This window comes from Rhinoderma darwinii, chromosome 13, assembly GCF_050947455.1.
Source record: "Rhinoderma darwinii isolate aRhiDar2 chromosome 13, aRhiDar2.hap1, whole genome shotgun sequence".
Classification (NCBI taxonomy): Eukaryota; Metazoa; Chordata; class Amphibia; order Anura; family Rhinodermatidae; genus Rhinoderma; species Rhinoderma darwinii.
Window position 1 is genome coordinate 34,069,598 of NC_134699.1, and position 144,179 is coordinate 34,213,776.

Sequence of the window (144,179 nt, forward strand, 5' to 3'; positions counted from 1 at the left end):
CCACTCAAAATATACCCAGTGCTGCAGAGACAACACGCAGTAATATTTTCTTTCGTTACGTGTTTCCATTTGTTGTCACTTTTTTTTTTTTTTTAATAAATTATTTTTATGAACCAAAATCTCCTCTCTTCATCTCCTCTTTTTTTGTTTTTTATAACAAAATAGATTCAACATCACAAAATAGATCCAACATCGCAAAATAGGGAGGGAGGGTGGGACAAGTAACGGCCAGAAGAGGAAGATGTCTGCCCGCCCTCAGCTTATAAAACCCGGAAAGGGAGGGTGGGCCAGTCCGCCCACAAGACTGCCCCCCAAAACGCCCAGTGGGGCGGATGCCCTCCGTCCTTATATGGGCCTGCGCTCCTACTGCCTAACTTAGAAAGGCCCGCCCTGGCCATCAATGTCCCTCCTTTAACCCCTTCCGTGCCACACAGTCATGAGCCCAATGGCTAGTGCGCCTGAGGGCTTCCAGGGACCATAGTCTGTGGGTCCTGGAGATGATTGCAGGCGACAGACAGAGGCTTCCCTTTCTAATGTGAGCTGTGGTCGGTGGGTGACGGGCAGGAGCCTCCCCACGTGAGACAATATAGTAGTGCAGCCAGTTGCGGCCTAGTAGGCCTGAACTAACATTCCCTGCATCAGGGAGGAGTTCCCTTGACTTGTCCGATGAAAGTGTGAGGCAGCCAGTCATCAACCGCCAGTCTGAACCATCTTATGTAAGAGACTGTGCCTCTCATATAGAGAAGTGCGGAAACACCGATTTAGTAAAGTCTTTGTTGTCACAAGCTCCTGGTGTCTGTTCTATCTCTTCTACGACAAACCTGCAAGAACCATGTACCACCTTGGGCACATTCTTTAAACAAAAGAGTATTTTCTCAGGTTAAACTGCATTTTTTAAGGTATGAAGGCCCCTTGCTTAAAGGGCTCAGATGCTCCTATTGTATGTCTGCCCCTACTTGCCAGTCATGTCTAAAACCCCCAGCACCTTCTCTATCTTGCTCCATGTAACCAATGACAATGCCGATGTTTTCGACTCCATGTTTAACTACATTACTGCTAGATTCAGTTCCACTAAGTTTTTGCCTCTCCCTGAGGAGTTCACGCTTCATCTCCCTGTGACTTACTTTACCATTTTCATTGACGAGAAGTTTGAACTATTACTTTTAAGAAATATTATCTTCGTTCAACTTCTCAGGCTAGATTGTTGCCACATTTCCAATATATTTTTTGGCTTCGGACAAATACTAAATCTGCTCTTACCTGACTAATTGTCTTTCCACAAACTCAGGTCATCAGGTCAAAAGTTCTCATTTGATGAAGAAGTTGACTAGTTCCAGAAATAGTACAATTTATATTTCAAGAGAAATGTTCAATAATTTGTTCAGTTTTGTTAAAAGTGCATTGACACTAAGGACCGTACATAGAAAACATAAATATGAAATTTAAAACTAAAATTAAATGTATTTTTATTTTCATTTAAGAATATTTCTTTAGTTTTATATACTTTTGGAGATATAACTTTTCAATTTTCAACGTTATAAAGTACCAAGGGCTGTATACTATGAACATTTATACAGGTCATTTTACGACCAGTATATCCTATGTAAACATGGGTGTATGTGCAGCGTAGGTTCGCACCTCATAGAGGTCGCCTTGTCGTGGCAGGTGGGCTCACACAATTTGATCAAAATGTGCGCTAAGAATCTCTATGAGGTATAGTCCTCTTTGTTTGTATGTGTATATGTTACAATGTGAGTGTGTGTGTGTGTGTATGTGTGTGTGTGTGTGTGTGTGTGTGTGTGTGTGTGTGTGTCTCTCTCTCTCTGCATGTGTTTATGTCTCTGTTGTGTGTTCAATATTAAAGTAGAAGAGATAAAAACAAAGATATCTGTGCTGCCTCCTATATACCCTGCTGCACCCTATATATCCTACTGCCCCTATATATCCTGCTGCCCCCTATATATCCTGCTGACCCTATATACCCTGCTGCCCCCTATATACGCTGCTGCCTCCTATATATCCTGCTTCCCCCTATATACCCTGCTGCCCCCTATATACCCTGCTGCCCCTTATATTCTCTGCTGCCCCTTATATATATGCCTGTGTGTGTGTGTGTGTGTGTGTGTGTGTGTGTGTGTGTGTGTGTTTATATGTGTCTGTGGGTATAGTTATCATCTACGACATTATCTGTACTCAGAGAGTTATTACTGTGTTAGCTATGGTGTTACATAGGACTGCAGATAACATCCACTACATTATATGTACTCAAAAAGTTATCACTATATTATCTGTGGTGTTACATAGGACTGCAGGTAACATCTACTACATTATCTGTACTCAGTTATTACTTTGTGTTATCTGCGGCGTTATATAGGGCTGCACATGAAATCTATGACATTATCTGTACTGGGTATATATGTGCCTGTGTGGGTATATATGGGTCTGCTTGTGAATGTGTCTTTGTGTTTGTATAAATGTGCCTTTTATGTATTTGTATATGTCCCTGTCTGTGTATTTATCTGCGAGTGTGTGTGGTGTGTATGTGTGTGTGTGTGTGTGTGTGTGTGTGTGTGTGTATATGTGTCTGTACGTCTATATATTTATCTGTATGTATATATTCCAGATGTGTGTATGTATATTTGCCTGTATGTCTAAATATCTGTCTTTATGTATGTACATTATATATGTTCCAGTATGTGCGTGTCTATATATGTGGTTAATTTTTGGTTTGTGTAGGGTGCGGCAATAGAGAGTCCTGCACAGGGTGCCATCCAACCTAAGGCCGGCCCTGGGTACATTGTACAGACCATATCAGACATTACATAGTGACAAAACTAATTACCAATTCAAACAAGAGAAGTGAGGACCCTGCTCGCAAGAGCTTACAATCTATGAATATATAAAAGTGTGCATGTACAGTATGTGCTAAGTCTGTAAGCCTTGTTCACACGGCGTGTATTCAACATGTTTTTTGGCACATTGTACACACCAAAAAACGCATCAAAAACGCATGGTTTGAGCTTCCCACTACATCAATGGGAAAGCGCGTTGTTAGTGTGTACGACACGTTTTTTACGCGAACGTACTTAAAAAACACGTGTCGCGTAAAAATAGAAGCGTCAAGGCAAATCTTTTGTGCGTAAAACATGCCGAAAATTTGCCTTATTCCCGTAGTCAATATAGTCCTAATTACATGCAAAAAACACGCAGATAGCGTGCAAAATCGCGTAAATAAATAAATAAATAAATAATGAAAACGCATAAAAAACGTCTAGCACCATGTGAACAAGGCCTAAGTATCACATACCTCAGCATTGGAAAGTATATAAACCTTGCTGTAAAACACTATACATATTACACCATTACAGAAGTGTACCAGTTTGTGAACACTGGAATAATTAATTGTTAGAATGACAGGTTCAATTTCATACCATTCCCATGGGACATAACATTTTCTTTAGGGAATCACATAAGTTATTGATGCATCAAATAATATACAGTATATTATTTATAACAGTGTATAAATCAATATCAAAGGTATAGAAAGTTCACAAGAATATTCTCTTTAATCTGTATCATTTATATAATAATATTTGGCATATTTATAAAGCACCAATTTATTTGTACACAGATTGTAATCCCTCTCACCAGTTGTTCCCTGTGGTTCTACTGAACCAGACATCGATCACTGTAGAGCCCTTTGGTTATCTCAAATTAGTTAAAGAGGACCTGTCACCTCTCCGGACATGTCTGTTTTAGTACATACTTGTATTCCTCATGAAATAACAATTCCAGAGTATTTTTTCTTAGAATTCTATGTTGTGCCGTTCCTCTGTTATACCTCCTAGAAATATATGAATAAATTGTCAACTGGGTGTTACCAGTTGGGGGGGGGGGGTCCTATACGGAATGACAATGTCCAATCAGTGATGATAGAGTGAAACTGTAGGGACACACCTCTTGAATGGTAACACCCAGTTGTGAATTTATTCGCAAATTTCTAGGTGGAATATCAGAGGAACGGCACAATGTTCCTAGAAAATATTTTCCAGAATAGTTATTTTATAGGGAATACAATTATTTACTAAAAAAAAAAGACATGCCAGTCCCTTATAGGTAGAACTGTAGGGGTCTCATTGTTGCGGCCATAACATAAAAAGTGTAACTTAAAGTTCCTGGGCCTCAATGCAAAATCTATAACAGGGTCTCTTACCTATTATTTATAATACTGATACCTCCTTAGGTGGCAGAGGGGCCTTTGGGCCCTGTCAGGTACCAGGGCCTGGGTTCAACTGCTACCTCTACACCCCCATTAACTGTGCCCATGCATGTGTGAAACCAGCCTATTATTTAGGCCTCATACACATGACCGTAGGGGTTTTTACTGTCCACAATGTCTACAGATACATATCCGTAGCTGTCCATAATTGTGGAAGACCTCATAGACTTCTATGGGCGAGTCCGTGCCGCAATTGCGGACAAGAATAGGACATGTTCTATATTTTGGGGATCATTTCCTACAGCCCAGACACACATCCATAAATATACGGAAAGGTTTCCGTGGCCAATAGAAATGAGTGGGTCCGCAATTTCATTCTCCTGTTTCCTCTCACACCCCAAAAATATATTAATAGATAAATTGACTACTGTGTAAGTCCCCATGCGCACGACTGTAATTTTCATCCGTAAGATTTTCCTGTTTCCTCTCACACCCCAAAAACATAGTCATGGGTAAATTGACTACTGTGTAAGGCACACGACCGGATGAAAATTACAGTCGTGTGCATGGGGTCTAACACAGTAGTCAATTTACCTATGAGTAGGGGGCGTGAGAGGAAACAGGAGAATCTGCCAGGCATGGATGAAAGCTTTTGGAGAACATACAAACTCCTTGCAGATGTTGCCCTTATTGGATTTGAACTAACAACTTTAGTATTATATATATATATATACTATCCAGCTATCTGTATTGAATACACAGTAGTTATATGTAAGTGTGTGTAACTTTTATTTTAAGGGGGTCTGAATCTATAATATCAGCTAACTTCAAATAACAATTTTCACCCCCCTTACACCCTTTCTCCGTTTCCTTGGTGACTGCTTTATTTCATAGGTGTTGATAAATGCATCCTATATTATTTATCCCTTCATAATTACAATGAGCTACTGACCCAGCCGGCCATGTATAAGGGTGTGTTCACATTGGTGTTGGGCTTCCGCTCTTCGGCTCCGTCTGACCTTTCCATCGGAGGAACTGATGCAAGAAATGTCAAGCCAAAACTATAGCTTCCATTTGCATTACCATTGAATTCAATGGGAGTAATTCAGTAATGTTTCCGTTTTTTTTACGGAAACAATCACGTAGTTGACTACGCTATTGTTTCCAAGCAAAAAAATTGAAACCTTAAGAAACGGAAAAGAAACGGAGACCATTTGCAAGGGAAACATTACCATTGAAATCAATGGTAATGCAAACGAAACTATGGTTTCCGTTTGGCTTTCCATTCATCGGTTCCTCTGACGGAAAGGTCGAATGGAACCGATGAATAGAAGCGCAACGCTGATGTGAACAGGCCCTTAGGCTAAATTCACAGTACCGTTAAACTCCATTTAGCTCTTTTCCGTCGGAGGAAAAGATGAACGAGAATCCAAATGGAATGCATCGCTTCCGTTAGAATTACCATTGGACGGAAGCACAAGTGCAGTCTGCAGCACTTTTGCTTCATAAAAAAAAAAAATAGCGAATGGAGGCAAACGGAAAGCATCTGAAACAAAAGAATTACCATTGAAATCAATGGTAATTCTAACGGAAGCGATGCTTTACGTTTGGACTCTCGTTCACCTCTTTTTCTGACGGAAGAGCGCTAAATGTACTATAACGGTAGTGTGAAAGGAGCTTTAGCTTGGTCCATAGAATAAATATTATTAACCTAATCAATATTATTAGCTGCATTCTTTACCTTTTAGTTTAAATCAATTGTAAGGGTCTGTTCACATCAGTGTGCGGTTTCCGTTGATGGGTTCCATCAGACCTTGCCGTCGGAGGAACCCATCAACGGAAAGGCAAACAAAAACCATAGCTTCCGTTTGCATTACCGTTGATTTCAATGGTAATGCTTCCGTTGCTAATGGTTTCCGTTGGTCTCCATTCCATAAGGTTTCTGTTTTTTTGGGGGAATCAATAGCGTTGTCGACATTCCCATCTCAATGTAGGAGTTCTTTCACCTCGTATATTAATCAAAGCAGACACAGAGTGTGAAAGGGTGGGACTATGTGGGTGACCTACACAAGATTAAGGCTGGATTCACACATCACATATTTTTATGCAAATTTTGATACAGATTTTTGAGCCAAAGCAAGAAAATCTGCAAAAAATACGCAATGTGTGAATCCAGCCTAACAGGCATGGAGGGAGTAAGAACTAATCAGAGTATAATTGTACACGGGTGCGTGACTGTGACTATAGTCTCCACAGTCTACAAAATGACTGATAATGCTTGCAACTTCCTGTTAACAGTACATTTACAATACATAGGTTTAGAGCTCAACCATCTGAAAAAGCAAAAATATTGTGAGCACTAAAGGCCTTTTACACGGGCCAATTCATAGAACGCTCGTTGCCTGTGTAAACAGGGCAGCGATCAGTAGATGAACGCGCAAACGCTTGATCATCTGCGGATCGTATAGTTTCGTTTCCTATCGTTTTAAAAATGAGAATTATTATCGTTGTTGGCAGCACATCTCCCTGTGTAAGCAGGTAGACGTGTTGCCGACATGACAATAATGTATGGGGACGAGCGATAATAGTAACAAGCGCTGGTCCCCATACTAGCTCCTTGTGAAGGGAACAAATGAGCGCCGATCAGGACAGGCCATGTAAGAGGACCTTAAGGCTGGCTATACACGTTAGATGTATGTTGGCCGAACCTGCCAATTTCGGTAAGACTAGTCGACCATCATGTGTATTGTGGCATCCCAACTCTACCCCGATGGCAAATTTTCGTGTGAAAGAAGTGTCGAGCATCCTGATGTTCTTTAGTTCTTTAGTAGATAAGGTGCAGAGGAGTCTGGCAGCGGCTTTTTCTCCCTTCTCCCCATTGAAAACACATGCACGCTTAGCGAGCGTGAATGTGTATGAGGAAGTCGGGAGGACTGTCGGTTGTTTGGCCAGTATTAGACAACAGAAAAATTGATTAACATGTATTTCCGCTTCCCCTTGGATTTTTGTTGTGTACTACATATGTGCTTTACATGTGCAGCTGATCCATGTGAGTATTATCCCCATTGTCATTCAATGGGGTAATCCTCAGATTTTCTGTGCGGAATCTGCAGAAAAAATTAGCATGCTACTTATTTACGGAGTTGATCTTTTTTTCCACATTGCGGCTAAAAATATGTTTGAAAGTTTTCTGCAGCACGTGAACGGGTTGTGGATTGTTTTCAGATTTGATATGGATTTCGGCGTGGTATCCGAGCCGGAATTCATGTCAAATCTGACACATGTGAACGACCCTAAATGTTACATATGTCTATTACAACTTCCCATGTATTATTATACACAGATATCTGTATATTGTTTCTATGTTCCAATAATAAACATTTTCCTCTGAATGTTACATTTTATAAAACTATGGCAGAGATTTATTGGGATGGACTATGGAGACCCAGAAGTTAAAGATCTAGAAATTATATCATTGATTTGCTCGATGTGAAATGAGTGACTCTCTTTTTTGGAGCATCTGGATGTAATAGAGGGGGATCCCTGCTCAGGCCCCCCCCCCCCCCACTATTAGCCGGAGTGTAAAGCCACTACATAGAGCAGCCCTCCCTCTGCATTATACAGATGGCTCATTGATTTTAAAGGACGGTGTGTAATGCGTTGCTGCAAGGAACCCTGTGATCAGTACATTGTCTGCGGACCTATCAAAAAAGTAGGGAATGTCCAAATCAGACAACCCCTTTAATAGAGGAAGGGATTTTTTAAGTTTGTTAATCTCTGCTTAGGATGATCGTACGTCTGTACCTCTGTAGACGATTTGACCAATGACTGTACAACTTCCTTTTTTATATAGAAGATATCTGGGGAAATGACTTTCCAACATACTGGAAATTCTTTTAAATAGATGATTGATTATAAGTCAATAGGGTCTGTCGGGCACTGCTGGGATCCATTGTACGACAGATTGGGCACAGCGCCGCGACTTCAGTTCTGTACATTGCATATGTAAACAAAGCCCCAAAGACAAACAGTGGTTGTCCAAAAAAAGACACGAATTGCTACAAAACTGATAAATTAATGTCACAATCGTAATATTACCTATGATAATTGCAAATCCTGGAAATATTGAATTGTCACTGAATTGTCTCCAAAGCAATTGCACAATGTACGGGCATCTATGACCACAGATATAAACAAATAGATATAGAGCAATAGATAAAATAGAGAGAGAAAGAGAGAGAGAGAGAGAGAGAGAGAGAAAGAAAGAAAGAGAGAGAGATAGAGAAAGAGATAGAGATAGAGACAGAGATAGAAAAAGAGAAATAGAGAGGGAGGGAGAGAGGGAGAGAGAAAGACAGAGAAAAAGAGAGAGAGATAAAGAGAGAGAGAGACAGAGCGAACGATGGAGAGAAAGGGAGAGAAAGAGGGAGAGAAAGAGGGAGCGAAACAGAGAGAGAGATAGAGAGAGAGAAAGAGAGAGAGAAAGAGAGAGAGAAACAGAGAGAGAGAAACAGAGAGAAACAGAGAGAGAAATAGAGAGAGAAAAAGAAAGAGAAAGAGAGAGAGAGAAAGAGAGAGAGAAAGAGAGAGAGAAACAGAGAGAAACAGAGAGAGAAATAGAGAGAGAAAAAGAAAGAGAAAGAGAGAGAGAGAAAGAGAGAGAGAAAGAGAGAGAGAAAGAAATAGAGAGATAGAGAAAGAGATAGAGATAGAGACAGAGATAGAAAAAAGAGAGAGATAAAGAGAGAGAGACAGAGCGAACGATGGAGAGAAAGGGAGAGAAAGAGGGAAAGAAAGAGGGAGCGAAACAGAGAGAGAGAGAGAGAAAGACAGAGAGAGAAAGAGAGAGAGAAACAGAGAGAGAAATAGAGAAAAAGAAAGAGAAAGAGAGAGAGAGCGAAAGAGAGAGAGAAACAGAGAGAAACAGAGAGAGAAATAGAGAGAGAAAAAGAAAGAGAAAGAGAGAGAGAAACAGAGAGAGAAAGAGAGAGAAAAAGAAAGAGAGAGAGAGAGAAAGAGAGAGAGAAAAAGAGAGAGAAAAAGAGAGAGAAAGAGAGCGAGAGATAGAGAGAGAGAAAGAGAGAAAGGGAGAGAGAGAGAAAGAGAGAGAGAGAGAAAGAGAGAGGATAGATAGATAGATAGATAGATAGATAGATAGATAGATAGATAGATAGATAGATAGATAGATAGATAGATAGATAGATAGATAGATAGATAGATAGATAGATAGATAGAGGGTTGGACTGGCCCACCAGAGAACTAGAGGATCTTCTCGTCTGACACAATAATAGTTCTTAAAGGTCCAGTAAAAGGAGCCAATCACTTGCCACTAGGGTCTATTTCTTATTGAATAATTCACAAATTACCTATTACACCTTATTGATATACACTGTGTGTACAATGATAACAATAAGGACTATGATGAAATGAAAAGTGGACATATTCTATATAGATGGAGGGTGGACCCTCAGAATCATCTCCTCTGGTGGGCCCCAGGAACCCCAGTCCTACGATAGATGATAGATAGATAGATAGATAGATAGATAGATAGATAGATAGATAGATAGATAGATAGATAGATAGATTCTAAAAACGGATGAGGGGGAGGGGAAATGCTTTACATTGTCCTGTAATCTACAAAAAGTACTGCAGGTAAACTGGGAAAACTGGCATTAAAGGGATAGTGATACACATTCCAAATAATGAACTGCAAGCTCTGTGATTGAGTATCATTAACTATTAATATGCCAATGTGCAAAGTGGGGAATTTAATGGTGAAATAAAAGAATTGCAGAGGTACTGTACATGGGAGACGGGGCTAGGAAAGGGTTAAGTAAAAAGAAAAGGAGAAGGAGGGAGAGTGAAAAGAGGGAAAGAGAGAGAGTGGGGAGAGAGGCCTGGGAAAGAACAAGAGAGAAAAGAGAGAGGGGGTTGAAAATAGTGAGTAAGAGAAAGAGAGAGACCACAGAACGGATGTTTGAGAGAAGGAGAATAAATGATGCCCAACCCCCCCACCCCCTTCCCTCTCCCTCCTCTCTCTCCCTCTCTGTCTTGTTGTTTCAAACAATAGACACAGACTCCCTCCCTCTATCACACACACACACTCAGCAAGAGGCAGTGCAGCTCACACAGGAGCCTGAAGAAGAGAATTTAAAAAAAATTATACACAAAACATCAAGCTGCTTTAATGCCCCTCCGGCCGCCTTGTGATGGACGTTAGGTTCTACCCTCCTGCCCCCACCAGCGTGGGCACCTTATCTACAGACCCCACCTGCCTCAGCCCCCTGGACTTTTATCACTGCAACAAGGTACAGTGTTAACACTCTGCTGCCACTTCTGCTCATAGCAATTGCTCTGCTCTTATTCAACTGCTTGCTCTTATTGCTTGTTGAGTGGGAAAGGGTTAAGACCAGTGGTGGATGGTAACTTTGTGTTCTTAGTGCCCAGTGTGACACTGGTGCCTGGGATGGATGCTGCACCAGATCATTAGAAAGAGTTCGCCAGTGAGAAGTTGGTTTGCACTGTGTTACATGTCATGACCAAGCTGGTGATCGCTGGCACACCACTTGCTGGTCTGGTCCACTCTACTACAGCTGGGCATTTTACTGGAGGGTACAGGGCATGCTGTTTGGAGATCCATGTTCTAGCTTGCTGCATGCTCTGAACTTGTAGGGCAGTGTGTAATACTTTGGGATGACAGCAGCAAGGAAGTGCACATTGTTATCAGGCAGGGATGCTTATTTAACCCAGAAATGTCCACGGTGTGTAGATATTGTTACAAATACATAGAAAACAGCCACATCACTAACAAATATCAAATCAACATCAAGTCTTGAACAGGACATCTCCAGTCCTCAGATGCCATGTTATGCCATGTTGTGACTGCACATGCACATGGGGTGACATACTATGCAGTATGAAGATAGTCACTGGGGGATCACTTACATTTGTCATCAGATAGATAGTTTCAATGACCAGCATAATAGAGGTCCAGAAAGTGAGCAGATGTGATGCCAACCATAAATGAACAGAGGTACGTGTAGTTATGATGTTATGAATTAAGAGATGTACACATAGTTAATATGTACATCATGAATTTATTGAGGTAGAGGTAGTTGTAGTGGCCACACCAAATTTAGAGAGGTAGAAGAAGTTGTGGTGACCACCATGAATTCATAGAAGTAGAGTAGATCATGGTGGCCACCATCAATTGATAAAGGTAGAGGTAGTTGTGGTGGCCACCATCAATTCATAGAAGTAGAGTAGATCATGGTGGCCACCATCAATTGATAAAGGTAGTTGTTGTGGTGGTCACCATGAATTCGTAGAAGTAGAGTAGATCATGGTGGCCACCATCAATTGATAAAGGTAGAGGTAGTTGTGGTGGCCACCATGAATTCATAGAAGTAGAGTAGATCATGGTGGCCACCATCAGTTGATAAAGGTAGAGATAGTTGTGGTGGCCACAATGAATTCATAGAAGTAGAGTAAGTTGTGGTGACCACCATGAGTTCATAGAGATAAAGTTCCTTGTGGTGGGCACCATGAATTTATAGAGGTAGTTGTGATGCCCACCATGAATTCATAGAGATTTGTCACGCTAACCTTTCTGTGACTTCCAAAGTGTCATTCCCTTAGCTCCGAACAGGTGACAAGTTCTTGAGACACCAGGCATGGTTGGTTGAGATCTTTCCTAAGGAATACAAACACCTTACAGCTCCTCTCGTTGACTGCTATTGGCTACACTTTGTCCTTCCCACTTCCAAATCCCCCCAAAACCATTCCTAGCCTGTCCACCCTCCCCTCCCTACTCCGGCCATTAAAAATAAATGATTATAAGATCACGCCTTCATTTCCATGTATATGGAGATGTGCTTGCCTTAACCCTTACATCCCCTGATATAAAATAAAACAAACAACAAAAAAAAAAGAAATAAAACTCTCCTCCGGTATTGTATCTTCTTATACAGTTGAGGTGTGCTGACACACAATTGAGGAAAACAATTTGAGATGTCAGATATTATGGTGCGGCAGCTAACAGGAAAATACTCTCATTTATGTTGTAGTTGGGTTCATAGTAAACTTGCAGTGCATATAGGCAGACGTGCCAGAGGTGTTCTAAATAATAGAGCGAATTCATTGTGGTGGATCTACCATAAGCAGCCATGTTCAGGATTTTAGACAAATATCTTAGGGTGAGTATTGCTTTATTATATTCTACATTTATTTAACAAATAAGCTACATTGTAACATGGTCTTAGTTTATTAACAATATAGTGTAATGTATAGGAGGGATGATCAGACTATACTGTATACATGTTTACTATGTTTATCTATACATTATATTCATTATACACCATTGTAGCAGAGCTGAATTTATCATTCTTTTGTGCACAGTGAGGTCGACCTGCAGTCTTATGGAAAATCATCGAAACACATTGTATCAGGATCAGTTCTGCCAGTTGATACACTGAGCCCCTCGTACATCTGTAGATCTTCAGAATATATGTTCGTTTTATAGGGGTTAACCTCATTTATTGGCACAAAGTGGATGTAGGTAAACCGTGCTTGACTTCTTTAACAAAAATAAATCAATTAGCATTTGTTGATCAACAGCAAGTCCCGATAGCATCCTATAGATTGTGGTGGCCATTGAGGCTGTGGAAGGTGCAGGCAGCACTGTCCACGCTGCATTGAGTTATTCTCATGGTGAGGGATCATCACAAGGCCTTTGTGTCAGAACAAAAGTTACAAGGACTGGAAATACCTCTGTTTACCCTGCTCTAAGCCCTATTTACAGTGCCCGTTCTGGGTATAAACAAAGCTCACCCTTTTGCTGCAAGAGAGGAAAGCAAGTAATTGCTCCGTAAGGAAACGGTGCAATGCTACAGGGGAATAGAAGACGCGACTCTTTTTATGTCAATTTATCTGTATTTGGCTCATATATTTGTAGCGAGTAAAACATTTTTTAATATGTATTAGTTTATGTGCACCTATATATATATATATATATATATATAGATACTATATATTTATACACTTCTATTTATCTGTAAATATTTACATATATCTATATACGTGTATATGTGTGTCTAGATAGATAGATAGATAGATAGATAGATAGATAGATAGATAGATAGATAGATAGATAGATAGATAGATAGATAGATAGATAGATAGATAAGATAGATAGATGTGGAAATATTTATATGTATCTATGTATTTGTATGCAATTATATATATAAATATATACACACCTATATAGTTATATACACATGTCTATTTATACTTATCTATCTATGTATATATGTAAATATTTATACGTACATTTGTATATGTGTACGTGTGTATTTGTAGCTATATCTGTGTGCATATCCATTTTACACAAATGCACACAAAGGACCATTAAAATTGTATATGTATATATATGTATATATATATATATATATATATATATATATATATATCTCCATTTGATGTATATATTGGCTATCTTGACACAAGATAGAGACCTTTTTGGGACTTATTTCAGTTGAATTTCCTTTAGAAAATATAGCAGATGTAATTTGCCCAATATTTACTAAAGCAATTGCTCCATTTTTCAATGATTTACAAACAGCTCAGGCCGTTTCCCCCAAGTTGTGAGTCAGATATTTATTATTGTACAACTTTTCAAAAAGCATTTGCAGACGCTGCTGTTTTGGTGGCATTGCAGCAGAAACTAAAGTGTTGGGCAAAGGATACTTTTAATAAAGGATACCCACTGTCTTGTAAGGAAAGTTTAGATTGTACAAGGAACTGATTCCCATGGCTGTGTTCCAAAGTGCTTGGTAGCAATGATTATAAAATATTGATTCCTACATTCAGAGTGTGTGATTGATATATGTTGTCATGTAAATATGGGGTTAACAAGCGCCAGTGAAGGCACATATACATACCAAGGCATTGTTTATATGGTCTAATAAATATATGGGTATATATATATATATATATATATATATATATATACACACACACATATATATATGTATACTGTATGTGTGTGTACGTGTGTGGGTTGCATGGACACAATATTCTACGCTATATAACACAGCGCCATAGACACTGTGGTGCGAATATTTAGGATACCAGTGGCAAGACACTAGTTAATGCACGGTTATTTAACAACAAAGTGAACTAAGATAATGTGACTGGCATTAAAACTAGGCAAATATAGAAAACTAAAATGATCCAATGGTTTTAATATTCATATAGATCTGACCATTTATATTATTAAACCCACAAAGCAGGCCTTCACTAAGGATGGAGTCGGAAGCCTTCCTGTCATCATGTTAGGGGCACCTTTCCTGTGCAATGTGCCACATGCTGGTTTCTAAAATGTGGTCTTCACTGGTGAAAATGCAGACTAGTATAGGAGACTGAGGAGAAGAATCATTTCGATCCTTTGTGTTTTTACAGTAATAAATCTTGTAGCTTGACTATATATACATTATGCATTTATTTTATGATCATCTGTTTATCTTAAATACTGAACAGATGTAAATGGTTTCTGCAAGGGATTTTAATGATTAGAGGGTCATCAACCCACAAATGTAGGGAGCGCATGGCTGCATTTACAAAGATCTCTCTAGTGATAGAACCATATATATTTCTAAATATATCCTAAAGCATTGTGCACACAAATACATACTAACCCGTCATGCAGAGTATCCGTGGACATGAAGAGATAGATCAATATTATAATTGCAGTACTGAATATAACCACTTGGTGCCACTGTGGCCCCTGCTTCAGTTCCGCACTTTGGTAGGTCAGGGAGATAGCACATTGAGTGAAATTGGTTTGTCGTTCCTGGATTAAGAAGAAAAATTAAACCTTGTGTTCAATGTTCTGCTTTTTTGTGCTATTAGCAAGAAAATATCAAATATCTCGGCCTGGAAGCTTTTTGGGAATTAAAAGGGTTTAGGATTTAGTATCCTCGTGTACTCGGCAAGCTGTCTTTGCTATAATACGAGTTTAGTTAATTGGTTAATTTGGTGTTAATTGCAAAGTTTAATAAACATAAGACTACGGTTGGGCAACTTGGTGAACTATGGATATTCTGTGACCCAGAAAACACCTGCTTGTAGGGTTCAGGGGTGTGCAGCTCTTTCTAAAGCAAATCTGGCGCACTGCCAGTTTATAGCTCCATAGCTCTTCATATTGTGCACCTGTTGCCCAAAAACAGTGCTAGAAGCCATTTTATTAGCCTGAGCCTGAATCATAAGAATGCAGCATGTCCATTTATTAGGCGCCTTTTCCATGCTCAAGTGCGGATCATTGATTAGTTTGTACATTCATTTTTCCACTATAGAGATACAGGATACTTAACTTTATTTTTAATGTTACTGTTAGAAGAAGGACTAGTATTATTAAGTATCAAGTGAATGCGGCTAAGCTGCAATACCAGACTCAGCCAAGGCACTAGAGTGGTGCTATTTCTGGAAGAAAAAAAAAAGGCCAGACCCTTTTCCTAATCTCATACCAGCACTTTATTCCAAATGGGTAGCAGTTGATGCAACAAATTAAATTGACCCTGTGCTTATGAATAGAGATTAGTAAAACTTTAAATTCTCTTCACCATTAATTCTACAAGAAGGAGAACAATAAGATTTGCTGCAAATCTCAAACCTGGAGAATCAATTTTCCAATTGTAACCTACTAACTTAGTTTTTAAGAATGAAAAAAAAGACATATGTCCATCTAGTTCAGCCTATTATCTATCCTGCAATGTTGATCCAGAGGATCGACGACCCATCTACAGTAATCTACTACATCTAACTTGTAATATTATTAGTCTCAAGGCGTTTATGGAACTCTTTTAGTGAATTCACCATGACAACTTCCTCTGGCAGAGAGTTCCATATTCTCACTGCTCTTACAGTAAAGAATCCTCTTTTATGTTTGTGTAGAAACCTTCTTTCCTCTATATGTAGAGGATGCCCCCTTGTTATAGTTACAGTCCTGGGTATAAATAGATCATGAGAGATCTTTATATCGACCTTTGATATGTAAATAATAATTAGGTTACCCCTCAGCTGTCTGTTTTCTATACTAAATAACCCTAATTTTGACCATCTTTCTGGGTATTGTACTTCAGCTATTCCATTTATTATGCTTCAACCCGTTCAAGTTCTACTATGTCTTTCTTATGCACTGGTGCAAAAAACTGTACACAATATTCCATGTGCAGTCTGACTAGTAATTTATAAAGTTGTAGAACTATGTTCTCGACATGTGCATCTATGCCCCTTTTGATGCATCCCACAATCTTATTTGCCTTGCAAGCAGCCGCCTGACACTGGTTGCTACAGTTGAGTTTACTGTCAACTAAAATTCTAAAGTCCTTTTCTTTGTCAGTTTTGCCCAGTATTTTCTCATTTAGTATGTAATGGTGACATGGTGTGTAATTTTAGCATCTCTAGTCATAATACAGAGAGGGGAACATTGGATATATCAAGTAAATGTAAGCAATGAACACATCTGTTGCCTTGTGATGTTGCTTTAAGGGAAACCTTGTTATTTTTCTTGGGTACAGAATGTGTATGTAGTATGAGAATCGATCACTGGTAGCAGCTCGTTTTACCTTTGGATGACATGTTGTCTCCTTAGGAATTAATGAAATCACATTGTCATTTGTCACATGCGACTGCAATGTCATTTTCTATGGAATTTCTTTTCAGAAAAAAGGTTTTTAGTGTCACTGCTAAGAAATTCCATAAAGTTATTGCTCTGATTTTGTTGCAGTCACTCACTTTGAAAAACAAATCATTTCCAGTCTACACCATAGATGTGTTGTCCCTGTATACTATGGTGGAGATTTACTTAGACTGGCGTTTTATATGCCACTCTAAAACCAAATTACGTTGCAGTAAAATGCAGAAAATGTATTAAGGGGTGCACGCTTCTTAATAAATAGGGCACATTTTTGCCTGTTTTTGAGTCAGAAAAACCATATGTTTAAACATAGATTTGCACTATAATTTACACCAATTTCTGACATAAATTGAATTAAATCTATCAGTCTGTAAAGGCTAAGTCCACTCCCACTAAACCTTGACCACTTTCACAACACATTTTAGCACAGCAGCAAAAAAAACCATAAACTATTGCAGTAATATGGCGTGCGCCACAATTAGTGACTTTTTAATGCCACAAAAGTGGTATAAAGCCATTAATATTTTTTTTTAACAATGGAGGCTTGTAGCCAAGTTGAATCAAAATTCTTGAAAGTATCAGTTGAAATATATACTTTTGGAACTGCCATGGGTACTAGGCATGCACCCTTAATTGGTAGCTTTTTTTCCCCATCATGTTTGGGGTCCATAAACCTCCTCCACCATTTTTTGCTATTTCTGTTTAACTTGTATATACTATGTTGATCCAGAGGAAGGCTGAAACATCCCTCGTGTAATGGGCAAAAACTAAAGAAGGATAACTAGCAGTAGCGTCACACCTTTTAAGAAAAAAAAATCTCCACTTCCAATGGCAGTACGTTTCAGTCTGGTGGACCTGATCGCATCCACCATGATAAGTGAGTCTGGTGACCAAATAGTGTGTATCCCATTATTTTATTATTAACTCTAGCTGCTGGTGCCATTGGCGACCGCCTGCCCCTCCCTATACGACAGCTCCCGATAGCTATTCCCCTTAAACATCGACAAGGAAAGTAAGGAAAAATTGAAAAAGGTAGTGATCTTTAGTGGTCAACTAAATGGCTGAAGTTGTTATATAGATGTAGCTATTGAGGGTGCAGAGGTAGCAGTCGTAGCAGAGAAGTGGTGTCTGTGGAACCAAAATAACCTTCTGACACATAAGAGGACACCACTATTTTTACAGGCAATGGTAGGTTTGATGCCTTTTATAGATTATTCATTAGGGCCCAGGAGCTTTAAATTACGCCTCTGGTCTTAGGTATGTGGACAAATCCATTAAACTGTTAGGGTATGTGCACACACACTAATTACGTCCGGAATTGACGGACGTATTTCGGCCGGAAGTACCGGACCGAACACACTGCAGGGAGCCGGGCTCCTAGCATCATACTTATGTACGATGCTAGGAGTCCCTGCCTCTCCGTGGAACTACTGTCTCGTACTGAAAACATGATTACAGTACGGGACAGTTGTCCTGCAGAGAGGCAGGGACTCCTAGCATCGTATATAACTATGATGCTAGGAGCCCGGCTCCCTGCACTGTGTTCGGTCCGGGACTTGCAGCCGAAATACGTCCGTCAATTACGGACGTAATTAGTGTGTGTGCACATACCCTTAAAGAAATAACTTTGGTGACCTTTTCCTTTAAAGTGGATATCCACATAAAATATAAAATATAGTCATATATTAGTAATTCAGAAGATAAAGCAGCTGTCAAAGTTTGGTGATCATGTTTTATATACTTACAAAGTTTTTGCCATTTTCCTACTATGGCAGCCGTTTGGGCAAAAGTGACAATATATTAATTGTCACCATTGAATTGGCTTCTGGGACACTGATGACCAACTTTATCATCATGTTCTAAGTGACAATTTAACAAGAAGCAAATTTAAACGTAATGCACAAGGGCATTTGGAGGCATTGATATGTCTAAACAGTTTAGACTTTTTTGTAGAATGGCTCGATGAATAAAAAACAAAAAGAACAAAAATAATCATATATTATTATTGATAATAATCATAATAATAATAAAAATAATAATATTATAACATTCTGGTAATATAATGTATCATAAAAAATAATAGATCATTGACAGATGACATCAATATACACAATCATCTGGCCATTATGGGCAATGGACACAAAAAACATGGTTAAAACTTTCATAATAAGTCAAAGAAAACACCAAAAAATCTTATAAACATTCACTTTTGGTAATTCCAATAATTTGAGAATCTCAAACCTTCCTCTAAAAATCTCAGTGTTTGGTCTGTGTTATAATACTGATCTATAACGTATGATAGTTTTGGATTCACACAGTCCCCAAATATAGCTGGGCCTATCTTTTCAATTAATATCTCCTACAAATGAGGTCAGACATTACTAGAGGATTTCTTGTTGGGTCGGTTCCAGGTCACATTGTTTTGTTAGTCTTATAGTATTATAGAGACATTTTACATGTTTTATTATCTGCTTCCCCCAGTCCATTGTCTTATTGTCATTGTTTATGTACCGCTAGGGAAAATTACAATTCTGTATATTTTGAATAGTTAAAACAGTAACATTATTTCTTTCTGGAATTACTATTTACTATTTACATACAAATTCCACATTCAGTGGGACTTATGGGTTGTTAATCCTCTTTTTGGAGAAATATGAAAAATTTGAATGTATTACTTAAAATGGAACTTCACTTTAAACAATCATATTACTTGGCATTAGAAGAATAGTCTTTATGGATTTTGAGGTAAAAATAAATAAATAAATAACACACGAAAAAAATTATTCTAGAGGTTTAGCTCAAACATAGTAATGGATGGAGTATGGAGTGTATCTTGGCCTTGTCTGGCTTTATTTGCAGACTTAACAGGGGGAAGGTTTCTGCTACAGCAAGCTGCTTCCCAGAAAATGGCAAGTCAGTCTAAGTTCTCCACAATTTGGCGGGTCTACTATTCACATGCTGAAAGCTCTAGAGATGGGGCAGTTACCACGTATCTATGTTCATTATACTTTATAATATGAGTGTGACAATATAAAAAATTATTAATAGTACAATGTCAAACATCAGGGTACATTATAATAGATTCAAACATTAGGTGGACTGGAAATGAAAAATCACGATCTAAAAAAACAGGACAGGTCTCCTTAATTTGGTTGTAACAAAAGCTCAATAAAGTATGTGGGTGGGTAAAAAAAAAACACACACACCTTTAAATAGTAAAAAATGAAAAAACATCTCTAACGTAGCGTTGTCGTGTGATCTTTAACTTTAAGGCTGGATTTACACGAGCGTGTGCGTTTTACGCGCGCAAGAAAACGCTGCGTTTTGTGCGCGCAAAAGGTACTTAACAGCTCCGTGTGTCATCCCCGTATCATGCGTGACTGCGTGATTTTCACGCAGCCGCCATCATTATGACACTCTGTTTGTATGTTTTCAATCATATTTTTGACTGTTGTTGCACGAATCACGCGCGTCACACGGAAGTGCTTCCATGCGCTGCGTGTGATTTTCACGCACCCATTGACTTCAATGGGTGCGTGATGCGCGAACAACGCACAAATATAGGACATGTCGTGTGTTTCACGCAGCGGACATACGCTGCGTGAAAATCACGGACTGTCTGAACGGCCCCATAGACTAACATAGGTCTGTGTGAGGTGCGTGAAAATCACGTGCGTTGCACGGACGTATATCACGTTCGTCTGAATAAGCCCTAAGCTAAACAACAGTATATCAACAGCAACTGTTAACAAAGTAAGGATTCAATGACCAAAAATATGGATACATCCAATAATGTATGAAAAAGTAGTTGGCAGCATCCATGTATTTGAAAAAAACGTACATCTGTATTGATGCATCCAGCACTAAACCGCTACATTTCGACCCGTGCAGGGTTCTTTGCCAAAGCTGGATGCATCAATAAAGATGTACGTTTTTTTTACCTGCATGGATGCTGTCAAATACTTTTTTGTACATTTTCAGAGTAATCTGTCGTGTGTGTACATAAGGAAGGCTATTTCTAGCCATTATATGACTTTTTCACCAGTTTTCCCTCCATAGGCTCTATCTCTAATTGTCAAATTTCCCTGCCCTAGGGGGCAGAGTTTAACTGCTATGATATCTCCTATACACAACACATATGGCGAAGAGTATATCATGCTCTCATATCGCTGTGTAGCATGCACTCAGATGCAGCAACATGGAGAACATCACACAGCAGTACTAAGCACTGTAGATAGCCAGCACTAAGTGAGATAGAACACTTACTAGAAGCTGTAGCAGCATCTCGGTGTCCCTCTCTGCCTCTCCCTGGAGCAGCTTTCTCCCCCTCTTCATAGCCTTCAATGGTCAGCATGTAACCTAATGCCTCATTGAGCTGATAATCCATCTCTAGCACTAAATTAAGAGTGAATGATTGGTGCAGGAAGCAGGAAGGAGGGGGACAAGTGGCTCATATGTAGAGAAATAGGCATTTTTCTGTAATAAAATATATTACAAAGTTGAAAGGTTAGGGACCATTTCAATTTCAAAACCTCTGTGCCCGCCCTATATTTTCTGTTAAGACTTATTCACACAAACGTATTTTTGTCAGTGTGCTGTCCGTTTTAACAATGGACAGCACACTGACCAATGAAATTCAATTTGGCTATTTAAACATCCGTTTTCTTTCACTGACGGTGTGTCCGTTGTGAGAAACTCACAGCATTACCTATCGAATGTTTTTGCCAACCAGACTCCCCCATTTAGGTCTATGGGTACGTGAAAAAAAGGACAGCATGCAGACAACATCTGTTGTGTGCTGTCCGTTATTAACACTATAAGTGTCATTTCGCAAGTTGGATCCCACGAACGGAAACCAAACGGAAACCATAGCTTCTGTTTGCATTACCATTGATTTCAATGGTAATGCTTCTGTTGCTAATGGTTTCCGTTTGTCTCCGTTTCGTAAGATTTATGTTTTTCTGACGGAATCAATAGCGTAGTTAACTGCGCTACTGTTTTCGCCAAAAAAACCTGGAAACCTTACAGAATGGAGACAAACAGAAACCAATAGCAATGGAAGCATTACCATTGAAATCAATGGAAATGCAAACAGAAGTTATGGTTTCCGTTTGCCTTTCCGTTGATTGGTTCTTCCGATGGAAAATTCTGACGGAATCCCTCAACGGAAAGCGAACTCATGTGAACAGGCACACTCTTGGAAAAAACTGATACATTGTGTTATGCGGTGCTTGACACGGGGAATCTATCTTTAGTGTTACGTATTTAAATCCATGTGTCATGCTCCTCCCCTCAGACTCACACTAGGCGTAATACAGTGTATCAGTTTGGCCAGAGTATTCCTATAATAGTTGTATTTCATTTTACCTGTAAATTCTCAGCCTACATCTACTGTATAATAGACTTTGTACAGACATGGTAGGCATTTAAGAAACATTACAATTGGGAACACAGGGTGAAGTGATGTGAAAGCGTTTGTTTATCACCTAACCTTTGGATTCCTCTAACATACGTCCGAAAATACGTCTCCAAAGCGCCGGCAAACATCTGCCCATTCATTTGAAAGGGTTTTACGATGTTCTGTGCCGACGGTCATTTTTTTTACGCGCCGCTGTCAAAAGACGGCGCGTCCAAAAAGTGCCTGTCACTTCTTGGGGCGTAATTGGAGCCGTTTTCCATTGACTCCATAGAAAAACAGCTCGAATTACATCCGTAATGGACGCTGAGAAAAACGCCTGCACATGCCATTACGTCTGAAATCCAGGAGCTGCTTTCTCCTGAATGGACGCTGCCGTGTGAACATACCCTTAGGCTGGATTCACACGACCATGTTACGTCCGTAATGGACGGAATGTATTTCGGCCGCTAATCCCGGACCGAACACACTGCAGGGAGCCGGGCTCCTTGCATCATAGTTATGTACGATACTAGGAGTCCCTGCCTCGCTGCAGGACAACTGTCCCGTACTGAAAACATGATTACAGTACGGGACAGTAGTTCCACGGAGAGGCAGGGACTCCTAGCATCGTACATAAGTATGATGCTAGGAGCCCGGCTCCCTGCACTGTGTTCGGTCCGGGACTTGTGGCCGAAAATACGTTTCGTCCTTTACGGACGTAACATGCTCGTGTGAACCCAGCCTAAGGGCGGATTTACACGAACGTGATTTGCGTCCGTGCAACCCACGTGAATTTCACGCGGGTCGCACGGACCTATGCAAGTCTATGGGGCAGTGCAGACTGTCCGTGATTTTTGCGCAGCGTATGTCTGCTGCGTAAAACTCACGACAGGTTCTATATTTCTGCATTTTTCGCGCATCACGCACCCATTGAAGTCAATGGGTGTGTGAAAATCACGCGCACCCCAAGGAAGCATTTCCGTGGGACGAGTGTTATTCGCGCAACAGCAGTAAAAAAATTAATGCAAACAGAAAAGCACCACGTGCTTTTCTGTTTACAAACATCCAAACGGAGTGTCATTTATGATGGCGGCTGCGCGAAAATCATGCAGCCGCGCACCATATGATCATGACACACGGAGCTGTTAAGTGCCTTTTGCGTGCGCAAAACATCGCGTTTTTTGCACGTGCAAAACGCACACGCTCGTGTAAATCTGCCCTAAGGATGTTATGTAAATGCTCGATATACAATTGTGTCATTATTTTTAATGAACAGAAATCTCTAATTCCCAATAAAAGATTTCTTATCTGTCTCTGTATATAGGAAATAGTTGTGCAATATTTCACAGTAGATGTAATAGAAGTGAACAGGGTGTATGCCGCGATGTGTCACAACCTGTAGGAGAGCGTCTGGCGCCCATATTGAGTCTGTAACATATTTCATCCATGATAAAAATGATGGTCTTCTTACTTCCATTACAGGATTTACTCTTGGGAACTCAAAGTGATTGTATCGTCATCTGTTTACATGTGGCTTTCATGGGAAATTTAATTCAGTTTTCTGTTATCAGCTCAGTACAGAAATCACATTTCAGCCAAGCTTTATGAAGCTTCTTTTTATGCATAAGAGAGGGTACAGGGGACTTCTAGGCCCTCATTGGAGACGGACTCTCGCTCCCCGTCCTGGTCTGATGCCAGCTCCCGCTGTAGTCGCTCTATATTACATGCTCTAGTTAGTCACCCAGCAAGACTTTTCCAAGTTTCCAGAGAAATTTCATGTTGTATTCGAGTAATAGAATAAAAGTCAGATGCAATGAACCACAATGGAGCTTCAGAATAGTTATATATATATATAGAAGAAAAAAAGGGAGGCAAGGTACCTTAGTGCAAATTCTAAAATTCCCTGTATATAGCGGCCTGTCCTGGGGACTGGTCCTATTTAAAGGGACACTATACCTTTACCTACACCTGTCGATCTTTTTTGCGTTTTTGTGCATATGATATGAGAGCAATCTATTGTTATCTGTAAGCAGCCAACTTAGGCTCTAAAGAAGCTGACTGTAGTGCTCTTCAATGCCATTACTATAGGCTGCTTTGGACATGGCATGTATATATACATATATATATATATATTCATGTATATCAGGGGGTGCCTTAAAGTTCATGGGCCCCTTACTAACCCTTATCCATGGCTTAGATCAATTAATTGCATTCCAGGAACACCTTTAAGAAGTTTTGTATCTGTCTAAGGGGTCCTTGATCCAATTTTGGCCATGGCCCTTCAGGGACTGCCCAAATGATCAGTCCACCTCTGGTTTATATTTCTTATTCATAGAACTTTTTTATAGACTTGGTGCTGCACACATTTTTAAATCGGCACTATCTCAGGTTGTGGGTTTTTCCACTAGCATCTAATGTGGAATAGTCGCACTTTTGAGATCGCTATCAACTCTTGTAACAAGTGACAGCATTTTTTTATGTAGTGCCACGCAGCCACTGAATCTCTATCAATCCCCAGACACTGCCCTCTCAGCTTGGGTTCAAGTTTAAAGGGATCGTTTACTTTAGAAAACTTATTTTTATATACCCTAATTAGGAAATTCTGAGAGGGTCTTCTGGTTAGGATCCTCATCAATTGGCCAGAGTGTTTACAAAGAGTGTGTCCTGTTCTGGGGGACGTCCTGTTGTGCATTAAACAGACGATACATTGATTTGAATGGGCACGGTATAAAGCTTAATTTCCCCTGTGGTGGCGCTGCAGGGAAATTGAGCACTTACTGTCGGATTTTACAGCTGATCGCAGGGTGTCACAACAGGTTGACACTTTGTGATCAGCTTATCATCAAGGGACACTTTTAACAAGTAGGGATTGTCCAAAGAGGACATCTCCTTTAATGTACTACAGTAGAGTATATGAGAAGATGGTGTCTAAAGTATGTATTCATTTCTATGGTGTTTTTCTTCATAGGCAACAATAGAGGTTTAGCTCATGAGCCCCAATGAAAAATCTGGCATCATGTGTCATTTATAATACTAGCATCTTCTTATGTGGCATAGGGGCCTTTGGGCCCACTCTGGCACCAGGGCCTAAGATTTACTTCAAAGGCTACACTATCTAAAGCTATACCTTTAGGCCCTGTTCACACAGAGTTTTTTTACACGATTTTTGACACGGAAACCGCGTCGGAAAACGCGCCAAAAAACTGCCGAAAATGCCTCCCATTAATTTCAATGGGAGGCGGAGGCATTTTTTCCCACAAGCGGAAAAACCGTCTCACGGGAAAAAGAAACGACATGCCCTATCTTCGAGCGTTTACGTCTCTGACCTCCCATTGACATCAATGGCGGGCAGAGAAAACGTTCTTCGCTGCGTTTTTGCCCGCGGCGCTCAATGGCGCAAAACACCCGGCAAACGGATGGAATTTTGAGGCAGAATTTTCTGCCTGCAAAAAAACTCTGTGTGAACAGGGCCTTAGACAGCAATGTAATTAGCAGAATAAGCAAAAACGTGACAAAGTGAAGGAGATTTCTTTTTTACATGTCATTTTGGAATATGTGATACTAGGCCTGAATACAAACCTCACTCCTTCCGCTGGGCCTGTAGAGGAAGTTGGCACAACCTGCATCTATAGGTCATAAATTATTAGAGGAACGTGAGAGAGACAGGTCAGGAAATGCAGGGACAGCTGATAAGAGGAGATATACATGACTGATAATTAGGACGGGCCCAGCCAGTGGGAAACCACAAAAAGAATAGAAACATTGATGGATGAAAAAGAACATCAGTCTTAAATTATTATCTGGGCCACAGTCCTGTGAATGATGAAAGGCATATATGTGTAAACCGCACACTACAGGGATTGGAGTTGTAAGACTTGTCTGAAATATCCTGTTTTAATATTCATTTTTATCAATCGTGGATTTTTACTAAAAATAGCTTTCAATTAAAGGGGTATTCTTTCAGACAACCCCTTCTAATAATTTTCAAGTTTGTTTTTGTGCATATTTAGCACTTAAAACCGACCTCCTCTAGTTAAAGAGGTTCTCCAACTGCTTTTGTTTTTCAAAAAAACGTGATTACTATGCAATATATTGAGAAGAGTAGCGTTCAAGACAGGAAAAACCTCCTTCCTCCACATCTCTTCAATTGTAACTTTGTTTTGAGCTTAAGGCCTGAAACACCTGAGAATGACTGAGTACTAGGGACTTGCTACCTGGCAACCTCATTGACAAGATTAGTTGTTAGGCAAGTGTTGCCCTAGCAACCAGCTTGTCAGATATCCCTCATCCATGCAGCTCAAAAATTAGATAGAGAATTTCTTTAAAATCAAATTCTATTGAGTTCTAAGAGATCTCCTGAAATATATATTTTTTCTAATTAATGGAAAATACCCGTAAAAACACGCTTTTGGCCCTGCCCACTTTATCATTTTCCAACAGTTTGGGAGAGAAAATAAAAAATATGATATTAGAGAATTCAATGTAAGCAGGGGCGTAGCTATGGGGAGCAGAGATAGCAGGCGCACCGAGGCCCTGGTGCCTGAGGGGACCCAAAGGTCCCTCCGTTACATAAGAAGTCACTAGTATTGTAAATGCCACATGGTTGGTAGGGCGGCTGTTACACATTTTGCATTGGTGCCCAGAAGCTTCAAGTTACATCTCTGTATACAAGCAATATTCTAGTATAAGCATAAAAAGCTTTAAATTAGACCAAGGTTTTAGCATGTTTTTCTTCCCCAGGCTTTTAACTTTATTGTTCCTCTAAGGCCTAACGTCAACGCAGTGACTGTATACACATAGTAAAAGTAGCTTGCAAACCTTTGCAGAACCTATGTTTATTCCTCTTTAGTGTATTCTTTAGTGTGTGTAAGATAAAGTTGCCTAGCAACCGCTTTACTTCATATCTGGAAGGCCACTATTTGTGTGCATTCAGTTACCTGTACAGAAGTGGTCACAGGATGTTTCACTTTACTTAACATTCCAACAAGAGCATTTTTTATTGATGGTCTATCCTTATGATAGGTCATCAATATGAGATCAGTGGGGGTCCGACTCCCAGGAACCCTTGCGAATCAGCTTACTGAAGGGGCCGTGGCGTTCGTCGACGCAGCCTTTTCGCATTTTACATTCACAGCGCCGTACACATCCGGAGCGACTGTGACTGGGATTGCAGTTCCAGTCCCACTGAAGTGAATGGGACTGAGCCGCAATCACCGGCACAGCCGCTACTGATGTCTATGGAGCTGTGCCTGGTAAACACTGAGGGGCCCGCGGCGACAAACGCCACGACCCCTTCAGTCAGCTGATCGGCGGGGGCCCTGGGTCTCAGACCCGCACTGATCTCATATTGATGAACTATCCTATGGATAGGTCATCAATAAAAAATGTCGGGACAACCACTTTAATTATATTCTATGGCTGACTATTATTTGGTTTTGATCACAGATGGGCAGCAATGTGACTTAGTGGTTAACACTGTTGCCTGACAATGTTGGAGCCCTGGGTTCGAATCCAACCAAGAGAAACATCTGCATGGAGTTTGTATGTTCTCCCATGTTTGTGTGGGTTTCCTCCCACATTCCAAAAAAAATCCAGACGGATTCTGAGGCTCACTAGAGAGAGTGAGTGATGACACCTTCTGCACAGTGCTGTGGAATATGAGGGCGCTATATAAGAAATAAAATATTTTGTAAATTTTAGCATGATCAGGGCTTACCGATAGACTATAATCAAGTTCCCAGAATGCATCACGGATGAGTCAATTTAATAGTGTGCTCGTGTTACTAGAAATCCCTGCCGGAACTTGTATTTAAGGAGGGTCTCACCATTTTTTACACCATTTCAGGCCACAGTTATGTCAATAGCTTCTACAAAATTGATAGGATGAATGTTGAGACACTATCCATGAATGCCTGTGTGGATATGACAGATAAGCTTACTGTCGCTTTAAGCAACAGTGTCCTTCTTGGCACTTTAGTGAACAAAATTGCATTATTCCACCACCAATAGGACACTCTCTCAGCACATAACCATGCTGCCCCCTCCACCTTTTATTGTACCAAGTTTCTAAAAATAATTGCCTGCATCTCTAACATGACTGGTACTTCATATGTAAAATTTATGAGCTCCAGTGAAAGGAGAAAAAAACATTTTTCCATTGCATTATTCATGTCACTCTTATAAGTTCAAGCATAGAGGTTGAAAAATAGGGCATAGCAGACAACTTGATGCCTTTGTAAAGGTGAATTTGGGGTTAAATTTAATCAGAATTTAATTTGTTTAAATAAACAGACTTATCAAAAAAAACATAATTAGTCAAGACTATGATAGCAACAATATACTATGGGATTTCAAGGCTCGGTATATCAATGTAATCTTAAAGATGTTAATAAGAGCTCCTCGTCGGCCAATGGGAGAGCTTTAACGATTGTAACATAGCTGAGTATGAGTTCATTGGTTTTAGATTATAGTCATGTTTTTTCTTTCTAACATTTCATTTGATATTCGATCCGTATACAGCCCAGGGTTCATAAGTACCAAACAATATTATAGAGAAGCTCCACCTTAAATTCTATTTGCTACATAGGTGTAACATGTAAAGTCAGGCATCTTTATAATACAGTAGATTTTACTTTTATTCAGTGTCTTTTTATTATGTGCAATGTAGAAAAAAAGCTTGTATTGCAATTTAGAAACTATCAACAAGCTGCTGTTGGTGGATCTGTGATTCTTATCATTCAACTCTATGTAGTATTTTGACTCATAAGTAAATATGGCTACTCAAGGCAACTATTGGAGATTGTTTGAGTTCTTTTACTTTGTACCTTCTTACTGTCCCAATCCATTGAACTCTATTGATTCTTGACTTGTGATCATGCCAAGATCATATCATGGTGTATGTGGAGGAAAGGTAGATAGAGCTTAACATCTGTTCATAAACTAATAGATAATTCTACCTAATACATCATTCACATAAATATCATGCCAGAGTAATAGTCAGATTATTACTCTGGAAGTGTGCGGATCCAGAATATAGGTTCCCAATGCCTCCATTCTTTATTCAATACTACAGGTTTATGTTACTATTGGGATGTTTGTTATCTGGTCTTATGCAATGTTATAGAAGCCAACGTGTCTGTACACTCAAGTCACATTACTTTAGACCAGTTTTATCATAGTGTCATCTCATACAGAATGATACATGCGTTTTCGTTTTAATCAATAGTGATTATTTTTCCTAAAGTAACCATACATCAGAATCAGTTCGATTAGGTTCACGTTAGCAGTTTTAATATACTTTTATTAATAACGAATAAGAACTAATCCATCGACGATATAAATTCAAAAAAATATTTTCCTTTTTTTTTTTTTACCATTAAACTCACTATTCATATGTATACAACAGGAAAGTAGAGGTTGGAAAAGTTTTCCTGCATAAGGCTGGAGCTACATGGTGCATGGGTCACAGTAAAATTGTAGGATTACGGGATGACAAGCTCAATGTCTTCCTATGGAAAAAAAAAAGCTGCCACATTTGAGTAACTTTTGTGTTTTTTTTTTTTTAATTATTTTAAAACAAAAACACCTACAAAGCAGACAATTGTTTTCTGTATCTCTTCATTTAAAACAAAAAATAAACCAATGAAATTTCAGTAGGCAGATTAAGTATCCTAAGAACATGGAAACAGTACATGGGAGTTTGGATACAAAGGCTTTAGCCAAGCAGATTATTTAAGTAGGTACCTAGGGCCCAGTCATAGAAAGAACTGGATCATGCCTACACCCCCACTTGACATAGACCATGTGAAAAATGATAATATACAACAGTTATTAAAGTTATGCACCCTCCTGTACAGAGTCCAGTGATATGAACACTGAGGACATAAACATATATCAGTTCAAGTATATAATATAAAAAAGTACTTGGTTATACTGATGTTTTTGAAAAATGTTTGATGACTCAAGTTAGAAGGCCAGAAGTCATGATAAAAATGCAGGGTGTTGTGTGAGCTATCTCAGATAATGTGCAGCAAATAGCCGCAGAATTTTTTTTTTTAAAAATCGATATATGTATATATAGGAAAGGTTGTGGTTTACACATGGAATTGTACCCAACTAATGGTCACTGAAGCAGTGACTAACTCCTGAAAATGATAACATTTTACATTTCAACCACAAAAAGAAAAAAAAAATTCTTCATTTAATTTAGTTTATTTCGATTTTTCTGTAAAAAGTCCTTCAACTGGTAAATTTTTGACTGTTTCTGCCAATATACTAAACATTTTGTGTGATTTCTACAAAATTCACAAAATATTCTATGCATACAAGATGATAAAACTCACACCAGTGTATGATTTATTACAGACTGAAGTTGGACAGAGGAATAGCTAGACTTTCCTTCCCTAACCCTGTATCTAAATACCATTGCCAAGGCACAATGGCTTGTTGGCATTGCCCTGGTACCTAGCACGTGGAGCACAGACCTCCCTCCAGCTTCAGCCTGCAGTTAGGAAACATATCAGCATATTCTCATTATGTATAATGCAAAATATCGGTTGTCGGATCCTCACCATAAGGATAGGCCTTAAGTCTATGAACCTATTTAATAGTCCCAAACTAAATTTTAATCCAAAAATTACTAAAAATTCTTGGGTATAAGTGAGAAAGTAAAATCATTTGAAGCGTTGATTAAGCCCTGGAACAACTTTAAACATTAAAGTAAAAAAGGAAATATCCATAACCTCTGGAGGACTTTTGGGAAAGTTGTGCACTCTTACATCTGAATGTCCAAATTTTGACTAGATGTTAACCAAACAGAAACAAGAACAGTTGTCCAAACAGTAAGTAACAAGAAGGATATCTACAAATGTGATGAAAGTTTGTGACAAAAACTACAAAGTAATGTATTCTTAGCCCTAGAGCTAAAGTAACCAGTGCAAAGCCAGATACGCAACTCCCCTACTACACCCCAAACTTGTCATTATTTACATACTAAAAACCAAGGCTGGAGAGAGGGGGCCCAGCCCAAGTTGGCTGCAATCCTTATTTTAATGGGTTTGCAGGGATAAGAGAATTTTCAGAAATTTTCCAAGGGTCAATAAGTGACAAGCGATGGATTAGCCCACGAATCCGGGGCACATAAACTGAAAACCCGCAAGTAACTTGCGGACTTCCCTTGAAATCCACATCAGATTTTTCAGCCTCAAATAGCAGAGTTTGGTGCTAGAGATTTAATCAATCTACATATATCCGCTATCCTTTACCTCAAAATGAATGAGATAGTAAATAATTGAGAACATCAGACTGAACCACGGTACTCGGAGCAGTATCGTGGTGTGTGCTTTACTTTTTATTGTTGCAGTGGTAACTTGTGTTATATTACAGGTTTATAAGTGGTTGCAGATTTAACGGTCATAGATCAAGTGATATGTACAGACGTACCACAAAGCCACACTTCCTGCTACTCATCTCTGAAAGGTGTGTTCACACGTACAAACATCTTATAGATTGTTCGAGTGTATATATATGTGTATATATATATATATATATATATATATACACACACGTACACACACACACGCACACACACACACTAGTGTTGCTTGTTTCATATAGAAATGTACTCTATTTTGCATTTGGACATTAATTGTACCAACATTTTATAAAGTCTAACACATTGATAGATATTGGGTTGGATTATTTTACTCTGTGGCATTTCCCAATATTCTCCTGATTGATTAACTCCTTACATCAGAAATCAATATTTAGTCTCGACTAACTAACATAAATTTTAAGGCATTGTTTGAGATTAAAAAATGAGTAGCGTATTGCAGCTCAGCCCCATTCAATCTAATCTCAGTAAACCCCTTTAAGGCTGGGTTCACACACGCTATTTACGGACGTAATTCGGGCGTTTTAATCTCGAATTACGTTCGAAAATACGGCTCCAAAGCGCCGGCAAACATCTGCCCATTCATTTGAATGGGTTTTACGATGTACTGTGCCGACGGTCATTTTTTTTACGCGCAGCTGTCAAAAGACGGCGCGTAAAAAAGACGCCCGCGTCAAAGAAGTGCCTGTCACTTCTTGGGACTTAATTGGAGCCGTTTTCCATTGACTCCATAGAAAAACAGATCCAATTACGTCCGTAATGGACGCTGCGAAAAACGCCTGCACTTGCCATTACGTCTGAAATTCAGGAGCTGTTTTCTCCTGAAAACAGCTCCGTAATTTCAGGCGTACCGAACGTGTACGTGTGAAAATACCCTAAGACCCAACATTTGAGTGTTTTCCACTACCCAAAATTATAACAAAAAGTTAAATAATGGCTTCCCACGTTAGGAAATTAGATAACATAATATAGGGACCAATGCCTACCTGTTTGGTTCGATCTTGGAGCTAGCCAGATCATTTAATGAGATGTGTTCACGCTTTAGTGGAGTAGGTGCATAATTCCCAATAGGAACAATTTTCGGAAACTGTCACTTCCCTAATATTGGCATAAAAATTGCCATCATGTTGTCTTTAAAAAGATTGTAAAGTCAATTACTCAGTGAGACTGGCATGCTAAAATGGACACTAACTTTTCAACAAACATTGCATAAATCAATAGTGCAATATACGAAGTTTCTTAATATATCTTATATGAGAGAAATGCCTTTTTCAACACTTATTAGGCCCCTCCATCCCTCCTGACTGTTCACTCACTACAGTTAGAGCAGCCAATAAAGGTCTATGAGGAAGGGAGCAGGAGCAGAGTGAGAGAGAAGAAGAAAGACAAAAATCCAGTGCTGGATTCACAGCTACACTGCTCATTACTGCTGTATAAACTCCATGTTGCTGCAGCTTATACATATATATATATATATATATATATATATTTATATATATATATATATATATATATATATATATACACTTCTTAACATTGAGATTGCAACACTGTGAAGGGCAAGCCGTAAGGTTATGCAAATCGAGGAAGTAGCAGACGTCGCTAACATCTGAAATGTATCAAATTTTCAAGCACCTCGCTCCAATCCGTGGCATGTGGGAGGGGCATAAAAGCCATATTGAAAGCAGTTTTTTAGTCACATGAAACCTCAAAAATTGGATCAAGTGGTGTGAGACAATTGTGCGACTCCTCGTCATCGATGTGCCAGTTATCGTCAATTGTCACAAACAGAGAGGGACAGAATCATTAAAACTGAGAGACCTTGGTTTATCACTCTGGCAGATTGCTATGCGCCTATGCTGAGATGTCAGCACTGTTCAAAGTTGCTTGACCCGGAGTTTGGGAGAACAACGAATGGGAATGTCAGCAAGAAGTGCGCTGAGGCAAACCTTTGCACGGACGGATCGTGAAAGAATGGCGCGCAGTGATCCATTCTGTGCTGCAAGTGAAATTGGACGTCACATCCCAAGCCTAGAACATCAACCAGTGTCGTCACAAACCATCAGAAGTCATTTGCATGACATTGGGCTACGAGCAAGACGTCCAGCTACAGGTGTTCTATTGACCACACGCCACCGCTCTCAAAGGCGATCATGGTGCACAGCAAGATAGAAATGAGGGCTTTAATGGATGTATATACTCTTCTGTCCCGCTTTTGTCTCAGACGGAATTATAGCCGGAGATTGGTCTGGAGACTACGTGGGCAACACCATGAAGAGGCCTTCACAAGGGAACATCACACCGATCCTACTCCTGGGATTATGGTGTGGGGTAGCATAATGTACAGTAGCCGTGTAAGTGCATGTATTTCTGCGCATGGCACTCATACTCTGTGCTGGATAAATCAAGACGTTTGGAATATTTATTATTTTTTTATAATTTGCATATCATTAAAGGGGTTATCCGGGGACCAAAAATTGCATTGCAATAATATATTTATGTGAAACGAAGTAACTTACTTATGTACTTTAATTTAATTTCTGTACTAATTGGTGCAGTTCAAACCTCGTGAATTGTTCCCAGAAGTCCTGGAGCTTTTCTAATAATGATGACGCTCCGACACGTCGCCACGTGACTGAGGGCTTGCTTCATGTGCTGTTCAGGAACATGACCGCAAGGGGCTGTCACATTGCCTATTGCTTGAGTCCCGAGCAGAGAATCAGCTTGTGCTTTTCTTGGGACTCCAGCACTGCTCCCGACCCCCATATTTTGTCAATTCAGGGGTTTCCTATCGCTGGAGTTCCCGAGCATAGCATCACCTGATGCTCTGCTTGGGGACTCCAGCACTTCTGCCCACATCACTGTCCATATCTGGACAGTGACATCAGCAGCAGTACTGGAGTCCCCGAGTAGCAAAGCCGAGAAGCAAAGCCATTAGTCACGTGGGGACGTGTCGGAGCGTCATCATTATTAGAAAAGCACCAGGACTTCCGGGAACAATTCACGTGGTCACCATTTAGTAGCAGAATTTTAAATTAAAGTATATTAGTAAGTTACTTCGTTTCACATAAATATATTATTGCAATGCAATTTTTGGTCCCCGGTAAACCCCCTTTAACATGTCTATCGATCCTGTGATTTCCACAATTCCTAAATTTTTCCTTCTTCGCGTTGCAATTTCAATGACGAGGAGTGTATATATATATATATATATATATATATATATATATATATATATATATGTGATAGATAGCGATAGAAGAGCAGGATTCTCTTCTTCTTTATGTTTGCAGTGTATAGAAGACATAATAGCCGTCACCCACCAACTCAGGGAAAACTGAGAGTTAGAGATAGTGCCTACAGAGGGGAAAACTGCTTAAACAAAAATGCAGAATACAAGTCATATACAAGTCATACAGGCCATATAAATGCCAGAAATAGCGTTATTCCTCATGTACACACATATGAGAGCTTATTCTGATTATACGTCTATCTAGGGACTGGCAAGGTGCCAGACTGTCAGACCGTGTTATTGAATGTTTTGTAGATTACTTACCAGGTTGTCACTGATCATCTGCAATGCATCACCAGCCCTTACAAACATGTTTTAAGTAATTTTCGGACACTGATGCAACGGATCCATCATATTCAACTCGCTTCAACACTTCCGAATTAACAAAGTTTTATGGCTTGACTATTTATTGTATAATTTTAAAAATTACATTATTTGATGTTACTTTAATATACTTTGTCATTTGATGCAAGAATATGGATGTCTTTCACCTCAGGAGCATATATACTTATATGACAATTCATCAATGTTTATTCTTATCACTGCAGTCTATCACTTAACCTACAACATAGCGCTCGGTGCATTAGAATTTTGGAAGAAGTTAAAAGGTAACTGGGGTTTGTTTATATATACGCTTTCTTGAGATGGAAAGATGATATTCAGTCTGCAGGTGCAACCGCAACAAACACAGATCAATCTGCTTCCAAGGGTGCTATAGCTGCTATCCTAGCATCATCTCTTTGTTTCTTGTTAAAGATGTGATATAAGGATTTACATTTTTTAAACTGGCCATAGACAGTGAGCAGAAGCCCTCGGGCCCCAATGCAAAATCTGTAACAGGGTTTTCCCCACTACCAAGTGCCATTAATAAGACCTATGCCTTATTTGACAGTGGGGCCTGTGACTGCCACCTCTGCATGCCCTATTGCCACCGTACATCCCTGACTACGTGACGTCTCCAAGACAGCTATGTATTGTGAGCAGGATTGACAACCTCCATGTATTTTCTGGACTGCTTAGCTAAAAATCACGGAACAGACCAACATTTTTACGAACAGTGCCCTCTGTAGATAGTGTCCCTCATAGAGCCTTCTGTAGATAGTGCCCCTGTAGATAGTGCACAACATAGAGCCTCCTGTAGCTAGTGCCCCCCAGAGAGTCCCCAGTAGATAGTGCCCCCCAGAGAGTCCCCTGTAGATAGTGCCCCTAACACTGCCCACTGAAAAAAACAAAAAACATTACATGCTCACCTGTCCCCGTTCCCACACCGTGCTCCAGTTATGCAGGCAGAGATCAGGCCTCAATCAGCGCAACTGATAGTCCCCATGCCTCCTAAGGACGCAGATAGAATTGAATGCAGGGGACTGGTTCTGGGTCTCACTTCACCCCAATTCTCCAAATATCTTATTATCTTAACCAGTTCAGGAGAACCTGAGCGAACCGGCCAAACTTTCAGGGGAAAAATCAAAATCACATAGTGTTTTTTCTGGCGGACACTATGGACCTCAGAAAAAAACAACCAGTTTTTGCGGGCTGTCCATAAATATATGGACAGTTGGCAACGCTGATAGTGAGGCATCTCCTGGTTTATAGATACCACTGGTGCAGGAGAAATCTGATCCTTCCTTGAGGAAAGGATTACAAAATCATAAGACATCCTTCCTTCAATCTTGCTTTTTAACATGCATAAAAAAACGCACGTAAAAATGTATATATTACTCGTAACAGATTTTTTTTTTATTGCTTTTCTTTAATTTTGAAACATCTTAAACATGCGTTTTTTTACGGCCTATATTGAAGCTTGCTGGGGGAAGGACAGCAGAAACGTAACGATGGGTATGTGGACCCACTGGGCCATAACACCGTAGCGGGATAGCAGCTGGCCAACAGGATACCAAGTAAATGTCTATAGTTCGAATAAGGGTACCTGTGGTAATTCAGACAGTAGCGATTGTTAGGCTCGGATGGGACCTTAGCAGCAGGCAGACACAAGGCGCGGTGTAACACAGCAGGCGTAGTATATGGCCCAACATGACTCCAACTCTATGGCACAGGAACAAGGTAGCACAGGATACAGGATACAGGTAGCATGTACACTGGCAACTGGAAAGCACTAAGGGACCATTTGCAAAGACTAACACGGGTAAACACAACAACGCTCAGGCAATGAAAGAAGAAGCAGGGCCCTTCTTATAGACCAAGGTGATCATGGGCTAATTTCACATACTATTCAGGTGCATGCTGGCCCTTTAACGTGGGGTACGAGCGTGCGCATGCACCCTACGGGACACAGGAGAGTGAGAAGTATTTTACTTTTAGCGTGGGTTCAGTTTTCTCTATATAACCAAAAATATGGGTCTTGTTGAGATTTTTGCGCATATTTGACATTGTCCCTGCGGTCTGGGTTTAATCCTGTTCTCATGGCTCAGGTGCTTTATTCTTAATAACTACCGTGAGATTGGTTGTGCGTCCGTTGTCACACTTTGACGGGTGGATGCACATCAATCCCTGCACTGAGTCCAGGGGGACGCCTACGGCGCTTGCGCCGAGTACCTTTGTCCTCCCTGTACTCGGTGTACTCTCTAAGTTCTAATCTTGCCCTACTGCGCAGATGCAGGCACTTTGCCCTGAATCGATGTTGATGTCAGGCTTGACATCACCTTATGCGCTAAGTCCACATGGACATCTATTGCGCCTGCGCTGATCTGTCATTTTTTCTCCCTACTCGGCATTGCTCTAAGTTCTTTCCCTGCGCCACTGCGCAGGCGCATACATTCTGACAGTCTCCGCAGTTTGCACATATTTGGTTCTGTCCCTGGGGTCTGGGTTCGTTCCTGTTCCCATGGCTCAGGCGCTCTGTTCTCATTTCTACCGAGGGGTTGGCTGTGCGTCCGCTGTCATACATTGGCGGGGGATGCACATCAATCCCCGCAAGTCCAGACGGACACCCACGGCGCTTGCGCCGAGTCTCTGTGTCCTCCCTGTGCCCGATGTACTTTTTGGGACACTAAGTCCATGGGGACTTCTACTGCGCCTGCGCCGATATGTCACTTTCTCTCCCTACTCGGCACTGCTCTGAGTTCCTTTCTTGCGTTACTGCGCAGGCGCCCACATTCTGACAGTCTCTGCAGTTTCGGATGTGCGCCTGCGCCGCTTTGACATCTACTATTGGCTCCTTGATACATAGCCGATCATTGGCTGTGGCCTCCTCTCCGGCGCCTGTTGTGTCCTGCTTTCCCCCATTGGTTGTCTGCTCTCACACCCACCTCCCATCCACGTCACTTCACACTCCCTTAAGAGGAGTGGTTTCTTGCCGCGCCGCCATTAGCCCCGTGTACCCCTGAGGACGCTACAAGTTAGCGAAACATGTCGGGGGGGCTCTAAGTGTTTTTAATTCCTGCCTAACCGAATCTATTGCCTTACTTTAAGTGTGGCTCACTGCCTCCTGACTGACTGTCAGCCGGCATTCATTCTTGGCTGTCTAATACCTTGCTGGCTCCTCCAGCTGGTTGCCTTCACTATAACTTCGGTCTTTGGCAGTGATAATTTTAAACTGTTATATGTGGTCTGTTTTGTGCTATACGTAGCTTAATAAAATTTGATAATAAAATGTACTCTCTATTAACTTTTGGGTGGTCAGGAAAATGGTTCTGTCTGCCTGCAGGCATTCCTTCTATTGACTTTATGTAATGTACCTGCTAACTACCCAGGGTCAAAATCTGTCTTTTTGTTGAGATTCGACTCTCATTGAGTAGAAATGCTAGTTGGTAGCGTGTGTTTGTATGCAACATCAGCACTAAATGTTGTGTCTGCCAACGAGTGGAAAATGGCAACCAGGACCATCACCTCTTGAAAAGATAGATTATTTTTATATTTGATCAGCGCCAAATTGCATGAAACACCTGCCATGCAAACAAAACGATTAAGGGTTCATGCACATGGCATTGTGGTATGGCAATGCAATGACTACACTACTGGTCTGCAAAATGCCCCCCTAGATACTCAATGCCCATAGGTATTTCAGAAGGCACCATATTCTCCACTAGAAGCAATGATTCTATGGGAGAATACTTCAGTAATACGGCTTGTGCCTCAGTGTAAAGATGGAGGCATACAGGTATAGTAAGGGCCCATATTTCACTATGAGTGCCATAGTCGAGATCCACCTGACACAGGACATTGGGCCTAATGATGATGATTCATATTATTTTCTACAACCTTGATTATCTATGTCAATCAATAGCCATTATAAAATATTGTAATTTATTTTCCCGATAAATATTGAATAATTTTGGTATCACGGATATAATTAAGGGGTTCAATACTGGTCATACTAAGAAATATTATGTCTACAGCCATCTTAAGGAGCAGTTTCTTAAGTAATTTGCTCCACATGGGCCAAGAACCATATTAATGTCTTTCTAATTGTTTCACACAGTGGCATTAGTGAGAAAACAATCACAGTTCAGATTATAAAATCACACCGGAATATAATGGCGCAGTTACTGCTCGCAGTTAGAATAATGAACCTTACATAGGTTGTTCTCCTTTCACAGTTGTGAATGATGTTTTATTGCTTCTGTTTGTTCTCTGCCGGAAGTAAAGATTTATAGAGATAACGAATTATATTCTGGAGGAAACCAGAAGTATTTTTTCCATGTGTCTTATCAGATGGTGTGGTGACAGGAGGAAATTCATAGTACCTGACAAGCAGAGCGTTTTAAGTCTCAGTGTTATCGCTGGATCTCTGTTTTCCAGATTCAGTTAAATTGGTTTGATTTCTGAGAGCTTTCACTGACAGAATAACCTAATTTGCTTATACAAATCTCCCAGCATCTTCTGGACGGTGGAAATGTTTGTTGGCCTGTTGTCCAGGTTCACGTTCAACACATCGGCAACAGATATATTATACGTCATTATATAATACTAAGACTTGTATATTGAAAAGAGCCTTATTGGAAGAAAATGTGAAATGACTTTTTAGTGTATATAAATTTAAAAAAACATTTTTAATATCGTCTATCTAAGCGGAGAAATTATTGGTTGAATTTACAGGCCCAAAGCCTGAAGAGAGAATCTGACGACAACATGTCCCCTTCTGAATTCTGTCAGGTGTAGTGATGTCTCGTATACCTTGTGTGGATCCAAGTTACCGGAAACTTGCTTTAATAATGTATATAAGTGGGGACATCAAAAAAATTTCGTGATTTGGGTACACACCAGGTCTTTATGGCAACACTTTACGTGACAGAAACCAGTTAGGGTTGTCATCAGAATATTTCATTAGGCATTCGTCCTGTAGATTTAAAAAAATAGTTCTAATTATTTATTGGACTTGTAGTGTTTGGGGTTTTGAATTGGATGGACGTGGAGGTAGATGATGACTACTTCTAAGAGCAACATAGCTTGTTGATTGTTCTCAGGTCGTCAGTTTGTAAGTGTATGTACTTATTTTGTAGGCTCTAAAAAGCTGCTCCTGGCTCCTACATGGAACGGACTCACTGCATCCCTGGGTTATTAGGGCTCATGCACACAACAGAGCCCTCTGCATGAAGAATGTAGAGCAGTGCACCGAGAAATGTTCAGAAATGTCAGATTCATATGGAATACAGAAAAATTCTCTGTATAAAGTCGGAGACATATACGGAAGTATAGTAGATGTCATGTACCTCATTGGTAGCCCTATAATGGCTGTAATACGGCCATGTGCATGAGCATAGGTACATCTTCTGGTGAATTTTTACTATGGCCCTTACAGAGTATTTTTAAGAGCCAGTATTTCTTACTGTTTGTCAACTATAATGCAATTCTTTATTTTCAAGAAATAATTTGCTTTTCTTCCAGATTTTCCTTTGTGATTCTTTATTGGCTTTTTCATTTGTTTTTGTTTAGTTCAGGCTTTTATATTAGGTTTGTATAAAGTGAAATCCATTTTCCTCCATATCTCTATGAGACAGAACATATTAGAAGGCGCTATCTGTAAGGCTTCTGTTTCATCTTTCATATCTAGTTTCTTTTCACATAGTCTTCCATAGTCTTACCAAATCTGGAATCCATAAGCGTAAAATAGATTTCTGGACCTTTGTGCACAGTTCCATTTATATCTGATCTTGGCTTATAACCAGGCTCATATTTAGCCTTTCCAATGCCCTGTCTTCCAGTAACTTTCATTCTAAAACCTAAAATGTTGACTGCAAAAATCAAGCAATATAAGAAATTAAATGTAAAGCTAAACTAAAATATGCATAATTTAATTTCTGTTTTACTCATAGAAAAATAGCGCCATGGCCGTGTGCCCCGTGCCATGATTCCAACAATTGATGTAATTGGTTCACTGCAAATAAAAGAAGGAACATGTTAGTTGTTATCCTGTGTCAGAATAAATCTATTCGATAGTTGCACAGTGCTCTATTTCCATTTTTTACTTGGTATCTAGAGGTAATAACATCTTCTGGACATATTACATTATAAAAGAGTATTTAGAAATTTGTGAATGCGACCTTGGTTACAACCACCAGAAAATAAGTAGCAATAATAGGTCCAGATCATTATATGTTGGTAGATCATTCTCGCCTATGAGGTATTTTTTTTTAAAAATAAATACATCAATGGTCATAGTCTAACTATTCCTCATATTATTATTATTATTATTCCATAGCCTTGCAGAACCCTAGGTTGTTTTCCTCACCTTAGCATATTCTGCAAGGTATGAAAGTTTAATATGCCAAGCAACCACATGACTTCATGTTTTGGTGACTACCAAATGTGTACATGTAGTTATATGTAGAGAAGTAGTCACAGTAGGCTCTTTTTGCTAAAGAATAGACTGCCTATCCATGCTATACATGCTATCTACACCATGGCATATTCTGCAAGGTATGTAAGCTCAGGTTGCCTAGCAGCTACATGACTTCCTGTCTGGGTGACTACCCTTTGACTACATGTAACCACAAAAAGTGCTGTCTGCTATAGAATAGACTTCCTCTCCATGCTACACAATCTCATTTTAGGTTCCTCACACTGAGGCAACAGCATGCATGGGAAGATTGCCCAGGATATCATGCATCTTCATGGTTTAGACTATGCATAAAAGGGGAGAAAACACAAGCAAGAAAGGTTGTAAATGATGAGGTTTTATGTAGCATGTGGAGATGGACTTTAAAATGGGTCATGTCTTTGTTTATACATTTTTTGCCTGCAGTGAATCTTAAAAGCCCATCCACATGACAGAAAATCAATGGAGTTTTAATACTCAAAATAGATTAAATAAGCGTATGCTGAAAAAAAAAGTTAGCGTAGTAAACACAGCTACCTTATATAACGTATGCGAATGAACCAATCAGAATGATCAATACTGAGTCCACCATATTTCCATCTCTACGTCACCATCACGTGTCTCTAAATTGAATTTTTTTTTTTACCCTGTACTATTTAATGAGGCTGAGCAATTACAGAGAACAGCTTCCAAACGAGAATGTTTGTGGAAAACAACATGTGCATAATTAGTCCTTAATGAGCCATTGTGTGTGTGGTATTTTTTTCCCTGTTAAACGTGCAATTAAATTTATAATGGTTTATAAGATGTAAAATAGCGTGAAAAGGGAGCGAGTGGATGGAGTTTGTACTCTTAACTCATTCCGTACCAGGTTTCTAAAAATCATATTTTCTTTACTATGTGTTTTCACTTAGATATGGAAAAAAAAAATGCTTCAGCGTGAGCTTGTTAAAGGTACTACTCTGTGTGATATTATGCATCAAGAAATGTCAAACATATTAATTAAATTACTAAATTACGTGAACAAGAACATCAATGATGTTTTACCCATAAAATTTATTTTTGGAAATTTACATCATTAATTTGTTTTGAAAAAACCTACGCTCTACTCTTTTTCCTCCTTTGTTACAATTGTCCTACAGAAAAGCAAACTATAAACCCTGTCTATATGCCCTATAAGGACATACGGATGTCATAAAGGGGCTCAGGCCGACCTCTATAAGCCAGAACGGAGATCCGCTCTGGTCGACTCGAAGTGTCCATATACAACATAGTTACATAGTTACATAGTACGGTTGAAAAAAGACACGTCCATCAAGTTCAACCAATGGATGGGAAAAGGGAAGGTAAACATTTCTACACATAGGAGCTAATATTTTTTTGGTCTAGGAAATTATCTAAGCCTTTATTACAGCCATCTACTGTCCCTGCTGTGACCAGCTCCTGCGGTGACTATTCCATAGATTCACCGTTCTCACAGTAAGGGTATGTGCACACGTAGTGACGAAAAACGTCTGAAAATACGGAGCTAATTTTCAGACGTTTTTTGAGCAACTCACGTTTTTCGCTGCGTTTTTTACGTCCGTTTTTGGATCTGTTTTCATTGGAGTCTATGAGAAAACGGCTCCAAAAACGTCCAAAGAAGTGTCCTGCACTTCTTTTGACGAGGCTGTAGTTTTACGCGTCGTCGTTTGACAGCTGTCAAACGACGACGCGTAATTGACAGGTCGTCTGCACAGTACGTCGGCAAACCCATTCAAATGAATGGGCAGATGTTTGCCAACGTATTGTAGCCCTATTTTCAGACGTAAAACGAGGCATAATACGCCTCGTTTACGTCTGAAAATAGGTCGTGTGAACCCAGCCTAAAGAAGGCTTGTCGCCTCTGCAGGTTGAACCTTTTTTTCTTCAGACGGAGGGAGTGTCCCCTTGTTTTTTGAGGGGGTCTTACATGGAACAGGATTTCACCATATTTTTTGTATGGTCCATTAATATATTTATATAAATTAATCATGTCCCCCCTTAGTCGTCTTTTTTCAAGGCTAAATAGGTTTAGTTCTTTTAATCTTTCCTCATAATTTAGATTCTCCATGCCCCTTATTAGCTTCCTTGCTCTTCTTTGTATTTTTTCCAACTCCAGGGCATCCTTTCTATGAACTGGAGCCCAAAACTGAACTGCATATTCTAGATGAGGCCTCACTAATGCTTTGTAAAGTGGTAATATTACATCCCTGTCCCGCGAGTCCATGCCTCTTTTAATACACGACAATATCTTGCTGGCCTTTGAAGCAGCTGATTGACATCGCATGCTGTTATTTAGTCTATGATTTACAAGTACACCCAGATCCTTCTCAACAAGTGAATCCGCCAGTGTAGCTCCTCCTAGGACATATGATGCATGCAGGTTGTTGGTACCCAGATGCAAAACTTTACATTTATCTACATTAAACTTCATTTGCCAACTGGATGCCCAAACACTTGTGTGGCCATTCATCTTAATGCCTGCCTGGCCGCAGCTTTCTCTGGTAAAGTCAACTGTTTGCAGTGGGTTTTTAGCTACCCTTAAGTTTCCATTACAAGATTTTAGTGAGGGCAATAGGGTAATTTTCCAGGGGCCTCGAGTTCCAACATGCGGTTCCCTCCAACCTTTGCAAGACACTCCCAGACATGTGCGTTTGAAAAAGAAGGATTGTGTTTCTTAAAATCCAACATGCTGAACCATTAAACACTGGCCGGATCTGCGGACAGTTACATAATGTGTTATCTGCATGGATATAGAAATAATGTTATCAGCAAATACTAATTTTTTTGTAAGTTGTATTTAGAATAGAGGTAATCTCAACTAGAACTATTTTCACTGAAGTTTTTTAAGTTTTACCTGTACAAGTCTTCGATTATTGATCAAATGGCACAATTTTCAATATATATTTTACTGATCATATCGGCCCTATTATCCATAAAGGACATTATATGATTAGGGGCTTATTTGCGCAGCAAAGTCATGTGTGTGTGGACCCTGTACGGTGGCTCTATGGGTCTACATTACTGACCTGTTTGCACTCTCTGTACCACCATATGATGACCCTGAGAAGCACTGCAGGATGCAGCATGAATACAGATGTCAGGGCCGGCGTGACAGTTGATGATGCCCTGTGCAATGCCATCTGTAAGTGCCCCCATTCAATATAATGTATGGTCACAGAGTGTGCAAATAATTATACCATACAGTACCTAAGCACCACATACAGTATGGTGACCATATAACAGTGCCATACATTGGCCAGACACAGTTGACCTAAATAACAGTGCTATGCAGTGCCGCCACCACCATTCAATGCAAAATAATATACTGTACAGTGCCAGATAATGTAAGTACTACCATACAGTGCTAAAATACTACCAACATACAGTGACAAAATAACAGCTCCACATATAAAGCAATCTAATAACAGTGATATGCAATGTCTAAATAATACTACTATACAATTATGGTAATATAAAGTCCATGTTCACATCTGCACATTCATAACTTAAGCCAAAACGCTACGCCGGATTGGTTGAATTGCAAATCCCAATGCCTTCTGACAGACCCCATTATCTTAAAATGGGGTCTTTTGAGGTAGTCTTGGGGTCTGTAATTTTGACAGCAAAACTAGCGCGCATGCTGTGATGTTCTTGTTGCCAAATGTGACGGAACTGCCCACGAAATCTCTGAATGGAGCCCCCCACTGCAGTGTTAACAGAGCCTAAGATATACGGTGATAGGAGGCCTTTGGTGCCAGGCTATCGAGAATAAAACAAAAACAATGAATCCACGAGAAAAAAAACCTTCTGTGTGCTTCCATATAAAATCGGACGTACGCAGAGGTACAGTATGGGCTCATATCAGGTCTAATAATGATAGAAGTTGTATTTTAAAGGTACCTCATGGAAACGTTTGCTATCCACTAAACATAAGATTGTAGTACACTAGTCGCCAATGTCACCAGGAAAAAGTTTGCACATAAATGCACTTTTAGTAAATAAACCCTAATGATTGAAGGGATTGTTTGTTTTTTTTTCATATTTGTATATACATTGCTTTGCTACGGTGTTGAAGTATGTTTAGTGCTTGTTCACATTGCAATGTCTGTGGGTAGACACAGCAGTTCTTGCTCACATAACTGACCATAAACAAACATAATTCACATTTTCCAAGTCACATAAAATCCCACATTATTACTGATTCTCACCACTATAACCAGACCAAATATATCTGAAATATTCATTACCAGTGGCCGAGGGAGATGTTGACATTTGCCACTGTGTCGCCTAAGATTTGTGGAGCATCTCTTCTAGGGGAAGTATGTGATATACATTGAGAGTTTTCATAGTAGCATAACGGTACTGCTAGAGCTGCCTTATAAAAATATTGTCAGCCTTTTATGTATAATGCACACCTTTTTGTGGGATGAAATACCACACAGAACAAAGCAAGAAATCTGTGCTAGTACAAATGGAAAAAATATTTAGGAGCATCACCGCTAAACAGGGTTACAGAAATTTCATTGTGGCCCAAGAGCTTCAAGCATGGCGGAGTGTCTTGAAAAAACAACTAATAGGAAGTGGATCTAACAATCATTAGTAAAATGTCAGAGTAGGATTCCTAGGGGATACTAGAGGAAATTATCTTAGGGGCCCACCATCAATCTGTATGGATCCTGTGCATAATAACATACGTTCTCTGTCCAACAGTAAGTGGACCCCTGACCACATCACACCTATATAAGTTTGTTGGACATCCCATTCAAAAAACATTGGGGTTAATATAGAGTTGGGCCCACTCATGCAGCTATAACAGGCTCCACTCTTCTGGGAAGACACAAGATTTTGAAGTGTGTCTGTGGGAATTTGTGCCATTTTAAACCAAAAGAGCGTTTGCGTGGTTAGGCACTGATCTTGGATGAGACGGTCTGAGTCAAAATTGTCATACTAATTCATCTCAAAGGTGTCCGATGTAGTTGAGATCAGGGCTCTGAGCAGCCACCCAAGTTCCTCAACACCAAACTCATCAAACCATGTCACCTTTATTGACCTCACTTTGTGCATTGGAGCACAGTTATGCTGGAACAGGGAAGGGCCTTTCTAAAACTGCTGCCACAAAAGTTGGAAGCATACAATTGTCTAAAATGTCTTTGTATGCATTAATATCACTCTTTACTGGAGATAAGGGGCCTAGCCCAAACCTAAAAAAAAACAGTCTGAGACCATTAACCCACCTCCACCAAATTTCGGCACTATGGCATCACTCTAGAGAACATGTTTCCACTTCTCCAGTGGTGCCATGCATTACACTACTCCAGTCGACGCTTGGCACTGGGCATGGTATTCTTAGCCTTGTGTGCAGCTGCTCGACCATGGAAATCCATTTAATGAATCTCCCAACACACAGACTTCTTGTGCTGATGTCCCTTCCAGAAGCCATTTGGAACTCTGTATTGAGTGATGTAACAGAGCTTAGGTGATTTAGATGCCATGTGCTCCAGTACTGGGACCCATGCTCTGTGAGTATGTATGGTCTACCACTTCGTGGCCAAGCTGATGTTACTCCTAGACCCTTCCACTTCACAATAACAGCACTTAGAGTTGACCGGGGTAGATTAGAAATCTCACCATTTGCCAAGTAGCAAGTTTAAAGTCACTGAGCACTTCAGTACGACCCATACTACTACCAATGTTTGTCTATAGAGATCGCATGGCTGTGTGCTTGATTTTATGCACTTCTTGCTTTTTTTTAAAGCAAGTATTTGTAATCTTGATTCTGCAACCCAACAATACATCAGAGGTGGTTGTGGGCAATAGGCCCCCTAACCTTCTAGCCTCAACACATGGATCAAGTCACGGCTGAAAGGTCAAATAGGCCAGATCATGGATCAATGTTGTTATCTGGAAATAAGTCATTAAAATCCATAAACTTTCTAGTTCCACCTTATAAAAACCTGTCTAGCTAATTTGTAAAATTGAAATACTAGACATTTTGTAGTAAGAAGACATTTATATTCACTGAGCCATGTACAATAATACAAGCACCTGTTGCATAGAGGGTAGTCCTATAATTGTCAGGATTATAAGCCTAGATATTAATGTCCCTCATCTAGAACTCCCAAAGTCTATTAATGTTATTTTCTGCCTGTAATTCTTGTAATAAAATTGATTAAAGTCACAGTCTTGGCTTCTTCAGTCCGTGATTCAAGGAATCTAAAGAATTTCTTCTGAAGTCAAGCCTTGATACAAAGTATTCCCTTCTATAATAATTTTCTTCCTCTGCCCATTTCACGGTGATCTTTATAATGGATTCTATTCAATACTGGCCAAGTGTAATATCTAACCTTGGGTTGGACAAGAAACCATTTATCTACTCCCTTTCTCCCATACTGCATATATCATTCTCTAAACCCAAAATACAAATGTGACAATATATTACAAGTGAAGATAATTCTTATTCTGCCTTATAATATTTATTCTGTATTATTTATACAATCTCTATCATTTTAGTTCAAATTTATGCCCATAATCCTCATTGTATAGATTTATTTGTGTTTACTTATGAAGATGACACATTGGTGTGGGCTTAGTGGACCCAAATGTTTTCAATAATGGAGGAGTTCATAGGTTGTATTCCAGGACTTGTCGGCACTCCATTGGTATACGCAACTCTAAAAACATAACACATGAACATGCAAGCTGTCTTATTAAATACGACATTGCCGGTCCCTTAAATATGGTTGCTCTCTATATAGTCAATTTATTACATGGTAAGGCCGATTCAAAGAACCATAAAATGGGTCTGTGTTGGACAGACAGTAATATGGGGCCAATAGGACCCCCATATAGTACCTCTGTTCTTCTCCAATTTCATACAAAGGTACATGGAGTTTTTTGTTTTTTAAATCCATGCACCATACAGTGGCACAGGGAGTGCCTATGGCTCCATAATATGGCACCATAGTGCTCCGTACGCTGCCATCCAGGCATTGTACATATATCTTTGCCGTGTGCATGAGACTTAACATACAAGATCTTTGGAGTAAACAATAACGTGGTCACATTCCTTCCTTAAAGATGGTCCTGTTAGAACCAGCAGTGTCCTTTAACAGATGTTAGGCAAAACATCGACTAACGATTTACCCCAATCTCAAATTATCCATAGACAAAATGGTTGTTCAATACATTTCCCTAACATTCAAAAGACTAGAATATTGTTATAAAGACTCATTATTGATTGTTTCATAAGAAAAATTTTATCTTCTATGGCCAGTCGAATTACCATCTTGTCAAAGGCTAGGCCAGTGGAAATTACATTATTTTACAGACCAATCCCTGCAGTTCTACTGTGCAAAACTTAGATCACCGTGGATCCCTATGGTGATATAAGTTTGGTTCAGTACTACCTGGGGGCAAATAACATTTAAATCAAAATACGCACATTTTATATGGACCCATACAGAGGTACAGTATGGCGTCATGCAGCTCTATGGGTGCCATATTACAGCTGTGTACAACACGGATCCATAATACAGATCCATAATGCAGTCATATATCCTGTACTTTAACATCACAGCATAATAGGCAGATTTGCTTTTCAAGGCTCTACGTAAGCTTGGGGGCAACCCCTTGAGTACTGTAATGGTGGCCATTTAACTTCTCACCTAGTTTTTTTGAACGGATGAATAAATACTTTACCAGCCAGGTGGAGGAGGACCATTTAAGTGGGTAATGGTCTTCACATAATAGCACATACATTCTGCAGTGTCAAATAATCCAAAAATTGCCAAAACTCCTAGGCCATGTCTCCTCTTCACCTGTCTATGTTACTGAGAATGGTAGAAAACATAAAGCTTAGCTTCTGACCTCTTTGCACGTGTATATGAGAAAAAGGTTTTTAATTCATATTTTTGTCTTATAGTTTGATGGGGAGAACATGTATATGAGTATGAATGAAAGTAACCAGGACTTCCTTTCAACAAATCAGGTATGTTCCGCTCTGCTTCCCTTGTCACACTTGTGGTATAGTGGTTATAGCTTACGGTAGATGTGAAGATCCTCCTGACTTCCTAATGCTAATGGGAAAGATTAGTGAAGCCATTGAAAATCACAAGATTATAGAATTTTACATTCAGACTTATATCATTGACATTTAATATGCAAAAGCCACGGGTCCTATTGAAACTGTCCAAACATAAAACTGCAATCCACCTACAAAAAAAAACCTGGTATTCATGAAATATTACAAATTTCAGCACTATTTGTAGAATTATCTTATAAGAAAAAATTGTCAAGTGTTCAATTGTATTTAATGTTCCTAGAGTCCTGGAAGTGTCCTGGTTAGAATTCCGTCTTAGTCTTCCCAGTTAGATCCACGGCTTTCGCCGATAGCAGAGACACCACGTGTGTCTGACAACACCTGTGCGATGTTTTGCGGGACTGCCCCATTTCTCAAGCAAGGTGGTCCCCCGAGACGTCGCACAGGTGTTGTCAGACGCCGACCCTCCACAAGTGGTGTCTCTGCTATCGGCGAAAGCCGTGGATCTAACTGCGAAGACTAAGATGGAATTCTAATCAGGACACTTCCAGGACTCTAACCTTCAGATGGGTGAAATATTTCGTACACATATGGCAATTGTAATGCCTTTGTTTTCGGTCAATTGACATGAAAAATATTTAATACAGTTTTCTACTTTTTTACACTATTGTCTGGATTAGTGCTTATTTTCTATACGCTATATCCGAGAGGTTGAAAGCACCTCTTATTGCACTACCATACCCACAGGTTAGTCCACTAAAGGTCTATATACTTGAACATGGATTCATGACCATCTCTGTGGAATATAGGTAACAACAAAAAAATTATTAAAAAGTGCCTTCTAGGTTTTTCCAAAAATGTCCTCAATAAAGGTATTTTTTTAGGGGAGCAGCATAAAACGTCAAGTCCTATAGAGTTTAGGTAATGTAAATCGCGGGCATTGTGAGCACAGGAGATGTCATCTTGGCAGTGACATCAGTGGTAAACAATGCATTGTCTTGTCTACAGCTAGAATATGGAGCCCCATGCAGCTCCTATCACAGTATTGATTATGTAATACATAGAATTCCTTACAATATTAAAATAAGTGATATAAAATATGGTTAGTGTCATTGTAAACCTTCCATACCCCTGCTAATACCAGCTCAATTGCAGGGAAATGCCTTGTTAGTCCCTTCCAGATAAGTCACTGAGACAGCTGCCCCTTTTCTCGGTGCACATTATGGCAGCTTTTAGGGCTGTCCGTGCCTGAAGGAGAAATACAAATTATATAATTCCACCTATTTAAATCAAATCATGGTGACACTACTGACTGCAACGCAGAGTGAGATTTTCCGTTCCAAGCAGACGCCGGCGGTAATGAAAGATGACATCCAGTCATTGAGCAGTGACCTATTGACCCCCTTACAGAGAGGAGTGGGGGGAACACAGGGGGATATAATTTGTGTGTGACTGGGATTGTATACGGAAGCCTGCTATTGTTTGGCCAGCACAAAGAGGGGCCTTTTCTGAAGAGTTAAAGGATGAATGGAGTGTGCAAATAATTGTGTCATTCTGGGCTTGTAGCCATTGGAGGATTCCTGATGACAAAGCTTTAATGGTTTAATACAGTGTTCCCACTAAGGACCAAAGGTGCGGCCATTGTTTTATGGAGTTAAATGCTTATTTACTCCTTTAGTAACACAACCACAACTACACAACGTAATTAGTAATGGCCGCTTCTGTATTTAAGACAATAACAACACCTTGCACAGAACCTCACTACAATGCAAGAAGAAGCCTGAAAACATCTTTGTTGTTGTGTTACACTGTGGTCTCCTCATTATCTCCTACTCGGTTCTATTTATTCGTCTTGTCTCATTTAATGGCACGCTATAGTGTTCTTTGTATGGACTTCTGTGGTGTTTTGTCAACTTGTTAGATACTAAATGCTCTGCTCTGGCTTACATTGCCATGGTGACTTTTTTCCCCTTCTAGCCTACCCGGTTGATCGCGTCTTTTCCATCAACAGTCCATAAAAATCGAACATATATAGTAGGTTTCTTCTCCACTACTATGTGTTCAGCCCAACAGTTACTTGTAGATAACTGTTGTATGTATATGTGCTGTTTGGAAATTAAATATGGTGGAAAAGACTGGAAATATGGTGCCCCCCCATGCGCTGCCTTAACCCCTGAATGGAAATATTAGCATAAGAATCCTTAGCTCTTTTATTATAAACAGTTGTAATAATGGTAAAAGAAGTAGGAGTAGTGGTAAAAGTGGCCGGAGTAGGAGTAGAAGTATGCATAGTAGGAGTAGTAGTAGTAGTAGTAGTAGTAGTAGTAGGAGTAGGAGTAGGAGTAGTTATGATATTCATTTTAGATCTTGATTAGAATATCAGATTTGGACCTATTCTTCCAATTTTTAAAGTGTAATTCTTAGGCTTTTTCAGTGACAGACTTTTCGACTTTACCAGCTTTACCCTCCATGCATTGCTCATGTCATCTTGAATATTTACATTGCTAATACCGTCGCTTCAATGCTTGTGTTATCTTTACATCGTGCCCGTACCTCGCACATTGATTACACCAGGAATGCCCAATATGAGATTAAGAAAAGCATTTCTAATAGTACAATAATATCTATATATCGATCTATCTAAATAGTGGACCGTCCAGCAGCATCTGTATAAAACATGGAGGGGTGCCCGCCCCAGGGATCTGACCACAAATCCCTTCTGGATACACAAATATTCAAAAAAATAGGCAGAACTCCAAACTTGGATGAAAAAAAGAGAGAACTTCTTTATTCGTCCTGGTGCGACGTTTCAGCTCAAACACTAGATCTTCTCTCAAGAATCAGAGAAAGGCTTTACTGTTTGAGCTGAAACGTTGCACCAGGATGAATAAAGAAGTTCTCTCTTTTTTTCATCCAAGTTTGGAGTGCTGCCTATTCTTTTGAATATCTATCTATCTATCTATCTATCTATCTATCTATCTATCTATCTATCTATCTATCTATCTATCTATCTATCTATCTATCTATCTCATATCTATCTATCCATCTATCTCATATCTATCTGTCTATTATCTATCACGATCTATCCATCTGTCTGTCTGTCTGTCTGTCTCTCCCTCTCGTTTTCTCTCTTTTCTGTCTTATTTTCTATGATATGCACTTATTATATACCAAAAATGACCTTGACAAGTGAAATAGAAAATGTAAAGAAAAAAGGAGTCACAATCTGCAAACCAATCACTTCCCCCACAAAATGCCCAAAGCAGAGCGCGAGACTTGCTCATACACACAATGCTGCTGTGTTTATAACAGACATATCTGCTTCCTTCCAACAATTCTCAAAGAGTTTGAATCTCAGGAAATGTCGCTTTCTCTCGATGAACAATAACGGAACATTTATTAGAAGACAAAAATACACTGCGCATTTAACTGCAGATATCATCAGGAGGGGGTATGGGTAGAAAATAAATGAATGCTGCAAACTTTTATCGATTAACTTTGACTAAGATTCTAGATAATACTTGTAAATCACAAAAACGCTAAATACGGTAGATTCGCGCTGGATAGGGAATGGACAGTGACTATGTTGCCGCTTTAAGTCCAGACTAGTTGACTGTTGAGATGAGGGCTAGGAATAATATTGACCATTTTAAACACTTTCCCATTCGCATTAGTCTTGTTTGATTTATTTATTTATTTATTTATTTATTTGTAGATCGAAAGTAGCCATATCGAAAATACTAAATCCAGTTATAAACTCAGATAGTATGGCGGCACCATCTAGTGGTCACTTATACAGAAAGATGCAGAAGTGAATGAGAACAAATGTGTTTTGTTTTTACCAGGCTACGTTAACATGAAATATTATGTTTTTGGGTTTTCTGGCTTCATGAAGGTCAATGTACTTTATTCTTTAATTTTTCAGCAATCGCAATATTACCTTCCATTTGTCACTATGAGCTTGTCTCATAGAGAAGACTTCTTATTGATGATTTAGAAGTCCTTAACTTGACCTAATCGATGCAATATGTTATGGTTGGGCACATAAGATTAGACCGGGCTATCCCAATTTCTAGTTGCCAGTAGCGGGGTGGTCTAATTCAATGTAGATCTGGCTACCAATATTTATAGCCAGATTTTAAGACTTCTTTTTATCCCCTGAAAGACTTGTTCACTCGGTAACCATCCTACCACGGATATCTTGCACGGAACAATACAATGAAAATATACAGTAGGATATATGGCCATAGAGGTAGCAGTCGCCCCTGGCCCTGATTTTTTTGAGGGAGCACAAAGGACCCTTTGCACATAAGAAGACCCCAGTATTATAAATGGCACATAGTAGGTAGGGGCCCTGTTTCAGATATTGCATTGGGCCCAGAAGCTTCAAAATATACTTGTGGACATTGCAGAACTTTCAAACTTCATTTATTTTCCATATAAACCTAATATTATCTAAGTGGACAACGCTTAGGTTCTGTTGGAACAGGGACAAACAGAGACAGGAAAGGGGCCTGTACAAGAACAGTATATGGGCCACTTGCTCTCCAATATTTCATCATAGAACACCCTCCAATAGTAATTGTGACCTAAGAAACTCATCGGCTTGCCGCCTTTGAGGTGACTGTTGGCCCCCTTGCCTACTGGGCCCTTGTGAAGCTGCACAGGTTGCACACATGGAATGTCCGCCCCTCGATAGGAATACTAATAGTAAGAAGAGCTCGTCAATAAAAGTTCTCTTCAGGTTTTGTGATGTATATGGCCAGACTAATCTCAATGCTACACATAGGGTCATAAGGATGTGCTATTGTATTAGTAAACCAGTGACCATCATTGAGTGTGACCCTAAACAGAGTTTGTACCTTACTGATTTCTCTGGGGTTACCATGGCTGCAATAGACTAACCCTACATGGACATCCAATAAAAATGAAGATCACATGACAGGATGTCCATTCAGAAAAGAGCTAGTATGTTATTGTTACCATGACAACCCCAGAGCAAGCACAATACTTACATTACTGCAGTAGTTAGGAGAGTAGGAGAAGGAAATAAAAACAAAACAAGGGGTATTACTTTAAATTTAGAATCATTTGAGTTAGATTTCGGCAGTCATAAACTTTTCATGTTAATAATATCCAATGCTCAGGTCATATCCTAGGTATAGTATTCCCTATTTATACAGATCAAATATCATCAGTTACATTGGACAGGCACTATGATCTACGGTATCGCTGTGTACAACACTATGTTATAATCACATCCAGTGGTCATAATCTTGACCAAATTGGTTGTCAGGTTTGGATAACAACCCCTTTTCATATTATGGATCGGCCGTAAAATAAGTCAATCCTGTTGCTGGTTACCGTTCGAGGAAACTGTTGGAAATTGGTATATATATGGGGCCTATAAAAATCAATGGGCACACACTGATTTCAATGGTCATCTCATCACGACAACCCCTTTTTAGATTAAAGTCAGCCCGGCAATCGGCTGATCATTGCAGGTCCGACTTCAGAGACCCCCGGCAATCAACTGCGGTCGGCCACTGCAGGAGATAAGTAGTAATACATGACCATGTAATACAGTTAATGGACATGGTCCACCAAGCAAGAGCTGCTTTTTGTTAGTAGTTATCTGCTAATCTGGCCAATAGAGAGAGGTCCTAACCCACCTCTTTGATGTCCATATGTCCTAATAGGGTATATAGAAAGGGGTTGTCTTTTAAAATGCCGCAGCTCGACACTGCCTAAAAGAGGGGGTCCTAAGGTAGACACCTACCTTCATTAGCCCCGCGTCTTCTAATAGGACAGGGCATTTAACAAGTAGAATAAGATCTAATGTGTGCGTATACTATTCTCAAACTAAACTGGTATCATATCCATAAAGTGGAGAGATTCTTTTCTATAGAGAATAAATTCTGCATCTAATTCTTCAACCCAACAACAAAGCATCCATGAAGCGCTACATGTCCGGCAGGGGTTAAACCTTAATGAGAATGTTCTTTAGAATCCATTTCCTCTTCTTCTCTATTGTGCTAAAACGATTGTTCCTTTAAATAACCCTGAAATGTTTTCCTGCATTACAAAGAAAATTAGTAAATTATAATCAAAACCACTGCAAACAAATGATGGATTTACAGGCTGCTCCACAAATTGTGTCATTCTCCAAACCTCTTACTGCAGATGAAATGTATTCTGCTTCTTCTTTAGAAAAAAAATAAAAATCTTTTTTTTCATAACGTCAGTTGCTGTATAATGCCATCGCTGAAATGATTTTACTTAATAAAAACCGTTGCCATAGAAATCCCATTTCTCTCTCTCTCTCTTTGCTGCATCTGTCTCTCCTTATTTTTATCAAATCGTTCCGCAGAAGTCGCTTTCTTTTTTTTCATAAATGCAATAACCATTTCTCCGATAACACATCCCATAAAAATGATTGCAATTCTAGTATACATATCTTGTTTTTCTTTCTGCTTTTTGCAAATGCAGCAATTTTCTTCTGCCTAGCGACACATCTGCATCAACGTTATATAAACTTGGTCCTGAATTATGTGCTTTTAACAATGTTTTTTATTTTAACTCTTTGGTGGCATCAAGAAGCAGAATAGTGGTGTAATAATAAGGGGCTCACTATTCTTATTTTAGCTAAAACAGGTGGTAGGATTGGCAAAAAAATGCAGCTGTCTTGGGTATAAAAATATTTGGAAGTGCACTAAGTTTAGAGATTGTACAGAATTAGAAAAACATTCCTGTTTTCTTCCAGGAACAGCACCACACTTGTCCATGGGTTATGTCTGGTATTGCAGCCCAGGCACATTCACTTTAATGGATTTGAGCTGCAATTCCAGATACAACCCATGGACAGATGTGCCGCTGTTCGTGTAAGAAATCAGTCATGTTTAATCCTGGACAATACCTTTAAATAGTTTTTCATGCAATGAAAAGCTGCCTAGGGTGATCACTAGGGGGCAGCGCGATGTGCTCCACACATATTAATGAGAAAAATAGGCAAATTTCTTCCCCTTAGTGATCCCTATATGCCAGTCTTTATCACCAAGAAGTACAGTACACAAGCACCTAAGCACTATAAGTAAATATGCATTACTGCTGAATCTACTTACAATAGGGAGGTTCTTAGGGCATATTTTGATCAAATTGTGTGAGCCCACCTGCCACGACAAGGCGACCTCCATAAGGTGGATTCCTGTCGCACATACAGAACTGGGACTAGGCCTACATATACTTGGGGATGGTAGGAACCATCATTAAACTAATTAAAATCACCCTGGGCAGAATGGGAGGAGTGAAAGATCAAAAAATGGAGGCAGTCACTAATCCCACATATATGCAATACATAAGAGACGCAAAAGTTTGATCAGCACATTCCAGTAAAATGAAACAAAACGTATATACAGGTGCAAGTACGCCCGTGACTACAAAACAATACAGTACACAAGAAAATGGCAACAGCACTCTGTGAACACCAATGGCACCTAAACACTACAAATAAATAAATATGCATTACTGCTGAATCTACTTACAATATTGAGGTACTTAGAGCGCATTTTGATCAAATTGTGTAAGCCCACCTGCCACGACAAGGCGACCTCTATGAGGTGGGTCACCAAGAAAACACATGGAACACGCTGCTAGACTTGGGACCTACTTTATCTACAGGACAAGAGGGAAGACTGAAGAAAATAAAGAGTCCACCATGGATTATTAGCCTATGGGGTCATTGTTCTCCTAGACAGCTAAGTAAATACTATGTAACAAAGCAAATTAAAGCATGGTAAACATATTACCTCCATGAAGGCGGTATACCCCATTTCTATATGTGGACATTCAATAATACACAGCATTTGAAAAAATTTATTTTAAAAGAAAGCCCACCTTTTATTAACATTGACACTATAGTCCGCATAGCAAAATCTAGAATCTATAGAGTACGTCTTCATTATGTATGCTTTATTTTATTTCTACTTTGTGCAATGTATAAACAATATTCTGTTGCTACAGTATATGGAAACAGCCAATGAGTTGCTGTTGATGGACCTAGTATTCCTATTATGGTTCTTTATTTAGTGTAAGCATCTATTTAGAATGGTCAGTGGGTCTGATTGGTTCACTAATAAGTTACGACGTCCTGCAGCCCTGATCTTTAACATACGACTATACAGTACAATGATCTTAAGGCTAGGTTCACACGAGCATGTTACGTCCGTAATGGACGGAACGTATTTCGGCCGCAAGTCCCGGACCGAACACAGTGCAGGGAGCCGGGCTCCTAGCATCATAGTTATGTACGATACTAGGAGTCCCTGCCTCGCTGCCGGACAACTGTCCCGTACTGTAATCATGTTTTCAGTACGGGACAGTAGTTCCACGGAGAGGCAGGGACTCCTAGCGTCGTACATAACTATGATGCTAGGAGCCCGGCTCCCGGCAGTGTGTTTGGTCCGGGACTTGCGGCCAAAATACGTTCCGTCCATTACGGACGTAACCTGCTCGTGTGAATACAGCCTAATAGAGATTCAAATGGTAATAAGACTATTTGGATATTCCTATGTTAATGATCATTACGTATGTATGTGTTAATGAGACACTCTATCCTTGGTTTTCACATGAAACATAATTAGAATAAAATAAAGCCATAAGTAGAATAGCCAGCCTCTTTGTTGACACTCTCCTTCTAGCAGATATTCTTCTACCCTGCATGGAATAAAAACACAAATAAAAATAATGGAAAGCCGCAACAATTATAATGAATGTATATTACATGCATGATAATTATATATTTGAGGACTATGTAGACTATGTAAACATTACAAAGGCACATGCATGGTATGGCGATCCACTTAGTCCCTATGGTCCCGTATTACATAGCAGCCGGCACTCAGCATTCAACTGTATGGCACCTTCATGTGGCATTTGATGCTTGTAGGACAAACCTCCGGAATCCAGCATGCCACGGAACATCCCACCAAAAAACCTCTGTATAAAATAAGAAGTACATGGTGGTACAGTATGGACCCATAGCAGGCAATGGGCGCCATATTATGGATCTGTACCACGCAAATCCGTAATATGGTCGTGGGGCCTTTGGGAACCTGTTATTGAAATCCCATCTGTATGAAGTCATACTACAGCTATCTGCGTGTCTTACCAGATTCAAAAAGATACATATATAGTGTTTTTTTGCTCACCAACCTGATATTCATAACTTCAAATGTTTCCCATCATCTACTTGAGCATCAGAGGAATTTATTCTATAACTTAACATTTAATAATTCATGGTTTTCTCTCCTGCAAATGAAGACTGCTTGGCATAAAAGCAGGCAGTGGGGGAGAATGTAAAGTGATATGTCATGTCCTGAGCTATTTTATACTCCACTCCAGAGATATATGAAACAATACCGCTTGTCTGTGGCTGCAGGTGTCCTTCTCATCTGCCAAATACTTGGGACTCCATAATGTATTACTGGTAACTTTCAGGCATGACCTTGTGTTTTCGAGGCAGGGGGCTTGCTGATTGTTACTTGTTTGTTTCTACTTTAGCAAAGAAAGAAATCATTATGAAAGACTGCATCGAATTGTATTAAAGACAGAGTAGTACTCAAGAAGGAACCTGTTAAGCCATAGTTTGACCTTTGGCGATATAGAGGTGAACCCATGCTTGCTTATTAGGGAAGTACATACATAGGAATTGTATAGTTTTCTTCTATTATTAGAATCCCTCCCATTGTTAATGGTGAAGTTACAATAATAGGGGGTAGGAAATGCTATAGAGAAATCAAAAGGGTTCCCTGGAGACTATGAGCAGTGTGTACTGCTTCAAACCAAGAACATGCGGCAGCCTGTATTCTGCAATTGGATTCATGGCAGATCATTTTTTTAAAGAAACCACGGCACTCAGTATAGAAGGGTGCTCAGGTAGGGTTCCACTCTGTAGTATTCTAGAAGAAAACCTGCCACTCCGGAGTGCCAGGTTTTCTTCTAGATCATTTTTTGAGTTGGTAAAATTGGTAATTCCTAATAGATAGATGTTAATCTTTAGGGGTCACCCTATCCTTCAATGATGATATTTAAGAAAACATTGGGGATACATGTATCAAATCCGTAGCTTGTACAACCCTATTGCTAAAATCTATTGTCTATATTGTGGGTCTTTGCACCATTTACTTCAAAATGTCTCACAACCCTTAGGGTATGTTCACACGCACTAATTACGGACGTAATTCGGGCGTTTTTGCCCCGAATTACGTCCGAAAATAGCGCCTCAATAGCGTTGACAAACATCTGCCCATTGAAAGCAATGGGCAGACGTTTGTCTGTTCACACGAGGCGTATATTTACGCGCCGCTGTCAAATGACCTGTCACTTCTTTGGCCGTAATTGGAGCCGTTATTCATTGACTCCAATGAATAGCAGCGCCAATTATGTCCGTAATGGACGCGGCGTTCAAGCGCCTGCACATGCCGTTACGGCTGAAATTACGGGGATGTTTTCAGGCGGAAACATCCCCGTAAATTCAGCCGTTACGGACGCTGTCGTGTGAACATACCCTTAGGGCACGTTCAGACGTGGCATACATTTTCCATTGCAGATTTTTGCCACAAATTTGTGCCAATTACGCAATGAATCTGCAACAAAATTTGCCTATTTGACAGTTTGCCCAGACGTGGCGGATTTCATAGCGGATTTGCTTTCAGCCTTTGCATTGCAAAGGTTGAAATCCTCAGTGAAAATCTGCTATTTTTCCACATTTTTCCTATTTTTGTGCATTCTGTATCCCACACTGCAAGCTGCAAGCTAGTTTCCACATCGTTATTTTCCCCAACGTCTGCACTGTTATCTAAAAAGCTATAGGAATCAGAGTACAAAACGTCCGCAGCAGAATTCCGCAGCAAATCCGCCACATCTGAATGTGCCCTTAAGATGGCCATTGGCATGCAAGTTTTGTTGGCAGATATGGCTGACTTCAGCGGGGTCCACCAACAATCATATGTCAATTGTCTCCAATGTCTAATGTCAGGAAAAACAGTGACTGAACTGGTTTAATTTCAACCCATCCCATCCCCAATATTGTTTTCAGATAAGGGGAACTAGATGTGTCTGGAGGCCGACAGCTCTCATATGTCCACAGCTAGCTCAAGACCTAGTTCAGACAGGGACTTCAGAAATAGGCAAACTAGCGCCTCATAGACAATACATGAGATTGTGAGAGCTTTTCTTGGTATAGAAATGGTTCTGATAAATGTCACCACAACCTTTTCTGACAATAAATTTGTAGGAGTTGTCAGGTTGTGACTCAAAATAATGTAATTTGTTGAAAAATATGGCATAATATCGCATTGAAAAATGTCCATCTAGAGAGGGGTGGTTTTCTGAAAGAAGATGAACAGTATATGATGAAACTGAAAATATATCATAGGAAATCTGCTCTGAATAAGGGGTGGTCTACTCAAAGAGGTGTTTTTTTTGGAGAGGTTCCATTGTGAGGGTTGAAATGTCGCAAAAAAATTAATATCTTTGAAAATGCTGCAATAGTTTTGTTTGTGTTGGACTGACTGTGGATCAGGTCTGCTTGCTGGCACCCAATTCACCTATATTTTTTTCACCTATATATATATACAAAAATAGAATCCAGCACCACAGGCTTAAATGAAAGGGGTGCAAGCCTTAGGGAACTGACCACTGTCCCTCTAGACAAATAGTGAAAAAAGTGGATGCTTTATTGACCCCAAAAATGCGCCGTTTCGGGTCTCACAACCCGAGCCTTTCTCCAGCAGTTTGCTAGTGGTATACACAGATATATAAAGGATGAGCAAGTGAATAATCAATTTACAATCATCAGTGAACAAGCAAGCAAAATATCAAAGTACAGTTCATATAGTGGATGCCTGCAAGCGTCCCAGTGAGAGGGGGATACACATTACAATTCTGCATATATGGCATATAAATAGACCTGCAATAACATTCATAGTCTAGTGTAGCGTCTGTTTTATGATAATAAGTAATAAAGTGCACCTCTTCTTATCTAGTGACTATACATATGAGGAGGCCTCACATATGATCCAGCATGGTAGGAAGTGTTTACTATGGGAGCTCGCCCAACATCGTTACAGTGCTAATGCACCTGTGCAGGGGAGAAATCAATGGGACATTGCTGTGTTGATGCTCACATGTGCGCACATGTGCAGAAGAGTGGAAGAATCCACGGCGGCCATATTACTAGAGGGCAAGTGCCCATACATGAGGGAGTGTTTATGAGCGTCATAGCAACACTCACTGGCCTCATGAACAGCACAAGTCCAATGGCCGAATTGTGAAGTTAACCCTGTGTGTGCCTGCACACAGATATAATAACTATTAGGCAATATGGTTTATTAAAAGCTATATAACGCCCCAAAAAAGTTGGTGATTAGGTACAAATGCAACTTCAGGAACACGGAGAGGGGACAAGAACTAGAGACCACCAGATGGGTGGGTGAAGCCTAAGCCCAGAGGTGTGTGCCTACACTCAGTCCATGTATATGACACAGATAGGTGCAGCGGCGCACACCACCGCGGATGTACAGCAAATAACCTGTTAAGTGCGCAACATGGGGGCAGCCAGGGTACAAGAGGACAACACTCACAACATAGTAGAATATAGTCATACCAATGAGTAAACCAAAATATCGGTACTTAAAGGGGAGTATACCAACAAATGGAATAGAGTCTGTGTGCGGGTAACGAGGGAACAATACTGTAGTAAATAAGAAAAACTAAAATCACATCCACACAGCAAGTGCCGGACAATCTGTTTTATTATATAAAGGCAAGGAAAATACAGGCTGGACCACATCTTGTGAGCAGAACCATCATCCGTTCAATAAGGGACTTTCTTCAAGTGACAGACATGATATCTGTAAAGATAAAAAAAATGTGTGTAAGTCAATTTTTATAACAATAACATAAAAAGAGATTTCTATTTTCAATCTAACAGAGTATACGGATGATTAGTAGAGGGAACCACGTGTAACGGGGCAGGCAGGTCCTAATGTACACGGTGGCTCAGTGGTTAGCACTATTGCCTTGCAGCACTGGGGTCCTGGGTTCAAATACAACCAAGGTCACCATCTGCATGGAGTTTGTATGTTCTCCCCGTGTTTGCGTGGGTTTCCTCCGGGTACTCCGGTTTCCTCCCACACCCCAAAAACATACCCATAGGGAATTTAGATTGTGAGCCCCAATGGGGACAGTAAAAAAGTGGACCTCTGTACAGCGCTGCGTAATATGTTGGCGCTATATAAGTAACTGAAATAAATAAATAAATCCCCTAGAATGTATTCTGCGTTTAAGCCATTCGGTTTTAAAGTATTGAGTTTCCTGATCCATTGTAATTCCCTGATCCTGTCACCAACGAGACGTGGTCTAGGGACATGGTCAATAAGCCAAAATTTTAACTGGCGCTCAGTGTGATTGGCTTCCATGTAGCGTTTAGGGACTGGCAGATCTAGGCTTTTTTTGCAGATTGTGTAGCAAGGCTGATTGAGGCGGGTCTTAACCCACATATAACAGACCGCAAGGGCATTGTAAAATATAGACCACATGGTCTGAGTTGCAGGTAAGGAAGTGTTTGATGGGTGTTATATAGCTTTTAATAAACCTTATTATTGCCTAATAGTTATTATATCTGTGTGCAGGCACACACAGGGTTACCTTCACAATTCGGCCATTGGACTTGTGCTGTTCATGAGGCCAGTGAGTGTTGCTATGACGCTCATAAACACTCCCTCACTCATGTATGGGCACTTGCCCTCTAGTAATATGGCCGCAGTGGATTTTTCCACTCTTCTGCACATGTGCGCACATGTGAGCTTCAACACAGCAATGTCCCATTGATTTGTCCCCTGCACAGGTGCATTAGCACTGTAAGGGTGTGTTCACACGGCCGTAAACGCCCGAAAAATCGGAAGCAGAACGCCTCCAAACATCTGCCCATTGATTGCAATGGGAAAAACGGCACTCTGTTCCGAAGGGTCGTTTTTTTACGCGGCCGTTTTTCAAAACGGCCGCGTAAAAAAACAGCTGCAAAAAAGAAGTGCAGAACACTTCTTGGGAAGTTTTTGGAGCTGTTTTTCATAGACTCTATTGAAAACAGCTCCAAAAACGGACGTAAAATACGCCGCGAAAAACGCAAGATGCTCAAAAAACGTCTGAAAATCAGTAGCTGTTTTCCAATGAAAACAGCTCCGTATTTTCAGACGTTTTTGAGTTTGTGTGTGAACATACCCTCACGATGTTGGGCGAGCTCCCATAGTAAACACTTCCTACCATGCTGGATCATATGTGAGGCCTCTTCATCTGTATAGTCACTAGATAAGCAGAGGTGCACTTTATTACTTATTATCATAAAACAGACGCCACACTAGACTATGAATGTTATTGCAGGTCTATTTATATGCCATATATGCAGAATTGTAATGTGTATCCCCCTCTCACTGGGACGCTTGCAGGCATCCACTATATGAACTGTACTTTGATATTTTGCTTGCTTGTTCACTGATGATTGTAAATTGCTTATTCACTTGCTCATCCTTTATATACGTGTGTGTACCACTAGCAAACTGCTGGAGAAAGGCTCGGGTTGTGAGAGCCGAAACGTCGCACTTTTGGGGTCAATAAAGCACCCACTTTTTTCACCATAAGCCCTTGTGAGTGCTGCCTATTTACTGTATATATATATATATATATATATATATATATATTCCACATTGTTCCAAAATTCTCCATTCCGCTCACAATCAAGTGGTACATACGAGGCAGTATATGAAATATTCAGTCAGAGTGATGCATTTTCTGAATACTAGATGTGCCCCTCGCAGGCCATTCCATTAGTGCATCCATTAGAACATGCTTCCAAGCTTGTCTGCTCGATTACATTCCAGCTCCATGTTTAACCCCTTGCTGTACCAGCCAGGCATTCACAAGCAGCATGCATTTTACTCAATAGTACTCAATCTATTTCTTTTAAAATTTTGGGCAAACTTTTGAATACGGAGTGTGCTACAACTGGACATATTATTACATTATATTATTTTTGTATGTACAACTAAATGCATTGAGTCTGACAATGTGCAGCTCAGAGTGACTGCCACCAAACATCGAAATTAACGAATGTCCCCACAGAAGTGATTAAAAAGGTGCCACTGTCCCCTGTCAAATAGTCAATGCCCATGGATGTCTATGGGGTTTATAAAACAAGTTGGGGAAATGCAAGGTCCAAAGCCTTATTTAACGCAGCTGAACGGGGAGACAAAGTAGTGAGATAATCCATGTTAAAAGGGTTCTTTGTCAAGGATAATATATGAAATAGTCATATGGCGTATCCTACTGTAGGAGTCCTTTCGGTATATTTTATTATTTTCCATGCGCACAAAAATCACAAATCACAAATATCACAAAAATATTGTGTTGCCTTTGAAATATAATGGATTTGTTTTCATTTTAGAAAAATCTGATTAATATTCCAATATGAGTTTGAGAATAATTTGGTTTGAGAACAGCCTTCTTCGCAATTTTCTTCTCTCTCTCGATATCTCCTTGACCTAAAGACTGGGAGAATCTGAGACAAACTGGTTGTTTAGTAGGCAAAGACATTTTGTCAGCGTTATGGCATGCCACACCTCAGATGGCAGTATTAATCAGATTTTTTAGAAGATTTAAGTGGGGAACATCTTTAAAACATTAGTGGCAATGGCCATGCTTTCGATGTCGAGGTTACCATCCTGCTGGTTCTACTGTTCAATTCCCATTTTCCCTAAACAATGCGTGTCCAATAGTTAATGTGCTGTTAGTTCAGTATAGTATAGACGCACCTGCCCATCCAAGCATACATCCTATTTACAGTTTTGACAAGTACGTATGCCATTGAGTTAATGATTGCACGGCGGTGTCTGAATACCCAGTTCGTTGTGTAACCAGATTACGAAGCTCTTCTCAGTGTAATTACGCTGATTGGTTATTGTACGGCCTGATTTTACTTTTATTTGAGTGTCTTGTATATTTAAAGATTTTTTCCATCATTTTTTGTAGTAAACAGGTGTGTGACTGTGGTTCCCAAGTCAGTTACATTTGCATGTTCTTGTAATGTGGACTATAACTTACTTATCCAGCTGTTCAAATATAGGTAGAACAATGTCACAATGGAGGTCAACATGAGTTACATACATGTGACTAAATATGGCAAAAAATAGAACTAGACTTCCCGCCGAGTATGGAGTTGTAATGATTTGGCCATTGGCTCGGTTATACCATGCCACGTGTAGGATCACATTTGGTGAAGGTACATTATTCCCTTATGTATGGTTATTTCCAGAATATTTGCCTGTAAGTTCCCTGCTAGCCTATAAGCATAATACATAACTTTAGGTTATGTATTAATAGCCCGAAGCCTGCTGAAAACTGCAGTGCAGACAGCGGACTTATTGGACTGAACCCCATTAGGTTTCGTTGACCTACGATGTTCTTCATTCCATTTTTAGGTCCTAAATTCAGTGCGGATTCATTTCATAATACTGTATATCTGTATAGAAGAGCTCGGTTTTTCTGACTTCATAAATTACATAATTCTGACTGTCTGCCGCCACCACTAGGGAGAGCTAACTGTATATGTATTTATACGGCTAGTATTGAAGTCAAAGGTAGCTGTATAAATCTGTATGCAGTGAGTTTCCTTTAGTGGCGTCCGAAGGTAATAGATATGACAGTGTCAGAGCAAGCAGTGGTAGCTGTTCAGTATAAAACCCATAGCAGTCATATGCTTGCCTCCATGGTAGGTACACCATTGGGTGTCAGGCTTTTTTTAATGGTTGCATGTGATATTATTCTGCTCATGTTTCCCCACCGAAGTGGCGTCCTCAGGGGAAAATGGGGCTAATGGCGGCGAACGTCTCCTATTTATGACCTCACTTGTGATGTCATCTGAACTGATGCTACCAATCACGATGATCCTCATAAGAACGGCCCCTAAACTGAAAAATATGCTCATATCAAGTACAGCTAACGCCCAGCCAATGAGGGACTCCCTATCGCTCCTGTGGTTAAAATGATTGACAGCAAAATGCTCCAATCCCGCAGTGCTACTGCTGGCCAATCGGGAACTCGCTTTCACTCCTGCGCAATGGAAAGAGATTACGCCGGATAGATAAGTATGAGAAACAGGTCACTGCGCGTGTCAGTGAACTTAAAACTTGAGGCACGATCGTATTATAAATGTAGCAAAGATATCTATCGCAGGAACACCAAGTAGAGGGAGAGAAAGAAAGTCACTGTAAGTATCGGTGGACTTGAATGACCAAAGACAGTGGAAAAAACTGATTTAAATCTATTAGGAAAGTAGATTGTAATATAGTTACATATAGTTACATAGTTACATAGTTAGTACGGCTGAAAAAAGACACATGTCCATCAAGTTCAACCAAGGGACGGGAAAAGGGAAGGAAAAATTTCTACACATAGGAGCTAATATTTTTTTGTTCTAGGAAATTATCTAACCCTTTTTTAAAGCCACCTACTGTCCCTGCTGTGACAGCTCCTGCGGTGACTATTCCATAGATTCACAGTTCTCACGGTAAAGAAGCCTTGTCGCCTCTGCAGCTTGAACCTTTTTTTCTCCAGACGGAGGGAGTGCCCCCTTGTTTTTTGGGGGGGTTTTACAAGGAACAGGATTTCACCATATTTTTTGTATGTGCCATTAATATATTTATATAAGTTAATCATGTCCCCCTTAGTCGTCTTTTTTCAAGGCTAAATAGGTTTAATTCTTTCAATCTTTCCTCATAACTTAAATTCTCCATGCCCCTAATTAGCTTCGTTGCTCTTCTTTGTATTTTTTCCAACTCCAGGGCATCCTTTCTATGAACTGGAGCCCAGAACTGAACTGCATATTCTAGATGAGGCCTCACTAATGCTTTGTAAAGTGGTAATATTACATCCCTGTCCCGTGAGTCCATGCCTCTTTTAATACACAACAATATCCTGCTGGCCTTTGAAGCAGCTGATTGACACTGCATGCTGTTATTGAGTTTGTGATTTACAAGTACACCCAGATCCTTCTCAACAAGTGAATCCGCCAGTGTAGCTCCCCCTAGGACATATGATGCATGCAGGTTGTTGGTACCCAGATGCATAACTTTACATTTATCTACATTAAACTTAATCTGCCAAGTGGACGCCCAAACACTTAGTTTGTTTAAATCTGCCTGCAATTCATGAACATCTTCCATAGACTGAACTATATTACATAGCTTGGTGTCATCTGCAAAAATAGAAATAGTGCTATTAATCCCATCCTCTATCTCATTAATAAATAAGTTGAATAATAGTGGTCCCAGCACTGAACCCTGGGGTACACCACTTATAACTGGGGACCATTCAGAGTAGGAATCATTGACCACAACCCTCTGGATACGGTCCTTGAGCCAATTCTCAATCCAATTACAAACTATATTTTCTAAACCTATAGTCCTTAATTTACCCATTAGGCGTCTATGGGGGACAGTGTCAAATGCCTTTGCAAAGTCCAAAAACACTACATCCACAGCGGCCCCTCTGTCTAGACTTCTGCTCACCTCTTCATAAAAACAGATCAGGTTGGTTTGACAACTTCTGTCCTTAGTAAAACCGTGCTGGCTGTCACTTATAATGCTATTTATTGTCACATAATCCTGTATATAGTCCCTCAATAGCCCCTCAAACATTTTCCCCACAATGGATGTTAAGCTTACTGGTCTATAATTACCCGGGGAAGACCTAGAGCCCTTTTTGAAAATAGGCACCACATTTGCGCTGCGCCAGTCCCTTGGCACTATACCAGTCACTAGAGATTCTCTGAATATTATGAAAAGGGGGACAGAAATAACTGAACTAAGCTCTTTAAGAATTCTAGGGTGTAACCCATCTGGTCCCGGGGCCTTGTGCACATTTATTTTATTTAATTTAGCTTGGACCATATCTACATTCATCCAATTCAGTATATCAACTGATATATTAACAGCACTGGGACCGGCTATATCAGCTGCTCTTTCTTCTGTTGTATATACAGAGCTAAAGAACCCATTTAGTAACTCTGCCTTCTCTTGATCCCCTGTGATCAACTCCCCATTACCACTATCTAGGGGTCCTACATGTTCAGACCTTGGCTTTTTAGCATTTATATACTTGAAGAATTTTTTGGGATTTGTTTTACTATCCTTGGCCACCTGCCTTTCATTTTGTATTTTTGCTAATTTTATTACATTTTTACAGATTTTATTAAGCTCTTTATATTTTACAAAGGCTACAGCTGTACCCTCAGATTTGTATTTTTTAAATGCCCTTTTTTTGTCGTGTATTGCCCCTTTCACAGAAGGTGTAAGCCATGTGGGTTTTAATTTGAGTCGTTTATACTTGTTACCTATAGGAATAAATTTTGCACTATAATAACTCAAAGTAGATGTGAAAATCTCCCATTTATCATTTGTTCCATTATTTGACATTAGTTCTTCCCAGTCCATATCCTGAATTGCAGCCCTCATCCTGGGGAAATTGGCTTTCTTAAAATTAAATGTTTTTGCCCTCCCAGCCTGCGTTTGTTTTTTACAGTATAGGTAAAATGTAACTATATTATGATCACTGTTACCGAGGTTTTCACGAACATTGACATTCCCAACAAGATCTGCATTATTAGAAATGACCAGATCCAACAGAGCTTCACCTCTAGTCGGGTCTTCCACAAACTGGCCCATAAAATTTTCCTGCAACAGGTTGAGGAAATGTCTCCCCTTTGCAGTTGAAGCCGAACCATGACACCAATTAATATCCCGGAAATTAAAATCTCCCATTATCACTACAGTACCCGCCTGTGCAGCCCGCTCCATCTGTTTATATAGCTGACCTGCCATCTCCTCAGTTATATTGGGGGGTCTATAGATTACACTAAAGTAATTTTTTCAGTGTTTACCTCCCTTTCTAGTTCCACCCACAAGGTTTCAACCTCCTCACAGTATTCACCCACTATTGTCTCTTTCACACTCGCCTTCATATCACTTCTCACATACAGACATACACCACCGCCTTTCCTATTTGTCCTTTCTTTCCGAAAAAGTGTAAAACCCTGTAGATTTACAGCCCAGTCATGTGAAGAGTCCAGCCATGTTTCAGCAACACCAACTATATCTATATTTTCTTCCAGTATCAAGGCCTCCAGCTCCCCCATTTTGCTTGCTAGACTTCTGGCATTTGTGAACATACACTTTAACTTGCCTGTCAGTTTTTCACTTTTATTATCAGAAATGTGATTTGACATTAATCGGGCCTTTTTATTTACACTGATGTTTTGTAACGAAAGGATCTCCTTATCTTGTTGTCTAGTCCTCTCCCCACATTCTGTTTCTCCCCCCACCAATATAGTCTGACCCCTCTCTAACCTGGCTACCCCTTTTTTTTCTACATTGACCTCCCTCCTCAGCCCTAGTTTAAATACTCCGCCACCCCAGCTAGAATTCTCTCCCCCAGCACAGCGGACCCCCTTCCATTTAGGTGCAAATCATCTGCAGAATACAGTTTGTACCCCAATGAAAAGTCAGCCCAGTGCTCTAGGAACCCAAATCCTTCTCCTCTACACCAAGACTTCAGCCATGCATTTAACTCCCTGAGCTCCCGCTGTCTTTCCTGTGATGCGCATGGCACAGGCAGTATTCCTGAGAATACTACTTTGGAGGTCCTTCCCTTCAGCTTGTATCCTAGTTCTTTAAAATTATTCTTAAGGCTCCTCCACCTAGCGTCATACACTCCTCTATACAATGCCCACTTGGTCTAAAGTAAAAACACGCCCAATTGGGCTTTAAGCAACTCATTAGCATAAATCTAAAATCGCTAATAAAGTGGTGAAAACAGATCGTTTTTTTAAATAAAAAGCACTGCTGTCACCTACATTATAGCGCCGATCTCCTTATATAGTAGATAGGGCACTTATAATGTGGGGACAGAGCCTCTTTATGAGGGTTTTACTTTTGTGGCCTTCCTGTGAATAATAATGTAAATATAGCCATGGATCTTGAATTTCCTATGAGCCTTGCAGACAACTTTTGTAATTTCAAATAATTCTTATCTTTCTAAATATTGTTAACACTGATTTAACCTTATAAACACTTTTAATGTGGTCGCGTTCACATATGAAAACTCTACTGATATCTTGTCTTGAAATATATATATACATCGCTGGTGTTTCAATTCCCCTGAGATTATTCTTAGATCCTCAAAAATCTTCTATACATATACTTCTATATGAAGTTCCCCTCTTTTCATCTACATATTATAATCTATTGTGGATATTGTTATTATTATTGTGCAAAATGTTGGCCCATTGATATATATAATGGTCTCTTCTTATACTCTTGACAGTCTTTCCATCAAGTTGAGTTCCACTTGTACATTGACTAATATTTTTTATATTTCTTTACTAAGGATTGTTCGATATTCTACCATTGAGATGGATAATGATATGAATTTATCACCAGTGGATTACTGTTATCTCTTATTACAATTTATTTTCTTAATAGATTTAAATCAGTTTTTTCCACTGTCTTTGGTCATTCAAGTCCACCGATACTTAGTGACTTTCTTTCTCTCCCTCTACTTGGTGTTCCTGGGATAGATATCTTTGCTACATTTATAATACGATCGTGCCTCAAGTTTTAAGTTCACTGACACGCGCAGTGACCTCTTTCTCATACTTATCTATCCGGCGTAATCTCTTTACATTGCACAGGAGTGAAAGCAAGTTCCCGATTGGCCGGGTAGTAGCGCTGCGGGATTGGAGCATTTTGCTGTCAATCATTTTCGCCACAGTAGCGATAGCGAGTCCCTCATTGGCTGGGCATTAGCTGTACTTGATATGAGCATATTTTTCAGTTTAGGGGCCGTTCTTATGAGGATCATCGTGATTGGTAGCATCAGTTCAGATGACATCACAAGTGAGGTCATAAATAGGAGACTCAGCCGCGTTCGCCGTCATTAGCCCCATTTTCCTTTAGTGGTGAAACATGTTGGGGGGGGCTTTTTCAATTTTAAAATCAATGTGTTCTGACAATTCTAAGTCCCTTCTCAAGCGGACTGCAGCCGCGAATCATAGTTTTCATATAGGTAGTGCGGCCATCAGAGATGGTGGTTTGACTCTGACCTTAGACGGTACTGACTACAGAGTACTATTAGTAACATTGTATGGAGACTTTTCAGTTCACATTGCGCTTTTAATCTTCATTTGTATAGTTATTCATAATAAAGTTATGTCTCACAATACTAGTAAGCATTCAATAGGTACCTGGGAAACAAGGGCTAATCTTTTTGCCTTTGGCGATATTGATTTGTTTTTGTGTGTACCTCAGCCCACCAGATACCTGGGTCCTCGCTTTGTTTTTTGCCTACTCCGTTGTGAAACACAATTCATCGACAGCCAAAGAGTTTGCAATCCCACTTTCATGCTTCATGATCATTTTGGCTGCTTTTAGTGGATTTTGTCCAAAAATTGATGGACTGGATTGAAATTTTTTATGATGAATATCACGTATTCATGAGAGGTGACAAATTGTCATTTTCGCAAAATGTTTATGAAGGAATATTTAAGGAAAGACATTTGAAAACAGGCCCCTGGATATCTGCAAGGATATATATATATATATATATATATATATATACATATATATATATATCTTTATGTATACTGTATATATTTGTGAACATCTATGTGTATAAGCATAAAAGACACCTAGTGATGATACAGATGTGGCACTGCTGGTCCTGATATCACAATATGCATATAATCTACGTAAGAAGTTCAGCAACATTGTAAATATATAAAACTACTTATCTTGTATTAATCCTGTACTGTAACCAGAGTTTCATTCACAGCTATTCTAGTTGTTATTGGAAACAGTCGACAATCTTGTTGTCGGACACACCCCTAAAAGCGTAGCTAATCTGCTGTGAATTAGTAGGAAAGTCAGTTTCTTACACCAGATTATTATACAGTGCCTGATGTAAAGACGACACTTAACAGAATGTAAAAAAGCAGAGCAAGCTCTCTGCAGACATAAAGCTGACAAGGAATACTGGGGGATTTCAGCTCAGAAACTTGCAGAATTGTGAATGCAGATCTTGAGTATAATACAAGATGTTGCTATAGATTAGTACAAGACAAGTAATGCAATATATTTATAAAGTTACTCCATGTTTTATACAGATAACATCAATGTATAATTGTGCTCATAAGTGAACATACCCTTGACAGACAAAATCAGCTCTGCTAACAATGGCTGCATGTAACATTGTACTTACACAAAGTCTATGGTAAAGTTCATTTTGGTCAGTCGTATTTGTGCATAATGCTAATCATGTCCTGTAGAAAGACTAGGAATGGGTCCATTTGCCCCTCTTCGACATGCTCAGACCCTTTTTTCTAATCCTGGATAAGCCATTTGAGTTTAAGGAGCAAGGTGTTGCCGGGCATGTGCATCAGATTTGTGGGTGTCGGGGTTGGGAGTAAATAAGCTACAAGGTATTTTGATATAGAACTGGAGCAGCAAACTAATCTATGCCATGGATAAAGGAAAGCCTAGCTATGACATTGGTGTGGCAAATATGCAGCAGTAAGAGGGTACCTGCGAAAGGGGGCAAATATTATTTTATACTTAAAGAAAAAGAACCAATATTTAACGAGACATTGGCAGGTGTTATGGGCTGAGTGAGAGAACGGGAGGATCAGCGGAGGCCGCTGTCAAGATGACTGATTTCATAGAGTGAGGGAGAACTATGTAAAGACATCTCTCACTTTTTACACATTCAACTTAAAATCTAATTTCTCCCAAACATTGACTCTTTTTACACCTAATAATGCAAGAAAGCGGACAGATCCCAGGTTTTTTCCTGGCGGTAATTATCTCCAAGAATGAATGTGCAGCTGTCACAATAGGCACATTATTAAGATCCCCATTCTTTAGTAGTGTTGAGTTACTCTGACAGCACCAACATGGAGCTGATAACTCCTCATTTGCATTTCTATTATGGACGATGAATGTGCAGAATTTTCCCACAATACTTTGCAGCATTACTATGTTATTTTCTCATTTGTTCACTTCCTGAATACTGTGAGATATATACAGTATATATACACAGATATATATATATATATATACACACACACAACACATACATATATAATGAGACAAATAAATAAATAAATTTATATATATATATATATACTGTGTATATATATATATATATATATATATATGTATGTATATATATATATATATATATATATATACACATACATACACATAGATACCCACATTGTGGTTCTAGACAATACGGATTATACACATACTTAAACACACACTTGTTTAATTAATTTCCATTTAATTTCGACAGCCATAATGTTCACGTTTAGGGCCTTGAGCACGAAGAGAGCTTTGCCTATCCCAGGTTCTGGATGTTCCTCCACTATGCAAAGTCTATTCCCACCCTGTTATATGCCATGGAGCCAGGAATGTAGCGCAGTAGTGAGTAGCTGAGCTTTATTGCTGCACTTGGATAATTATTTGGACTAGACCATCATCTTCATGCTTAGGATAAATGGCTTCTTATAAAATAGTCTAATGTCTGCTTATATATGATAAACTAGATGGTGATGCCCACTGGGGACCTAAACGTATGTGAATACATTCTCTGTACAATGGTGTGGAATAAGTTAATGCTAAATCAATGAAGATTAATATTAAAGAATAAAATAAATGGTTCTTGACTTTAAAAGGGTATTCCCACCAATAACATTGATGGCATATCAAGTAGATATACCATCAATGTCTGATCGGTAGGGGTATAATCCACTAGAGCACCCACACTCCCCAAGAATGAAGGTGACTATAAAGCAAATTGGTCCCTTTAGCTCCAACCCCATACAGCATTACACCTGATCAGATGCTGTGTAGGAACTTCACACAACCCCTTTCTCTTCGTTACCAGGATCAGTGGAGGCCCCAGCGATTGGACCGGCTCCACCAATCAGATAATGATAACATATCAATTAGACTGATGAATCTCATTGGTGTGAATACCACTTCAAGACATTTTATGATGTGATATTAATTAAAGAATGGCTTATTTTGTTTTAATTTCAGAATTATAATGGTCAAAATGAAAGCAATGAAGACTATGAGATCCCTCCCATAACTCCACCAAATTTACCGGATCATTCTCTCATGCACTTGGTTGACCATGAACCTGGATATCATTCACTGTGTCACAGCCTCCCTCCAAACAGCTTGATACCAGCTTACTCCTATCAGAACATGGACCTACCTGCAATCATGGTCTCCAGCATGCTAAGCCAAGATGGACATCTCCTTTCGTCTCAGCTGCCCACAGTAAGTCCACAATTCTACTCTTATTAATTCTAGAATGGAAAATTTAGTTTCCAACATGAATTTGGCAAGTGTTCATTTCCTTCTAACATATACTCCAATATAATTATTTGATGTATTTTACACCAGGCATTTCATGATATGAAGGTATGAAGCTCTTATACATTTACTCTCTATAGGTATATGCAATCTGTATCATTTTGTTCATAGTTCCTGCTTAAGTTGGTGAAAGGGTGGGAGAACGCGCCTAACACTCTGCAGATCAACAATCTCTTGACCTTGCAGAGGGTTTCTGATTTAAAGTAAGGTAGGTAATTCCTTCCCCTACTACACCCACTTGACTAAAACAAGTAGGTGTAGTAAATTATAAAGGTCCCATCATTTCCATATCAATACAAAGTCTTCTCTATTCAATATGATAAGGTTTGGCTGTTTGTTCTATTCACACAATAAAAAGTCAGGGAGGAGGAACTTGTTTTAAAAGGCCACTAAATAAATAATTGATCTTAACCAAGTAAATATGAGGTCTACAATTTACAACTAGCATTCTGTTATCATTACACTGTACTGTAATACAGGATTTGCCAGCCAATGGAAATTAAAGAGGATCTGTCACCTCTCCTGACATCTGTTTTAGTAAATAATTGTATTCCTCATTAAATAAAAATTCTGGAACAACTTTTCCTAGAAGTCTAAATTGTGCTGTTCCTCAATTATTCCTCCTAGACATTTATGAATAAATTGATAACTGGGTATTACCAGTTGGGGGTGTGTCCCGACACAGTCTGACAATGTCCAATCAGTGCTGAGAGAGTGAGCCTGTAGGGCCACACCCCTTTGATAAGGGGAATAATAACACTCAGTTGTCAATTTATTCTTCTATTTCTAGGAGGAAAACAAAGGAAAGGCGCAATGCAGAGTCCTAAGAAAATATGTTCCAAAATTGTTATTTCATGGGGAATAAAAGTATTTACTAAAATAGACATGTCAGGAGAGACAGATTCTCTTTAAGCACGAACATAAACTTGGTCTTTCAAAAGCTTTGGTGCAACAAAAAAACAGTCAATGTACCTATATATGTGGGTTTGGCAATGCAGAACATTCCTCTGTACCGGAATATATGTGAATAAAGGCTATAGAGGATTGGTGAGTGCCATAAATTTGTTTATTCTTCTGGTGGGACTTTATGTGGATTTATATGGTACTTGTGACTCTTGTTGACCAATTGGCCATTATACAAAAGTAAAAAACACTAAAAATTTCTTATTAAAATCGGATCTATACAAAAAACGAGATAATAGTATCTTCAAGTCTAGTTGGAAATTATCAATTCAAAAAGCGTAAACAGGCTGCAAAACTAACTTTTATAGAAGGAATAGAAGTAAGAATAATGGTATTGTGTATGATAGGTGATCCGTCAAAACTGATCCACTGTTATGCCTAGTGCAGAGCCCGAGGGGGAGGTGCATGACACAAATTCAAAGAACACCAAAGAAAATTCCCTTTGCCATGCACTGCCCTCTCCGGCTCTGCACTGGGCATAACACAACCTATCAGTTTTTTTCTGGAGTGCTCCCTCACGATGGTAGAATTGAGATTCAATTGATTTTGGAGATCTTAAGAGAAGAGAATATTTAAAGATTTGCTCATTTATTGAGATGGTAGTTCATAAGCCGCTGTTAGACAAGTTTTAGAGAATCCACGGGAACTAGAATTTTTATACATTGCTTATCCCTACTTTTAATATATCTTTCTAGCACCATCTGGTGGACTTTTTCATTTAAAAATTTGCAAAAGTACAGTACTAGTATGCAATATACTTTTTACACAAAGTAAGACAATCCTCCTTTTTTATTTCACTTTTTAAAGTAATGGAATATGTTACCAAATTTTGCTGAAAAAATAATTATAATAATGATGATAATAATGATAATCATGCACATACATATTATTTTTCTACTAAACAGTAGATATTTGATATTCTAATCTTACACTAAGTCATTTAGCAATGAAGTCATCTACAAGTTGTGCATGTGCAAGATATATCTTAAACAGTTATATGCAGGGCCGACCTTAGGGGCCTCAGGGCTCATAAGAGACAAGAGTAAAACTTGTCCGTGTGCGGTGCATGGAAGTCACGCACAGCACACGGACCCATTGATTTCCCACTGTTTTCACGCAGCGAGAGTCCTTTGCGTGAAACCACGAACAACACACGGATGCACACGTGATTTGCACATTAATTCCATTAAAAAAATGTGCTTTGAGAGTGCGTGAAAATCGCATGCCACTTGCAAAGCACAGATGCAATAACGCAACGCACATGGACCAGATTTACGAGCGTTTTTTTTCACAGTCATGTGAATGTAACCTTAGTGGACGTTAGATATCAAATGTTAGTACCCCACCAAACAATTCCCAACATCTCAGGTTCCTGCCACCCTGGTATTGTGAGATGTTTGAGTAGCATATAGGCTTTAAATTGGGTTTGACATGCTGAGAAGCTTTCAAAAAGTTTAAGATATTGACTGCTTTGGAAAATTATTTTTTGGTAGGCGAGTCCAATAGGTTGATCACAGGTATCCTGCTGCTGTCACCCTTACAGTTGTAATCTGTGGTGGAACTAAGCTCAACTGGTCAATTTCCCTGGTCAACGATCTGTGGGTATGTGGACCCACTGGGCCGTACCACCGTAGCAGGATAGCAGCTGGCCAAACAGTGTACCAAGTCAATGTATATATAGTCCAAGCACAAGGGTACCTGTAGTAGTTCAGGCAGTAGCAACGGCTAGGCACAGATAGGAACTTAAACAGTAGATGAGAAAAAACAACAAAGCGCACATAGTGCATCAAATGATATAGTAGAAAAGCCACAGATAGGTGATCAGTTCTGCTGACCTGGTTGGTTGTGCTAGGAGCACAACATCCTTGAAAGCGTGTTTTAAAATATTGCTGCAGCCTGGGTTCCGATCCGGATCCAAAGGGTCCAGTGGTAAATGGTAATTTGAGAAGTTTGAGGAAATCCATTTTCTCCTCAAACTTCTCAAATTACCAGATGGCAGCAGACACCAGGCATGGTGTAAGGCTATGTTCACACGGAGTATTTTGGGGGAGGAATATCTGCCTCAAAGCTCCAAACGGAATTTTGAGGCAGATATTCCTCCCCCAAAATACTCCGTGTGAATAGCAATTATCGCGCCGTTTTTCGCCCGCGGCCATTGAGCGCCGCGGGCAGAAAACACGCTTTCTCCTGCCTCCCATTGAAGTCAATGGGAGGTCGGAGGCGGAAGCGCCCGAAGATAGGGCATGTCGCTTCTTTTTCCCGCGAGGCAGTTTTACTGCTCGCGGGAAAAAGACGCCGACGCCTCCCATTGAAATCAATGGGAGGCGTTCTGGGGCCGTTTCTGCCGAGTTTTGCGACGCGGTTTCCGCGTCAAAAAACTCGGCAAAAGACCCCGTGTGAACATAGCCTAACACAGCAGACGTGGACGGTGACACAGCACAACTCCAACTTTCTAAGGCACAGGAACAAAGGTAGCATGGGATACAGGATACAGGTAGCAGGTACGGAAACACTGGGAACAGGATAACACTAAGGGACCATTTGCAAGACTAACGCGGGTAAACACAAAGCTCAGGCAAGGAGTAAAGGGGCAGGGCCCTTCTTATAGTCCACGGTGATCATGGGCTAATATATGATGATTTTCATGTGCGCACGCTGGCCCTTTAAGGCCGGGCACGAGCTTGCGTGCTCACCCTACAGGACACAGCAGAACAGAACGGAGGTGAGCGCTGGTGTGCTCCTAGGGAGGAGATGCGGGCCAGAGCTCACAGATTCATGGCTGCGGCCGTCGGGGGGTGAGCAATCCTGACGGTCCGCGGCCTTGGACGCTACACACTGCAGTGCCTCCACAGGGGAAATTAAGAATTACACAGTTCCTCGCTAAAACAAAAGGGCAGTTCATGCATTGCACTGACATGCATGGTCTTCCAGAGTAAGAGATGTTCTTTGGTATTGAACTCTATTTTGGCTAATAAATTATGGTCCTAAACAGTGTCTTTAAAAATGGGTTTTCTAAACCAGGCAACCCCTTTAAATATTATTGTAAGTCATGAAATAATTATATGAAAAGGCAAACAGGAAATATTCAGTACTGGGAGTCCCTCACAAGGTTATTGTTTTTGTCTTGCTCTAGGTCAACAGATCATAAAAAGGTTGTTCTTATTGGACTTTTGTCTTGTTTAGACAATATTATTTATATAGCTATTAAGTTGCGTGAATTGTCTATCTTTAAGATGAACCATGAACATCTTCTCTGAGGGTTCTATGTCAATTGAAGGACCCAAAATGTAATGTAAAGGAAGGCAAAAATGGGGGGAAAAAAATAAACTAAAGAAGAGAATGTTTATTCTTCTGGCTGATTTTGCGGAGCTGCAGTGTCCTCAGTCGGAGACTGTAATTGTCTTTGATGCATATGTATGAGTGTTCTCTGCTGATTGGTGATTGAAAGAGAGAATGGACCTAATGTCTGATGGGGCATGTTTGGCAAATCAAGCTTTGCAGGACGGATCGCATGTTATGAATTTGCATGATTCTCCCTAGCCTCTTTGCATCACAAGTTTCCATTTAGAAAATGCCTGTTTATTATTTTTCCCATTGCTTTAATTGAATTCAAAGGCCGGGTAGAACATAAGAATATAAGAGAGACATCTGTAGTACAGCAACAACTGCAACCCTCTAAACCTAATATTACTAGTGTATCCAAACCTGGAAAGTACATTTCCACAAAAAGAAATGTTTCAAATTGTTACCTTCTGTAATATTATTTATTTATAAACTAATTTTATTAAAATATCACACATTTTATCATTTGCTAGAAACCTTTCTAGAATACCCAATGAACAGGCTAAGTGCTTCCCTTCACTTTGTGTCATGTCATAAAAAACAACCGATAGCAATTTTGTCTCATATTGTTATTAAAACCGTGAAAAATATATATAGAAATCTTTCATTTGTGTCCCAAGAAATCAGCCAGCTGCCCCTCCCTCCAACTTGTGAACCTGTAATTGGCTGTTAGGCAACTAGCTGTAGCAGTAGCCCTTCCCCATTGCTCTGCCTGAAATAGGAGAACAGGACTGCTAAGCTCCACCCCTTAGCTAAACCCACCCCTTAGCCAATAGTTAGCAAAAAATGGAAGTGATCATTAACCCCTGTGTTCTCTGCAAGAATTCTGCAAGACTGTTTGTTCCAGACGATGCAGAAATTCCTGTAGATGGTTAACTTTTATCATTCTTTTCTAGGAACGGGTGTACGTAGCTATAGGTGGTGCAGAAGTAGCAATTGCAACTGGCCCCATTGATGCTTTAAAAGACAGCATATTCTGCATTGAAGTCCAGAAGATTCACGTTATGCCTCTGTTTCTAGGCTTTGTGTTTCTTTGATACAAAATGATCAAATAATTAAAACATCATATTATAATGTTTTTGATACCCCCAAAAAAACACATCTCTCCCTGTTGGCCTTGTTTTAATAGCAGAAGTAAACTCTTCTGATTACATTGCATTGTCTCCAAGAAGTGGGATCATGTTTTATCACTACAAAAATAGTGAGGAAAAGCACCTGCTTCATGCATTCCAATAGATGCAAAGTCTCGAAGGAACGTTCCACTCCCAAGCAATAGTCACAGTAAAATTCCTGCTAAATCTGCCTCCTTCCTTTTCTTTATGAAGAGTTGACTGGTGATAGGGAATGGCTTCCATCAAAAAGAGACTGGACATCTGGACTAGCAATAAAAAAAAGATCTCAATTCTTAAAGGCTATGGACACCTTTTGAGGGCATTTTTTTTTAAAATAAATAAAATAATTGATTAGTCAGTGTGTTTAGTGTAACTTTGTAATTAGTCTTTATTAAAAAAACGTTTTACTTACTGTTCTGTGTTCTCTATACAGAGCAGTTGTGTCATTCGGACAGGTTCAGTGTCGGCGGGTCCTGCGTGTCTCTGATTTTCAAAACGGCCGCATAAAAAAAACGGCCCATCGGAACAGAACACCGTTTTTCCCATTGAAATCAATGGGCAGATATTTGGAGGCAATCTGCTTCCGATTTTTCAGCCGTTTACGCCCCGAAAAACGTCCGAAAATAGGCCGTGTGAACATACCCTTACAGTGCAGATGAATGGATAATGTCATCTTTTTATATTCCATTATTTTTGAGCGCTTATTCTGCCATAGCAACTACCTAAAATGTAACACCAACTAAACACCAACGTGCTTTACAAGAAACCAATATTATTTTTATAATGAGTTCACCCCGGCCCAGTGATTTCTTATATGACAGCAGAGATGCCTCAATAAAGAAATTTGTATGCTAATGATAGTCATCTTTAGGACCTGACATTATGACCAACCAATTCCCCTCCCGTTACTACTATATTTGACCCTATTTTCTGATTATGATCATTTGCTCTCCCATTCTTGGGTAGAAGTGGTGTATGTGTAAATCAGCATTTAAAATACGGCCAGGGGAAAGTAATCAGGATGGGAGGGGGAATTAGGATTTATTAAACAGCTTCTTGGACTTGGAAATCATTTATTCTTTGAGCGGGCCTTGGAAAATGGTCCATTTTTCTGTTTTATTGCTTGGTTTTACAAATCGAGCTTGTGGCTGCTATAAATCAGAGTTAGCAGAGATGAGAACTGTTTCGTTTACCATCAAACCCCATCCAATAAAGATTAAAATGAATTCCCACATCCTCTCGGTTAATGTAAAGAAATGCACTTTTAAAAGGTTTTTCGGAGGCCGGTTCTATGTGCATTTGAAGTGTATTTTGAAATTATTCTTGTTTCTGCTCCTGACCATTTTTACCCTGGAGACAAATATTTGAACATGAATCAGTAAAGTGACATGAAAGAGAATTGTGAATTACATTAAGCTTGATTCTGCGCATTTTATAACCATATTAATGCTAAACTCTTTACTGTAAGTATGAGGGATTCTGTTTTATTTAGATCTGGTACTATTACTGATATGGACTTGAAAGTTAATGATTGGTCCTTGTGAAGGAAAGGTCCTAAGACCATCGATGAATTGAGGTTAAACAGGACTCATTATGACAGTTAAAGCCCAGTCAGTTGTAAAATAGATTGAGACCCATTTGTTATAATAGACAAGTTGTTCCTTCTTAGTTATTCTGGTTGATGTTAATCTTAAAGAGATTCTTATAAAGCTGTGCCTAACATGTACTTCTCAAGCCATACAGCCAGGACTTTAACTATGGTGCATCCGTGACATCATACAGTGCATTAAAGGGGTTTACCCATAATGAATATTTATCACTTATCCACCGTTCCATTCGTTTTTATGGGGCTGCCGAAGATAGTGCTCGGCAGCCCCATAGAAATGAATGGAGTGGTGGCCGAGCATACGCACTACCGCTTCATTCCTATGGGGTTCCCAAGAATGAAAAGGCAAGCATGTTCTCATGATCAGAGGGGGTCCCAGAGGTCAGACCGCCACCTATCAGATATTTATCACCTATCGTGTTAATAGGTGATAAATACAGATTATGGAAAAACCCCTTTAAGTATGCCGTACAACTCCTGACACCAAAATGATGAATCATTTGAAAATTATGAGAAATAAAGGACATTTATAGGCGGACTCAAAGTTCAGGCATTAGGGCAGGGCCCAATGGCCGAGGGGTCCACGGCCTCTTTGTCTATTACAGCACTCCCTAAAGTTTAAGAGCAAGACATGAAAAAATGCAAATAATAAGTGTTTCTCAATGCATTTCGTTTCCCAATCAGGTTTATCATAGCTTTAGTGTTTGGAAAGAGGCCTATAACCTTCAATGCCCTAGGGCCCAGATGATTCCAACGGAGTCCACTTCAAGGAAACTAGTAAGAAACGTCTACATTTTTAGCTCCTATGCAGACCTATGTGTCTCCATGGCAACAGACTGCAAACAAACCCTCTGTTGTCTGATCCTACATAAATATTCCATGTGTCCATTACTTTTTGCTAACGTACAATCGGTTGGTTAGCAAGAAAAAAGGAGCTAGATGGAAGAGAGTATCACTGCATGCTCAGACTACACGAGATTTGTTTGTAGATGGTGGACATGGAGAAACATAGAATTGCATTAGAGCTGTAGGCACAAAATGGTTGCACATATCCGTGGAGTGGCATCTAAATTGCATATTATTTGTCTAAAAAAAAGTTGATGCATGTATAAAAAGTAGAAATGAGCAAATTTCCTGAAATTTGTTTCAGGGCCGAATCTATTGAACCAGCCATCAGATTTGATTCATTGCAATTTAATAGTGCCCCGATTGCCCTGGAAAGTCGTTTATGACACTCTGAGGTCTTCTAGGATTTATCCAACCCCTTTCAAGCTCCTTAACGCCAAGACAGCATTAGTAATGTCAAAGTGACAACTACATATATGGCTATGAGCAAACGAATGGTAGCCGGTGGTAACAAAAAGCCTGATTAAATACACACTGCACTGTCAGATTTGTTATGCTTTTTAAAATTTAAAAGCAGTCCAAAAATTATCCCTTCTTTGTGGCAGATGCCTTAGATTGTTGTGGCTCTATGTGCAATTAGATATATGCAAAACAATGAGTGGCATCTGTATGAGCAGGCAACAGCACTATGAGCACGAGGATTTAAATTAAAAATTAATTTATTTGAATAAAAATTGTCACTTAGACCTTAGACACAGACTGATGTATAACAGTGATTGTATAACTGCTTGATGCAGAATAATACACCAATTTTTGGTGGCACTATAATTAGCAATTAGATATATACAAGACAGTGAGTGACATCATGTCTGCGATGTCTGTATCAGCAGAAAGCGTCACGCTATCAGCACCAGGATTTAAATTTAAAATCAATTTATTTGAAAAAAAATTGTCACTTGGACACAAAAAACGTTATACCTCAGTCTGATAGCACTATTAGATATATGCAAAATAATGAGTGACGTCACGTCCGCTTCAGAAGGCAGTGGCACGTTATCAGCACCAGGATTAATATTATTGAAGATTTTTGAACGATGCGATAAAGACTGGCGATTCACAAATTAACGTAAGAATTGTATAGCTGCAGCAGCACTCACTCACAGCAATGGCTGCCTGTGCCTGCCAAACTTACACACTAACACTGACTGACTCCTATCTTTGAAATGATCCCTCTCTATAAAATTATTGTAAATCTATCTATTCTCTAATCTCTTCTTCTCACTGTGAAACACACTTTCTGACACTAATCCACTATCTACCTGTATTCTGTGTTTTACTATCTCTCACTCTCTGTCTGACGTCCTCTCTCTCCTATATGTATCCCCACGAAAGCACAAGTATTTCATGGTTTAGCTGTTTATAGTGTCTGACTCATATGACTGTCATCCACGGAGTCATCAGTGACTTACACTTTACATCTATACCCCTCATGAATGGATGTCCTAAAGGGAGGGCTACCTGCAAGGCATTATGGGGAAGACAATAGAAAATTGTGGGTATGGGGAAAGAATGGAAGTAGGGCAAGAATAATTATTGGGAAGACCACCATGCCACCGCCTGAGGTCCTGTGATCCTTTTTCTTCTGATCTGTAAAAAGGTGACCGCCATTTGGAGCGTTTCATGTGGGATAAATCCTAAAAGTTTCAAATTCGCTGAAATCCAAAACTTTTGGGAAATTCGTAACAAATTTTATTCATGTAGAATCGACTCATTTATCTCTAATAAGAAGTACAGATTGAAGCTAAAGGTCTGAACCTGAATGCATTTTACATGTATGGTACGTGGTTCTGATGCTTTTTTTTTCGTTGAACCGGGATACATCATACGATGGATCCTTAAGGAGGTTTGGTATAGATATAAAATGAGAGATTGGTATTATAAATAATTTAGTGAGCAATATCATAATAATAGCTTTGCCGAATGAATGTCTTCACATTGTCATAGTTATCCAGACACCCCTATTGTAATGCAGATATCAGTTCACTGTATTGTTGGTCTTCTGTGACTATTATCATAAACATATGGAAAAAAAATGACTGCAAGGTCAAGGGTATGTGAGCACATTATAAAATGTGTAATTTTATTATATCTTAAGTAATGTTAACAGTCATTCTTAGCAGTGTCATCAGATTCTTATTTTTTTTATTTTTTTAAAGGGACATGTACTTTATTTTTAAATATTATTTTAAGAATACAAATAAAGCTCCATAGTTATTACAGATTTATATCACTGCTTAACGCCTTTATTAAAGAATAATAGTCTTCACATAGCTGCTGAACTTCAGAAAGATCTCCATAGCTATAATAAAACACTGCCCCTTGTGGCCTAATTATAGAAAAGTCTTGAGAAATGCTTACCAAAGTAACAGTTTGCAGAATACATATTGCTACATATTTTCTGAACAGGATAATTTTAAATAAGTATTTTTAGTGCAAAACTTCTTTTATTGTGGTGAATGTGTAAAAGAAATGTAAAAGAAATGTAAAAAGGGAAGTAATGGAAATCTTCTTGTTTTCTAAACTGTATTTTATGCGGTGAACAGATTTACAGTTACTTAACAGTTTAATATATTCTTGGTTTATTTCTTGTCACAGCCATATTATCTGGCATTATATTATTTTTTATATGTATATTTTATAGCGTGATGTGAGATGTCAATAAGATACATAGTAATATATGTGTGTAATACAAGAAGCATCGTTTATTACCAACCATAAAGATGGCGTAATTTTATATGTCCATATAATGCCATGGACTCCTGCCCTGTACGGACAAGTGCATGCACATGTACAATTCTACCTTTTTTTTTTTTTTTACCTAACACTAGTTCCACGTTCATTCTGCATATATCCTAACACAAAATAGGAAGTTCTTTGTATGAATCTATCAGAATAGTATCTGGCCTCCAAGTACAGTGAAAATACTATAAAATTCATCAATGTTCAAAACTATTACGGTCCAAGCAAAGTGGAGCTTCCTGCCACTTGCCATTTTTAGACAGTTTTTCTTGTAATTTTTGATAGTGCCAAGATAAAAGTATTGTACCACCACATAGTGCCAAAATAAAATGTAGTATCCAAATAATACTGCCCTAAAAGTCCACAAAATATTGCCATATATTTCCCACATAATACTGCTATACAAATCCCAAATAATGCCACCATACATCACTAAATAATACCTGGTAGTTTTAGTTCACTTCAGGAGTTCCTGTCTTTGGGGGGCCCCATAGTAAACGATAGCCCTAAAAATTGCCTAGTTTGTCGTTTGCCACTGCCTAAAACCGGGCTTGGTAATATTATTAGAGTACACACTTTGGTCTAAGCTACATCAATGATATCAAGTAGTGTGATCGCACAAAATCTCCCATGATCGTTCTTGCTTTCTAATACATTATATATTCTTTATGGTACAATGGAGTTTGCACAGCCAGAGCAACCAAAGGGATGGGACCAACCAGGTCTGGGCCATCTCTCCTAGGGCCGCATAACAGCCGCATGGCCTGCCTCTATAGTATGTCCTTGGTAATATGGTACCTACAGAAGCCTATGGGGTCATACTGTACCTCCTTATGCTTCTAATTCATATCAAGGTTTTTTTCTGTTGGATTTATAGGATTTGTCATGGAAAAAAATCGTGCCATGTTCCATTGGAGACTGTTACAAAAAATTCATTCGTAATATTATGTCGTACAGAGGCACCATAAAGAGGCACATGTAGTACCTACAGCTTTGTAATAAGGAGCCATAGGATTTCCATTTGCCTCTGTACAAGCTACATGCGTTCTACAGCGTTCATGACGCCATGGATTTGGCGACTGGCTGTGATGTAGATGTGTTACCAATCAGGTGCCAATTTCTACAGCACCAAAATTGCCCCATTTCCAAATCATTCCCTGCCAATAGGTGACAACAAACATAGATAAATAAAAGCTGATGAAGCTCCAGGACAAATTATATCAATCTAGTGACTGGCTGTATATCCACCTTTAGAGGTTTCTTGTAATATTTTTGGAGGTGATAAACACACGTTCTTCCTGTTTACTTCAAATTTTATATATTGGCAACAAATAAATACAGGAGATTGAAAAGCGTTATCCTCCTGCCTCTAGTTTCAGGTTGTGTCAGGGATTTAACAGCATTTCAGAAGTAGGCTCAGGATGCAAATTTTACCATTATATTGTTTGCATCAACAAAAAAGAAGTGTCGCAGTTGATATATTGTATTTTACCATGGAAACTAACCTACAAGTATGTACTTCCCTTCCCCCACATATATAATTGTAGTATCTACTCTGCTGTAAAATACAAATAGAATATAGAGACTATTACAGAGGACGACGTGTCAGCGGCTATATTACATTTCAAGAGTGTGGAGAAAGTTTTTATTTTTACATTTTAGTTAGTATTATTAGTATTATTTTTACATTGGCTGAACCTAATATTTGGAATTAGTTTATATATGAGCAGATATTCACAGAGTTTTATTATCAGAATTATTATAATTATTATTATATAAATATAATTTATTATTACATTATTATATCAATATTATGATTTATTATTTTAACTATTATTATTTTATCAATATTATGATTATTTGTTTCTTTTATATGGACCCAACATATTCTACAGAGCTACACATAGAGGCTATGCTTCTCAGTGCGGTTGACAAATACCCCCTCACATACAATACATACATTCAAAAGTAATTTTTTTAGAAACTATCTACCCTATAATATATAGGATGAAACAAGAGTGCGCTCAGAAAATCCATGTTAATATTAGTCCAGATGTGGCGGATAATCCCGCAGCAGATTTTGCCACATATCCATGGAATATCAGCAGCAAAATCTGCATGTGTAAGGCTATGTTCACATGATTAACAAATAACGGTTGAAAATACGGAGCTGTTTTCAAGGGTAAACAGCTCCTGATTTTTTTAAGAAACGTACATTTTTTGCGGCGTTTTTTTACGGCCGTTTTTGGAGCTGTTTTTTCTATTGAGTCAATGGTCAATGTAAAACGGCTCCAAAAATGGCTCAAGCAGTGACAACTTCTTTTTACGAGGTGTGGGAACGGAACGCCGTTTTTCCCATTGAAATCAATGTGCAGATGTTTAGAAGCATTCAGCCCCGCATTTTTAACCGTTTTCCAAGGCATTGATGACCCAAAAACCATCTTAAAATAGGTCGTGTGAACATCCCTTTACAAGTGGATTTTGCTGCGCCTTTGCGGTTGTTTCCATACTATGCATTGCAAAGGGTGAAATCGGCTGCTTTGAAAATCCGCAGCATGCTCTGATATTCTTGCGATCTTATCCGCTAAGGGTATGTTCACACGTGGCAGAATTCCACTGTGGACAGGCTGAAGTGGAAATCCACAGCAGCCATCTTTTCCTTTGGTTTCTATAGCTTTTTAGGTAACTTAATTTAGACATTGCAGAATAATAACAGTGCGTAATTTAGGCTGCGGTGCGTAATTTACACTACGCAGCATGTGCAGACTGTTGCGGAGAAGCATATTTTTGCGGCGGATTTCAGCCTTTGCAATGCGAAAGCTAAAATTTGTAGCACGTCCGCTGTGAAATCTGTAACATCTGAATTAACTGTCAAATATGCAAATTTTGCTGCAGATTCATTGCGTAATTGCAGCGAATTTGCTGTAAAATCTGTGGCGGATATTTTCCCTTATGTCTGAACATGGCCTAAGGATACGTCCACTGCAGGATTTCCAATCACATTTTCTATGTGGAAATTCTGCAGCGTTTTCGAAAGAGAAAGATTAGAGCCTATTGTCCCATATGAGGTTAAAGGCCGTTTTACACCGGCCGATAAGCGGCCGGTGCAGCGAGCACCGATCAACGAGACATTGTTGATCGGCGCTCGCTTGCTCCCGTCACACGGAGCTATGGATGGGGACGAGTGGTCATTACTCCGATCGCTTGTCCCCATACATTATAATGTCGGCAGCGCGTCTCCCTGTTTACACTGATAATATTTCACTTTTTTAAAATATGACCAGCAGATGATCGAGCGTTTGCTCGTTCATCTGCTGATCGGTCCCCTATTTACACAGGGCAATTATCAGTAATTATCTGCCCAACAAGCGTCCTGTGTAAAACCCCCTTAACTCCTGAATCTCTTAGGCTACATTCACACGAACGTAACCAACCTTGGACAGTGGCGGATTAAGTAGACCATGGGCCCTGGGCTGTTGCCCAAACTTGGGCCCCCCTTCCTCACCGCCGCCCTGCCGCGCCGTAACTATTTTTAACACTACCTTTTTGGGCAAGCATTAACAGTGTTACGATTTCCCTTGTCACAGCGCGGTGTCCCTACATACTGACAGTATCACACTGTGCAGGGACACAACCTCCTGACAAGGGGAATTGTCTATCAGTCCTGGACTGCAGAAAGACTTTTTGTGAAATACAAGGATTCCTATAATAAAAGTGTCAGGAGAGGTGACAGATTCTCTATAAATCTAGTGACTCACAGGTGACGACGTCTCAGATTCTAGTAGTTTTTTTCCTCTTTTCTTCTCCATCCGGTCCAGCGCTCATGACGACTTCTCCCGGCCATGACTCATTTCTGCAGAATTTGCCACTCAGACGTCTCCTCACTTTTCCAACATTTCCACACCTATAAACGAAAATAAAGTTATCATGGTGCCACATACTGTGCCCCTAAATATAATAGCACCAAACACTGCGTGCCTGAATATAATAATACCACACACTGTAAAACACCACATACACACAGCCCCCTGTACATAGTGCCACACACAGCCCCCTGTACCTAGTGCCACACACAGCCCCTGTAGATATTACACACCCCCATAGATATCGCCATACACAGCCCCCTCTACATATCACACATCCCCCCCGTAGAGCGTTACACACAGCCCCCAATAGATAGTGCCATACAGCCCCCCTGTAAAGAGCGCCACACAGCCCTCCCCCTCTTGTAAATAGCACCAAATAGCCCCCCCTATAAAGAGCGCCACACACATACCACTGTGGATAGCACTACACAGCCCCCCCTTGTATATAGTGGCACACAGCGCTCCCCCTTGTATATAGTGGCACACAGCGCTCCCCCTTGTATATAGTGGCACACAGCGCTCCCCCTTGTATATAGTGGCACACAGCGCTCCCCCTTGTATATAGTGCCACAAGGTTATGTACACATTTAAAAACTTTATATCATAATTTTATATATATATATTAGTATGTGTGTGATTGATTGATTTAATTAAAAAATATTTTCACTTTTTGAGATACTGCTGCTTTGTATCCTGTATCCGTCAGGTCAGCAGGACTGACAGGATCAGTGACACGCAGGATCCACCTCAAATCTATCACATCTAAGATTATAATTTAGCGCAGGGCCCGTTTCACTGATCCCGTCAGTCCTGCTGACCTGACGGATACAGGATACAAAGCAGCTGTATCTCAAAAAGTGAAAATATTTTTTAATAAAACGGAATTACAAAGTTGCACCAAACACACATTTTTATAAAAAAAAAATAAAAACGACGTGATTTTTGCGACGTTTTTTCCGTAGACATTGCAGGTTTCGTTTATCGTTTTTATGCACACCTTTTTTGCTATTTTAGAATTTTTATTCATAAAGTTTGAAAATAATAGTAAAAAAATAAGCTTTAAGTTTCAGCTATTTTTTTTGGTAATAACATAGTTTTACCCTAAAATAGACCTGTTATTTGTGATCGTCATTGTCTACCGTAAATTTTTATATATTACATGTCTATATTAGGGTAATTGGGTCAGCGCTAGAGTTACAACAATGATTGGCGGGGGGGGAACGTTTTTTTTTGGGGTGGGTATTTTATGTGTATTTATTATTTCATTTTTTTTGCACTTTACTTTACTATTTTTTTATTATTATGTTCTGTTCCTCAAAGGTCAAAAAAGACCTTTGGGGAACTTTATATATATTTTTTCTTTCTTTTACACCATGTTTTTCCACTGTAACTGGGGCTGCACAGCAGCCCCAGTTACAGGGGAAATCAGCCCTCTCATAGTGACGATTGTCACTAATAGGGCTGTGCTGAGTCTAGTTAGACCCAGCAACAGTCTGTCACTAACGGCACCCGGCGATCATGTGACCAGTCACATCATCACCGGGAGGAATAGAGACAGCGCCGCTGCTGCTGTCTCTATTCCTATACACAGCGTTCATTGAACGCTGTGTAAGAAGACATCGGAGAAGACAGAAGCAGCGAAAGCTGCTTCTGTCTTCTCCTCAGGGTCCCCGGCAGTCACTGACAGCCGGAGACCCGACATTCAGCTGCCCGATCGCGCGGGCAGCAAGTTAAAACCCGAGCCGTAGAAAGTCTATGGCTCGGGTTTTAAGGACCCGTCCCTGACCGCTGGCCGTAAAAATACAGCCAGCGGTCGGGAACCAGTTGGGCAGGAGGATAAGCCAACTAACCTCAGCCCCGGTGACCGCCCGGCTCTTCTCTTTTCTTGCAGCTTTGGAGTAACAGAACAGCCGTCCGTCGCTGTTCTGTTACTCAATGGCGCACTTGTCAGGGAGGCGTGTCCTACCCCTTTCCCGGCCAATTCCCTGCTCCTCCCCTCCTCATCTTCGGAAGTTAGCAGCGCTAGCGCGCTGAATAGGTTTGGAAGATGATGTGCGGTTCGGGCTGCCATGGGCCCCCTGGGAGCCTCGGGCCCCGGGCGGCCGCCCGAATCGCCCATATGATAATCCGCCACTGACCTTGGATGTGAAAAACTCCAGTTTTTCACGTCTGAGGTGCACACGTGCAGGACGCATTATCACACATCCCTCATGGACTAGAGTCTATGGATGGATGCGTGAAAACGAAAGAAAATAGGACATGTCCTATTTTTTTACAGACCCTTCAAACACTCTATTGAAACCACAGTCGTGTGAACGGCCCCATTGAAATAAATGAGTCCGTGTGACAACCGTTGTTTTAACGGCCGTCACACGGATGAGATACACGCTCGTCTGAATGAGCCCTTAGAGCAGTGTTTCCCAATCAAGTCCTCAAGAAACCCTAAGGTGCCCGTACAAACAAGGGCGGTGTGCTATGTGCCCTAGAATTGTGCGGCAAAACCCACACATAGTTTAAGCACACATTGCCACAGGTTTTCACTGCGGCTTTTTGCTGCGTGGCTCGAAGCACAAAACCTTCACTGCAAACCATGGCAATTCGTTGGTTCTTGGCTGTGCGGCACACTGAGGCTACGTCTACAGGTGCCCTGACAGATTCCTTAATATTAATATTATTAATAATTAGAACATGTTTTCTGTATTGCAAAAGCCTCAAGACATGAGCTCAGGGTTCCTCAAAGACTGGATTGGCTAAACACTGCCTTAGAAGAACAACATAATTCCAAGACATTTTGGTTCCCTGCTACTCAATTCTGGAGAAAAGAGTTTTTAACCTGTGTCAGTGAGCAGTCTTCTATAAATTAGGTAAATGACTTTTAGAGAGCGCACTTATGTAGACCGCTGTGTTTATTTTTAATATTCCTGTGCAACATTTCCTGTAATAAATCAAATGCAATAGACCCGCAAATGTTCAAGCTGCTACCCCTCATCAGCAGTTTTGTGTGCAGGACTACAACATCTTAAAAATAACATTTTATTATTAGTGTTCTGCCTCAACCCATAGCAAGGCAAAAGAAACAACACACTTCTACGCCCCTCCCAAAAAAATCTATTCTTATACGGCCATGAAGTAGCTAGGCGTTCTTTCACTTGGGGCAAAGATTTTGTTGGCTCTTCTAGCCATGCATCTAAAAACCTAGCCCACAGCAGTGTGGCTTGTTGGCACCCCCTTGGCACCCAGGACACATACCCAGCCAGCACCCCACCTGCACCTCTGCCCACACTAAATTCTGGTGGGCCATTTTTTACAAGATGCAAAAGAGAAAAAGGCAGATAATATAATAATTTTGTAAGAAATTTTAAATTGTAACTTTTACATTTGTTGCAATTTAAATATTCAGACCTAATACTTATATAAAACCTAGCGGGTTTTAATGGTTTAAAAAATATATATATATTATATCCCTTTGTTGCATTATTCAATATGGATACCGGCCTCCAGCGAGAAGAGTTTTAATTTGTATGTCCACATGATAACACTTTCTGTCCTGTACACAGGCAGCTCCGTCTCATCTGTCGATCTTTCCCGTTCATTTTCTTATCTGTGTTAAGTAATGATACCTCGATTTTAACTGGTTTCTTTGATAACACTTCCTATTCCTGTCCTATGACTACTCAGTGTTATCTGCTGAGCCTCATGAGCTTCTACTGATTTTTGTTTTAATCAATTGTTTTTTATTAGTTACCATGAGACACAATGTCCCGATGATAACACTGAGCTGTCAGAGCACAAGAGCAGGAAGTATTGTCATGGGGACACACATGCAGAGAAACACTTTTCACAGGTGGCCTCTACACAGGAATATGAGATTTTTTTCCTTTCCTAAACTCATTAAACACTGTATATCTTTAATGTATATCTTCTATAAGGCATTGGCTATAGCGGTATACTCATGACTGATTGATTTGGCAATTCCAAACCATGCGTTGTAACAATTATAATGCAGACGTCAGTCCATGTGTGTGTTTTCCTGTGCTTGGGAACAGGATGGTATGGTCCATATGTTCCTCGAATACTGGTCATCCAAAAATCCCAGTTGTCCTCTGCTGGTACCACAACAAGTGCTCTTAAATCCTTTCATTATACCCCAATAAGTAGGTCACATTTTATCTCCGCTCTACTAGGCCATGTACGCTGACCCCTGCTGTCAGGTGACTTATTTTCCGTATTGTCACATTATTTCTCGGCAATGTTGTAAGGTCTTTATGGAGCTGAACCTTTTATCTGATTGTACACATCATTTTTACATGGCACAGTAACTTTTACTAATAAATGGTTATTTATGGTCACTGAGGCCCCGCGCATTAAACATGTCATTGCCTTTACATCCCACATAAGGGTTGACGCTGATATATATGAAACATATCCTGGCCGTAAGGGCACTTTGTTTCTACATCAGGCAGGCACTTCACCCTGTTAAACATGGGGTTGCCATTAACTCAAGGGTAACTAACCCTGTAATATGGTCATAAACTCAAAAAACCCATAAGAAAAAAAAAAGAAATGACTGTTCTTTTAAATTTCCCAAAACACCTGGAAAAAAAAAAAAAAGACCCTGAGATGTTTCTCCACATATCTAACTGCTCGGCCACAATTATTTATTTCCAAACAGTCTTTTGGGGGTAATGTTCCATTTTCTTATTTCACACTCCTTTTTCTCATAAATGAACCATTGCTTCCATAAATCATTATGAAAACAGAGACTAACGCTGAGCCTGAAAGGTTGAGAGATTTATGTAACACGTTTATGTTTCCAATTTTCTCATCCCGGAGCCGAGCCTGCTACAGCTAAGCTAATAAAGGCAACTATTAATATTTCTTGTTGCCCGGCAACCATGGCGGAGAGAGTAATGGCTTGAGCTCGGAAAATAGATGACCGATAAGAGGAAAAAAAAAATTTCAATTCTTTTATCATCTCTAGGGAAAGAGGTTTCACACATACATGATGATGAATGAGAGGGAGGCCGAGAGCAGAGAAAATACATATATATTTATATTTTTCCCTTTCATACATTATGTGTTCAATGTCCATATAAAATGTTTGTTGCCGTATTCAAGGCGGAGATCAACATAAAAACACACAACAACAAAAAAAATCCAAAATTATTCTCCAGATTTTGATAATCTGTTATATACCATTCAAAGCTTCTCCGGCACTGTAAGAGTTAATGGCAAAAAGAACTACCCATGCTTGGAAATATCACATTTCTGCCATAAATTTTGCATTTTCCTTAGGAATCTTATTACAATATTTATTCAATATGTTTCATTATGGAGAAAATTTGCATTTGTTTGGATTTGCATGAAGGCCCGGAGTAGTAAGGACCATTTATAACTTGCTAGTGAACACACTGACAGGCTTCATATATACAGCACACCCTCACCAAGACAAATATTCCCCCTTCTACCAATAACCCCTACATTCCCAGAGAGCCCGGTTAATATTAAAAATTCCACTTTAGATTAAATTTTTTAAAAATATATATATTAATTTAAAAAAAAATTTTTTTAGGAGCGCAATTTATTGTCTATTTTATCATATTTTATTACTGCCATATATATATGTGGTCTAATTGGAATCCTATGAAAATACATTTCTTGAATACATAAGTGACTTATTAATGCCAAATTCCCTGTGCATTGTAAATGACTATATTTAAGAAGAAAGCAAATAATAAAACACCAGCAAGGAGGTAAAATTTAATTGCATAATTTAGCATGAAGCGATGAAGGCATTATTGCCATGTCATTTCTATTCCTATATTATTTCTATTTCTATTTTTCATATTCCTAAGAACTCATAAGCTAATAAAAACGGAATATATTATTTATAATGGTATTAATAAAATGATTATCAGCTTTAATGAAAAAAGTAACTAGGAAATCATTAGATTAACTGACTAGATTAGGATTATTTTATCACAATATTTTTCTTGAGGTAGGCAAATGCAATAAACATTATATGAAAAGCATAAATTATATAAAATAACATAAAATAGGATAGTTTACCAATGATCATTTTCCATGTATAGGGGTTTCCGGATCTTTTTTTTTTTTTTAACCATCTGCTTAGTTTGAAATTTTTTTAATTAAAGGGGTTTTCCCACATTTTACATGTATTACCTTTCCACAGGAGAGGTGATATATGTCTGATCACTTACAGTCCCATCGCTGGAACCCCTACAATCGCTAAAACTGTGGTCCCGTGTCCCCGTTCCTCCTCACTGCACGATTGCAGTTAGGAGGAGATTGAATGGAGTGTCAGATAAGCATGTGCCCTGCCGCTTCCTTCAATGTCTATAGGGCTGATGGAAACAGCCGACCACAGTCCCATATACTTTGAATGGAGCGACACCACGCATGCTCAACCACCGCTCCATTCAAAGTACTTATCACTGCAGTCACGTAGTGCAGAGAATGGGGACTTGGGCCCCCATCGTTCTAGTGATTGGTGGAGGGGACCCCAGTGAACAGACATTTATTACCTATTCTGAGTATAGATGGAAAATGGGAATTGTGGGAAAACCCCATTAAACATTAACACAAAGCTGGAGAATCCCAATATAGTCAGGTATTTAAAGCATCTAGAAATGTGTTAACTTTTTTACTTTTTTTAGCTGTAATATTTTTTTATTTGATGTCTATAAATTGTCTTAATGCCAAATTAAAATCAACTCCAGTTTCTTTGGCTCCTTAAAGGTTATGGTATTTTATCCATACCTTCAGGAAAAACCCTACCCTTCTTATTTCAAAAGACCTTGCCACAGCTTACTGTTAGGTCTTATTCAAATAGGACCGTTTTGGTGGAGTTTTTGATGCATCCAAAACCAGGATTAGGTACAAAATAGAGAAACAGTATAAAAGAAAGAAAGATCCACTGCTAACTTTTTACACAAGGCCTTAGGCCTCATACACACAGCAGCGCCATGTGGACAGACCATGTGCACAAGTCTCTACAACTCTGTTCTACGGAGTTATAGGTATGCCGCTATACAGCACTGTATTACGTGACAATACCCTCTTGATACAGTATCCAATGGAACATGCCACCATTTTTTTTTTGTTGCATTCTGTTTGATACGTCCCCTGCTTAAATCCCTGTATAACTCAGGTTCACGATGGCCCCACAGACTGCTATATTTTCTAGAGTGATAGAGTTTCTGTGGAGCTGTAATATGCCTGTATATATGAGCGCTAAAGGTAAGCGAAGACTCAAGATTTACCCCATTCATACGTACAATCTAATTTTTTATTCAATATCATCAAGATATTGTGATCAGATCGCAGTGATTTTGATATGGTAATTTGCAATTCGCCTCTAAGGTCACATAGAAATTAAAAATAATTTTGAAACACTTCCGGTAAACTTAGAGCAGTGGAATGGATACTCTGCTCCTGTATTACTGAATAACTAAGCAGATTTAACATTCAGCATGTGGTATCAACCAGTATGTAGACCACGCTGAGGCTAATGGAAGAGAAGACCAGGTCATGAGAATGGCTCAAGAAAAAAAAGCTAAAACTCAACCTGTTTATTTAATAGATACTTGATAGATACTTCTAAAGCGTCTTTTATATATATATATATATATATATATATATATATATATATATATATATATATATATATATACATATATATTGTAATGATGGGGGTAGGGAAACAGACAAGTGAGCCCTAATCTACCCGCCACTCAGTCCCTGCCTACTTGCAACGACCCGCCCTAGGCGACGGGGTACAACTGGGCGACGGTCCCTACGCTCAATAAGTGCACGACAGACAAACAGACAAGGGTACACAGAAGCAAGGGAAAAGGGGCAGTTGCCCACGGAAACACTGTGAGCAACAAGAGTGGTGAACGAGCCGAGTCAAACCAGGAGTGTACGAAGTACCAAACGCAGAGCAGGAGAGTAGTGAACAAGCCGAGTCAAACCAGGAGCGTACGAGGTACCAAACGCAGAGCAGGAGAGTAAGCCAGGGTCAATATGAAGCAGGGTCAAATAGTCAAAGAAGCTGCAGCAGGTCCAGGAAACCAAACAAGAAGAATCACAAGCAAGGAGGAACAGGAAAGGCAGGTATAAATAGACAGAGGGCGGGAGCTAGCTCCGTCTGGCCAGGCTGTGATAGGCTCTCCCACTCCTAAGCCTGCCATCCTGAGTGGTGGAAGATGGAGTCAGTCTCACAGGCATAGAAGCAGGTGCAGACTGATTACCTATGGGCATAGATACAGAAGCTGTGCCTGGCAGATCCTTAACAGTACCCCCCCTTTTATGAGGGGCCACCGGACCCTTTCTAGATGGACCTGGTTTATTGGGGAAACGAAGGTGGAACCTCTTGACCAATACCCCAGCGTGAACATCCCGGGCGGGTACCCAAGTCCTTTCCTCAGGCCCGTATCCTCTCCAATGGATCAGGTACTGGAGGGAGCCTTGGACCATCTTGCTGTCCACAATCTTGGCCACCTCGAATTCTACCCCCTCAGGGGTGAGAATGGGGACAGGAGGTTTCCTCGAGGGAGCCAAGGACGAGGAGCAGCGTTTAAGGAGGGAGGCATGAAACACGTCGTGTACTCGAAAAGACGGGGGCAACTCCAGTCGGAAGGAGACAGGATTGAGGACTTCAATGACCTTGTACGTCCCTATAAACCGGGGAGCAAACTTCTTGGACGGGACTTTAAGGCGCAAGTTCTTTGACGATAGCCACACCAGATTCCCGACCATAAACAAGGGATTAGCAGAACGTCTTCTATCTACCTGAGTTTTTTGTATGCTCTGGGACGCCTCTAGGTTCTTCTGAACCTGGGCCCAGACTGTGCACAGTTCCTGATGAACGACATCTACCTCGGGATTGTTGGAACTGAAATGGAGGAGAACCGTGGATTAAACCCAAAATTACAGAAAAAGGGGGAGACCCTGACGAGTTACTGACCCGGTTATTAAGGGAAAATTCGGCGAGGGGAATGAATGAGACCCAATCATATTGACAGTCAGAGATAAAACACCTTAAATATTGTTCTAGAGACTGATTAGTCCCCTCAGTTTGGCCATTAATTTCAGGATGGAAGGCAGAGGAGAAGGACAGATCAATCTCCAACTTTTTACAGAAGGCTCTCCAAAACAAAGAAACAAATTGTACCCCTCTGTCAGAAACAATATTGACAGGGACCCCATGGAGACGTAGGATGTGTTTGACAAACAAGGTAGCTAACGTCTTAGCATTGGGTAGTTTTTTGAGGGGCACAAAGTGGCACATCTTACTGAAGCGGTCTACTACAACCCACACCACCGACTTGCCTTGAGATGGAGGCAAATCGGTGATAAAATCCATGGCGATATGGGTCCAAGGTCTCTGGGGAATGGGCAAAGAACGTAGTAAGCCCGCTGGTAGGGACCTGGGAGTCTTGGACCTAGCACAAACCTCACAAGCGGCGACGTAGGCCTTAACGTCTTTAGGCAACCCAGGCCACCAATAGTTTCTGGCAATGAGGTGCTTGGTACCCAGGATGCCTGGATGACCAGATAGTGCGGAGTCATGATTTTCCCTAAGTACCCTTAGCCGGAATTGCAGGGGAACAAACAGCTTGTTCTCAGGAAGGTTCCCGGGAGCTGAACCTTGATCAGCAGCAATTTGAGAAACTAAATCAGAATCAATAGAGGAAATGATTATACCTGGAGGCAAAATACAAGCAGGATCTTCCTCCGAAGGAGGGCTGGCCATGAAGCTACGCGACAGTGCATCGGCCTTAATATTTTTAGACCCAGCCCTATAGGTAACCAAAAAGTTGAATCTGGTAAAAAATAACGCCCATCGAGCTTGTCTCGGGTTTAGCCTCCGGGCAGATTCTAGGAAAACCAGATTCTTGTGGTCGGTAAGGACCGTTACCTGGTGCCTAGCCCCCTCCAGGAAGTGGCGCCACTCTTCAAATGCCCATTTAATGGCGGTTGCCAATATCATAGTTACTCTCAGTGGGCGAAAACTTCCTGGAGAAGTAGGCACAGGGACGGAGATGGGTAAGGGACTTGGTACCCTGGGACAAGACAGCCCCCACTCCCACCTCGGACGCGTCAACCTCCACGATAAATGGCTCCATTTGGTTGGGCTGAACCAACACCGGGGCCGAGATAAAGCACTTCTTAAGGACCTCAAAAGCCTGGACAGCCTCAGGAGGCCAGCGGAGGAGATCAGCACCCTTGCGAGTGAGATCCGTAAGAGGCTTCGCGATGACCGAGAAGTTAGCAATAAATCTCCTGTAATAATTAGCTAACCCCAAGAAGCACTGTAACGCCTTCAGGGAGGCAGGTTGGACCCATTCCGCCACAGCCTGGACCTTGGCGGGATCCATGCGGAATTCATGAGGAGTGAGAATTTGACCCAAAAATGGTATCTCCTGCACCCCAAACACACATTTTTTGGTCATCGCAAACAGTTTGTTTTCCCTAAGGACCTGGAGCACCTTCCTGACATGCTCAATGTCGGAGGACCAGTCCTTTGAAAACACAAGTATGTCATCAAGGTACACTACAAGAAATACCCCCAGGTAATCTCTTAAAATCTCATTTATGAAATTCTGGAAGACAGCGGGAGCATTACACAACCCAGAGGGCATGACGAGGTATTCGAAATGACCTTCGGGTGTGTTAAACGCAGTCTTCCACTCATCCCCCTCTTTGATGCGGATAAGGTTATACGCCCCCCGTAGATCAAACTTAGAGAACCATTGGACCCCCTGAACCTGATTAAAGAGATCAGGAATCAAAGGAAGGGGATACTGGTTCCTTACAGTGACCTTATTCAAGTTACGGTAGTCAATGCATGGCCTAAGACCACCATCCTTCTTCCCTACGAAGAAGAAGCCAGCACCTACCGGAGAAGTAGAGGGGCGAATGTAACCCTTGGCCAGGCATTCCTGGATATACTCTCTCATGGCTTCACGTTCGGGACAAGAGAGATTAAATATCCTACCCTTAGGGAGCTTAGCTCCTGGTACCAAATCGATAGCGCAATCGTATTCTCTATGAGGAGGTAACACTTCGGAGGCCTCGTTAGAGAAAACATCAGCGAAGTCCAGAACAAACTCAGGTAGCGTGTTCACCTCCTCAGGTATAAATAGACAGAGGGCGGGAGCTAGCTCAGCCTGGCCAGGCTGTGATAGGCTCTCCCACTCCTAAGCCTGCCATCCTGAGTGGTGGAAGATGGAGTGAGTCTCACAGGCATAGAAGCAGGTGCAGACTGATTACCTATGGGCGTAGATACAGAAGCTGTGCCTGGCACATCCTTAACATATATATACATATACATATATATATATATATATATATATATATACATACATGTGTGATCACTATAACTTAACCCAAACAACCCTCAAAATCTGTTGGGTCAAATGCACCTTTCATGGTTACATATTCCAATAATTATTTACACCTTCATTAATAGTACAGCAAGAGCCAGAGCAGAACTAGAAGGATACTGGGGTGGTATTGGGAAGGGATTGATAACGAAGAATCTGTGGAACTGAAGTAATATCCCATCTCTGACCTACAATGTTATTAACGGGGTTGGCGTTGTGACAACCTCTGGCTTCAAGATAAAACTAATAGTGCCACAATCAATAGATGAAATAGCTGCAGAATACAGACAGACATTCTCTTTACAGGGGTATTCCCATCTTATAACGTGATGCCATATTTCTAGGATATGCTATCAGTTTATGAACGGTTAGGGTCTCTGAATTAAGGGGCAGCACCACAGATTTAGCGCTGTGTCTCCTTCTACGTTTTCCCTGCACAGCGGTAGAATAGGTTGTGCTCCAACCACAGCGGGGGGCCTGGGCACCGCTGTGCAGGGAAAAACAGTGAAGGGGACACAGCCCTAAATCAGCGCTGCATCTTCTTTACTCTCAGGATTGTCCAGGGAGTTCCAAAGGTTGGACCCCATCGATCATTAAGTCATGGCATATCCTAGGGATATGCTATCTCGTTATAAAATGGGAATACCCCTTTAATGTTTGGACACAATTGCTCCAAAGAAAACCAAGGACAACCAAAATATTAAAGGGGTTATGCCAGAATCAAAAAGTTTCCCCTATCCATGGGTGGATCTGTATACTTTGTGCGGATTCACATCTAAATAGTCATAACTAAAATTTTAACATGTTCTCCAATGTCTTCACTGCCTGCCATTCTATAACCCCAAAATAACCTGAACCCAACCTTAGGGTCAATGCACACGGCATTGGCATGTGAATGGACCTGGTTTGGTGGCACGCAGACTCCATATGGGTTTATATTACGGACCTGTACTAGTAACTAGTCTGAGTAGAGCACTCATGTGTTTTTTGTCCAAGCACTAGTAATGTCTGTACGAGATCATCATCAAGACATATACTTCTAAATGTTTCCCTTGTGCCAGAATCTGTCCTTCCAATCCGATCTGAGATAAGCTGATATAAACACTGGTGAACCTGAGAATTCAGGTTGAAATATTGTCTTGCAGCTGCGAAAGAAACATGAAGGCTCATTATCTTGGAGCGCGAAACAACCGTTTCAGGAGCAGCTTTTGGCAGACACAATATAGTAGAAGCTGATAAAAAGAATTTCAAACTTCTTTTCTAATGAGTCAGTTCATTAAGTAAAACATTTGTCTGACGCCATTGGAGAGGTTGACTGTGCAAAACAGTGTGTATATATTAATAGGGTAATTAAAATATCACTCTGCATGTGTTTGAAAAGCTGCCAAATTTACAGTGGTTACCGCGTCAGGCAATTAGGCTCGAATATTTCCCGGGGAGAATACAGATTGTGCTCGGCGAGACAGGAGTGACTTCAATGAAAGTGGGCTTTTCCTCGTACGTTAATAAGCAAAGTGGTCAAATGGTGACAGCACAACAAATCAGCCCTTATAGTGCCACGCAAAAAGAGCTTACTCAGCAACTCAAGTCATTTTCTTGCCCAAAGAAAGGCACACATGAATGCCAGGAGGAACATACAATGGAGCATGAAGCTCTGAGTGAGGGCCACTGAAAGGGTTATTCAACTCGATCAGTAACTTTAACCGATCCATGCACATGTTTTATTAAAGGGTAAGGATAAAAGTGTCTCTTAACCTATGAAATCATCCACTAGTCCATTCTGAATATAGAACTTCTTTATAAAGTACTAATCACATCTCCTTACCTCATTCACTTGTCCACTAGACTCCCTGAATGAAGGGATCTCTAAAGCCTTGTTTTGGACAATTTGCTTGGTCTTTTTATACCTTACTATATTATTCCACTGTTCAGGATTCACCAAACTGCATCTAAATCTATGCTCACACTACATTTGCCTATATGTCAGACGTATACAATGGTGCCGCAATGCAGGCTATAATGTGGTATACAATATAATTATAATATAAATAACAAGATTCATTTTTATACATGGTCAGAGAGACCTTTCAACAGTCCTAATTTAAACAGCACAGTCCCATTTCATAGTCTACAAAAGAGCTGTGCTTCTCCAAAGATTAAAGGGAACCTGTCACCAGCATTTCACCTATTAAACCAGCAAAAGTGGTGGAAGTGGGTGAAAAATAATTTTTATGTAACCTATAATTGTCTTCTAAGTCGGCTCTGTACCTTATTCAGTTTTTTAGTGTTCCGGTTCAGTTTGCTAATGAGCATAAAAGAGTCATATATTCATTTGAATAGAGTCATATCTTCATTCCTCAAGTCTTTTCGAGTTAACCCCCGCCTCCTTACTTTTGATTGACAGCTCCTCACCTCCCCCAGTACACACGAAATTCCGTGCTTGCACATCAATGTCCTATTCTGGTGCATGCGCACAACGGGACACCATGGCACATGCACAATAACTGGATTTGAGGCCCGGACGAAGCAGGGAAGGGTGTCGGATCATACATGACGGGCGCATGCGCTCTATCTCAGACGAGATTTCGGCACACAGGGCGGGCCTGTTTTCAGTGGTGGGTGGGCATAACAAGAGATATGTACGAGAATGCTGGATAATTACCATAGAAGCCGTGAAATGTTTGCAGACCATTATTTACAGTCGGAGGAGGAGTTTAGTAGGGGGATAACAGCAATGAACTATTGACAGAAGCGGCCAGCCGATCTTGAGAACGGGGGTCCTGAACTGTTCGAGGACACTGCTCAACTGCAGTGAGGAGGACATTGAATGGAGTGGCGGTCAAGCATGCGTGCTGCTGCTCCAATCAAAGTCTATGGTAATGACAGAAAACAGCTGAGTAAAGCGCTCGGCTATCTCCGTCATTCTCATAGACATTCTTCAAGCTCCTCCTCAGTGAGTGGAGGGGGGCGTTGCAGTGAGGAGGTTCTTGTGGTTCAGGAGCCCCTTTCTCGCATTTCCAGCTGTGGGGCCCCCAGCGATCAGAAAATGATAACCTATTCTGTGGACAGGAGATAAATTTTGATTCTGGGACAACTGTGGCTGCATTTTATCAGCCGTATTACAAGCACATTACCTAGACCTCCCGTGGTTCTACAGAACTAGACTTAGATCACCATAGAACTGATGACATCCTGGTATTGTGGCTCTAATCTGGTCAGAGTACACTCTTAAATTGCTCTTCTAACTAAAGGTAGGGAATAGAGTCAAATATTGTAATGTATTTTATATATGAATATATACAGATGTAGTAGAGCTTAATTTGCCATTGTAGTACAGCTGAGATTGTTATATGTGTAATTTCTTAACACTGCAGGTAAAAGACAAATTCAGCTCTGCTGCATGTACATATATATATATATATATATATATATATATATATATATATATATATATATGTATGTCCACGAAGTCTAATTCTATTCTTGTAAATGCATTATATTTTCTCACTGGATTTCTACTTATTGATCCATTTTGTAAATAGTACTCAAGAAGAATTGCAATGACCATAAAGATCAGATTATATTATGTTAAGGCAAAGCTCACAAATCTCATTGTTTTCTGTATAAACCAGGCAGATATAACATTTACTGGTTGTGCATGTTTCAGCGTTCTGTTAGTTTTTGCACATATATAAGAGAATATGTCTGTCTATTAGTTGGGTTGAGTATTTTTATCGTTCTCGACCCTTGACATCATCATGACTCATGAGTTACAGCAAATCTATATTTTTAACCAAGAACCATAAACGGAGGCGAAACTGGGGTATTAATCCGGGGTCCAAGAGGTTTGTGTGTTTTCCTACAATTATCCCCTGTGTATGCTCACTGTGGTTGATAGGTCATCAAGGAGAAGAGGACCTCTAGTCTATTTATTCATAACGTGTCTCAAATACATAAGGAGCAGGTCATAGCTACAACACAGGGGTCTTCAGTTGAGGATCTGAGCCAGGTGCTTTGTTTTACTCCATTACTAGTTTTGGGTGGGATATCTCTTTTATCCCGAAAATTGCTTCTCAAGCTGTGAGGAGGCCTTACTAGTGAGGGGATCACTAGTTCGTGATGAGAGGCGGCATGCCTCCTAAACATTCTAGATTCAGCTGGACAGTCCATCTGTCCAAACACATTAGGCTTCGGTCCAGGGAGAGGCAGTCTGTTAAAGATTGCTTCATACAGGAACATATCCCTCTGTACAGATTGACAGAGCACAGAGCAAAAAGTTACAAGCCTTTGATTCTAGCCTTTGTTTCGTCAGCACCATGAAGACAAAAAGTGTCCAATAAATGGAATATTTATTGCATGTTCATACATGTCTCTTTGATTTACCATGACCATATTATTATTAAAGGGTGTATGGGCCATAGATCCAGCCTATGCTACTTTTATAGGACATCTGGAGAGAGGGGGCCATTCCTAGCTTGTCTTGTCCCCATTTAAATGGGTGGTGAGAACCTGCAAAGGCATTTGGTTTCCACAAGTGCTGCAAAGTTCGCAATCTACTCGAGTGATGAAAATGGGATGGGGGCTCCAGGACATCCTGTAACAGGTGGTTAGGAGTCTGGTGGTGCCAAACAGCTCCTAAAAGGGGGCTTAATTTTTATCGCTGCTATTGGACTCCACATCATCTTTACACATCCCTGATATTACTATAAGTAACCTTTACTTGCATAGTGACCACAGATTACACATCTCTAGCAAAACAACATAATTTATTACGCCATGTCTCTGGTCTGTACAACCTTACCGCCTGGTCCGGATAACCTTACCGCGTGGTCCGGACAACCTTACCGCCACTCTGGCAATGCTGGACTTGTATGTTCTTTATCAGTCTTAGACCAGTCTAATCCAGCTAATATAATTATTCTCCGTCCTAAAAATTATCATGCATCTCATGAATGGAAGAACAAGTCCCTATTTGTCTCGCAGTCTTGTCCCACTGTTCCCCTGATATTCCCACTTCTAATAAGCTGATCAGAGCAAGCAAAGGCACTTCTGTTATTTTAACGGATAAATTAGTTTGACTCCTAACTCAATAATTAAAACTGTTATGGCTTCAAGCCTGCAGAGATAATGTACCATTATTATGGTCGTTTGTTTCAATTAAATGCTTGCTGGTTTAACAATAGCAGCTGGGCACCTGTGTGTAAGCAGACATTACTCTACACACAGACAGCTCCAGCTTACAGGAAAGAAATCTCTATTACACCGAGAGTTTGTAGACGGATATTTTAATTTAGAAAATGCTACATATAAATTGCTCCTAGCAGGGAAAATTAATGCCGCAGGTAATTAAATTGCAAATAGGAGTTAATTAGTTTAGGTCCGTCCAAATAATTCATACAGGAGGGCTACCTATCTGTTATTTCCATACTTTAGGGATCAAATAATATTGTAAAAATGTTGTCACTCTCAATTTTTAGGAAAAAAGGAAAATGAATGACTATACCATTGGCTTGAGATTAAGGTGCCCAGCCAGTGGGTTGACAGCTGAATAGGCCAACTGTAAGGCTTCGGCAACACTTTGACTTTGGACACACAAAGTTTCATGATGGTTGTGGTTGAGGCTATAGAAAAGTACTGTAAATGGGAATGGTCACTATTCCATAACGCTGGCATAGTAGTAGCACAGGTTTCCAGTAATGTAGAGTTGTATGACTGACTTGGATGGAAACCTCTCACAGCAGATGCTTCCGTAGAGCTCAAGCTAAAGTGAGCTAAGACCTGTGATGAATTTCTACTACGATGTTACACAATCATATTTGCATTAACATGACCAATACTTAGGATGAATATTTTTCATATTTCGAAACTCAAACAAATCTTAATGTGAAGTCATTTCATGTAATCTACAGTAACTGACTATGTGATCGATTATAGATAAAGGATCACTTAAAGAGGACCTGTTATGTTCCCAAAAAAGTTAAATTGCCACCACCCAGCGTCAACGGAGCGTGAACCTAAGCCACGGTGGGCAGTGCATTTTCCGTAGCAACTGTAGGATGCCCAGGGACTATCGTGCACAGGACCTACTAATTAAAATTGGACCCGTGCTTGATACTCTCCAGGCATCATACAGTTGACACGGCAACTGTACCGCCCAGCGGGCAGAAGCGTCTCTCCATATCGCACCATATAGGGTCCATACACACGGCTTTTACAAACGTAAAACCTATGGTTAGAGAAACGTGGCATTAGACAACATACGTGTGTTACCAACCACAATAGATTTTGGGTGCTAACTTTCTATTGAGTTTAATTTTTGTTATATAATGTCCAGGTGTCTGAGATGAATCGCTAGGGAGATAAACAATCTAATGTTCTCTTCCACATATGACTGCTTGTGTCTTTAGACGACATCTCCTACTGGTAACATCTCATACACCATGCTGTCATTTAATAATTCTGAGACCACTCCCTGTTAATGACACTAACCAGCTGGATTGTGTATGAGTCCCCCACTACACGTCTCTTTGTGGCTCCATCAGGTTGTCTAATGGGTTGTTAATTGACAATTAAAGTCATGATTCTTGAAAGCAATGCATGCAGCATGTGAACTGATAGAGATGGATTATGGCAGTGAGGGACATTTACCATAACTTTATATATGTAAATAAACTCCTGGTTAATGTCAGTAAGAGAATTTATGGCCGATTTTTTGCTATACCCATGCATGGACAAGCAATATTCATGAGTTTACAGTGATCTGGTTCCAAATATATGAGATTGGTCATCAATATGGTTGGATCTCTAAATAATTCTGTAAATTTGTATATGAGAAGGGCTCCAAGCACATGGCAATATGCGCTGTGCAGGAGCTGTATATTTGGAGCCAAGGACAGGATCGAATCACGTCCTGTTAGATTAGGAAAGCCTTTCCTGATCCAATAGGATTGAATACAATTCCATTTTTGGAACTAAATATACTGCTCCTGCATGTCCTTAGATCTCTAGAGTTGAACTCCCATCCACAAAAAGCTTATCTGGAAGTCTAAGGATCCGAGGATGAAGAGATTATAGGGACTGACCTGGGAAGCATTAAGTAGATTATGATCCGCCCTGTATAATGAAATATTGCACTACATAATAAATAACAGTATGAGTTCTAGCAGTTAACCAGGTGCTTTTCCATCTTTTTTTTTTTTGCATCATTACTCATACTCTCATTTCTATTCTTCAGATACAGGAGCTGGTCCACTCTGAAGGATCCTCCTATGATCCCAACCATCAGGTTTCCTTGATAAACCGATCTGGAATGCTCCCCAGTCACATGAGTGCACTCAGCCAATCACAGCTCATCTCCCAAATGGGAATGAGGAGTGGAGTTACTCATGGATCACCTTCTCCACCTGGCAGTAAATCAGCCACGCCCTCACCTTCTAGCTCCACCCAGGAGGAGGACACAGACTCCCACTATAAGGTAAGTAATACTTTATTGCGGAGTCACACAAATGGCATATGTGTACTGCAACTTCTAGAAGTACAAAAAGAATAAGCACTGCTTTATATATGTAAACTGTAGTGGCTAGATATAAATGATGTCACACCATTTTATAAATAATATAAATGTACACTCCCTTGAAGTCACGGTCTTAGTTCTTGTTCAATGTAACTAACCACTGCAACCAAATAATTAGCTTTGCATATTTAGAGTTCTTCAGATGGCAAAATAATTACTTTATTTGGCTAGCGCACATTTGTATTTAGTCTTGTATTAATCAATATAAATAGGTTTGCCATGTGTGTAGGCCTTCCCCTTTTAATAGCCAGTCAGCCGAATGGTACCACCCTTTGTGATGACATTTAATGAATCCACTTTACATAAATTTGATGTCTTTTTCAGGTTGCTGGAGAAAAACGACCTTCTGCTGACCTTGGCAAAAAACCCAAAAACCAGAAGAAAAAGAAGAAGAAGGATCCAAATGAGCCACAGAAACCTGTGTCGGCCTATGCCCTATTTTTTAGGGACACACAGGCGGCCATCAAGGGACAGAACCCCAATGCCACATTTGGAGACGTTTCCAAAATTGTTGCTTCTATGTGGGATAGCCTGGGCGAAGAACAAAAACAAGTGCGTGTGCTTTTCTTAATGAATTGCAGCTTATCTTAAATAATGAGGTTTAAAAGCTATGCCTTTGAGGGGCATTTTTTATTTTTTATATAAACAGATCAGTCAGTATGTTTGGTGTAACATTTTAATTAGTCTTTATTAAAAACTTGTTTTACTTTTTTAGATACAGCTGCTCTGTATTATCTATACAGGGCAGCTGTATCGTTTGCTATGACCTGAATCCGTCAGTCCCGCGGACCTGATGGGTTCAGTGCCAGCGGGTCCTCCACCTGTAATCTATCACATCTAAGTTACTTAGATGTGATAGATTACAGGTGGATCCTGCATGTCAGAGACACGCCGGACCCGCTGACACTGAACCCGTCAGTCCCGCGGACCTGACGCAAACAGGATTTAGCACTACATATATTTATATATTTTCCTCAACATTCGCCCCCCTTCACTGCTACAGCCATGTTAGCAAACTGCTGTGTAAATTCTACAGGGTGTATGCGGCTTTATCTCTGGCTGGGAGGCAGCTTGCTGCAGAAATCTTCTTCCACTTCTTTTACTTAAGCCTCGTACCTTCAGATATTCCAGATAAACATGGCTAGGACTCTGGCTTGATGGACCTTAATTTCTTGAAAAGAAATGTATACAAGACTGTGAGCTTCCAGAATTCCTTGCAAACGAACAAATTGGTGTTTTCTTTCTGGATTTTTTCGATTCATTTCTAAACCTAATGTCTCCTTAAAGTATAACTCTAAGCAAATAGTAGAAATTCAGCCCATCTCTTGCTCTGCCAGTATCTCTGGCAGAGCAAGAGAGGGGCTGTACTGCCAGTATTGTCTATCAGAGAACATTTGGTCCCCGCTGGTGCTTGATAACTGAGCTCAGACTTCATGAGCCACCCAGAAATCTGTATAGGAAATGCATTCAAGAGTCAACAGCAAGCTGTTAGCAAGTTTATGAGTTTAATAGATCCATGAAAAGGGGGACTCAAGATAATTGGAAGAGCGTCCTACCCATTGGAAATTTTGAAAGTCATTTTTTTTGCTTTCAGTGGCAGCTTCAAGGGTTATCTGAGTTTCAGTGATTTTTAAAATATCCCTTGGAACTTGTAGAAAATAGATTAATAAATTCTCTTAAACTCACCATCCAAATCCTTCCTCTGTCCCCAATCACCAGTATCTGTCCCCAACCACCAGTTTGTCATCTTCATGGGACATTACATCACTGTGTATGAATTTTCACCACATCATTCAGCCACTGAATTATGCAGTCACATAACGTTCGGCCACTATGAGTGAAACGTCATTGCAGCCTAGTCATTACTCCAAACAATTGGATAAATATGTGTGGTGCTTTATGGTCATATAAGTAGGGCCATTGGTCATTTTGTGGGAGCCCCAGGGAAGAGCTCTGTACTTCAAGATAAAACTAAGCTGATAATTGTAAGATAAATATAATTGTAAGATTTCATCACTAGACAAATTAAAATACAACACAAACATCTTAATAATACTACAAGTTTGTATTTTTGTATTTTGCTGTTTACTGATCCAGTGCAAGGTTGTAATTCCTTAGAAACGAGATTCATTCAGGAATCTATGAGCAGATATGGTTAATTCTGATACACATTGTACATTTCATGCTTAAAAGGTTAACATAATACATAGAGCTCATAGGATTATTGCTACACACTCCATAAGAGAAGGACGAGTGGTGAATACTAGTACAATACATTCAACACCACATCTCAGAGAACTATAATGATAGATCACGGAACTGGATTAAGCACCTTTCCCAGCCATGAAAACATTTGCCCTTAGAATTGTGTTTGTATGTAGAGTAGCTTTCCGTTCAGTAATGTAAAGAATGAAATAAGAAGCGTTAGTGTTGAAACCTTGTGCAGTGGCGATTGTTGTAGGACAATTTAAAGGACTCTCTTCTACTGAGTCTGGTTTCTGTAGATCTCTTCCATTAAAGCGTATAGGCAATTATAAGTACATTTTAATATCTGTGAGCACTTAATAATTTAAGGTCACATACTACATTAGGGTCTCTCTATTGTAGCTTTGCAGGTGCCCTGTCTGCAACTCAGCCCATTTGGTTTTATCCTTGACCTTCATGGTACATAGCAGCCCATAATAGAATAGAGGATACAATGCAATGTTTTCTCCAGTGTATTTTAATCAGAATTTATCATCTATTGACTAATATTAGATATAAGCGCACGCCGAAAGTATGATTGGTTTTCGAATATAAGCATTATATGACCAGGTCATGGTTCATTCCACAATGAAAGATGGTTAATGGAACTTTATAATATCAGGCATGCATAAATTCACTCATCCCATGAATACGCTGGTCCATGTTTGTACATAATAGCTATATGGTAGGATTCGCTCCGGTATCGTATTGACCTGTTTGAGATGAAGTGGGTTCTCTATTGCTTCATAATATAAATGTTAAAAAAAAATGGATGTTCCGTGCCCTCTGGAAAAAGTAATTTATGTAATGGCAGTAGTAATCAAACCAATTTATAATGACTTCACCCAGGAATAAAGAAAGTATATTAAGACGTACCTGCCCCTTTAATGACCGATTGTGTTTATCGCAGGCCTACAAAAGGAAGACCGAAGCAGCCAAGAAGGAATATTTGAAGGCCCTTGCAGCCTACAGAGCAAGTCTGGTTTCCAAGGTAACAGACCGAAATAATATTAATATCCATCCCTGGGGATATCCCCCCAATAACTCGCAATATTAAGAAGCAAACAGTATGTTCCAGTTCAATATTACAGACTTTACTTGTATAAACATTGCTAGAATTATATTACACATTTTTATTTGTAGCGTTTTTAAGGCTTGAAGAACATTCTGTTTGCATTATAATAATTTTTTTTATATGTGGTATTTATACTGCTGTTGTATTATTTATTGTGGTTGATGCTTGCTTCCTATACATTATATAGCATAACTGCTGTGTCCACAATTGTTATGTTTCTTCATACAGTTTACTACTTAAAATATATGATAGCATGTAACATATTGGTTTTCAAGCATAAATCCTATGCAGACAAAAATTGTAGGTTTTACCCATAATAATTTCTATACATGAGCCCCAGTATATTGTGTTTTCTTCACCCCATTGTATATATATATATATATATATATATATATATATGCGTTTAATGCACATGCACTTACATTTTCTATTATTTTTATTATAACCTAGAGCTACACTGACCAAGGAGAGACGAAAAACTCCCAACCCAACCAACCCTCCAAAATGATTCTCCCAAAGCAGTCCATGTATAATATGCCTCCACAATCTTCATCACCATATCCAGGCCTGGCTTCGTTTCTGTCCCCTGCAGACCTGCCAAGTTACCGCAATCACCCTCACCCAAGTCTCTCCCGAAGCCTCAATGCCAAATCTATGTTGCCCAGCATCAGTGCCTCACCTCCACCTCCTTTCCAGATAAGCCCTCCCCTCCACCAGCACATGCGCCACCCTTCCAGCTCTCTTCTTAATCAATCCCTCAATATGCAGCAAGGACCACAACCACCCATCCTTCCTCAATCCATTGGACTACAGTCACCTATGAGTTCATCTCCCACAGGTCAACAGGTGAGAATGTTAATATACACTTGGAATGCTTTCAGATTCTTTTGAAATTATCAAGTTCTTCCATCATCAGCTATCCCTATGTCCCGTTCTTAGTTCTTCTTTTCTTTCTACTCACCTTAAAGGGGTTATCCCACAAAACACATGTATCCCATATCCACAGTATAGGGGATACATGTGTGATCGCTGGGGGTATGACCGCTGCGGGACCAAAAGTTTCTTCAAGTGCTCCATGAGAATGGAGCGCTTGTGCGTATGCCTGATCAGCGCTCCATGCATTTCTATGGACCTGCCAGAGACAGCGGTCCCAAATGTCCCATAGAAATGAATGGAGCGCTGGTCAGGCATGTGCACATGCGCTCCATTTTCATGGAGCACTTCGAGGGACTTTCGGTCCCCATTCTCGTTATCACCGGGGGTCCCTGCTGTAGATAGGGCGATACATGTGTTTTGTGGGACATCCCCTTTTAAGTACATTAATAATGATTCTATAGGACAATGTTCCCCAACCAGTGGCACGGGAGTCACATGTGGCTCTTGGACTACCTGCAGGTGGTTTGCCAGTTATTAGCAACTGCAGATACTATTATGCCCTAGTGGCACCAGGGAGGGTAAGAAACATATCACTTGGTTATATTTTTAAGAATTTATCCTATTAATAACCAGTTTGGCTCATCACCATTTTTTCGTATGAAGTGGCTTGTCAGCTACAAAAGGTTGCGGATCTCTGCCCTAAGACCACTTCCTCTGCCTCATTTTGATTGTTCCCCTTTTTTAGCCTCTACTGGTAACCTCCTTCTTTACCTCCTCCTTATTTTCTCAAAGCCATTGGACCTGATATCCAACAATTCTAACCCTTGCCCCTTTCTATAATTTTTCTTAGGACTTCTCACACCACCCATCAGAATTTTCAAACAATGTTGGCCCTCGATCCCCGGCTTCCTCCAATCCCCCTGGAAGCACAGAGTGGGATAATGAGTTTCCCAGCAGAGAGTGTGGGATCAACCACTGCAGGTGAGTTTATCCAAGTAGACAAAGATTGACATGTTTTCTAAGCTATCCAAAAAGTTCAGTTATGACTGGGGGTTGCGTTGTAATCCATTAATTCTCACAACATACGCCTTGGTTTTTACACAAGGCAAGTAAAAAAAATCTCTTAGAATTCGCTCTCTTCCAGGACTGATTTTCTTCAGAATGTTTTTATAGCTTTAACTACATAAATGTTACTACTTTAATCTGAAAAGATATCTATATCATTGTTTTACCTTTGTCTCCAGAAAATACATTTCCTATCTATCTTTAAAATCAGACATGTAACCTCGATTTTCTTCAGAAAGTCTGAAGACAGTAACAATAACAAAACTATTTTACTTCATTTCAAATTCTATTAAAACATAAAATTCATTATTGAAAAAAAAATATTTCTGCTTTTAGAGCCTACAGAGATTGTGAATTACCGTAGGTGCATTACATCACAGACTTATTATGTGAAGGTTTTCGCTCCCTTTTTGTAACATTGGAATATGGCTGGCTAAATACAATGAGGCAAATTTACTATTGGTGTTGTACCCCTTTTTTGGGGAAAATTATTTTAGGCAAATGCGGAACAGATGTTAATATGCACCATACTGCGCCAACATTTTGGCGCAAAAAAGGGGACTAAAGTAAGTCAACCAAGAGGTGGTATAAAGCTGGACTGAAGAGTCTAAAGGCACCAAATCATTGTGATAAATGTGGCGCATCTAGTCTAATTTTAAGTTGACGAAAATTTAAGACACTCTTAGTAAATCTGCCCCAATAGGCTTCATTTATCAAAACCCTCTAATGAAAAATTGGCCTTGTTACCAATTACAACCAATCACAGTACAGATTTCAGTTCTTCCACAGCAGTTTCAGCAATTAAAGCCGAGCTGTGATTGGGTGCTGTAGTAGACAATTTTGAGAAATGAGGCCCATTTACTTAATACATTCTACTTTTCAACCATAACCGTACATAAAAATATTATTCATTATCTTCTTATCATTTTATTATTTGGCACATATGAAATAAAAAATAGGAGCACAGCCATAGCTTCAAGGCCCAATTATAAAATGTACCACGGTCCTACCAACTGACACATTCGTACTACTGCTACTATTTCTCAGAATTGCCATTGGGCCCCTCCTATAGCTAGGACCACCTATAGTAGGCCACAATTTTATATTTTTAACGCACTACTTTTACTTTCAGTCCATGCACACTGCATAAGGGGTTTTCAGGATTCAATATTTTTTTAGTATCTGGCAAGTCGGAATAAGTGCAGTCGTGGCTCAGCCTTACAATGCCTTGCTATATGGAAATGCGCAATATATGGAGTGGGGGAATGTTCAGGTTGAGTGCACAGAGTGGTAACTAGGCTTCTTCAGCGCTCCCCCGGCATACAGAACTAATACAAATGCATTAGAATGCTAACCCCTTGCCGCCGCAGATATTTTCATTTTTTCTTTTTCGTTTTTTCCTCCCCGTCTTCCAAAAGCCATAACTTTTTTTATTTTTCTGTCGACATAGCCTTATGAGGGTTTGTTTTTTGCGGGATGAGTTGGAGGATTTTTTAACGGCACCATTTATTGTACCATATAATATAATGTAATGAAAACGCAAAGAAATTCTTTGTGAAGTGGAATAGAAAATAAGATTTTCCATTATTTTTTGGGTTTCGTTTTTATAACGTTCACCGTGCCATAAAAACGCGAAGTTAACTTTATTATGCGGGTCAATACCATTACGGAACTACTATATATATATATATATATTTATGATTTACTACTTTTCCCCCCCAAGAAAACCATTTATTGAAAAACGAATAATTTTTTGTCGTCATATTCTGAAACCCATAACTTTTTTTTTTTTCCTTCGATAAAGTGGTGTGGTCTTTTTTTGTTAGGTGAGCTGTAGTTCTTATTGGTACCATTTTGGGGTACATAGAACTTTTTGATCACTTTTTATTACATTTTTGTTTGGGATCTAAGGTGACCAAAAAACAGGAATTCTGGCGGTTTGCTTTTTTTGCGTTTTTTTTTAACGCCATTCACCCACTCCATACGCCTCCCCCTACTGACTATGATGTACAGTTATGTCAAATGTCGGTAAGGGCTTAATATTTTTGTAGTAACATACTAAAAAAGGATTTAATCCAGGACAACCCCATTAAACCCAAGGTAGATAACATAGCAAGAAACGGTTTGACATCCCGCCACATTGTAAATAAGAGACATACTGTACTTAGTGCTCAGAATAATGTGGAAAATATAATTTTTTGTTCTCAAACAAGTTTAGATAGTGAGGACTAGACTTTCAACCCAAAATCTGAAACCAGTCTCTCTTGCTTTCTTTAAGTACTCTGCCAGGAGACAAGTCTCTCTACCTCACCTAGAACCACAAACAAACTTGTAAATGAAGGCTGAAGGAATGGACATTTCAGAGAGTCTACAGCACTGGACATCTAGAAGAAGGATGGCACAGTCACCAAGAAAAGCAAACTTAAGTGGTTCGTTCTTCGCAAGCTTTAAAGAATTGGCTTGGTTTGCAGATAAACTTGGTGAAGGCAAGAAACCAAGCTCCCATAACTTCTAAAGAACAAAAGAGACACCTCTTGTGGCCACCATATTTGCTATGGAAAGCATGGGGATGAGTTCATCCAGGCATATAAAATATGTAAAGAGGTTTGTTAATATTGTATATTTGAAATTACCCCACCCCCACCAAAACCAAACAATACTTCTTATAAGTGGAAAACAACAAATACCTAAATAAAATGTGCAAATATACAAAAACATGGAAAATGTGATAAAAAAAATAAAAGTATGAAAAATATAATTTGTTGAATAGTTGTAAGTAGATTTATCATGTGGTTTAGGACTGTGCTCAAGACATCTTTACAATTTTCTTTGTGTATAGAAATAAAAGGAGTAGCTTACTTTATAGTAAAAGCATTTTATATTAATTGTAGCACATTTTTTAGTTATACATAGGATGTGTAAAATACTGCCAAATTTTTGTTCTTTTTTTCCTTTTTTTATTTTTACAGTATGAAAATGATTTCTATCTGTGAGGAGTCATAAACTTATTCTATTTTTTTCAGTCATAATTTCACCTAATTCTAAATTGTTGACAATAATTTTATTTATGAGAAGAAAAAGACACAAAGCGGATTTCTGATATAATAATAAAACTGCTTTTTTATGTTTCGACCTGCGCTGAATTCATGTGCAGTCGGAATATTCATTTTGTTTCACAACTGCTTATTTGACTTTTCTTTTTAATAAAAACATTTGAAAAACGGGACTTATACTGTGTTTGTTTCTGTTTTTTTGAGTAATATAATGTGTCCTAATCTTAAAGGTTAAGGCCTCATTCACACGGCAGGGTTTCCCGGCCGGGTGCCGGCCGTTCATAAATCGGCCGGCACCCGGCTGCATTAGGAATAATAGACCCCTAATGGGGCTATTCACACGACCGATTTTTTGACGGCAGGAAAATCCGGCCGTCAAAAAATAGGACATGCTCTATCTTTGCCCGGACACCCGGCCGCCCGGCTCCCATAGAAGTCTATGGGGCCGGGTATTACACGGCCATCACCGGAATGTGTTCCGAGTGATGGCCGGGTTTCCCGGCGCTTGCGCTCTATCTCCTCCTCCTCACAGCGCAGAGTGCATGTGAGGAGGAGGAGTTGATGCCATTCTGACGAATGGCATCGCTGTACACTGTGTTGCAGGGCCGGGGTGTACAGCAGGTGGAGGGAGCGCTGCGCTGGCTCCCTTCCCCTGCTTGTTAAAAGCACCCTGGCTCGGCGACACCTTCGATGGCGCCGCTAGTAGTAGTAGCAGCAGCTGCTGCGGCTGCTACTACTGTAGCGACGCCACTATAGCAGAGCGGGGAGGTATCTCCCCGCTCTGCTATGTGCTAGCCGCACTTTAGCTCCTTGAAGGAGCGGAATCCCCGTGTTTTCGGGGATTCCGCTCCTGGACAGAGCGCTTGATGTCTCTGTCCATATCTGGGCAGTGACATCAGGGGAAACTCCTGAAGCGGAATCCCCGAACACATGGGGATTCCCCTTCAGGAGCTGCCGCTGATGTCACTGTTCGGATCTGCCCGGCCCGGCACGGATGCATAACTTTATGCAAACCGGCCGGGCAAAATGGCCGATTTTACCGGCCGACACTCGGGCTCGGGAACGACCCGGTCGTGTGAATCCCGCCTTAGGGGGCTGTTTATGTCTATGTGTCTATCTGTATAGACTGCTATGTAGATTCAAGCAGGGTTGGACTGGCCCTCCAGAGGATCCTCCGGTGAACCCAGGCTCTGACACTATAATAGTCTCCGAAATCCCAGAAGAAGACAACCAAATTTGGAGCCAATCACTTCCCACAAGGATCTATTTCTTACAGGTTGACTCACAAATAACAGATCTTATGATAACAGCAAAAATCACAATCAAATTAAACATGGACAGCCACATGTTGAGGGTAGACCCTCAAAATGATTTCTTCTGGTGGGCTCAAGGAACCCTGGTCCAAAATTGAATTCAAGGTATACATGTAGGCAAATAGTAGCATTTATGTATTTTGGATTTGGCACCATAGCCTAAGTTATAACTGTAATTGTATATGTATATAGGCGCTATGAAAACATAATCCATATATATATATATATTTATATGTATATTAGCCTCGACAGCGTCAGACAGGTAGACCACAAGCGGGATTTGGCGTAACAGTACAGGGTTTATTCAGATCAACTAAAACAGGGTTTTTTTCCAGCCACAAATAAAGTCCAAAGGAAAAAAAAACAATAGATGTGCTTTCTTCAGCCAAACAAAAATTCTTTAAAAAAAATTATTTTTTTAGTAACCAAAACATTTCTTTGCCATGAGTAAGAGCACAGTACGTGCTCGAAACGCGTAGGCCAGGGCAAACCGCCTACTACTTACACAGGTCTTGGGACTGCGTCTCCCTTCAATTTTAATTTCAATACCCCAATAAAGGTGGGAATACTGCTTCCTTTTTAAACTCAAAGTACGACTCAGCGCTGGATCATTTCTTCTATTTTTCTAACCAAAACTTAGTTTGTTGCTCACCCAGGAACCGTGTCGTTTCTGGCAATAGTTTTCCACTTTAGAAGCGCCCCCCAGACTCAGCACTTTACTTCCATGCAGCTCACACATAACACGCTCCTTTGCCCAAGTCAGTTAGTCTTTTTAACTAGACTTGTAGCCCGACCTGGACTCAGTCAGACAGGGAGAAATCCTGGAGTGGCCATTTGTTCTGGGGTTTATATCACTGATAGTAGCAGTCTCAGTGGCACATATCTGCCATCTAGCACTTTGCCTGCTAACTGCTTACAATATATACATATATTATACACCCCTCAACATTGAAATGGCAACACCAAGAATGAAACGTTTTGGAATTGTGGAAGTCACAGGATTTATAGACATGTTAATGATATGCAAATAATAAAAATGGATACAAAATATTCCAAACATCTTGATTGATTAAGTATGGAGTATGAGCACCATGCGCACAAATACATACACTTACACGCCTTGGCATGCTATGAACGAGGTTGTCTGAGGAATGTTATGCAAATAATAAAAATTGATACAAAATATTCCAAACATCTTGATTGATTCAGTATGGAGTATGAGCACCATGCGCACAAATACATACACTTACACGCCTTGGCAAGCTATGAACGAGGTTGTCTGAGGAATGTTATGCCACACAGAATGCACTTGGGCACGCAAATCATCAAGATTGGCTGCTGGCAGATCCCATTGCTATTTCCGACCACCAGTTCCTGTCATTCCCGTTCATTGTTGTTCTTCCAACCTCCAGGACACGCAGCGTTGAACAGTGCTGACATCTCGGCCTAGGCGCGTAGCGATCTGCCGGAGTGATAAACCAAGGTCTTTCAGTTCAAGGATTCCGTCCCTCTCAGTTTGCGACAAGTGGCAACTGGCACGTCGACGAACAGTAGGCATCACACAATCATCCCACATCACTTGATTTTTGAGGTTTCATGGGGCTAAAAAACTTTGCTTTCTATCTGGCTTTTATTCCCCTCCCACATGCCACAGATTGGAGCGAAGTGCTTGAAAATGTGATCATTTGCAGATCTTAGCGACACCTGCTACTTCCTCGATATGCATAACATTACAGCTTGCCCTTTGCCCTTCTTGCTGTTGTAATTTCAATGTTGAGGAGTATATATATATATATATATATATATATATATATATAGAGGTCAATTTAAGTATGGTTTCCATATAGCAGCCTAAAGCAGTGTATATACTTGCTCTGGTCCCCAAGATCAGAGCTCAGGGATTGATCTGTAAGGCCCTGTTCACATCTGCGTCCAGGCTCTGCAAGGGGCCTCCATCGCACATTCCATTCTTTTTGCTAGACAAAATAGAGCAGCATGTAGCGCTATTTTGTCTGGCAAAATTACGGAAACCTGATGGAAGCCATTAAAGTCAATGGGCTCGGTCAGCACTGTTGGTTTCCATCTTGCGATGGATATGACACTTCCGGTACTCATGTTGTTCTGTTCTTATGACGGAGCAGTACAACGCAACTCGGAACGCAGATGTATAAACAGCCTAACACAGCCGATATCATAAGGTCAGAACGTTACGTGTTAAGTTAAATGAGCTTTGTTTATATAAGTATATAAAAGCCTTTTAACATTTAATATCACTTAAGTTGGAGAACCTCCTTTGGTAACAGTTCCCTAATATAGTGTGGACATTGGAATCAGGAGCATTCTGACACTACATGTGAAGGTCTTTAGGGAATTTTAACGTTTCCAACATCTTCACAGGAGGAGTTTGAAATGCTAGCTCTAGGGGTGCATGTGGGTGGTCCAATCTTAAAGTGGAAGGGTCTATTACTTGTGTACTTCTTACTAATTAATAGGCACAGAATACCTAGGACAATTATAGTATTACATGGTTGACGGACACGGAAAATGGTAGAAAGAGAGCAAAAAAAATGTTTAGTAGGTGATGATTTTAAACAGAACTCCACAGACTTCAAAATAGCTGACAATTATATATACGACAGAAAAAGAACAAAGGTTTTATTATTGGGTTGAAAAGCACTTTGAGCTAGTCCCCATTTTATTTTGTTGAACTTACCAAAGTAGAATCTAACCTTTAAAATAGTCTTCAAAGGAACACTACATTTACAAAATATACAACAAAATAAATTGTAATTGCTCCTTTGATCATATTCTGTCTCATATTGCTATGAAAACCATGAGAAATATATGAAGAAATCTTCTGTGTCCCAGGAGATTAGCACCGTCTTCCTTTTCACAATCTTGTGTATTGCTGTAAGACAACTGGCTGTAGAAGAAGCCTCTCCCCGCTGCTATTTCTGCAATAGGAGACCAGGAAAGGTAAACTCCACCCCATGACTAAGCCACACCCCTCAGCCTTATGTCAGCTGAAAATGGAAAGGATCAAGTGGTAAATTAACTCGTTTGGTTTTTTTTTATAGTTTTTTTTGCAATATTTCTAGAGACTATTTGTTCAAATGAGTTTATCTCATGTTTACTTACATCATTAATTTATAGGTTTAATGTTCCTTCAAAGAAAACATCCGATACAAAGTTAGTATCTCCCATGCTAGTCCGTTGCCTTCTCTCTACAAAAGCATTGCAAAAAAATTGATAATTCACAATTTAGCACTGGAAACAGGCAGCAGGGCCATTGCTATAAGGGACGTACAGAGCGAAGTCCTACCCAGGCTCCTGTGCCTAAGAGGGCACAAAGTCCCTTGTGCTACATTACAAGACACCAATATTATACATGGCACATGGTAAGTGGGGGGCTGGTACAGATTTTGCATTGGGACAGAGGAACTTTAATCTACGCCTCTGACCAACAGCTACAGCCGGCCTTAGGCTAGTTGGTGTCCTGTGCAGTAAATTCTATTAATGACCCCCTTATGGTTTGCCATATAGTGCCCAAATAACATTGCCCTAAGGTGCCCCAATAACACTGCCTAATTAACACTTTCTAAACAATAAACCAGGGATTTAGCTACATCCTGTGCAGCTGCCTTTCATAGGTTTGAGCAACGAGTGTAAGATCAGGGATGCAAGACCTGGGTTCCCCTGCTATTAAGACCAGTGGCGCCCCCTTCATTAGAGATAGGTGATAAGCTCTTTCTGGCAGACATTTTCTCCTGTGTAATACAGAGGGACAGAAGTGCTGCTGCCATGCCACATATCGCCAGCTATCTAACCTATAGTGAGTGACACCATAGGAGAATTGTGATGTCACCTGCTGGATGCTAAGCAGCTGTTTGAACCTATGCAGGTGCTTGCTAGCAAGCAGTAATGATTCACTATTGCTTTTCTGGGCAAGACACAATAGAGCACAGTTTGCATTTTGTTGGCAAACAAATTATGTTATTTTAAAATGAATGTAGCCCTATATGTCTTGCCAAGATGACGGAAATTTGCATCAATTTCAGTTCTGGAGGATACATAATTTGCAGCAATCTTACTGCAGTGAGAAGCAATGAAGAATTTCTTGCAGTCCTTGTAATAAATGGTCCATAATGTGGAATAAGGGAATGATGAAAGCGTCATAATTATACCTATACTTGCCTATTGAAGATAAAATACTATTCTAAACTCAAAAGGCTGCAAATTCGGAAAATGCCCCATCAGATAACATTGTGTCCTCGTAGATCTGACTTTGTTATAGTGGAGGGAAGGGCTTCCAGAAGTTGAGTTTTTTTCACTGATACCCGATACTTGCTATAATCAGAGTACATTTCCGCACATAAATCATCATGATGGGACATAGTGTCCTCCAGCACATGGGGGAGCTATTGGCCCGGACACCATAAGCATCCAAATACTAATTTTATTTATATAGCGCCAACATATGCTGCAAAACTTTACAATTCAGAGGGTGCATGTACAGAAAAAAATCAGACATTACATAGAGACAAAACTAAGCCCTCTTGTAAAGGATCTGCCAGGCACAGCTTCTGTGTCAACGCCCATAGGTAATCAGTCTGCACCTGCTTCTATGTCTGTGAGACTGACTACATCTTCCACCACTCAGGATGGCAGGATTAGGAGTGGGAGAGCCTATCACAGCCTGGCCAGACGGAGCTAGCTCCCGCCCTCTATCTATTTATACCTGCCTTTCCTGTTCCTCCTTGCTTGTGATTCTTCTCGTCTGGTTTCCTGGCCCAGCTGCAGCTTCTGAACTATTTGACCCTGCTTCATATTGACCCTGGCTTACTGACTACTCTCCTGCTCTGCGTTTGGTACCTTGTACACTCCTGGTTTGACTCGGCTTGTTCACTACTCTCCTGCTCTGCGTTTGGTACCTCGTACACTCCTGGTTTGACTCAACTCGTTCACCACTCTTGTTGCTCACAGTGTTGCCGTGGGCAACTGACCCATTTCCCTTAGCTTCTGTGTACCCTTGTCTGTTTGTCTGTCGTGCACTTATTGAGCGTAGGGACCTTCGCCCAGTTGTACCCCGTCGCCTAGGGCGGGTCGTTGCAAGTAGGCAGGGACTGAGTGGCAGGTAGATTAGGGCTCACTTGTCTGTTTCCCTACCCCCATCATTACACCTTTGATTGACTTCAGCAGTCTCATGCTACGTACATGTAAACAACCACCCGGAGTGCAGTCAGAGCTGGATCGCCGGGGGAAGGATAGGTATGAATTGCTTTTTTTGGTTTATTTATTTAATTTCCAACCACTACTAAAAAAAATCACATCCTGGATAACCCCTTTAACAACTCAAATAAGAGGGATGAGGGCCCTGCTTGCAAGAGCTTGCATTCTATGAGATATAGAAAGCTCATGATGGGAGTATGTGTCCTAATATGTTCCATTCTCTGATCACCCTCTGGTCATGATTGCCTGGCCTTGCTGGCCTCATTGAGGCCTCCAACTGAGCAATTAACAGGTCATGTTCAAACTCTCTCTTACTCACACACACATCTTTTTCTTTGCAGTCCCCCGCCCTCTCCTTCACTTGATCTAAAATGCTGTCTCATCATTAAATATCATATTCATTGTATAGATCATAAAAAAATTACATTTAATGACATAGTATAGTGCCACCTGGTGTTCAAAGTGTATAGCAAAGTGTACGTCAACCTAATAAGATGAGTGCTGGTGAACACAAATGCTCAGTCAATCTCCACACAGTCAGATCTCTGCATAGTGATCCTCTACTGAAAACAGAGCAGCCAGTAGAAATATCTTTCTGTCCTGCTTGTCAGGGAAGGAGCAGAGCCTCTGCAGTTGCTTGGCAGTAAATCTGAGAATACTCCATTCTGCATGGGGAAGTAAAAAGGGACTATATCATCATCTGTCAGAGGTGAAAGGAGACTTATTTAGTCTAGTCACCCTGTTTGCCTTTGTATACCTGGACAACACATTGTATTCAGTTGCCTGGTGTGCAGGGGCGTAACATGAAGCTCCTGGCTACCAATGAAAAATGTGTAACTATGTTCCTATTTACCATGTACTATTTATAATACTGGTGTCTTATAATGTGGTAGAGGCTCTTTGGACTCCCTCTGGCACCCAGGCTACCTCTGCACTCCTATTAATACACCCTTACTGGGGCTGTAGGATGTGTTTTGTACATAGTTATTTAGGTTGAGGAAGGTTTAGCAACTTATGTTATAGATAGTATGTTAAGGACCTCGTTGACATCTGCGTTGGGACCCTGTTCATGGGTTCCGTTGGAGCTTTCCGTCAGGGGAAACCATGAACGGAATCCAAACTGAAACAAATGGAAACCATAAGTTTCCATTTGCATCACCATTGATTTCAATGGTGACAGATCCAATGCAAATGTTTAAGAGTTCCGTCGTTTTGACAGAATCAATACCGTAGTCGACTGCACTATTCATTTGGTCAAAACAACTGAACCCTTAAACAATGGTGACAAATGGAAACCATTTGCACCGGATCCATCACCATTGAAATCAATGGTGATGCAAAAACTGAAAAATATGTTTTCCGTTTGTTTCAGTTTGGATTTCGTTCATGAATTCCCCTGATGGAAAGCTCCGATGGAACCCATGACCGGAGTCCTGACGCAGATGTGGGCGAAGCCTTACTCATTGGTTACTGTCTTTATATTCTTTGAAACCCCATGAAATGACCTAATATAAAATAAAATTCAAAAGAAAAAAAATATATTATTTTGGCACAAATCACTGCAGTACAGGACTTCTTTGCTTCTTCCAATTACACTCTAAGCATGCCCAATACATTTTCCGACTAGGTAACATATATCCATCAGTCAAAAATGATTGTGTTGTTACCGTGTAAAGGACTGTTTTACGCTTGTTATGTGTGGACTTGGTCAAATTTGGTGTCCCTTTTACTTTTCTTCTAAGAAAAGATGAGAATTGATGTTATAGGAATGGGTTGTGTGCCCCTTGTTGAATGCCACAGAACACACTTAGGGCCTATATTTTAATGACTATTGTATGAGTGTACACTAAGCAAAAAGACAGTTTAGCAGGTTAGAAATAGAAGTGGGAATGTCAGTTCACCTCCCTGGTGCACAAAACAAAGAGCGATCTCCATGCCACAGGCGCAATTTTCAAGAGATGCTAGGCTAACCTGCTAAACTTTCAAGAGGAACAGGATCAGCGCTCTTTGTGGAATATAAAAGTATTCTTCCTTATTGAAATAGCCAGCAGGTAAAAACAGGCAAAGTGGTCAATACTCTTATATTCCACAAGGAGTGCTGACCTTTTTCCTCTTGAAAGTTTAGCAGGATAGCCTAGCATCTCTTGGCTACATTAAGGAAAGTCTGAGCCGCATCCATGGGGTGCCGCTCCCTTAATGTGCTTGAATTCGTTTTTCAGTTTGTGTTTGTTTAAGACCTAGTCTGAGTGGTAACATATAGGCCATACATCAAAACCAGAGTGTTTTTAGGCCTGTAGACTAGTTTGATGCTTTAAAGAAACAGATAAAATGACATATACGTTTATGACGAAATCTTGAAACCCCTTTTTAGACATGGCATACTAATTTTAGGAGCATTGTAGAAGAAAAGCAAAAGTAAAAGTTTAATTCCTCTTGCGTTAAGAGACAAGTCACATTGTTTCCGTTACATAAAATCATAAAAGACCATATAATTGCTATGGGGGTTATGAGTAATTGAGACAGAGGTGGATTTAGAGTAGTAGGAGATGAGGGCAGTCGCCCCAACTAAATACCAGTGCCGTTTTGTTTGCTTTCTTTAAATAGGCAGCCATCTATTCGATTAATCAGGACCTAGTGTGCGGCAAAGCACACAACGTCCTGACACTGCCAGCGCAGCTGAAGAGGAGTCGGGAGCGCTAAATATACAGAGCGGACTGGTCTGGGGTCTGATTATTTAAAAAATCTGATCTGGGGTTTGACATAACATAAAGGTCTGGGGTCTATTTAAGGGATGCGGTCTGGTTGTACATGTTGTTCCGATTATGACGATACAAAATATGTATAGTTTTTTTATATGTTTTACTACATTTGCACATTAATAGCAAATTTCATGTAAAAAAAAAAGAATAATTTTTATGTTGCAGCATTCCAAAAGTCAAAAGCTGTTTTTATTTTAACGTTGCTGTAGTAGTATGTGGGCTTGTTTTTTGCGGGATAAGTCAAATTTTTTAATAGAACTGTTTTGGTGTACATATAAATTATTGATTAAGTTATTATTTTTTGGGGAGGTATTTGTTTTTTTGTCATTCATCGTGCAGTTTAAATAACGTATTAACTTTTTTTATACGCGTGGTCACGATTGCGGCAATACCATAAATGCATCATTTTTTTTAACTTTTAACACTTTTTTGTCTCTTTTTTTTTTTTTAAATAAACTTTATTAAACTGTAATATTTTTCTTTGTTCCACAAGGGGACTACACAATGCGATCTACTGATCTATGCTGGCTTTGTTAGGCCTCGGATGCCATTGCAACCTATCGGCGCCCCGCAATATCATTGTGGGAGCCCCCTACCTCTGTATAGCCTGCTAGATGCGGCGGTCAATATTGACCAAGACATCTAGGGGTTAACACATTAGTAGTATTCCAGGGTCTTCCCTGTCACCGCTGCTGCATAGTAACAGCGCAGTCACAGGAATCTGCAGCGCCACCCGACACTGTTGGATAGTTAAAAGAGTTGCTGTTTACATACGGCAGCTCACAGCTAATTGCCTATTGCTGCGACACATATAGTCGTTCATCGGTAGAGAAGTGTTTAATTCAAGTGACTGGTTTGGGATCTGAATCAATTTAGGGGTCTGGTCTGGCATCTGTATTTAGGGGGTCTGAAGTAATTTAACGGTCCGGTCTGGGGTTTCTATTTATTTGGTCTGGTTTGGGGTCTGAAGTCATTCAGGGGTCTGGTGTGTGGTTCAAATTTGTAATGATATAAAGGGTGGGGATGAGCTGTAGAAAAAAAGGTACCAAAGATGTCTGGGTAGCAAATTCTGTAGTCCACTGAAGTTATCATAGTGGTCTGGGCCGGATGAAGAAGAAAAAGGAAAGAAAACGACTACAATCAGTGAAGATGCTACCTGTAAGTTACTGTATGTAATCGTTTTTATTCTGCCTGTGTCTGATCAGTACTATATTTACTTGTATGGTCTGCAGTGTGATGGTACTCTGCAGATTGCCTGTGCAGAACTGGTATCTGACCTTTATATGGTCACTGTATGGCGGTATTATTGGTTATATTAGTCTTTATATAGTTGTAGCATAGACTTGTCCCTGACTGAAATAGCAAGTTTCAGTCGACAATGCAAGCCGCTATTTTCCGCCTCCCCCTTAGATTGAGAATTATTAGTTAATATTTATAAGATTATACTGAGATAATAAGGTGTTATAAGGATAAAAAGTTATTAAGGTTCGTAAGATACAAGGCATGAAATCTCTTAGGATTGCGATGATCTGCAGCTTTCTCTTCAATAATAAAGAACTACCTTAGGTGAGTGATGCTTTTGGAGGTATTTCCAAAGGTTATAAATGAGACAGGCACCTTGAAATGCGCTTGCTGGCACAAAAGTTGGACTTTCATATTAAAGAGGACTTTCCTTTTCGACTTGCGTTTTTATATAAAGGATGTTATAAGGGTCCTTTATCTGGTTCCCCCAACGTGAATTCTATAGAACAGGGACCAAGCACTCACCCTCGAGATTCCTTTGCTGATGGTGGTTTCCATAGCTCAAGACATAAGCAGTGTCTAATATAATGTCTGCTATTCAAAACTTGTTTAGACGTAATGCACGGTCCCCAAAAATGATACCTACACCAATGTCCCCTAGACAGAAAGTAGCCAAATAAAAATCCATTTTGTTTGGAACATGACAAGGGGCGTAAGGATGCCCGTAAAGACAAGATTTGGGGTTCCATCAGCTTTTGCACAATAACACCAGTGTTCACTTTGATGTTGGGAACCAGCACTGACTCTTTATGATGGTTAGAGACACACATTCACCTACTCTGGATTCATGATCACGTATTACCACTTTACCCTCAACAGACTGTGGTTGCAATGCCATATTATATACGGAAGACATACTGGGGTATCCTGCAAAAGGGCAATCTCTGCTCCCATTCAGTGCAGGTTTTCTGAAAATCTTTCAGATCAACGTATTTAGAAAAAAGTTGGAAGATAACATGGTCAGTTGAGCAAATGACAAGTGGTAAATTCCCCTATAAAAAGGCTTAGAGGGTGTGGGGATGGGCTGCGTGAGTGCTGGGGTACTTACAGTTTGTTATTATCTTAAAGGACCCCAGAATAATAATAAACGTTAGACGGTCAAAGGAGGTTTTCACATTTTTTTTTTTTCTGTTGCTCTTCCTATGACAGGAAATGTGTGGGTTTTCTTTACAAGAACAATTAATGGGGTTTGAGTTTAAGCTCTCTGTGTGCTACAAAGTAGGAAACCACACTGACACAATCAGACATTTGCACGCATTTATTAGCTGAATTAACCCTTTTGGGTCTTAAAAGGTCTCAGGAAAATCTATAAAATTGGTTAATAAATAAATTTGTACACGTTTAGGATTCTTTTAGATGAGCACACTAGTTTATATTATTAATCATAAAATAAAAAATAAAATTGTCATGCAACAAGTCATGCAATTCTGATAACCTTCTATTGGGCAGAACCAAACACGATTCTTCCAGACTACAGACTACTTGGTCTATTACGCTTCGGATGGAGGGTAATTTGCTCTTGTACACGAGGTTGTTACATTGCTGACCCAATATCGACAAATGACCATGCCTCGTGTTTCCCGAAGGTAAAGACAACTGAAATTTGTCCACTTCTGTCCTGCGTCACTCTAACCTATATTGTGTTACTCGATGTTGCCATCTGGGCAGTTATCAGCAAATGAACAAACACATAGTAGGATTCATAATGTAAACTGGGATTTACTTACAATGTTTAAAAACGTAATTGACAGTTTTATTGAATAATAAGCAAATTCTAAAATATTAAATAAAATAATGGCATATAGGGAAAAGGGAGGCATATGACATAAATGTATGCATGGATGTTGGTAAATGACAAATTTTCTAATCAAAAAGAAGTGACCTAGTGCCCTGACCTAGCCTATGCATTTATTTACATTTCATACTTCCAATACAGCTGATGACGGCAGCAACAAAAGGGAAAACTGGTTACCACTAAACAAAGCAGCAGTGCTCAATGCCAAGCAGCAGCTGCAAAAGCAAGTATAATTTTAGAATTCATAAAAACAGCTAAAACTTTTCATTTGAATTTCATATTTCCTATACAAATCCTTTGTAAGGCACCATATTGAATATGGGGTGCGAGTTTGAGCTGCACATTGTAAACAGAATTTAGGAGAGCTGGAGACGGTTGAAAAGCAGATTAATAAATGGGATGGTTTGGAAAGGCTTGGAAAATTCGGCTTGTTCAGCATGGGAAAAAACATATTTTAGAGCTGATCTTATTAATATATATGAATAAATACGAGGTCAATATAAAGAATTGTCACATGGTTTATTCATTTCAAGAATGGAACAATGGACCAGAAGACATCATGTCCAAAAAGGGTTCAATTGCTCCTGCTTGTCAGGCTTTGGAAGAAAGACGAGTATATTGTAGTATACCGTGTACATAACGCAATTTTTATCTATTCGAGAGTCGTGGACTATTAAAGAAGGTATATATTTCACTTAGACTTTGCTATGATTTTATTTTTTTAAACATTTTAAAACACATTTGAATATTATTCTCCACTTCTGAGAAACATTATAAGATCATTTCCGATATGAGTTTCACACGAGGTTTCGTAAGTGAAGGTTTTGAGGTTAATATAAATAGGTTAATCTCTAAGTGACTTAGCAAACAGTGAACATGTTACCATAGGTTATGCAAGGAATTTAGTTTAAAAAAATTAAGGTATCGGGGAAAAAGCTATGCATGGGATAGCCGATATTTTTGAACTTTCAAAATAATACCGGAAAATTTCGATTTATTTATTTTTTGTTCTATTTGTCACAAAAAACAGGAACATTTGTGCTCTAAGGCCGTGTTCACCTGGTTTATTTGAGTTTTTGATGCTTTTTTTTGCATTAGTGAATCCTAAATTATAAACCCATCAGGCTTATGCAGCACGGCTGCAAAATTCTCTCTGTAGAGCTGTAATAAAGCACCCATAGAAGTCTATGGGGCCCTACTGTACCTCAATATGCTTCTAATTTCATACATAGACAATTGGCCACCATATGGCAGCACAGTCCCTATAGCTCCGCAAGGTCTCCATGTGCCGCTGTGCACACGGCTTTGCTGTGTGCAGAAGGTCTAATACTTCTCATTTTAGGATCCAACTTTGGTTTTGGGTTAAAAATAAAAAAATGTGAATTAATTGTAAATTTATCTAAAATAAGCTCCTCATAAATAATGTGGTTTGGAAGATCATATAATATTCTCTATTATACCAATTCACATACAACCTAGACTCACGTATGCATACCACATGCAAGAAATTATTTCAGAATACAGATGTAGCAGAGCTGTATTTAGCTTATTAAATGTCTGGAACTCCAATCTTTGTGCATCATGATAAGTCTGTATTATGGCCGCAATTCCCGGACTTTCCCATGATTCTAGTGAACCGAATCGTAGATGACTCGATGGTTATCTAGGTAGGGTTGCGGGTCTTGTGGATGTAATAAGGACCCTAAAATCCAGTCATATTACCAGTGTTTAAAACAGGCCTTACCTGCAGAGTAGAACAACGCATAATACATTGTGATATTCAATGAGTTCAAAACCTTAGTCTCAGTTTTGCTACGTTGATCAAACTCAGCTCTGCGACATGTGAGAAATTCAAATCTGCTAAATCTGTAATTTTACTGTTAGGAATAAAACGCGTAATGCAGCGTGGCGGTTACTGCATATTGACACTGGTGATCAGTGACAATACGGAAAGCGCTACGCTTTTATGTTACACTCCTGGTATACGAGTTAACTCCCACAGTCCATAAATATGCTTAGGATAATTTTCTTGCTATGAAATTGTGTATACATGTCGGTCTCATGGGAAATATAATGCGGTCCCACAAGTGACAAGGACCAAGTGCACTGGCTGCACAGCACTGCAGAACATGTCATACAAAAACATGGCAGTGGAGAGATAATGGGGAAACGGCGTGGATAGTGGCAGGCGGGGCAGACTATTAAATACATGTCGGTATCCAAGAAACGAGGGCATTATATATGGTACCTGCTGCGCTATAGATTTAACTTTTTAAATGCCACATACATATAGTATCACCAGCAGGACCTCCTTTAGACACCACTGGAGATGAATATATTTTGGACATAAACCTCCTAGATTTCTGTCCTACTCAATATTATCTTCACTGTTATATGGATTTGAATTGCTCCCAGATAAGAGTTAAAATCGGAGTTGGGGAGGGAACAGAAATGTAATTATAATGGTCTCATTTTCCATTTTTACTTACTGATGGAAAGAAGGATTTCTGAGTCTGCAGAAACAATTCAATATACTCTGAAAAAAAATGACAAAAAATAAATTAAACAGTAGATGAGAAAAATACTCAAAATTAAACTGATTGAATAGGTGTGACACTAGCTCCCCCTGCAGGGGGTACATAGTACAACATGTCAATGAAACAATGTGACTAGATGGTTAAATTAGAATCTAAGGACCATACAAAATACATTTGTGTTTTAATATCACCTATTAAATCATTATATAAACCTACAAAAACTGCACTTCAGCAATACCAAGAAATCCTCCGGTCAGGAAAACAAATTTTAGACCAAAACCTGCAAAACCAAATTTAGAAAGAATCCCCTTTGATTAAAAAACAGCATAATTTTATTGTTGCAATTCCATAAAACATTTACATAATAAATAATGACCATGTAATCCCAATATGATGACGTAAAAAAACACAAAAACCTAGAGAATATTTTCCGCATCGATAAGATCTTAGTATACACAAGTGTTAATGCAGCAAGTGTAAAACTCTATCGGTAAACAAAACAGCTGGACACATCCAATGGCTATAAAGCACCAAGTGATATCCAGCCCCAGAAAAAAACAGCGCTCTAATAGCGCAATAAAGTCATAGGCACAAATGGCAGTAATGTAATAGTTCAAAGGGACATAATCTAAATAGATACAAAGTAATTACCTGGTGCAGACATGGAGCAATGTGGAGAGTTACACCAATGGACACCTCAACGCGCGTTTCGACATCTTCAAAACGTGCGTTGAGGTGTCCATAGGAGTGACTCTCCACATTGCTCCATGTGGTCGATTACCACTGTATGTGAATGCTGAAATTAGTTGTGGATTGGTTTCATAGACAGGACCAGATTTTTGTCCTAAATGCTCAAATGTCACTTACAGTATAAGTAGGGATGAGGAAATGTCCAAGTCGATTTTCCTCGATTTGCCAAGTGGTCACACAATAGAAGAAATTATTTGCATTTTATTCTCTTAAAATCAGTAGAAGCGGATCTCAAACATTACAATCATGAACCATTTGGCAAAACGCGAATCAGAGGAAAATTTTGCTTATATCAACTTATATGTTTTCTGACAGGTACCATATCTATATAACACGTCCTTTCTAAAATGATGTGAGCTATTCCCCAACCCTTCGCTCCGGCATTGCGATATCATCAATTATCCTCAACAAGATGGATAAAGGTTGTATTCACACATGTCGGTTTTGTGGCATTTTTTATTTTTATTACATGGTTATTGCAAAACCGCAGCAAAATCTCAGTGGTTTTGCAAAAATTTTAAAAAAACGCTCCAAAAACTAGTCGTTTTTTTTTCTTACTGTTACTGCAGCGTCTTTTCTTCGATAATTGCATAAAAGAAGCCACGAAAAAAAAGTCTTCTATAAATACACCCTATATCCACCAACCTATTATAATATACTCATTATTACTGTATATGTATTTTGTAAAATATGTGCAATTTTTCTTTCACTAAAAAGGAATAGAAAATAAACAAACTTGTCGAAAATTGTATTTTCCTTTAGGCATGTAACAGCGGCTTCTACAATTTGACATGATATGTTACTATGACAACACCACACACAAAAGAGATGGGAATGGGGGAAGGGCATGTATAGTATAGGGCACAGATATCTTGTTTATGGGGAGAATAAAAACAAGGTGCTTATTACAAGGGTAATTATATGCAAAGTTCTTTGCCTCCAGTGCAATTTGTGCAGCTATTACAGACGGTCATAATCTATTTTGTCTCCAGCAGGCCTCATTTCTGGTATTGACATCACGAGAGCAATAACCGGTGAACTAAAGGCGTCTGGGATCAAAGTAGATTTTAGTCTCATTCGTCAGAAGCTCTGTGTAAAAGCGTTCTGTGGGTACGAGCAATAGATGCTTATGCTTATCACTGAATATTAGAGCTGTACGAATCACTGGAAATTTGCCTTCTCCGTGTTCACATCGGCTAGTAAGGTCTTCTCTCTCTGCTCTGCTATCACTTTATGTGCAGTTGTCCCTTTCTTGATCACATGGGTCCTAGAGTGATTGGGTCAAGACTTGGGCGGACCAAACAATCCAAGAGAACGTAATGTAATGTAGGGTGGTGACGTCATTAGTTGTTATGGTCATGTGATGTGACATCTCAATGGGCATGATGTCACTGCCGGTAGGGCAGGGAATAAGCCTTGGCGCTAAAAATATTTTCTTTTAATACTGTAATTATATTGATAATATCTGTGTTTTCTGACAATTTCCAAAGTAAAAGAGTTTTCTAAAATTCAGGCCAATCTCAGAAAATCCCTTTAATGTTTTTGGACAGTGGAAGAAAAGTAACAAGCAAGAGCAAATAGAAAATTAAATTGGGAAAACATAAAAACATCACAGAGATGGACCAAGTTGAATTTAAAGGATTGTTTAATTTAGAAAACCCATTTTTGAATACCCTATTTGGGGAATCTGAATAAATAGAGGAGGGTACCTCATCAGCCAGAGTGGGGAGCAGCTTCAGTAAGCGTATGTTGCTCCGGGATTTATTACATGAACAGCTCATTGATTTTAATAAGAACTGTGTAATGCTTGATTTCTCCTGTGATGGCGCTGTCGAGAAATTGAACACTTGCTGCTGGGTTCCCTCAGAGATTAAGGCCAGGTTCCCACATAGCGTAAACATTCCGCAATGGAATTCTGTGCGGAAATTCCGCAGCATTTACAGTAGCAGCAAAGTGGATGAGATTTAGAAAATCTCATACCCACGCTGCGAAAAAAACCGCAGCCCAAACGTTAATAAATTGACCTTCGGTGCAGAATTTAATTCTGCAACAAGTGAATTTATGCTGCATTTTTGTTGATTTTTCGTTGTGGGTTTTCCCCATTGAATTCAAAGGGGATGCAAATCCCGCAACAGAAAGCCAGGTGCTGCAACTTTTGCGGCGTATTCGCAGTGATTACGCCGTAAAAATCGCAACCATGGAAACTAAAAATAATCATACTTACCCAGTATGCCCTCCTCCCTCCTGCAGTGCAGCCTCCTGGGATGACGTTGAATCCCATGTGACCACCGCTGCAGCCAATCACAGGCTGCAGCGGTCACATGAGCCGGACTGTGATGCAGGGATGCGTCGCCATAACAATGACCTTACGTAAGTATAAACGTTTTTTACCGCTGCTTTATGCAGTAGAAATTCAGTCCGAAAAAGCGCACCACAATGTGGTGCAGTTTTTCGGACAGAATATACTGCAGGTTCCAGATCGGATACGCTGTGTGGTTTTTTACGCAGCGTATATCTGTCCCATGGGAACCCGGCCTAAAGCTGATCGCATATTATTGGGCAAGCCTTCTAACAAAAAGTAATTGTCCATAGCAGACAACCCCTATAATCCGTAGCTTAGTTGAATACTTTGCAGCTATGCATGTCAATAAATAACATGTATGATATGTATCCACTATACGAGTAATAACAAGTTATTTGATTAAAAAAAAAGGTTTCTTTTACAGGGTTAATAAGTAAAATATTTCATGGAAAACAATTAGGACAGTTCTGTATAATAATCTATAAAAAAATCTATATGTTTTTAGCGCTTTGGTCTGTACAAGTAAAGATCACAAGGGGTTAAAAACATGTCGGTGATTTTTTTCTGATTTAAATGAGTTTAATATTTCTGTACCTTTCGCTGAAGCCCTCCCTTCTCCCCCCAATCACTTCACTCTGGTTTCCATGACAATGTGATTTTCCATTCTCTGTATAAAACAAAAGATAATATTTTTTCCAGGCCTCTCTAAATAGGAAAATAATAAGCAGATTTAGTGATCGTCTACAACAGGCTTTCTCCAAGAGGATGCAGAAACTTTACAAAAACCAGGCAGGCATTAGACAGCGCAGACATTGTATATAGTGAACGGACTTTATATACCGGACCATCAGCATTATTCATCCTGACCTTTGTAAGATTGAGGAGAAAATCAAGCGTGAAAATGTATACACATAAATAAATGACAATAGAAATACATACAAAGGGATAAGCGCTGTCAGGCACAGCCGGCTGCAACTCAACATCTACAAGTAATGGTCTGTATCAGGCCTTGGTCATCTTAGGCTACATTCAGACGAGCGTCGGCAACCTCGGATGTGAAAAACTTTCACGTCCGAGGTGCACCCGTGAAGGCCGCGTTGTCACAGATCCCCCATAGACTAGAGTCTACGGAGGGATGAGTGACACGCAGTAAAATATGTCCTATTTTTTCACGGACCCTTCACACACTCCGTTGCAACAACGGTCGTGTGAACGGCCCCATTGAAATACATGAGTCCGTGTGACAGCCGTTGTTTTTTGACGGCCGTCACAGGTGCAAGATACATGCTGGTCGGAATGAGCCCTTAGTCCTGTCCTTATCCTTCAATATTAAAGAGGACCTGTCAGTTCTACTATCTGTTTTAGTAAATCATTGTATTCCCAATTAAATAACCATTCTAGAGCATCTTTTCTTAGAATTCTGCATTGTGTGGTTTGTCTGTTACTCCTCCTGGAAATGTATCAATAAAATGACAACTGGTTTTTACCACTCCCATTGCCAATATGGTGTGTCCCTAGACACTTTCAGCAGCAATTCAACATTGACCTAGTTGTAATGTCCGTGGTCGCTGACCACAAACTCCTTCCATCCAGTCAACGCCCTTCTCTCAAGAGATGTTTGCACATACGGCCGTCCTGCTCCACAGTGTCCACCAGGGTGCGCTCACGAGCTCAGTCCAGACTTGAGAAGCCAGAGCGCAAGCATGTTTGTGATTGAGCTAATTGGTCCAGAGTACCCTGGGCTATAAGAAGGTCCCAGCCCCATCCTCCCACACCTGAGCTTTGTTGTTGTATTCCTCGTCTGTCTTGCAAATGGTCCCCTAGTGTTTCCTGCTCCAAGTGTTTCCTGTTCAAGTAACCTGTATCTTGATCTAGTGCCGTGCTTAGCTGTAGCCGTCGTGTGCTGTATACCACGCCTGTCCTTCTTCTCCACGCCTGACGTCTACCTGCTGCCTAGTTCCTGCCAAGCCTGCCTTGCTACTGTCCGAGCTGCCACAGGTACCCTAAACTATAGACTCTGACCTGCGCCATGTTGGCCAGCTGCCATACTGCCAAGGCAGTACGGCCCAGTGAGTCCACGAACCCTACGTGACACTAGTGTAGGAACACACTGTGTTCAGAAGAGGAATGTAAACCCCCAGTTATCAATGTATTCATAAATTTCCAGGAGGAATATGAGGAATGCAAGCATTTACTAAAACAGACCCCGTGGTGACATGTGCCATACATTTACGGCACTAGCGCTATGTAGTTAGGGCAAAGCACCGTAAATGTGCGGCACAGTTATGGTGCAGGCACAGAAGCTGTGCACGCACCATCTGCAGCAGGTGTCAGCTGTGTATTTAAGCTGACACTGCTGGAATCAGAGTTATTGACCTGCCGTTTAAGCCCTCAGATGCCTCCTAAGGGCATGGCCAGACGTGGCGCATTTCTGTAGACACTGTCCGCATCAATGCCGCATATAATCTGCGCTGCAGATTCCGTTGCGACTTTGCCTAAAATGTGCAGTAATTTGCTGCGGATTAGCCGTTGCGGATTCAGGTGAAGAGTACATCCTGCTGTCTTTTAAAACATTTCCTCACAGTCTGGCTATAGACCTCGAAACACATAGGTCCAGCCAGAATGAAGAAATATCCTGTTCGTGAAAGCAACCCACATAACATCTGCGGATTTAATTGCAGAGTTTTGAAACTCCATTGAAGACAATGGAGAAATTCCGCAACAAGTCCGCAACCGCCAGTGTATGCTGCGGAAACAAAATTCTGCACCGCATCCTATGGTCCGCAGCGGAGTTTTCCGCCACGTCAGCACGAACCTAACTAAAAAGCTGTGTAAACCAATGGAGAAAATGTCCGCTGCGGATTTCCGCAGTGGACTAACTGCAGCGGAATTCCAGAGCAATTCCGCCACGTCTGGCCGTGCCCTTAAATAGCAACCGCAGCATGTAAGTGGTTAGACAGAGGGAGGGGCATCCCCAACATTTTTTATTTGTGAAGTATTAATAAAGTGCAGGAAACGCCAAAATGATGCCCCTTCTCTGTCATCCCTCCGCACTCTGCAGCAAGTGGCTAAAACTGCATCTGACAAACTTTATGCTCTGCCCGTCCCCTGCATCCATCAGGTCAGTGGCACTGACGGGTCCAGTGACAGCGGGTCGACACGCAGGATCAAGCTGTTATCAATCACATCTAAGTTCACAACTTAGATGTGATCGATAACAGGTGGATCCTGTGTGTCAGAGATACACAGGACCCGCTATCACTGAACCTGTCAGTCCCGCTGACCTGACGGATTTCAGCGCAAGATTCAACTGCTCTGGATACCAAGCAGCTGTATCTGAAAAAGTAGAAATAATTTTTAATAAAAAGTAAGTACAAAGTTGCACCAAACACAATAATACACATTTTTATTTAAAAAAAATTAAAAATTGAAAGGTGTAGCCTTTAATACTGAGAGCTCTCTTCTCTTTTTTTCAATAAAGTCCCTCTGCTTTTTATGCCAAATGCCAGAGTAAGCAGCTAAAGTGGAGCAGAGCTCTCAGTATTAACAGTATTATGTACAGAGCGAATGCCCTGGGCAGAGCAGGAAGTCTGCGAGGTGCAGTTTCAGCCAATAACTGCTGGGCAAGAAGTGATGTCAGGGGGGCATCATATTGGCATCTTTCGCTGTTGCGGCCCAGTAACATGCAGCAGTAGTTGTTATTGCGTGTGGTGTTATGGGACTATAGTCTACAGATCACCTTAGAAACTTGCATCTAAGGGACCATATTGAAATAATTATTGGCCCTGGTATGTTCCGACCTTAGTAGGTCCACTTTTACTAATTATAAAAACTTGCTTGAAGTTTCACTTTAAGAATTCCATTAACAATTCCTATGAACTAATAGTTACTAATAGAAACGTCTATTGAACTATACATTTTAAAGGGAACCGACTGGTATTAACTGTATTGATGTAGTAGCTAAATCATGCATCAGCGTGCCTGCTATTAAGTCTGTGCTACAGGATTACTGTCTATTGCCTGTCAGACAGAGAGCGGGATACCTGGTGCCCTAGTGGAAGAGAAAGATCCTGCTGCACGGCAAATAGACCCACCTTTATATTAGGATGTCTCTGCTACAAAATTACACACTATTTTTCAGTTGCAAATTTAACAACCTCTGTCTTGGCCATTGTGTAGGTCAATGTTGGACAATTGGGCTACAGCGGGTAAAAATGCGGGCAAGACAAAACATCTGGGGAACATGGGATTTCATGGTTGACTAGTTTACGGCCCTCACAAATCTTTATCACTGGACCATATAAATATCAGGCCTTTTTGTGTTCAATTCTGCAACAAAATCTTGAAGCTGCTACAGTCAAGGCGCCCCGTACAATATTACTTTACAAGGGGCTCTATTACATGTGTCCCAGTATGAGGGCATCGGTAGAAATACTTTCATTGGGTCTCTAGAAGGATGCGTTCTCCACTTTTTCAGCAATTATGGCTATTTGGTCCAATGAATTAATATGCAGACAGCACGAGTATATTTATAACTGAATTCAGTAGTTGGTCATTCATTAAAGTCCCCTGCAGTCCACCAGGGACTAACTTGGCACTAATATGGATCCATACAGTTACGTGGAGTGCCAATGATGTTTACAGATCCCCTATCTCCAACCTCGCTGTCCACATGAATAATGTTATCTATGCTGATCCTGGACTAAGAAAGAACATGCCCTTATAGTTTTATCTGTGATGTTAAATATCCATACACAGGATTTAATAGACAATCTGCCGGGTGATATATCCAGCTCCATGAAATATTGAACAAAGCTATAATTAATAAGGCACAGATGAATCGGAAAAGGAACAGGGGTGAAAGTAATGATGTTTTTCCCTTGCACTGACATGTCCGTAATAGAGAGATAAATGGTCATCTGCACTCATATGAGACAGTGTATTGATCTACTACAAATATGAATGGCTTATGGGCAGCAAACAAATGTTTTTCTTTGCAGTATTACTATAATGTAGCAAATGTCCTAAGGCTGAATTCACACACTGCGGATTTGCCGCAGATAAGAAGTGCAGATTATGCCGCAATTGACAGTACGATGCATGTAGATGAGTTTTTATAAACCCCGTCCACAGTTAAAGGAAAGAACTAAAAATGAAAACCATGCTCATTATGTTGTAGGAAATGCAGCGGATTTTCAGTACGGGTTTTACCCATTTAATGTATTAGGGTGAGATCTTTCGAAAAAAAAATCTGCCATGCGTGGACATACCCTAGCCCTCCAGAGCCAAGCTACGCCATCTTTGTTTTCCCCACCAGATGTGTATACAATTGTATTCCAACAACATATGACATACATCTGACTTCTATTGTCAAAAAAATATGCTTTAATGTGACCACGTCAAGAAGAATGAGCCAGACCTGCCGCTGAAATTTGCAAGCAATGGCGGGAGGTGTAGCGTTGGATACGGTGGTCTGGTTTCTGAGTAAACCTAACAATGGCGCTGCAGCCGCTCCTTGCAGGTGGTGTCGCTCATTCTTCTTGAGTGTCACTTTAACCTATACATTTTCAGCTGTATTGAATACTGTAGAAGGCTATAAAAAACGTATCCAAACATAACCCTGTGAAAATATGCTATAAGGACATACCGTATGTTTGCCTCATAGAAAGCTGTGCGCAGTGGCGGATTATCATATAGGCGTTTCGGGCGGCCGCCCGGGGCCCGAGGCTCCCAGGGGGCCCATGGCAGCCCGAACCGCACATCATCTCCTAAATCTATTCAGCGCGCTAGCGCTGCTAACTGCCGAAGATGAGGAGGAGCAGGGAATTGGCCGGGAAAGGGGTAGGACACGCCTCCCTGACAAGTGCGGGCCGCCGCCATTGAGTAACAGAACAGCGACGGACGGCTGTTCTGTTACTCCAAAGCAGCAAGAGAAGAGCTGGGCGGGCGGTCGGTCACCGGCGCTGAGGTCAGTACAGGCTTATCCTCCTGCCCAACTGGTTCCCGACCTCTGGCTGTATTTTTACCGCCAGCGGTCAGGGACAGGTCCTTAAAACCCGAGCCATAGACTTTCTACGGCTTGGGTTTTAACTTGCTGCCCGCGCGATCGGGCAGCTGAATGTCGGGTCTCCGGCTGTCAGTGACTGCCGGGGACCCTGAGGAGAAGATAGGAGCAGCTTTCGCTGCTTCTGTCTTCTCTGATCTCTTTTACACAGCGCTCAATGAACGCTGTGTAAAGGAATAGAGACAGCAGCAGCGGCGCTGTCTCTATTCCTCCCGGTGATCATGTGACTGGTCACATGATCGCCGGGTGCCGTTAGTGGCAGACTGTTGCTGGGTCTTTCTAGACAATCGTCACTATGAGAGGGCTGATTTCCCCTGTAACTGGGGCTGCTGTGCAGCTCCAGTTACAGTGGAAAAACATGGTGTAAAACAAAGAAAAAAAATATATAAAGTTCCCCAAAGGTCTTTTTTGACCTTTGAGGAACAGACCATAGTAATAAAAAATAGTAAAGTGCAAAAAAAAATTAAATAATAAATACACATAAAATACCCACCCCAAAAAAAACGTTCCCCCCCGCCAATGATTGTTGTAACGCTAGCGCTGACCCAATTACCCTAATATAGACATGTAATATATTAAAATTTACGGTAGACAATGACGATTACAAATAAAAGGTCTATTTTAGGGTAAAACTATGTTATTACCCAAAAAAAAATAGCTGAAACTTAAAAAAGCTTATTTTTTTACTATTATTTTCAAACTTTATGAATAAAAATTCTAAAATAGCAAAAAAGGTATGTATAAAAACGCTAAAAAGACGAAACCTGCATTGTCTACGGAAAAAACGTCGCAAAAATCACGTCGGTTTTATTTTTTTTTTAATAAAAATGTGTGTTTGGGGCAACTTTGTAATTACGTTTTATTAAAAAATATTTTCACTTTTTGAGATACAGCTGCTTTGTATCCTGTATCCGTCAGGTCAGCAGGACTGACGGGATCAGTGAAACGGGCCCTGCGCTAAATTATAATCTTAAATGTGATAGATTTGAGGTGGATCCTGCGTGTCACTGATCCTGTCAGTCCTGCTGACCTGACGGATACAGGATACAAAGCAGCTGTATCTCAAAAAGTGAAAATATTTTTTAATGAAATCAATCAATCACACACATACTAATATATATATATATATAAAATTATGATATAAAGTTTTTAAATGTGTACATAACCTTGTGGCACTATATACAAGGGGGAGCGCTGTGTGCCACTATATACAAGGGGGAGCGCTGTGTGCCACTATATACAAGGGGGAGCGCTGTGTGCCACTATATACAAGGGGGAGCGCTGTGTGCCACTATATACAAGGGGGGGCTGTGTAGTGCTATCCACAGCGCTAAATTATAATCTTAAATGTGATAGATTTGAGGTGGATCCTGCGTGTCACTGATCCTGTCAGTCCTGCTGACCTGACGGATACAGGATACAAAGCAGCTGTATCTCAAAAAGTAAAAATATTTTTTAATAAAATCAATCAATCACACTGATTCACACACATACTATATATATATATATATATATATATATATATATATATATATATATATATATATATATATATATATATATAATTATAATATAAAGTTTTTAAATGTGTACATAACCTTGTGGCACTATATACAAGGGGGAGCGCTGTGAGGCACTATATACAAGGGTGAGCGCTGTGAGGCACTATATACAAGAGTGAGCGCTGTGAGGTACTATATACAAGGGGGAGCGCTGTGAGGCACTATATACAAGGGGGAGCGCTGTGAGGCACTATACAAGGGGGAGCGCTGTGAGGCACTATATACAAGAATGAGCGCTGTGAGGTACTATATACAAGGGGGAGCGCTGTGAGGCACTATATACAAGGGGGAGCGCTGTGAGGCACTATATACAAGGGGGAGCGCTGTGAGGCACTATATACAAGGGGGAGCGCTGCGTGGCACTATATACAAGGGGGAGCGCTGTGAGGCACTATATACAAGGGGGAGCGCTGTGTGGCACTATATACAAAGGGGAGCGCTGTGTGGCACTATAAACAAGGGGGCTGTGTAGTGCTATCCACAGTGGTATGTGTGTGGCGCTCTTTATAGGGGGGGGCTTTTTGGTGCTATTTACAAGAGGGGGAGGGCTGTATGGCACTATCTATATGGGGCTGTGTAACGCTCTCTACGAGGGGGATGTGTGATATATAGAGGGGGCTGTGTATGGCGATATCTATGGGGGTGTGTAATATCTACAGGGGCTGTGTGTGGCACTATGTACAGGGGGCTGTGTGTATGTGGTGTTTTACAGTGTGTGGTATTATATTCAGGCGCACAGTGTTTGGTGCTATTATATTTAGGAGTACGGTATGTGGCACCATGATAACTTTATTTTCGTTTATAGGTGTGGAAATGTTGGAAAAGTGAGGAGACGTCTGAGTGGCAAATTCTGCAGAAATGAGTCATGGCCGGGAGAAGTCGTCATGAGCGCTGGACCGGATGGAGAAGAAAAGAGGAAAAAAACTACTAGAATCTGAGACGTCGTCACCTGTGAGTTACTAGATTTATAGAGAATCTGTCACCTTTCCTGACATGTTTATTATAGGAAATCCTTGTATTTCACAAAAAGTCTTTCTGCAGTCCAGGACTGATAGACAATTCCCCTTGTCAGGAGGATGTGTCCCTGCACAGTGTGATACTGTCAGTATGTAGGGACACAGCCTTGTGACAAGGGGAATCGTAACACTGTTAATGCTTGCCCAAAAAGGTAGTGTTAAAAATAGTTACGGCGCGGCTGTGCGCACATTACAGTTTACGTTTGTATATTGCCCGACAGAAGATCAATGGATACAATTAATGTAAATGAGAAGAGAGGCTTACAAACCCAAAACAAGTTTGCCAACGTTTCAAAGTTTTTGCTAGATCACAACTTCTCCATCTTTTTCTACTGGTGCCT

The 144,179-nt window shown here is 40.2% G+C and overlaps 1 protein-coding gene across 4 annotated transcripts; it reads left to right on the top strand.

Annotated features, from left to right (window-relative positions):
• The first annotated feature begins 10,276 nt into the window (after positions 1-10,276).
• TOX2 (TOX high mobility group box family member 2) lies at positions 10,277-117,382 on the top strand. 4 transcript variants are annotated; one of them, XM_075847039.1, is made up of 9 exons: positions 10,278-10,527; positions 49,715-49,780; positions 75,037-75,282; positions 108,558-108,797; positions 109,221-109,448; positions 112,051-112,131; positions 112,666-113,061; positions 113,942-114,072; positions 116,435-117,382. In XM_075847039.1, exons 1-9 carry the CDS (start codon positions 10,429-10,431, stop codon positions 116,469-116,471), a joined length of 1,524 nt encoding a protein of 507 aa, XP_075703154.1. In that variant the 5' UTR covers positions 10,278-10,428; the 3' UTR covers positions 116,472-117,382. The 4 variants fall into 4 exon arrangements, with proteins under 4 accessions (XP_075703155.1, XP_075703154.1, XP_075703157.1 ...); XM_075847041.1 differs by lacking the exon at positions 10,278-10,527 and adding an exon at positions 12,150-12,414; XM_075847040.1 differs by lacking the exon at positions 49,715-49,780 and having other exon boundaries at positions 10,277-10,527.
• Positions 117,383-144,179: the final 26,797 nt, after the last annotated feature.

Excerpts from the sequence above, each read along its gene's own strand:
- TOX2 (XM_075847039.1), top strand. The coding sequence starts at position 10,429 with ATGGACGTTAGGTTCTACCCTCCTGCCCCCACCAGCGTGGGCACCTTA. Across the intron at positions 10,528-49,714 it reads ACTTTTATCACTGCAACAAG|TTTGATGGGGAGAACATGTA; the intron begins GTACAGTGTTAA and ends TTTGTCTTATAG. Across the intron at positions 75,283-108,557 it reads TTTCGTCTCAGCTGCCCACA|ATACAGGAGCTGGTCCACTC; the intron begins GTAAGTCCACAA and ends TCTATTCTTCAG.